The 144179-nt window shown below is 37.7% G+C and overlaps 4 protein-coding genes, 1 long non-coding RNA gene and 1 other non-coding gene across 7 annotated transcripts; 3 read left to right on the plus strand and 3 right to left on the minus strand.

Moving 5' to 3' along the window:
* Positions 1-3854: 3854 nt before the first annotated feature.
* Positions 3855-25358, plus strand: LOC149831393 (protein FLUORESCENT IN BLUE LIGHT, chloroplastic-like). Its single transcript, XM_090013865.1, has 5 exons — positions 3855-4103; positions 5977-6269; positions 6715-6880; positions 24072-24389; positions 24813-25358. The coding sequence occupies exons 1-5, from the start codon at positions 3926-3928 to the stop codon at positions 25013-25015; spliced, it is 1158 nt and encodes a 385-aa protein (XP_089869991.1). The 5' UTR covers positions 3855-3925; the 3' UTR covers positions 25016-25358.
* Positions 25359-36450: 11092 nt separating this feature from the next.
* LOC149831394 (uncharacterized) lies at positions 36451-36972 on the plus strand. Its single transcript, XR_016433282.1, has 2 exons — positions 36451-36637; positions 36718-36972. It is a non-coding gene; the product is annotated as an uncharacterized LOC149831394 (long non-coding RNA).
* Positions 36973-45560: 8588 nt separating this feature from the next.
* Positions 45561-47601, plus strand: LOC149831395 (FCS-Like Zinc finger 13-like). The gene is made up of 2 exons (XM_090012047.1): positions 45561-46308; positions 47261-47601. Exons 1-2 carry the CDS (start codon positions 45713-45715, stop codon positions 47337-47339), a joined length of 675 nt encoding a protein of 224 aa, XP_089868173.1. The 5' UTR covers positions 45561-45712; the 3' UTR covers positions 47340-47601.
* Positions 47602-59081: 11480 nt separating this feature from the next.
* LOC149831396 (oligouridylate-binding protein 1-like) lies at positions 59082-76813 on the minus strand. Of its 2 annotated transcripts, none has more exons than XM_090013868.1 (12): positions 76574-76813; positions 69362-69423; positions 68911-69013; positions 66482-66558; positions 66328-66389; positions 66156-66243; positions 65799-65874; positions 65681-65711; positions 60895-61014; positions 60349-60431; positions 59881-60054; positions 59082-59709 (listed from the first exon to the last, which is right to left on the minus strand). In XM_090013868.1, the coding sequence occupies exons 1-12, from the start codon at positions 76667-76669 to the stop codon at positions 59428-59430; spliced, it is 1254 nt and encodes a 417-aa protein (XP_089869994.1). In that variant the 5' UTR covers positions 76670-76813; the 3' UTR covers positions 59082-59427. The 2 variants fall into 2 exon arrangements, with proteins under 2 accessions (XP_089869994.1, XP_089869993.1); XM_090013867.1 differs by having other exon boundaries at positions 60349-60434.
* Positions 76814-100015: 23202 nt separating this feature from the next.
* Positions 100016-112853, minus strand: LOC149831397 (sterile alpha motif (SAM) domain-containing protein). Its single transcript, XM_090012048.1, has 10 exons — positions 112287-112853; positions 111206-111367; positions 110547-110900; positions 110081-110144; positions 103793-104010; positions 102886-102999; positions 102423-102528; positions 102059-102270; positions 101211-101314; positions 100016-100613 (listed from the first exon to the last, which is right to left on the minus strand). Exons 1-10 carry the CDS (start codon positions 112848-112850, stop codon positions 100469-100471), a joined length of 2043 nt encoding a protein of 680 aa, XP_089868174.1. The 5' UTR covers positions 112851-112853; the 3' UTR covers positions 100016-100468.
* Positions 112854-140126: 27273 nt separating this feature from the next.
* Positions 140127-140229, minus strand: LOC149831398 (small nucleolar RNA R71). Its single transcript, XR_016433439.1, has one exon. It is a non-coding gene; the product is annotated as a small nucleolar RNA R71 (small nucleolar RNA).
* Between the last annotated feature and the right edge of the window lie 3950 nt (positions 140230-144179).

A 144179-nucleotide genomic window follows, 5' to 3' on the forward strand; every position in this document is an offset into this window, starting at 1 on the left:
TGCAAAGCGATTCTATTTGCAGTTGCGGATACATCCTCTCCAAGAAAATGAGCTCATTAGTAATGGCACGCCACCACACCATGTCCCTCGGGCTGAAGCTGATAGAGACTCTAGAAATGGTGCACCTTGAGAATATGCGGCTGGATTTCTAGATAGACTACAATACTGGGGTGACGATGACCAAATGGCAGACTTCTCGTTGAGTGAAAAGGTTTATGACCATATCGATTTGCAATCAATAAGCTATCAATAGGAATTTACATATCCATTTAAGATATTATTCTGATTCTCAATATTGATTTATATGTTGGATCCTAATATCGATTTAAGATATTATTTTGATTATTAATATCAATTTATATGTTGATTCTTATAATATCTATTTTAAGCTATCAATAGGAATTTATATATCGATTTAAGATATTTTTCTGATTCTTAATATCGATTTATATGTTGAATCCTAATATCGATTTAAGATATTATTTTGATTCTTAATATCGATTTTTATGTTGATTCTTAACATCGATTTTCATATATTGATTCCTATATTGTGGCAATCGAAAAAGCATTAGGTCTTATATGTGTTGTATGTACGGAAACAAAAAATATGGTTATACAACTCCTTGGACTATAACATTGGTGTAGACCGTGACATTGTGCGTTTGATAATTTTCTATCTGTAAGATTACCGTATCTTCTACCGTGGCCCAACATTTACTTGCTTTTGCATAAACCATAGGTTTGATTTTTCAGAGACATGTTGGGTGTTGACATTGGCCCATGGAGGATTCACATCGTCGAGAATGCTCCTTTACAAAATAATGGCATTGATTGTGGCATCTTTGTAATGAAGTATATTGAAGCAATATACTATGAACGAGTACCAAAATTCACCGCTGTATGTTGTACACTTAAACATGTTTTATTATCCTATATTATTGCTGACTACATTTCTATATTGGTCTGACTATCGGTTTTTATTTTTTCAGGATGATATTTCTGGATTCTGCACGGAACTATGCAAAAAACTGACGAGTTTTCTAATATTGATGGATACAAAACCCCAGATTGCAGGAATACCTAGAAAGCAATGAAGGATGTGAGACCCCAAGGAGTAAGAGGAAGTCATTTTAAATGTCTACTTGTTCTCAAGGATAACGTGAAGAGGGTTACGTTTTACTGTTGAGAGAGAGAGATAACAATTTTTGGTTCAACATTCAATTTCCCAAACAGGAGAAATTTTTTATGTACAAACATTTGTAACAAATTTTGTAGACTGTGTATACAAATTTTGTAAGACTGTTCAAAATTCACATTGATCCATAAACCAATATTATGCACTGGCACATATGTCTTGAATACGCAAATCGCCACTTTAAGCGTGAAAATCGCAACAATGTCAATTGTGCAGGCACACATTTCAAAATTATAATACAAATATCTTAAAAATCGAAACATCTTATAAAATTATGCAACTGGCACTTGTTAATATCGATTAGTAAGCTATTATGCTGATATGGTGTCGATTTATGAGATATTATTTTATTTGTTAATATCGATTAGTAAGCTATTATGGTGAATTGCTGTATATCGATTTGTAAGATATTATGTATTTTTTAATGTTAATTTATGAGATATTGTTTTGTTTGTTAATATCGTTTTGTAAGCTATTACATTGAATTGCAGTATATCGATTTATAAGATATTATGTATTTTTGAATATCGATTTGATGATATTGTTTTGTTTGTTAATATCGATTTATAATACATTATGTTGATTTTTCGTACATCAATTTGGAAGATATTATGCTAAATTATTGTAAATCGATTTGTAAGATATCAAGCCAAAGAGAAGTGAAAATTCTTACGAGCTTTCTTAAAAATAGTCACTTTTAGGTCATTAATTGATAAAATAGGGAAAGATTCATCAACGGGTTCAATCTTTGGCTTCTTAATGTCAGTCTGTTTACTGTTTTTGTCAGCACACCCTCTGTTTTTGTTAGCCAGTGAAAATGTACATTTACTGGCACGCCAGTGGGGGATGGGCCAGTAAAGGTATTTTTTCTTGTAGTGAAACCAATAAAAACTAAGCTCTCCACATGTAAAAAATGAAATGAGATGGATATTGATCTGAATCCAAATTAGATTTGACCTTAAATAGTGATTTGAATCCAAACCAAATTCGAATATGATACGACACTACATTTGGATCCAAATCTGAAAAAATGTGCCACATAAGTTTGCACTTTTTTTTTTGGGTGGGGTTAAAGTTTGCTACAATCGTTTGTACTTGACAATGACTTAGCAAACTTCATTTTTTAAACTTGTTTTTTTTTTTGTGCAAGTGACCCCATGGATGTGGAATCTACATGATATTTTTAGTGCGAACCAACTTATGAATCATTGGAATTTGAGCTATGTACATGTTTTTCTGGTTCTTTTTTTTTTGTACAAGTGACTCCATGGATGTGATCTAGCTACATGATGTTTTAGTGCCAACCAACTTTTGAATCATTGGAAATTATCCTATGTACATGTTTTTCTGTTGATGAAAAAATGAACGGTTATAAAATGCACTGATTTTTTTGACTAAAAAAACATGTAATTTTATCTAAAAAACATGATCCAAGAATCATTTCCCACTAAATCGAGCATGCTGCACACACCAGCGAGGTTAGATAGAGTCAAAACTACTTGTATCATGAGGTTGCAACTAGATTGTACCTAAAATCGACAATATTAAATATAAACCTTTTTTTGTTGATTTTAGGAAAGAATAAACATACATGAGATCACTCCTACTGTGCACTTGAAACTCTAAAATATTGGTAAGGCCAGTTTAGTTACGTGCAAACTGTTTTCCGGTTCAGCTTTACTTAATTGGATCTTAGAGAGCATTTTTGCTTGCATTTTTCAATGCCAAAATGAAATCATGTGATTCCAAATCATGCCAATATGACATGTGATTCTAATTCATATGATTACAAATCATGTGAACTGATCATGATTCGAAATCGCGGGGCCGACGACATAATTTCTAATCAAACAAAATGTGAGTAAACTGCTCCATTTTCTCACGTTTGCTTCAACATAAAAAGAACAGGGAATACCAATGGGGGCTCCTCTTGTCAAGTAGGAGCGGCTAGTGCACGTCACCTTGTGTTGGGACTTTGCAGGTTTCAAAACTGAATGGTATGCTTGTTTAACTGGTAGGGGTCTGCCTAACCCTAGCTTTTCTTTCAAAACAAAAAAATAAAAGAACAGGGAAAATTTGAAACGTTTTCTTCTCATTTGAGGCAAAGCTAACGTATCCTCATTCTAATCAGGATTCATATTTGGACCTATTTCACAAAAATCAGACTCTAATTTGGATCAGTAACCATTAGACCCGTATCTGATCCATTTATACATAGTGGGTTACTCTAAAAGGTCCCTTTTGGTGGATACGGGGATGAGTGTCAGGTTGACTTGGGCTCGACTCGTACTAAACCTTATTAACAAAGAGGTTCAATTATAATCTGTGTCAGAGTCAAAGGGTCCAATTAAATTAATATATGGAGCTGAGTCTAGTTTGTGAAATTTCGACCTGAAAATGACCTGAGTTTTGCCTAAGATTTGCAATCTTTCAATATAAAAAAATAGAAAATATTATTTTATTGAAGATGGTTTAGGTCTGGTTTTCGTAAAGCCTCCAGTTGTAATCTCTAGCTTTTATCCTCCACGTGGCTTTCTACTATAGGTGTACTTGATAATCTAAGGGGATAACCTACCAACGTTCTTTAAGATTGCGTGAAAGGGGCATTTTAGTCATCACAAGGTATAAGACGAAGAAAAGATTGAGGGCATTTTGGTCAAACTTCATTCCGTTAAAAGTCCCCTCCTGCCAGCGGCAGCCGGCGCTATCCTCAGGCACGCCAGAGAGCCAATGGCGGGTGCCGCTCGCTTCCCCTCTCTCGCCTCGTCCGTATATGGCTCTCCGGCAAGCCTACGCCGGAGAACGGGCTCTCCGGCGACGGATTCCGGTCGATACCTTCTCTTCCGGCGAGGAGCGACGGCGTCGTCCCTACCGCGGCTTCCTCCTCCTACGCCGGCACGTTTTTCAGGTCGGCATTCCGCTTATTTTAGTTTGTGTAGGTCGAGATTTGATCAATTTATAGTTTTTTCCGGTTCTTCTGATTTCTGGAAAATCTCATATGGTATCGTTTCTGTAGCTGAAATCTCTCCGGTAGTACAATTTTTTAGCGCTAGATTTGCTGCATTTTTCATGTCTAATTTGTGCTCTGAATTATGTTAGAGTTTACTCTTTCTTGCTCTTATTCTCCTTTTCGTCCCGTATACTTAGTTGAACTTTCTATGATAGTTTAATCTCTGCACTAGGTTTTCTGTGCGTTTCCTGTTTCATTGTACTTAATATGCGCTTCGGATTTATAGTTTTTAGGATTTTCTTCTTCTTCTTTTGTTTTCTTTAGTTGAAATTTCTCTGGTAGATGTAGGGAATTACTCTAGTTTGTCATTGTAAAGCTGAATTAGAAATAAAAATTAGCAAGTACAATTTTCTTTAAAAGTTGGCTTTTCCTCATCTTCATTTGATCTCTCTGTTTTTGTTTTATCCGTATATTTTTCTGAAATTTCCTCTCCTGGTTGGTTTGGACAAATGATATTGTACTTGAAATTCTGGGTTTTTAGGTCGCATATTGTTTCTAAAATAAGCCAAAATATTATACGGAAATCCATTAAAGTGTAGTCTCTAAGCCAAACCGGAATCAAAACATTACGCTGTTAAAAAAATAAGAGTTTGTTATTAATAATTTGAAATTTTTAGCCTTTGTTTTGTATTGTTACTTTAGCTTTAGTCATAAATTTTCTGCATCTCTCTGTTCTGACTGTGCTAAAAGCTAATTTATTATTTTGTTTACAAAAACTCTAATATTAGTGGAATTTTGAATCAGAGTTACCGGAAGCTTCTTATATAGGTGGGGAGTGCGCTTAACAGAAACTTGCTTCGGAAGCACGATACTCCTCACTTCTGAAATCTTGATTCTTCCCACACTCTTTGTCAATTCTTTCTACATGCCTCCTATACATTCTATCACACTTATTTTCATGTTTTCTATGTGCTTCCTCTCACGCTTCCCACTCACTTCTCATGTGCTTTCTCTAAATTGCTAACCATCATTTTTAGAGTTTGACAAAAGTTCATTTTTTACACTAAATAATCATGAAATTTAAGAATAGTGATTTTTTATTTTTGTTTTTATTCATCTTCCATTTGATTTACATTTCTCTTTCGATTTAATTCTCATATCACTTTATTTTTTATTCTCATTTTGCTTTCAAATTGATTTCTCGCTTCCCATTTTCTATGAATTTTAAAATGCTTCGCTTCTCACTTTCTATGAATTTTAAAATGTCTCGCTTCCACTTCCCGTAACATTTCCCTCTCTGCTTCCTAGCTTGGCAACCTTTCTTTGAACATTTTCAGATTTTGATTCATTCAATTTTCTGAAACCATTGGAACATTATAGATAAATCTGTTTTTGTTTTGCACTAAAATTTTTAAATCATGAGTGACAATTTATACTTTTCACTTATATTTCCTGTTAAAGAATTGCTAATTGATTTAGAACTTGCGAAAATATTTTTCCTCTATCTTTCAATTTCTCTCATATATCTCCTTTTTTACAGTCTTTTCCTTTTCTCTCCTTTATCTTCTTTTTTGCAATTACAAAGTACCAATTTCTTGGTTGGAGATGAATGCTGGATTGGTAGAGCTGCAGTATCATAACCGAGGGTTGTTGGGTCCAGATCCCACTAGGGGCTAATTTCTTGTTAGGAGAAAAGGAAAGGTCACTTCCCTCCATCATTTCGTTACCACCAAGTCATTGTTACGTTATGCAGTCACCATGGCCTGAAAACTTATCAATGATTGGAAACAGTAATAGTCATTCTGAAACCTTTTTCCTTGGAAAATTTCAGCAAACATTTGCTCTGAAGGTTCTGCTAGAATTGGTGCCTCTAGATTTAATTCGTTGCTGAAGTTTAGAGAGAGCGAGACCTCTGCATTCAAAGCAAAAGCAATAGTGATGCTCTTCTGTGATTCTTTTGCAAGTGCTCAAATTCCAAATATGGTGGAGTTCTTCTGTCTAGGCAGTGATTCTCAAGCAGAACATCCAATGAGAAATAGTAGAAAATCTCGTGGTTGCATGCAGTTACAGTCAAGATACTCAAATGATCGTTTCGGTACGTGGATTCGCTCATCAGGTATGATGGTGAGTCCCATATTTGACTTTTATTAATTTGATTGGTTTGGTAGCTTGAATCATCAGTCAAAGCTGTTAAAAGTGAATGATTCCCATTAGCTTTACCTGTCATGCATGTGAGTACTTAGTAGAGCACTAGAAACAAGTGATAGTACTAGAGCAATCACAGATCAAAGAAAATAGATTTTACATCCCTTCAAATGTTGTTTTCTTCTCCTGATTCTGACCCATTCCAAGCCTAATTCTCCCCATTTCTCTTTTAAACCAGACAGCATCCCCTATTCGTGAAACCAAGAAAATATTTTCTTTTATACTTTTCACAATGCCAATTGGTGCATAACACCAGTTTGAACTAGCATCAAGTGCCAGGACTTCTTTATGTTCATTGATCATATTTCAAAGCCTGTGAATAAATTATCTGAGCGATTTCATTGCAAATGATAACTTTCTGCAGCGAATGTCATCTTGCGGTTTCCCACTAGAGAGCTTCTTGGCAACCATTGCCTGGACATTTGTCATGCCTTCTGAAGCTCTGGCAGAGTCATGTGAAAACAACAGCAGCTCTCTACTGAACATGCCTCTGTTGTTCATCATTGCACTTATCGGGGCTACTGTTGGAGGTAACGTACTTTGAACCCCTCTTGCATATATTCGTTGTCAGTTCATGGTAAATAATTAAAAGAATACATCAACTCATTGGTTAATTGTACCTAAACATGTATTGGAGTTGTAAAGTTGATGTTATATGGTGTCTTTATCCCACTTTACATTGTTCAGTACTTTTTGTCTGGGACTATTTGGCATTCCACGTTCCTTAATTTTTGGTCAAATATATGCCTTCAAATGTACTAGATTTTTTTTTAATAATGTCATGGAATTATGTTTCACTCATTGTTAATACCTCTCAAGTGTTGATAACATTATCACTTTTTAGGGACTAATAGCTTGAAACTGGTAGCTCATTTAAAGACATGGGTGTGCTAACCATGCCCAGAAGTGAGCAAGGCCATGACTTTGCATGTTATAGCAGTTGTCTCATGCTGGTCATTACATATATATCATAGTCACAAATATTGGTATCGGCTATATCTCGGTGAGGCTATTTCTCGTGGTATTATAGGTTTTGTGATAAATCTCGGAAAAATCTTGGGGCATAAAAAAATAAAAAAAATTATATATAATAAAAAAAACAAGTAAAAAAATCATGTTTAGTTAATTAAATACATATATACTAAAATAAATAAGTAAAAAATACAAAAGCAAAAAGAAAAACACCTTTAAGATGTAGAAAATAAGTAAAAACTGTAACAATAATTGATAATATCGCGATATTATCACAAGAATATCATGATTTTCTCGTTATAATATCGTGATATTATCAAATTGGCAATATTTTCAAAATATCACGATATTTTACCTATAATATTGTTTGATGAACATAATGTCATAATATCGCGCTATTTTCAAAATATCGCCGATATCTGTGACTATGATATATATATATATATATATATATATATATATATATATATCAGTGTTATAAAAAATGTGCCTTGAGGAGCAAAAGGCACTTGAGGCGAGGCCCTCTGCGCCTCAAGGTGCCAGCCTGAGGCATGAAGCAAAAAAAAAAAACAGGGAAGAAGAAGAAGATACCCATTTACTTTTATAGTAATCAGTTACAGATTCCAGTTATGTAATCAGTTTTTTAGTTACTTTTATTAATCAGTTTCATTTTCTTAGTTACTTTTATATGTTATATTTGTTAGTTTCTTTATTTATATTTTAACTTTTATAGGTTAATCTCATATTTTTTAGTACTTATTTGAGATTTTCTATTTGCTTATTGGTTATTACTTTATAGGACATTATATTTTTCAATTATATAATTAGTTTTCCAGTTATGTAGTCAGTTTCTCAGTTACTTTTATATGTTAATCTCGTGTTTTTTAGTACTTATTTGAGATTTTCTATTTCTTATTGGTTGTTACTTCATCAATAAAGCATTTCTTTATTTATTTGTATTTTTAGATATTTTTTATAATTTTTTTAAATTTTCAAAAAAAAAATTGAGCTTATGCTTTATGCCTTGAGGCTTACGCCTCACCTCAGTTTTTGTGGAGCGCCTTGCTACACCTCAATGCTTTTCACAACACTAATATATATAGTTACATAGTTTTCTGATAAATATAGTCCATAGATGGTGTGTTATTATATTGTACATTCTTTGTCCTTAGATTATGGCTAGCTGTTCATATTCTTGCTCTTTCTCTTATGATCCTATTGTTATTTCTCAATATCAGAACTTAGCACAATTTTATTGGAAAAGGGAATCAATAATGGCACTAACAAGTCGAACTTGCCCTCCAAGAAAATGAAAGGTAAGAAGAGCAGATTAAACATGAATGTGCAACCACTAACATGCTACAAAGCAGGGTTACTAGAAGCACCATAGGACTTGGGGAAGCACGAAACGTGATGCTTCCGAAATGTGCTGGGAAGTGCCAAAAAATTTTGAGAAGCTCTCCTTCCTTTCTTTTTTTTTTTTTTTTGTTTTTTCCTTCTTGTTTTTCTTTTTTTCCCCTTTTTCACTTCTCCCTCGCTTTCTAGGTCGCTTCCGATTCGCTTCTCTTCTCGCCTCCAAGACGATTTCTGGTTTTCTTCTAAGTTGTCTCACACTTCTCGCTTCCTAAAATTTTGGAAGTGCCTCGCTTCCCACTTCCATTTCTCCAATTGCTTCTCGCTCCCGCTTCCTCGACTGGCAACTCTGGCTATAAAGTTCATGTCCAAGTTCTAATCCACACCCAACAATTTAATGTGTTGCTTACTATAAATTTTCTTTTGTGTTTGGTCGTGCAAAGCTTCGGGGTGCCATGTTTTTTCATTAAACAATCAGTTATTATGTTCTTTAAAAAATTTCCTTTTGCTAATTAAACAAGTGTTGATACATTAAACATGCAGTTATTATGTGCTTAAAAGAAATTCCTGCTTTCGAAGTAAGAAAAACCATCATCATTGAAACATATTCTATTATACTCTTTATGTTTTGTCTATCTGGAAGAGACAAACTCTCTAAAACTCAAAGCATGATAATGTATGTCCTCTTTCTAAAGCCAAGCTAGAGCAAATAAATTATGAAAGAAAGGGCAATGGACAAACAATTGAAGAGTTGAAGAATTGTTTCTTTTCTATCAAGGCGAATAGAAATTGGTCTAATTTTTGAGCTACATGCTTGATGGATGAAGATAGTCAACAACTTGTCATGGGTATTATCCAAACAAAAATAGTAAACCAAGGGCAAAGGCTGTCATTCCACATGGCCTTCTTCAAGAAGGGAATGGATAATTGGTTCCTCTAGGGAAGTATGACATTCTTTGAGTTAGAGTTGCTTCCCTTAGATTCTAATTTTCTTCTTCATCATTGTGTACAATGTTGTACCACTCAAACTTCATATCAATTTTTGAACTCCTCTTCCAAGCCATGGGCGAAAGTATCAAGAGTTGAGTTTGTTTGTTGAAAAGATAAGAAAGATATGTCTGCCACCGCTTTTGGGGTACGATCTAGATCTAGCTCCCATTGTGCAAGAAGGCTATGCATCTTGCTTCAGGAAATTCATTAATGCCCTACCTTTCCTTTTTCACCTGCCTTATAGAGGTAGAAGACCGAGTCTACCTTTTCTTCTTTGACATTGAGGCTTATGGAGCATTGGGCCTAGAACAGAAGAGATTGAACCTAAGAGCACAAAAACCAACTGAAACACGACAATCCCCACTCGCTTCATTATATGCTTGAAAGGATCAAGGACAGAGGGACGCAAGTCGATATAACTAGAATGACTAACCAAAGTACGTTCAATTTCATCACCCGAGCCAGACCGATAGCAGAAGCCTAGCACTATGAGTCTTCAAAGACTCTAAGTTGGTCATAAACCAACTTTTTGAAACCTACATTGTGGAAGCCCAAACTCGTTCCATATATCAATCGAGTTCACCAACTCCTCCACAAGTTCAATGACATACAAATTGCACTTGCCTCAGAAGTATTGGTTTCGTACTTTTTTTTCGGGATCAGGTGTTTGATACTGCTCGACTGTTCACTTCATGCCCTTCTTTTTCTTTCGTGGCCGAAAGAGAGAGGGAAGCCGATAATAATCAAGGCTGGCGATCTCGTGTGGATATACATGAGAACAGAGAAGTGTCCTACAAAAGGAAAGTTTCAGAGGCATCGTCTTTTTTGCTGGGCACAAATGACGTGCTAGCAAGGGATCCAGAAACATTCTTTTTGAATGTTATGCTATAGCGGAGCAAAAACCTCCACTATGATATAGTTGTTAAAATATATTGTGTATATTTTTATACCTAACTGATATAAGTATATTTATACAATATACATATATCTGGGGTATTTTGGTCATTTAATAGAATGTAATATAATACAATCCAATAAGGACTGAAGAGTCTTTTTGTTTTTTTTATGACAGTCAAAACAACTATTGGACTGCCACCCTTTCAATGTATGTGAGGCTCACTCCTCTATGTAATATATGCTTTTCTAAGCATATTGGCTGTTATACAAAAATTTGTTTTTTACATTGTGCTCTTGTGAAATTTGTGCCATTGTGCTCTTGTGGAATTCATGCTTTTGTATATCTCTTTTATGAGATTGTTATCGGTCCATTAGAGACCATATTATATTCGTGCACTTGTGTACCCCTTCGTTGGTATTGTGATTGTGCATATCTTGTTTCATTCTATGGTATCAAAGCTTAGGGCTCTTGAAGTGTTGAAATTATCTTGGGATTGCTCTCTTTGTGGTGGTGCTCTTCAATCTTTAGTCTTCAATCACAAGCCTTCTTCATTATAGGAGAGAGATTCCGCCTCCGTCATCTCCTACAAGCTCAACGAAAGCAACTATTTGATGTGGGCTGCCACAATGGAAAATCACATCAAAGGTAAAAAGCTTTGGGGGTTTCTTAGTGGAACCACTAATGAACTTCAAATTAAATTAACAAGAAGAGAAGGAGATCAAGTCAAAGTTCTATCCAAAGAAGAAAAAGAGAAAGCTTTGCAAGAATACTAAAACAAGTTGGAGGATTGGGAAACTAACAATGCTCAAATACTCTCATGGTTCATGAATACCATGGATTTCAAGATCGCCACCAATATCATCAAATTTAAAAAGGAATGTAATGCATGGATCTTTCTAAAGAGCACATTCATTCAAAAAGATATGGCTAGGCTATATTATCTTCAAGACAAGGTACATAATATCAAACAAGGAAATAAAAGTGTAAGAGACTTTTATGGTATTTTATCTCTTATTTGGGATGGACTAGCTATATTAGAACCAAAATGGGAAGACTCAACTATTGAGATAAGAAAATTACAAGTTGAAAGAGAAAACCTTTTCTCTTTTCTATATGGTCTCCAACCGGAATTTGAGCAAGTTAGGTCCTCCTTGTTTTATAGGACTTCGGCTTCTTCTATAAGTAAGGCTCTTGCTCAAATTTGTCAAGAAGAAACAAGACTTGGAATGCACAAGTCTAATGATGAAGTTTTTGCCGTATCAAGACCTGGAATTTTTTTAAGAACTTATAAACCACCTCACTTTGAAAGAAAATTCAATGGATAAGGACATAATAGGAGAGGATACAAAGGTAAAATTACATGTCATCATTGTAAAGAACCGGAGCATATAAGACCGGATTGTCCTAAGCTCAAAAAAGTGGCCGTCATATGTGAAGAACCTTAAGAATCAAAGAAAGAGGGCAACTTCAATGATTTAACAATTGCCAAATAGCGGAGGCCGTCTCACAAATTCTAAAAGTCACTCTTACATCCAGTGTCGCCATCTCCTCTTCTTCTCCTCCGGGTAAGTTTTCTTGGATTTTGGATTTGGGAGCCTCTTTTCACATGACTCATAATGACTTTTTATTATCCGATTGCACTAATTCATATTTTTTGTATGTGTCAACTGTCGATGATACTTCTTTGAAAGTTAAAAGTATAGGAGACCTCAACAATATTTCAAAAAAAAATTTGTTCCAAATGTGTGGGTTATTTCAAAATTAGGTTTAAACATTTTTTTGATATCTTAAATTTTTTATTAAGAGTATAAAGTATTCTTCTCATCTAAGGCTTGGATGCAGGATACTCAGTTAGGGAAGTTGATTGGGCAAGGCCATAGAAGAGATCTTTACTATATGGATTCCTTATGTTTACCTAAAAACTCTTTTTGTAATCATATCAAAGAAATTAATTTAGATATTTCGCATAAAAGATTAGGACACTTAAGTATATCCAAATTATCTCATTTTTCATTTTTGAAAAAATTTTGTAAGGATAAAGAATTTGTATGTGAAGATTGTATGCTTGAAAAAATGCAAATGCTGCCTTTTGGATCTAGAACTTCCTTAACTAATGAAATCTTTGAATTAGTGCATTCGGATGTATGGGGTCTCACTCCCGTTATATCAAAAGGTGGCTATTCATATTATGTTATATTCATAGATGATTTTAGTAGACATACTTGGATCTACTTCCTTAAACTCAAATTCGAACTTTTTTCGTGCTTTAAAATTTTTCATAATCTTGTTAAAAATCAATTTAAAACAAATATTAAAATCTTCCGCTCCAACTCAGGGGGAGAGTTTCTTTCAAATGAATTTCAATCATATCTAAAAAATCATAGTATTTTATACCAAATATCTTGTCATAGGACTCCTCAATAAAATGGTATTTCTGAAAAAAGCACTGTCATATTATTGAAACTACTGGGACCCTACTCATTTCAAAAGAAATTCCAAAATTTTTTGGGGCCGAAGCCGCTCTCACCGCAGTGTCTAATAAATAGAATGCCTTTTTAAACTTTGGAAAACAAATCTTTAATTAAAAAACTCTTTAAAATCTCTCCCGATTTGAAAAGTCTAAGGGTCTTTAGATGTAAATGCTTTATGCTTCTTGAAAAATATAACAAACTCTCTCCTAAAGCTATAAAATGTGTTTTTCTTGGACATGCTGAAAGTAAAAAAGGCTATCGATACTCTCATAAAAAAAATGATAAACTTTGTCTCTAGAAATGTAACATTTTTTGAAAATGAAAATGGATGTAATCTTGAAAAACCTAAGGAAGAATTTGAGTATGCCTTCTTATTTGATTTGTTACCTAAATTAAATAATGAAATTATTGATAATGATGATATTGATAATTTTGAGTCAAATAATGGACTAAGTGAAGAAAGAGAACCAACTCATAACTTCTTACAATACTCTAGACGAGATAATGGGGAGCGTCCATGTGCTTTTAAAAAGTATAGTCAACCAACAAATGTTGAAGAGTCTAGTGTTAGAAGATCTGAACGGATACATAGGCCTCCAAATAGGTTTCTCTCCTATGAATCATTTTCTCCAAATTATAGGGCATGCCTTTTAGCAATTCATTCATATCGTGAACCATCTAACTATAAAGAAGCTAAAAACATAAAAGAATGAGTAGAAGCCATGAAAATAGAATTAGATGCATTACACAAGGCTCATACTTGGGCATTCTAACATCTTCCTAAGAGAAATAACACAATAGGATGTAGATGGATATTTAAAGTCAAAACAAAGAGTGATAGGTCCATAGAAAGATATAAAGCAAGATTACTTGCAAAAGGATATTCTCAGCAATATGAAATAGATTATGAGAAAACATTTGCCCTAGTAGCTCGCATGATCACAGTTAGGGCTCTAGTTACAGTAGCATCCATTAGAAAATGACCTATATATCAGTTAGATGTTAAGAATGCTTTCTTAAATGAAAATTTAAATAAAGAAGTTTACATGAATCCTCCCCTTGGTCTGACTATTGAAAATGGAATGATTCTTCGTCTTCAAAAAACTTTATATGAGTTTAAACAAGCTCCTAAAGCATGGTATGATCGGTTCAGTGGAACTGTGTTGGATCTTGGATTTAAATCCCGTTATACTGGCACTGCTCTTTTTGTAAGATCTACAGGTATCTCACTTATCATTCTACTTTTGTATGTTGATGATATGATCATCATTGGGAATGATCAGAAAGAAATTGAAGAAATTAAGATTATGCTTAAGAAATCTTTTGATATGATTGGCCTTGGTTTTTTGAGATATTTTTTAGGAATTGAAGTAACATACTCGCCAACAGGGTATATTTGTCTCAAATAAAGTTTGCAACTTATATTGTTGTGTGTTCGGGAATCACAAATACAAAATATATTGATACTCATGAAGTGATAAATGCTAAAATGAGAGTTGAAGACGGAGTTTTATTAGATGATCCAACTCTTTATAGGCAACTTATCGGATCATTAATGTACTTATCTATTACCAGGCCAGACATTGCGCATGCAGTACATACTGCAAGTTAGTTTCATCATGCGCCTACATCAGTTCACATGAGTGCCATGTTAAGAATAGTTCGATACATCAAGAAAACTATATCTAAAGGGTTATTCTTATCCTCTTCATCATCTTTAAATCTTATTGCTATTACTGATTCTGACTGGGGAGGAGATCCCAATAACCGTAACTCAACTACAGGTTTTTGTGTGTTTGTAGGTGATTCCCTCATTTCTTGCAGATGCAAAAAACAACAGAAAATGTCTTTATCTTTCACGAAAGCTGAATATAGGGCGAAGGTTACAACAACAACCGAGGTCGTGTAAATGAGATCATTACTTTCAGATATGGGTGTTGATATTTCAGAACCTTCAAAATTATGTTGTGATGACAAAAGTGCCATATATATAGCCATCAATCACACATTTCATACACATTTCATAAACGAACAAAATATATTGAGATGGATTGTCACTATATTTGAGAAGAATACTTGAAGGGAACAATCACTTTACCATACATTCAGTCAGAGTTTCAGATTGCGGACTTCTTCATCAAAGCTCTTCCTCTACCAAGATTTTTGTATCTTCTTAGCATATTTTCGATGATCTCACCGTAAGTTTGAGGGAGAGTGTTAAAATATAGTGTATATATTTTTATACCTAACTTATATACGTATATTTATACAATATACATATATCAAGGGTATTTTGGTAATTTAATAGCTTGTAATATAATGCAGTTCAATAGGGATTGTAGAGTCTTTTTTGTTTTTTTATTTTTTGTTTTTTTATGACAGTATGTGAGGCTCTATAAATAGAGCCTCACGCCTCTATGTAATATATGCTTTTCTAAGCATATTGGCTGTTATACAAAAATATGTTTTTTATATTGTGCTCTTCTGAAATTTATGCTATTGTGCTCTTGTGGAATTCGTGCTTTTGTATATCTCTTTTATGAGATTGTTATCGGTCCATTAGAGACCATATTATATTCGTGCACTTGTGTAGCCCTTCGTTGGCATTGTGATTGTGCACATCTTGTTTCATTACAATAGTTAGTGAACCATCGCAACAAAGGGATTTCTCTCTTCGTCCTGCACGGAAGGCAAGTAGGACATGGTAGAAGGGAAGGGGCTTATCTATTTTCATGACCCTTGTAGACCTGGATCCAATCTCCTGGTGGTCCTACCACCACGCCGCAAAATGGGAGCTTTCTTATTTCTGCGTTTGTTCTACCCTTTGAAGGCAAAGAGTAGACTGCGAGTGTAGAGTATAGACTCTACCTACAAGAGCAAAGTGAAGCGATATTGGATGCGAGGTAAGCTACTACTTTCTCTATCAATTTCATGCAACCAATTTGTCGAAAGGAACCGTTGCTTTTGACATAGCACATATCACAGTTATAAGCTTGACACATATGTGATATCCTACGACACTCCCTCACCTACACTCGACCATCCTTGAGTGAGGAACCATCGCAGAAAGAAATTTCCTACTGCACTTTCCACCCACACACTCCCACTTCCCATCCCCTAGCGCATAACATGATGTCAGGGTTACAGTTGCATGTCACAAGAGCGAGGCAAGGGAGAGGGAGGCTCTCCTTGTAGTCTGTCTATAATGATCAACATATCTCTTATATAAGATTTCATACTTGTATTATGATCCCTCTTTGTTGGAAGGAAAAAAAGTTGGCTGAAAAAGATGGACAACACAAAGATGTACAATGGTTGACGAAGGACAACAGGAAGCACTCTTTCTACCTGCATACAATGTAGGCCCGTTCAAACCAATGAAGAAAGTTGTGGGATTGGAACAACAATGTGGAGCGCCCGGTTCGAAGGAGAGAATTACTATCTACCTATGGTCGTTAACTCATAACAATGAGATTTTGTAGGGCTCATTATAATCACATGCCCAACTCTACTTTTCATTAGTTAGAAAGTGTTAGATACAACAATTACAAAAATAGCGAAACCCCTAGCCATTGATGAATCCACAGGAAGATCGGAGTATTGAATTACTCCTCCTGTCCCTTTAGTGCAAATATTTTTTAACATGGTCGTTGATACACAACTCTATGGTGATCTACCCCGTGTGCCTAGATGGTTCAATGTCTAGGCAGACCTCCTAGTAAAAGACTTAGCAAGCTAGGTAACACACGGATCAAGACTACCGCCTTACTCGAATTGGGAATGAAATGATGGAGGCAATGATGAAATTGACAACACCCCCTCTAATGTCGATTAACTTCTTTTCGGACTAGAAGGTGATCGTCGTGAAGGGGGAGACAACAAGTTGGGCGAGTAAGAGACTCCATCTTTCCAATATTCGGTTCGCCTCGAGGCTGTACTATTTCCTCTCCAGTGGCAGGTTTGAGAGGGTAGACACTTTTTACAGGTATTGGGCAGTCATGGGTGGAAGGCATTAAAAGATAGGAGGAATAGTGGTAAGCTAAAAAGATGAGGGGCTCTATACCTACCACCAACCAGCCTAGAGCTGAGTTTTTCATTACCCTCAATAGCAAACCCAAATAGAGGATTAGGGCATTTACCCTCCATCCAAAAAGGGAGGCCCCTATGAACGGTGCTTCAAATATTGGAAGACATTCGAAGCTGCACTTCTTAACGTCTGCCCTTCCACCCTCCATGACAGAAGATTCAATTGACCTACTTGATTATACTCTCTCTCTTATAGACTAAGGCCGACTTACAACATCTATTGCTAATTCTTGGACGTTGAGATTACTGGGTGATGCAAATTATTATTTAGATTAAAGACCAGAACTTGTCATAGAATCTTTTCTTCACTAAAAAGGTTGGGGCTGTTCACTCGGTCACCTTTGGTACTTGAACCATAGTAGGCTTGCATAGCAGGAGGATGGCTTGTGTAGAAAAATCATCACTCGCAGTTACAGCTTGATCTGCACACTCGGCGTAACATGTGTAGTGTGCTTTATTTCCTTCACCTTAGTTTCGGGGATTTCACAGGCGTGTAAATCTTTCTCCCTTTTTTGGGGAAGAAATCTTTCCCTCCTTGTGACCCCCCTATCTAAGGACATGAATGGACAACCCCTCCGTGTATGAGGGTTGGATTCTCAGGTGGGAAGCTTTTTACGAGTGATATATATATATATATATATATATATATATATATATATATATATATATATATATATATATATACACATGGGTGTTTTTATGGTGGTACACACTTGATTTGTATAGATCTAAGCTCCAAAAATAAAAATTAACCATTGAATGATGTTTAGTATGTTTTATTTACCATTTTCATGTGTTGACTCAAATATGATGTTTTGTACCATTTATAAACCACCCCTATTTTTATGAATTATGAGCTATTGATTTTTCACCATTTCAAAAATGAATCTTGTGGTGTATTAAGCATGATAAAACCTTCTTACTGAAAGAACACACAGCAATCTTTTCTAGAACTTCTATGCAGTAGAAGAAGATGAGAAGGCGCAGATAAGGGGTTGAAACACACGATTCCCAATGTGTAAGTCATGGGATATGGCTGTATATATTTTTAATATTGTTACACCATGTTTCAATTACAAAATTACCTTTGTATTAACATGATACAATAAAACACAAATGGGAGCAGTGACAAAACAAAAAATATAAAACAAAAAATGCAGATATAAACAATTATAAGATACCTAACTAAGAAACCCAAGCCAAATCCAAATCATGTCTCAATAGCCTCCCTCAAGTTGTACATGGTCTCTATGGAAGAACACATTTTTCAGAGCAAGTTGATTCAACACCCAACCATGATTAATAGCAAGGGATAGAATAATGTGGATGATTTTCATTTTTACCACTGGGCTGAAGGTCTCCTCGTAGTCCATGCCATGTTCCTATGTAAAACCGTTGGCCACCAACCATGCTTTATATCTCTCTATACTTCCATCTGGATTTTATTTGATTTTATAAACCCATTTCGATCCTATAACATTCTTATCGGGGGACTATGTAACACGAACTCTTCTAATAGGGCCCCGCACCCGCATCGCACCTGCACCCATGTGGGTGCTACACTTGGACACGACTTTCTTTGTGTCAGGTAAAGTCAACCACACTGAGGTCCATTTTTGTTCAAAAGTAGATTCAGTTAACCCTAACCAAGTCTAGTTTTATCCATCTATCTATCTATCTATCTATCTATCTATCTATCTATATATATATATATATATATATACACATACCCTCCCCACACACCTGCACCCCCGCACCCAAGTTTTTTTAAAGTGTCGCATCTGTATCTGTATCTGCACCCACACCTATGTGACATAGTTAGGGGGTCTCCTCACTACTTTCCATGTCGCACTCATGTAAAGCTTTCTTCTCTTCATTCATAACTTCAATCCACCTCTTATTTCGGGTTGCTTAAATGTAAGAAATCAGTTCATCTTGTTTTTCAATTTGCATAAGAAACACTTGATGATCCATGTTGAAACTCTTGTAGCTAACCCATCTCTCAGTAGGGTGCCTGACTCTAGCTGATCTCCTCAACTTTGATACATTTGGGGTTGTTTCATGATATCTGACCATGTCATCTGGATCATCTTCATTGCGTAACTGTTGCACTTGTTTCTCTGTTATCCTCTGCATTTCTATCTCTTCGAATATACACCATTCCTTCTTTCTATCTTCCTTGCTACTCTCTTGAAGACATGTTTTTAGTTGTTTGAGTTTCATTAACATTTAAATCTTGGACTTGTTGCCCATGATTTTCTAAGGCCTCATGAGTAGAGAATAACTTCTCACTCAACCATGGCCGAAGTAATCTGCACTGGTCTTTCTTTTGCACTAGAGTCATACTCAAAACAAGTCTCATCGAATATAACATTCCTAAAAATACAAATAATACATTTATTTTTTACTTCATAACATCTAAACCCCTTGTAATAATTAGAATAGCCAATAAATTTACAAATATGAGCACGAGCTTCAAATTTATTTCTCAATGACTTATCCACATGAACATAACAAATGCATCCATATGCTCACAATGAACCAAGGTTGCCAGACTAGGAAGCGAAAGCGGGAAACAATAAAGCAAGAAGTGATGCATTTTAAAATGTATAGGAAGTGAGAAGTGAGAAATAAAAAAAAAACAATATAAAAATTAAATGAGAATCAAAATGGAATGCAAATAAAAACTAAAATAAAAGTGACTATTCTTAAATTTCATGATTTTTAGTGTAAGAATTAAATTTTTAATAAAATCTAAAAAAATGACCGCCAATTTAGAGAAAGCACATGAAAGTGATTGTGAAGTGTGAGAGGAAACACAAAAAACATGAAAAATAGAGTAAGAAAACATATAAGAAGAATATATAAAGTGTGTGGAAAGCATAGGAGAAGCGTGGAAGAATCGATATTCTCATCAAGTTTCGGAAGTGAGGAGTATCACGCTTCTAAAGCGAGTTTCTGGGAAGCGGGCTTCCCACATATCTAAGAAGCTTTCAGAAACTCTGCAATGAACCATAATCAAGATATTTACCGAATAAAATATAATGAGACTTATGACCCAAAATCCTCATTGGCAGCATGTTTATGATATGCACGACTGAATGAAAGGCTTTTGTCTAGAGATAAAAAATAACACTACTCACATGTATTAGGCTTATGACTCAAAATCCTCATGGGCAGCATGTTTATGATATGCACGATCGAATGAAAAGCTTCTGTCTAGAGATAAAAAAATAACACTACTCACATGTATTAGACTTATGACCCAAAATCCTCATGGGCAACATATTTATGATATGCACAACCGAATGAAAAGCTTCTGTCTAGAGATAAAAAAATAACACTACTCACATGTATTAGACTTATGACCCAAAATCCTCATGGGCAGCATGTTTATGATATGCACGACTGAATGAAAAGCTTTTGTCCAGAGATAAAAACAACACTACTCACATCTATTATCGCCAATGCATTGGTGCGAGGGAAAGACACTCAACAATATAGTGATGCTTCCTTCTAGCAATGCCAATTTGGTGCGTGGTGCAAGGGCAAGACATTCTTCGATTGATTCCATTACTTTCAAGATAGTTTATAAAATCCTTTGAAGAGTATTCACTCCCACCGTCACATTGAAAATTAAAGGTAGGCATAGAGAATTGATTTGTGACGAAAGCATCAAATTTCTTGAATATATTAAAAACTTCATGTTTGAACTTCATAAAGTATATCCTAAGTATGTTGAGAATAATCATCAATGAAAGAAATGTTATAACGATTATTGGAAGATAAAGCAATGGGTGTTGGTCCATAAACATCGGAATGCAGAATTTCAAAAGGTTTTAAAGACCTTTTATTCCATGAATTAAAAGGAAGAACATGACTTTTTGATAACTGACAACTAGGACCTTAGTTGTCAAAAAATGCCTAGGCAGGATGGGCACAGGGCTACTGCCTAAGCTTATGGATCTAGGCGGTAAGGACCTGTTTTCCCGCCTAGACCTTGCCTAGACCGCTTAGGCGGCATGGTTGTCCTTGCCTAGGCTGTGGGGATATGGTTGTCATTATCTTTTTGTTTTTTTCTCTATCTTTTTCTTTTTCTTCTTTATCTTGCCTCAAATCCTTTATTTTTACTTTTCTCCTTTTTCTCTTCTTCTTCTTCTTTGTCTTTTTCTTTCTTTTTCTCCTTTCTCTTTTTCCTTTTACTCTTTTTTTTCCCTTTTGAATTTTCCTTCTTTTTTTCTTCTTTCTCTCGCCCCTCCACTCTCTTCTGTTTTTCTTCCTTTTTTCCCCTATTTTTTTCATTTTTCCTTCTTTTCTTCCTTTTTTCCTTTTGTTTTATTTTTGTTCTTTACATGTATGGCCATGTTTTTCACACACACGTGTGTTGGGAGGGTGTTACACACACATGTGCTTTATGTTCAATGCTATGCAATTTTACGATATTTTACATTGAATTACATATGTATGCTTAATTCATAATTACAATCATATCTTTGTTACTAAAATTAACTATTTATTATAATGTTTATACTTTTCTTGATATTTTGTTTTCTTGGCCCCGACTAGTCCTTTTTGGGGTCATTCACCAAGGTGCTGACTAGTGCTTTTGACAACTAAGACTAGGACAAATAAAATCAACACACGACATAAACTAGACTTAAGAATAAGACTATCAAAAACTAACCGCTCAACAAAACTACTACTACAATAGGTAAGTCGATTATGCTAGACATTGCACTTATTGGCCTCAAACACACTAAGAAAAACAAATGAATTCAACGACTTTGAATCTGGCTTCGAAAGAGTACTAACTAATTTGGATGACGAATCTTCCCTGAAGATGTATATATTGCCTCATCTTTTTCCTTCAGCGAATGTCCTCTTTGTGTAAAAATCCTTGAAATAAATAGAGGTGGGAGTAAATACAACACACAAATTGGTATCATCAAATAACTTATAAACAAAAACAAGATTCTTTCAAATGTTCGGGACAAAGAAAACATTTGATAAACCAAGGGATTTAGAGTTAGACAAAGAAATGTAAGCATTCCTAGTGTGCATGATGGGGTGATGAAACCCATCTCCAATAATAACACTATCTTTACCAAAATAAGGAATCAACTTAAGAAGCTTACTTTCGTCCCTAGTGATATGGCTAGTAGCCCCAAAATCTATGTACCATACGCCTTGATCGTTATGCTTCAAATTGAGTCCTGCGAGAGTCGCTAACAACAACTGCTGCTTATTCCCATTCGACTATCCTGCAGGGGTTTGCCCTTCACTTTTTTGGGTAGCAGGTTGAGCTTTATTCTGAACAACAACCTAAGGATTATATCGTGGGTCATCCTTATACCAACGAATGGCTTTAACATGTCCAGGCTTCTTGCAGATATAACAAGTAGGAATGCCTCTTCCTTGATTATTCCCAAACGGAGGTGTATTAGGCAATGACAATATATGACTTCCCTGATTTCCTCTATGTCCATGACCTCTACCACCCTGTGGGCTTTCTCTTCCTCTTCCACGAAATACTCGAGTAGCAAGAGCTTCATGTGAATCATCTGAACCAATAGAAGACTCTCCAACTACACTGTTTTGAGACATTTCATAATGAATTAGTTTTCCTTTAAGATCATCAAAAGAGGAAGGCAATTGTGAGTATTGAATGGTCGTAGCAAGAACATGGAACTCGGGTCCTAGACCATTGAGTACTTGACGAATCTTATCTTTCTCTGAGGCCTCAAGCCCAACTAAAACCGGCTGATATGTGATGGATTTCACCTTATTAAAGTATTCTAGAGCCAACATCGAACCCTTCTTGAGACTTTGAAACTCCTTAAAAAACATAACCCTTGACTCGGAATTTTGAGAGTGTTTGCTCCAACTTTGCCCATAATTTCATGGCAGTGCAATCATCAGGAATCCAGATTTCTAACAGTAGATGTGATATAAGCGACTACCGCTTGGTCTCTTCATCCAAGCCACACAATCCAGATTTCTAACAGTAGTAGTAGATACGACAACCCCTTTGTCATCTTTCTCTTCCTACATAATAAACTCTAGCGGGATCGAAATGATCCCATCAAGATGCCCTGAAAAGTCATGATTACAAATGAAAGGAATGATTTAATTCTTCCAAGTTAAGAAATTAGAGTGATTTGAGTACCACCATAAGGTATCATGGTACAAAACCAGCATATAATTTCTCTCTCTCTCTCTTTATATATATATATGTGTGTGTGTGTGTGTGTGTGTGTGTGTGTGTGTGTGTGCAAAAGTTTTAAATATTCTTGATTTTTTTTTTGTAATTTTTCATTTCCAGCTTTATGTGTGTGTATGCACACACACACACACTGCACTAGTGTGTGTCTCCCTCTACTCCCTCGCTTTTTTTTCAAAAAACATGTCATTATCATGTATCTGTATTCACATAATCACATCCATGGGACATAGGTGCAAGATAAATGGCCTTCTTCTAGATTGTTACTTCTCCACAGAAGTAAATTTCACATTTATATGCTTTGCAAAGGTCTTTCATATGGAACATAAAGAGGAACTGTGAATCAGTTTGCTTGTGAAAAAAGATCTCAGCAGTCACCCACCTTCGCTGCAAAAAGATAGTATAAACTCCAATATGATTGTCATCATCATTGTTAATATGATTCTGTGTTTTGCTATTTATTCCTTCCTTGTTTGTTGTCAATTCAATTACTTGGTTGGCGAATCTGTTGAAGTTATATTGGCTGTTTTGGTACTTATTGTACACATTCTGTTTATTTGTCTATCCTACTACATTGTGTCAAATTTTATTAGAATTGTATTAGACAATGACAACATACTGAACGCTACAAGAGGTAACTAAAATCCATTAATACAGACTTTCTGACATAATTGAGATATGGTTGTCCCATTATTGATGTGTAAGTCTTAAGATGAATTTGTTGTATGTAGGCTTGCTTGCAAGAAAAAGAAGAGGAGAATTGGAGCGCTTGAATGACCAGCTACGTCAGATCAATGCAGCATTGCGGAGACAAGCTAAGATAGAGTCATATGCACCTAATCTGAGTTACGCACCAGTGGGGAGAATAGCAGAAAGTGATATTATTGTAGAACCACAGAAGCAAGAACTAATTTCAACATTAAAGTCTGGGAAAAACTATCTTCGCCATCAAAATCCTGAGAAGGCATTTGATGAGTTTAAGTCTGCTCTTGAACTCGCCCAAAGTCTTGGGGATCCAGTAGAGGAAAAGAAGGCAGCCCGAGGCTTAGGTTTGGTTCCCTTCCCTAGAAATCATGTTCTAGTCTTTTGATGAAGCCTTAAGGTTTCAACAAGTTCACTCCTATAAACAAGTAATAGATCTCATTATTTTATTATGAAATGGATAATTTCTTTTTGTTTAATAAGTTAAATGTGGTAAAAACTTGTCTCTTGTAACTTTCAAGTGTCGCCACTTACTAAGACAGTTGTTTGCAAAGCTTATCATATGGCACAAAATGAAATACTCACTTTCGTGCTTGCATTTTGTAAAATTCGTTTATATCAAATTTCATGGATTTTGGATGGATTTCTATATTCTGGATTTTCAGGTAGACCATCATTAGACAAATTAGATTAATTTTATATGGTTAGTGTCCATTTTCTTTTTCTCTTCAGATTTCTCTTTATTAATTTTTTGAATCATTGCAATTCAGGAGCGGCCCTGCAGAGGCAGGGGAAGTTCCAGGAAGCAATCAAGTACCATTCAATGGTTTTGTCTATCTCAAAGCGAACTGGCGAGGAATCTGGAAACACAGAAGCTTATGGAGCTATTGCGGATTGTTATACAGAACTTGGTGATTTGGAACGAGCAGGTCGATTCTACGATCAGTACATATCCAGGTTAGAGAAGGATTAGTGCAACTGTGTTCTTTTTTGTTCCGGTATTATGCCTTCTGAAGTGTAGCTAGAGCTCTTGGAAGTTGGCTCCATCGACATACACATGTTCAGCACGTTGCCTGTCAGATGTTGACTGTTTGGCAGTAATTTATTTTGCTAAAATATGATTAGGGCAGCATAACTTTGGCGTGGTAGTCTAGTTTTTCTGCTTTGAGCCTCTTCCATGGCAGGATCTTGATTATGTATTTTGCCCAAATGAATTTTCTGCGATTGTGAGCCTTTGTAACTAATGTAAGAGAACCTTTTTTTGAACAGAATCTCATTAAGCAAAGATGGAAAGTCTTGTTGATTGCCAGATAAAACTGATTTCTATTTGCTCCAAAAAAATCATTTCTTAATATATATTGTGAAAACAAGCAGAAAGGTAATAATCATTAGTCAATGAATAATTACCTTTTGAGCAATGTTGCATGTGTTTTTTATTTTTCCTTAATCAATTTCTGAGTTGCCTACTGACTAATTAAAAGTATGGAAAATGACTATACTATAGGACAAAAAATGACATGTTTCTCGAGATGCCCTACTTTTTTATCCTTTGCACAGGCGAACCTTTTGAGGTTTGCGTGATATATAGGTACGTTGTCCCAATCTCGCAACCTCTCACTAAAAAGTATATTCACATGATCATTTCGCAGACCTCACAAAGTTCACATAATCAAATTTGCAAACCTCCTATAATTGTGTACATTCTCAAGTACTGAATGAAATTTGCATATATAGATGACATTCGTGAGGTACCATGCAAATCTTATTTAAATAATTGATCTTCAACGAGGTTCGCAAATATGTGGCGACATTCATGTATTAATGTTTGTGAATGTCCTCAATCTTCGCACTTTGATTGATCTCCGTGAATAAGGTACTTCATTCACATATATAGTACAACATTCATGAGCTACCATTTGAATCTTTAAGTAAATAATCTTTAAGGAGGTTCACAAATACTGTATAAAATTCTCATATATAGATGACATTCGTGAACTACCATGCAAATATATCCTCAAGAAGGTTTGCAAATGTGTGACAATATTCACATATTAATGTTTGTGAATGTCCTTGACCTTCACACTTTTTTTTATCTCTGCAAATAAGGTACTACCTTCGCATATATAGTATGACATTCGCGAGCTAGTATATGAATCTCCTTTAAGTAAATGATCATCAAAGAGGTCGCAAATATGTGGCGACATTTGATTATAATATTTATGAGTTTGCTCAGTATATGCGAAAGTTTTGATTCATTTGTAGAGTTCTCGAACATTCACAAATTTGAGGAATGACCTTGTAAATTTTCTTAGTTTTTATGATTGTCCGTACGAGTATTAAATGCGCCGATCATCAATATAAAAGTGATGGTTTGCATTTCAAGGCTATTTTCTCATAAACTAGGGTTTTTGTGATCCCCAACATTCTTTTCTCATCAAAAATTTTTGATAATTTTTCAGCAACCATTTTCGACGATTCATCGATGGCAGCAATTCATCGATGACACTTCATCGACAACTTTTAGAATCATTGACATTGAGATTTTTTAGTAAACAATTGAATCAATTATTTTTTGAAACAATAGCATGAATCAGTAAATAATTGAAACATGGGTATGAGTCGGTTATTTGGTGGAAGAATTGCATGATTTTATAGTTATTTTTGCATGTTCAATAGCATATTCTATTTTTTTCTTTGTTCAAATCATTTTTCATTGAGTGTCCATTTGTTGCTTTGTTTTTTTAACGATTGGTATGTCTTTATCATCGAATTTGATTGTTTATCCATTGTGTATCTTGTATTATAAACATGAGTAAGAAACACTTGCATCATTTTCTTTCTTTTTTTGGCATTTTCAATAGCCTATTTAGTTTGTTTTTTGTAATGCATTTTCAATAGCTTATTCCCTTGTCTCTGTTGTTTGCCTGTTGTTTTGTTATTGTAGAAAATTTTGAACTTGTTTATTACAAAATGACAACCAAAGAGTTGTCTTGGAGGGGGCAACACCCACACCATGTGCTATTGTTGAAACACAACAGAAAAAACCAAAAAAAGAAAAATTATACACTTAGTGATACTTTCTACTATGAAGTATAGGGTAGGCTTGACAAGTGGGTAGAGAGAGACCCTGCTTAATGGCCAAAATTGTGACGCCCTAGAATTTCTACTTGGAAAATCCTTTGGATTTTTAGGAATTTTCTTTTTTTTTTTAAAACCAGAGAGTACAAGTGCGGAAAACTGAAAGGGAAAGATAAGTGGAAACTCTGGGCGAGCTACAGGGAACAACAATAGTAAAGAAACAACTTTTTATTAATTACATTTACAAAGTGTACAGATCTCATTTTCCTTATACAAAACCAAAACGTCAAGATCCAGCAAGTATCAGAAGTGTGGGTTTAGAGTCCGCTGTAGCACATCGAGCTCCATCGCACGCCTAAGCAACCTGTATCCCCATAAAACGGGGTCAGTACTCTTTCGAGCTGGTGAGACAAACCAAACACAATATACCCAAGTGTGGAAACCAAAGCAGAGTTGTTCATGACATACATGGCATGCGTATTTACTATAATTAAGTAGTTACAGCATGAGCAAGAGTACAAAAATATAAGTGGAAGTAACTAGCAGGAATTCATGTACAGTAACTACGCTACTTCATTTCACAATCAATATCAACTGGTAAAGCATGCATCAAGGAACATAAATAACCAAATGTGTTGTGAACAATGTCCGGTAAGTACGAGAAGGACAAGTACAAGTCAACTGAAAGGTAACCAAACTGTAGTAACTATAACAAGTGCTGGAAACGAACAAGCAACTAGAGCAGCCGTACAACAAGTAACTAAAACAACCAATCTGAACGGTAACGAGTGCTAATCAGCAAGCAACTATAGTAACAACTGAAACAACTATAAAGCAGGCACTCAAGGCAGTAACAAACAATACCAAGTGTTGAACAACAAGGCAGCCGAAGTAACAACTGAACAAGGAAGGCAACTGAAGCACAACCTAAGTAAAGTAGCAACTACAGTAAGTCAACTGATTGGTTAGTCTTTAAGTTCTTTTGATTACTCCTTCGGGTACGCGAAGGAACCTCGCATTCTGTGAGACATGCACCTGACGTCTGTTATTCAATTCTAGTGTGGTAACCGGGGAAGCTACAGACCGAGTTCAATCTCATGCGAGCAACACGCGGCTAGGAGAAAGTACTCGCATAGGCAAGGATTGCAATCCATACTACTGCAGTAGTGAGGTCCTAAAAAGGTAACCTCGACCTCCCTAACTTTGAGTGACTGGAGGCCAAAGGACGCTACAGCTCCTGCAAAACACATGTCGTAGTAACGACTAGTCACTCAGGATTGTACCATCCACCCTCTCCCAAGGTGAACCGTTTTGTGAATGGGGCAAAACGGGTTTATCTTTCTTAGGCTCATTATTCCGTCATACCTCTCAACGAGGAATTTGCCTCGTGGTCCCCGCATGGTACACAAAACGAGGACTTGGCCTGCCCATTCACGTGCTCAGCCTCATGCGGCCAACATAGCACATTGCTCGTGAAAGCAGTCAAAATACCATATTATTTATTTCTGTTTTAGGGTATATCACACAAGAGTCCATACACAACACAAGGGATATTGCCCGAAAACTCCAACTGAGCCCATATCAAGTCATATCATTATTCATACCCTATGGTGTTCAGTCTTTTCATTTCAAGAAGTAAGCGCACGTGGTGAGCTTACCAAAGCCTCAAGCAAAGTACCTCCTCAGGGTACGCACTACTCAATAACTAGGTCAGGATGTGCCAAGTGCAAAGTGTATGAGTATCACATGATTCTATCTTGTGCACAAGTATAAACAAAGAGGCATTGCATATATCATTCCTGAGAGACAATTAAGCATATAAGCAAATACACATTCATATGCATATGATAATTCATCAATATCCCACTACATAAAGCATTGTCTCTAAAACATTAACAATGACACTCGCATACCCACAAACAAGGCAAATCAGCATGAGTGTGTACTTGAACAATCAAGTGGGAGCATGCATCATAATTCAATGTAATAGCACTAACCATGCGAGTAAATCTCAAGTGCGAGTAGTCATGCATGAGCAAAATACGACAAGTACACAAACAAGCTAATACAACATTGCAGAACAACGTGCCTCACGATAAGACAGTTAGAAACATTTGGCCATGGTAAGGCAGCTCTCGGACAGATCAAGTGACGTGCACAAGCATACAAAACCTATATCTTAACATAAGTGAGCTCGTCTCGCAAAGTGGGTCTACAACCCGAAAATAACTCGCTAAGGAGATCTACGACATGGATACACAAGCTATCGTCGTACAAACACTCAAATCTCGTGAATCTCATAACTACACAACGAGGGACAAGTACCTCGAAAGGTGTGCAATAGCCAAGTGTCATGAACACATAGGAGAAGACACATTGTTTGAATCATCCAACCAAAGCCTCCGGATAATCTAATCTCATGCAAGACAACAAAACACATGGTTACAGTGAATCATATCATACACAAGCGTTAACAAGCTTTACATTTGGCGAACCACACATAACAGAGAGTGCTAACTCCGATGCATTTAACGTAACAATGCATGTATGACAAGACATCATGGCGGCGACACAGACAGTCATTGTAAAAGGGTAAGGTGGAAACTATGTCGTGCAAAGGGGAAGGTACGACTAGTCAACTAGCCATCTCGTGCAATGGACTACGAAACTACAAGAACGAAGTCCGAACACTTGCTGCACCGAAACCGCAGCAACAACAACCCAATCTGGTTGTAACAAGGGCCAACTCTTGCCCAAAATCCGCACTACCATCCAACTAGGATGCAACCAAAGTGCGGCAATCGCACAACTCGGGAACAAAGACTCCAAAACACCGTAAAGGTGATACTGCTATGCGGACCCACGCGGCCCGCTGGTCTAGACAATGGTACAGACCTAGGCAAACATGATCATAAGGTCTTGTGTCGTAGACACTAGTGCATCCCTATAGACTACAGTCTGGAGCGCTCTATCGAAGTGGAAAACATAGGACAAACTGGAGGGATATCCAACAGCTGTGTTGGAACAGTTCCCAGAAAGACTGGTAACCTTACTAGCTACACGGTGGAAGGGCACTAAGCGTACACATGCATGCCCGGTTTGGGTTGTGCTGCCGATCTGCGGTAGCACCCACGACGAGGTGAAAGCAAACCAGTTGCTGCAAGAGTCTAACTGAAGAAAAAGACGGGGAGGGACAACAAGCTGCACTGTCCCGCAACCCGCACACTACTGGGACTGAATCCCCTGAACCAAATGGGTTTGGCCCAGAAGGAACTATCAAGGATAGTCACGACAACAAGAGGAGGTATGCATCACAGAACATAAAAGTTACCGATGTTACATCATGAACTGTGTACAGATACAGGTGGACACAGATGTGCATCATGTCGTAAGTGCGAGAACTAGTCAAGTATCAATACAGACATTGCACGCTATGATGAGACAATTAGAAACATTTTATTATAGGAAAACGTGCCTCAGAAGCTGTGCCAAGGTTCTTAAACCATACATTACAATCATAAGCGAGCTCATCTCGCTAAGTGGGGCCATTGCTCGCAACAGAACTCGCCAAGGAGTTCCACTTATCTTATAAGTCTCACGAGACTGCGATATTCATAAGGGTGCCTCAAACTCCCTTCATACTTAGGGAAAACATGAGTAATATGCCGATGTAATTATACATTCAAAAATCACTAATAAGAGCATACGATTGCATTCGTCAGTGCAAAGCTCCTATGTTAAAGTGTGTGTGGTAGTGCACGGCTTCTTTGACACTACGCTACGTAACATACTAAAATATACTTAAATCATTTATGAAGCGCCGAGGTGCCAGTAACGTGTGACAAGCGAAAGCCCCAATTGCATTATTTCAATGATATACGCCATGTATTTCATAATCAAGTAAATCCTTATTTCTCTTGAAGGCATGAACGAGCACCAAAAGTAATTCGTGTTCTATGCAAGAGTGAACCCACTTCAAAAGCGGACATACACACCTACGTGAGTCCATACTACATCACATTAAAGAGTTGTCATTTCTATTTTTATTTTATTAGACCTGAGCCAATGGCTCCTCAACTACGTAAAACCCTTATCTTATTTTGAAGCCTTCGATAGGATGCCATTAGCACGAAAAATTGCAAGACGGACACAAGGACTCAAGTGGGAGTCCATCGCACCACGACGATGAGTTCAACATTACCATAACCGAATATGCATAAGTTACTTTGATCAATAACGTGGTTTTTGTCTAGGCCATGGTAAGTCCAAAATCGAGAGATGGTCGGGTTATATGAAAAACCGTGTCATAGGCACTTCTGCAGCCCATAAGGCTGCAATCCGAACTTGCTAACCCGCCTACAATGTGTGGCACAACGAAGGGTAAACTAGTAGCGGCTGGAGCTAAACCAACACAGACTTACCAACCCAGCAGCTGCATCGGTGCCATGGGCACACCTCGCACATGCAGCAGGGCCCAAAAGTGGGCAGCACTGCTGAACCGACCAAAATGAAGATAGCATGTTATGTCATCATACAGTGTAGGGGCCGAACCAAGGAAGAAGGACAACAACTATGTTGTCCTGCAACCCGCAAGAGCCAAACGTTGGGACTGGGTAGGGGCTGGTCCTGGAAACGTCTTGGTGTGGTTCCTCAACAAACGGAAAGCAGCCCAAATCTGGACTGACACATCTCATAGGAGGGCTGGACGAGGCGTCCAAACCGGACGGGCTCAGTCCCCTAATGAACAGGGCCAGGTCTGGACCGATTGGTCTAGACCATAGAGGATGTGTTTGGCTAAAACACGGTCTGAACCAAGTGTCCAGACCCTAGCTGGGCTCAGCCAGCACCAAAAGGGGAGGGGTGCAGGCCCAGCTGCCTGCACCCAGCTGTAGCCTACCCGCTGCATGGTTGCGGTAAGGTCTGAAACAAAAACCCGAAAAGTAAAAAGGGATGAAGAGGGGTAAATACCCCATCCGAACCTGCATGGGGTGGCCTTTGACAGGTCTGGACCAGGTTTGGTCCAAACCATGTCAGGCCAATAGCGAACCGACCCACACCCACTCGGTTAGGTGGGTTCAGCCAGGGTTCACGCTGAACCAAGGGGGAAAAAGAAAACGTCCCAGCTGGGGGCGGTCTGGGTCACCAGCTGCTGGACACGTCCAACAGCCTGGACATGCTGAAACAACTTGAAAATAACAGCAAAATAATGAAAATAAAAGCATAGATATTGGTGCACTACCAACTAGGCTCGACCCAACTAGCCCAGGCCCGTAGCTAATCCAATGAGAGTTGGCTCAAAAGTATGAGCTGCATGGCATAGGGGCTATTCATGGTCTCCTTGCCAACCGAAATCAATACTTTAGACAAGCCTTGCTGCGACAAATCAACATTCATGAAGAAAACTTGAAGCCTTTAAGGAAAACGCAAGGGCTAAAGCATTTATTGTAGTCACACTATGCCGATGCTTAAACAAGATTTTCAGTGTATCAATAAGCGTGCAAACAATGAAAAACCGAATGGCCTTATGCTACATTGCCAACATTGCATGGGGAAAATGCCTAAAATGTGCTTAACCGAAAGCTTATTCACAACGCATGTAACTCATTCCACAAAAACACATGAATGAAGAATCAATAACTAAAATGTTCAATTGATAACTCCACTTCAATGCATGCAACCATGCTTAGGGAAAACATCAACGTGGAACCAATAAGACTATCAAAGAGTTCTCAAAACGTAAAACCCACCTATTCAAAAATGCATACTACTTAGCTCAAGAAAATCGACAATGAGAAAGGAAGCCAAATGCCCATTCGAAATCCATGGTAGGTGAAGAGGGTTAGGTGTCTCACCTTCGAGGCTTTACAATAGAGAAGGAGGTAATGGGGTTCACGGCTGGAGCTGGAACTAAGTGCTCACACTCACTCATGTTGGAAAAGAAAGGGGAAGGAGGAGAAAGAAGCTCCTCAAGAAAATCGCCCAAGGCATTGCCTCTTTCTCTCTCTTCACAACACTAAATAGGTAGGGTTTATGGAGTGGACGGCTGGGATTAACCCAGCTAGGATGGAGGGCTGGGGTGCTCCACGCCCCCTCATAGGAATCCACGCCCAATGCATGTTGGTCTTTTGAAATCATTTCAAACTCTTTAAAAAATGTCACTTTGAAAAACCATTAAAACTTGAAAGAATTACTTGGGCTGCCCCTAAGGCTCAGCCAATGGGTTTCTAGCATTTGAAATCCTTCAAAAATGTTGCAAAAATGCCATGGGGCGCCAGCCCCATGCTCTCTTTGAAAAGTGTGCCCCCTTATGATGCTTCATGATAGGGTTTTGAAAAGATCTATGGCCAATAGTGGCCTCCTTTTCAAATGCCATGCAAAATGTTACAAAAGTGCCACCCAGCTGGTCAAACCATGACCAGCTGGTCAACCAAGACTAGAAACGTCCTTTAGGGAGGACGCCCAATGGGTTTGGGTCCTCTCCTAGTTGATCCGCTCCAAATCCAAAATCGCCATATGTTATATTTCAAAACCACGCTTAATTAATGCACTAAAATATTAATTAAATTCCAATAAATCATTTAGTGCTCTATATAACCTCAATTAATACGAAACGGTCAAGGTCTTTCAATAAAATTGCCTTTCATTCGCTAGGATTAAGCGTATTATGATTTCGGGTCCAAAACTCAAAATTCACATGCACTGACGAGGTTTTCACGTCGTATAGGTCTCAAATTCGGGGAGAACTATAAAAACATATTACAAATTAACCCTTAAAATTTCAAAGATGAATTCGTCCAGAATTAGGCACTTCTTACTTACACAGTAAATTTACGCGATTTTCGGGTCGCGCGTATAAGGCAGAAATACAAGGCACAATCAAAATATACTTAATTATGAAATATAACCTCGTAATTATGCAAAAGCACACATATCAATACTAAGCAAGCAGTAAACTTCTCAGAAAATTTGTGGGCCTTACAAAAATCCTAGGTGTCCGATATTTTTCACAAAAAATGCATCCTTAGTAAGTTGAGACCCAAAAAATTGCACTAAAAAAAGTAACAACTAACACCTTCAATGTGACCCAAATCTAGGGCTGAAGCTGAAAAAAGGTTGAGGAGTTTGTGGTTATATTCATGTTTCTCATCCCGAAAGCATCTAAGGAGGGAGAAGGAAAGTCATACGTGTAGTCGATAGTGAAGAAATTGCAGTCATTAGCTCAGTTTGAGGTTGTTGCTAACTACAATTCTCAACTATAGGAAACTAGATATGCGACCACCTACAATGATGGTGGCGAGATAGAAAGAGATAATATGGAGAATAAAGAAAAAAGATCTTGTCTAAGGGTAGAGGAGGTATCTCAACAAGTGGAGGTGGAGATTGATATCGAGGGTCCTTGAGAAATGGAAGAGGGTGAGGGTCCTTTGGCTAGATCAGATACTCAACTAAAGGTTGTGGCTGGGGTGTAAAATGCACTGGAGGATGCTCAAAGGAAGAAGTCACAATGGCAAGCAAGCCTTGGTTCTCGTGGGCATGTACTTTCTTTATCTATTTGAAGTATATTTTTAGGATAAATAGTTTGAATATATAGATTCATTAATTTGTCACATGCACACATATACACTGTGTATTAAACATATTTTTAGGATAATTAGTTTGATTGTTGTAGTTCAATGTTTAAAATGTTACATATATGTGTGTGTCTAAAGCATGTTTGTAAGATAACTATCTTGAGTATTGCAATTCATTGATTAAATTATCATATATATATATATATATAGAATGTTTGATGTTTTTTTGTGCCTACCGCATGCCTACCGAGCTTTGAAAAGATTGTTTTTATTTTTTCTAAAACCTGACCATACAGACATGATCTACATGCTTGATTTTGTGGGAATCAACTTTTGGACCATCTGATTCCAACACCAAGTTAGGTTTTTATAAGATTAAAAAATCAATAGTCTACATTTTAAAAAATATTCAGTGCTGAAAAAATCATTTTTTTTCTTATAAAAACATGATCCAAGTGTGATTTTCTAGCAAATTGATCATGCATAACATATCTATAGGGTTAGATTTTTGAAAAACAACCTGAAAACATATATCCAAGCTAAGTAGACATGCATTAGGCATAAAAGGCATTAAGCACTTACCCATTTCTGTATATATATGTGTGTATGTGTGAGTTAAATATGTTTTTAAGATAACTAGATTGATTCTTGCAATTCAATCTTTAAAATATTATATTTGTATATGTAAGCATGTCTATAAGACAAATTCTTTGAATATTATAATTTGATGATTAATTTGATGCATATGTGTGTGATTCGAATTTAAGTCTTATATTTAATAATTAAATTGTGATATTTGATTGATTTCAGCAAAATTAATTATGATTGCAAGATCCATAATCAAAAGATCCAACAGATCCAACATCCTGCATGCACTGATTTTACTGGTTTCAAGCACACGAGTGATTCCTAATATTAACAGAGAAATTGAATGACTGGTTGGATCAGATGCATTTTCAAAAATTCTTAGAAGTCACACTATAAAACATTGATCATAATCTCTTATAGTTTATTGTGCAGTTCTAGAATCTGACTATCAATACTTTATAGTTCATAGATATTGAGACGATCATCTTATTAAAAGACATGACAAAACTCACTGGATTTAAGTGCTATGGAGAACAATGCACATCGGCTGGGATATTTCAAGCACATAAGTGATGTTTATTTGGAAGCAAAAGAGGATGCATTCAAAGGTGAAAGACTGAAGTTATCATGGTTGAGGAACCACTATGACCCCAGTAGGATGAAGATAATGAAGGGGAAGTTACCGTGTATTGAAGAGAAGGGCGGTGCTAAAGTGGATAAAGTGGTGAGAGTGTTGTTGTTCTACTTCTTTAGCACGTGTATTCACCGAAATTGGTAGAAAGTCAATCCATGGATCATATATGCAACTATTGCTAGACCTAGATCGTGTCAATGAATACACATGAAGGGTAGCCTCACTTGCACATCTATATGCAAGTTTAAGTAATGTAAGGCATGCAAGAAAAAATATCATTGACATGTTGTTGAAAGTATTTGTCCATTTATTATACCTTAACTTTTGATTTATATTTAAACATGTTTAAATATTGTTGATCACCTGTATGCAAGTTTGAGTAATATGAGACATGAAAGAAAAAACATTGTTTGCATGTTGGTAGTGTTGGAGGTATTTGTTCTTTCATTATGCCTTAACTTTTGATTTATACTTAAACATGATTAAATATTGTTGATGTATTGTATTGTGTATTAATTTGTGTATTGTTTCTTATAGATTTGGATATGGGAGCACGTATTCATTGGAAGGCCCCTGAGACATGACTATATCCTTGAATTTTTTACGTGTTATAATATGGAGTCGGTCACACAATGAATAGGAGGATAATGATTGAAGATGGTTGAGTCTTTAGATGGGAAGGATGCTTTGCACTGCAAAGTTGCACGTGTTGACTTAGGCACATGTAAGTATGTAGAATATTTTTTTATGTTGTTATCATTAATGCAACATGTGACTAACCATGAATAAAATTTCATCATGTAGGTAATGTGGTGCACAAACGAAGATAGAGATAAGGAAGATAAGAATGAGAGATGGTTCTGCAAGCAATAGACATCGTGAGGAGGGACATTTTGGTTGCACAACATGAATAAAGTTGAGCGTCAAAATGGTGGTGCTATACAAGTACAGTGTATGTCATTAGCTTGACCACAATAGGCAAAAACATGTCTATGAAGTAATATGTGAGTATTTGATGCATTTAAAAAGTAGTCTATGACATGCTTCTTTATAGTTTACGTAATATTTTTTTTAATATTATGCTTCCTTTGTTCAAATACTCATTCATTTTAATGTTGTGTTGTTGGTTCATTTTTTTTCAATATGGATTGATTACAATATTTACGTAGAATAGTTGGCCATTATTGTACAAGACATTCCTAAGCAACCAGAAAATGAGGATTCAAGTTGCAACAATTAAAGCTGATGAAGAGTCTAAGATAGAGGATGCACTTGCACTTATGGATGAAAGCTAATAAATAGTCTTATCATGTATATGCATTTGTTTATGAATGAAATTATGTATATAATAAGCAATGAAGTTGTTTTATTTTTGTTTTTTTAGGAGAATGAATTATGTATATAATAGAAAATAAAATTTTTTGACTCTTGTTTTATAATATGTGATTTATTTATTTATGAGAATGAATTATATATATAACAGTGAATGAAGTTGTTTGATCGTGTTTTTTGTTTGATATATGTTTTTATGTAAAGGTACATGCAAATTTTGCAACTGGTAACTTTTTGTATCAAGAAAGGATTTTGCAAGGTACATGCAAATTTTAGTTCATTCTTTTTAAATCATAAAGGAATTTCACATGATACATGCAAATTTTAGTTCATTCTTTTTAAATAAGTAAAAAAAATTATATGGTACATTCGAATTTTAGTTTATTCTTTTTAAATTAGAAAGGAATTTCACAAGGTACATGCACCAATTTATGAAATTTCAGCATCACCCTAATAATGAGAATTTTTTTTTTTTTTGCAAAATTTTGCCAAGAAATTCTTATTCGCCTCCACCATTTGCAAGAGATTAGTCAAAAAAATCATTAAGGGGGGCCAAAATTCAGTGTTTGTGAAAATAGGGTATTCATATGCAAAAAGGGATTGAGAAACGAAGCATCATTCTTTCACAAAATGAAGTCAGTCATACATTGCATTCATTCTATTCTTTCACAAAATTCTCATATATTTTATTCATTTTATTCCTTCACAAAGCGAAATCTCTCATATACTCTATTCATTCTATTTTTCATAAAATGAAATCATTTCTCACAACTTCTTTGATGGGGAGAAAACAGAGTATGCACAAATGTACCTTCATCTCTTGGGCCTCAAGAATGTTATATATCACCACATCTTTGATAGAGAGATAATATTATACTCTATGTTGTTCTCCTGCATATCATCACATCGAACACTAACTTGCAGATTTTTTGTTTTTTATCTCACCTGTACCATAAGATGCACTTACTGAAAAAAAAAATCACAGTTTGTTAGAGCAAAGGCTTCAAAAATGTTGCATATTTCACCCATACCACGTGATCGGACGTTGACTGTGAGATACGTCGACTTTGTGCCAATGAAAAGATGCATCATCATCGTTACCATTATCTATGATGAGAATGGGTTGCGGATTTCATTTCTAATGCCACCTATACTATAAGATGCCTTTACTGAAAAAAATCAATGTCGATGATTTTTTACTGATGAAGCGTTGTCGATTTTCTCACCATCAATGTTTGGCCTTGGAAAAATGTTCATAATTTCTCACTGACTGGAGACAACAAAAAACTTAGTTTCTATGAAACCCTAATTTTACTTTTGTACTATGCTCGGATGAAATTTTGCAAGAAAAACATAATTTTGCAATATGGGTGTGATGTGAATAAGAGATTTCGCAATATAGGTCTTTCTCAATATTTTGAAAATTTGCATGTAATACTCTTCTGCAATTTCATAATTATCGGACTTTCGCAAATTTTATTGTTTTTGTAGGTGATTGCATGAAACTCGTCACGAATTATGTTTCTGCCCTCTGCATAAAACTAGTTCAATAGTTGAAGACCCTCGTATCAAACCCCATTGATGCATGAGTGCGTCCGTAGCTTTCAGAGGTGGGTCACTTAAGGCAGGGTTTTCCCTTAATTGGGTCAGGGTTCCTTATAAAAAAAAATCTAGTTCAACAGCAGCATCTCAAGGTTAATAAGGTCTATGGTTCAGTTCCAGTTTGATCTGATGCATGGATAAATACATAGAAGTCGGCAATAAATTCACGGTGCTATGATGTGATGGGTTCAAGGCTATTATTCTTCCTCAAAACACTTTCACCAAAAGACACAGAACTAGATTCCATCTTTCCATAAATGCAGACTGTTGATTTATTGCCTACTCCTTTATATTTTTATATTTTGTGATATGATGCTTGAGGGATATTTTTCTCCTCAATGTGGAAAAGGTATTTTATTTCTTTGTCATCGTTATATTTTTTGTTATTTTCGTTGTCGTGATTATTTCTTTTTATTCTTTTGGACCATCTCTTATTGCCTTTATTGTTGCATTTACGTTTTTATTGTCTACTTTTAGTTGAGAAGGATCTGTTTGAACCTGTGCTTGTTGGCTCTTCACTTTTTTTTTGTGTGTTTGTCATTTCTTTTTGAAGCCATTTGTTGTTAATATTATTATTATTTTTAAAATATGTTAAGATTTTTTTTTAGAGTTTTATTCTATTTTATGTGTCATAATCAGATTATTTTCTTCACTAGGATTTGAACTATAACATGCACTCTATATATTCTCTTTTAATTTATTGAATAGGAAATAGGTCATGAATAGCTTTACTGAGTTTGCTATCAGACGGACCTCTATAACTTTTTTTTCTCGATGAAAAGAAACCACCATTATGGATTTTTTTTGATAGGCAAGCTGGGGTTAGGCAGACCCCTAACAGATATCTCTTAAGCCCCATGTGGTGGAAGGATTCGAACCTGGGCCTTCAGCTTGGCACAAGACCCCGCTTACCACATGGGATACCACCTCGGTGGTGTTTGGACCATAGTTACAGAAAGCTTCTTGCTACATGAATCTCACTTGGAAAGTGGAAAACTCTTTGCTTTCTCGGAAAGGAAGCGAAAGGAGCTTTGAGAAACCTATTCTTGGAATATTAAGAACTCGATTCTCTTTAATGGAAAACACGTTTTCTCCTCGTTTCCCAAACCGATTCTCCTTCACTTAATGTTTCCCTCTTGCTTCTTATTACTTTTCACTTGCATCTTCCTCACTTCTTACACTTTTCATATTAGAAAACTATATTTTTTTATAACAAGCTTGTTTGTTGGCTTTATTCATTTTATATGGCGTTCGAGTTATTTCTTCCACACGCGCTTCGTAATCGCTTCACAACCGTATCACATTCTGGGTACGTACCACTTTTTGATACTTGCTTTTGATCAGCTTCCACTTCATGTATCCATTTAGTTTCCTAATAACTATGATGTTTTTTTTAAACAATGGGTTGAGAGCTGTCACATTGGTGATCATGAGACTGACCCTGTTTCAATGTATGGTGAAAAATACTAAAAGTATTTTTTTTACTCAGAGAAACCGCCCCAGGCGCAGAGATCTAGCTGCATTGGCTCATCATATAGGCATAAAACTTCAAGGGCTTACCCCTCAACTATACAGGGAGTCTCCAAGCTTTGGCTTACACAGGGGGGTGACGTCCATGGGATTTGAACCTAGACTGCCTGTCAAACGGTCTAGCTAGGCCCAATCCCACTACGCCAAACTCCTTGGGTCAAAAGAAAAAAAGTATTTCCCCTGCTCATTAGGAATAGTTTTTTGTTGTCTTCATTTTTGCCATAAGAGTAGGGGTGTCAACGGGTTGGGTTTGGTTCGAACTCAGGTGAAACCAGACTTGGACCAGATCTTTGGGTATGGTATCGGGTCTGAACTAATTAGGTCTAATTGGGTCTACTATAAGAGAAACCATACCCAAACCCGATAAGAACTACATGAACCATGCATACCCGGTAAAAAAATGTTTTTTTTTTTATCATTTTTACATTGAAAATTTGCGGGTCTTAATCGAAACTCAGGTCGGGTCCAGGTCTAGTATAAAATTTCAAAAACTATACCCAGGTCCATATATTAATCGGACCTTCGGATCTGAACCTGAGTCTTAATTGGGTCTTCTTATTTGTCACCATACCCAGACCCTATAGGGGTTTGGACCGGGTAAACCCGACACGTTCACACCCCTACTTAAGTGACGTGCACCACAGGTATCGAACCTTCAACTTTTTGACGTCTGTTCAACTTGACTTAGGCATACCCACCTAACGAGGTGAACCCTTGTGAGCCAAACATGCATACTTGAACACCTTCATTGATTGGATGTTACAGAAAAAATTGGATCCATGTCAGATCTGATCCATTGGCAACCTATGAATATGACATTGAAACTGCATCTTACACCAAAGGATGGGGTGCATGATCGACCACCATGGTTCTGCATTGGTTTCACACTGCAGATGAATAAAGCACAAAAAAAAAAAAGAATAAACTGACTAGGAATGATGATATATATATATCCAAAGACAACATGCTTTAGGGAAATCAGAAAATGGACGGCACAGATGCAGGGGTTTGCATTTTAATCATGGTCCTTGGTCCACAGACCATGGGCCCACCACTGACCAAATTATACCACCACAATGGGTGTTACTAATGTGGGTGGTCATGTAGGATTCCCCACTGTTTCAAAGAAGGATATGCTGTGAAGCCATGGGATTCCCCACTGTTCAAAGAAGGATTATATGCTGTGAAGCCATTTTCCCTTGGATATGATCCATTAAATAATGGGATCTGACTAGAAAAGGGATGAGATGGCAGTGACCCAATCTAATCACAGGATTTTATTTTATTTTATTTTTAATTATTTAATCTGAAAAGATCAGCTGATGTAGCAATTTTTACTATATTACTTGATACATAGGACTGGAAATGACACGAGTTATACATGGTTCAGTTTATGCTCAGCTTATAAAGAGTTTGTTCAAACTGGTAAAAGTAAGCAGGGCAAGCTGAATATGAACATCAAGCAAGCAATGACCCTTTAATGGCTATGCCTCTGCTAAGAGTGGTCCAACCTGATCAGACATGTCATTTTCATACCTCTTGTTATAATGACAGTGACAGTGTGTTGGCATCCAGAATCTTCTAACCCCTCGAGACCAATAAAACCCTCATTTTCCCACTGATCTCAAAACGTCAATTGCACCAAAGAGAGCAGGGACCCCATGTTTTCATCAAGAGAGAGAGAGAGAGAGAGAGAGAGAGAGAGAGAGAGAGAGAGAGAGAGTTTTCTTCCACCGCAAGCAAGGTGTGTGGATATGAATTCCTTCAACATTGAGAGAGAGAACGTTTCCTTTTTCACGGTATTCTTCTTTTTTTTTTATAGTTTCTAATCTTGTCTTTCTTAAAAGCAAAGCTAAAAGACATTCAAACACCAATTTTTTTTTTTTGACAAATATCTATAAAATCTAATCATTCATATTAGTGGTGGACCACGGCCCGGCTGCCAGATGGGACAAGCCAACATGGCATGCCATGGGTCGGGTTTGGGTCAAGGTTTTAGGCTCAGCCCAAAACCCAGCCCATTAAATATATGGGCTAGATCCGGGTCAGCTCCCAGGCTATTGAAGGGCATGACTTATTTATTAATTTTTAATAATATAAAAATGTAAAAAATAATTATGTAGTAACTTAGTAACTATTATTAATATTATGAAAACTAAAAAGATAATTAGTTGGGTACATGAAAACTTGTTTATTATTTAATATTTACTTAATTAGTTACACTAATTAATTGAATTTAGGCCGGGCGGAGCTGCTTCACATTGGGTCAATGGGGCCGCCTCATGGATTGCTCTTCAAACCTGAGCTCATTAGCGGCACTTAAAGCCTAGCGGGACGAGCTCTAAAATGGCCCGAGCCGGGCCAGCCCCATAACCACCCCTAATTCACATAGTCAATTTTCAAAAAATCGTGAGAGGGTATTTTTAATTAAAAACAAAAAAATCATAACCAATTTCATAAATGGCATCCAACCTTCGTGCATGGATATCATTGTTATTTTTAAAATGTTATCAAGCAATAAAATTTTGCAAGTCACGGAAGATGGCAAATTACCAAAAAGCCATATCCCCAGAGAACACGGTCAACAAAAGGTGGCACATTTCATCAACTTACAATCTTTATAGCGCTTCTCTCGAGTCATGCAAAACAGATACCAGAAATATTTTAAAATTTCTTTAAAATCCTGTAAAAATTTCTAGATGTTCCTAAATAATGTCCTTTTCAAAAGATATCATGTTTTTAACATGATAACGAAGGAGAGGGTGTTGCCTGTTTTTCCTCGAACACACATTGTAGCTAAAGTGCAGGGTCTCGATTGAATGTCGCGTGGTACTCAGTTGGGTGTACGAAATATCGTACATCACCGTACAGCTCACAGACTGACATACAGTGGTGTACGACACCCCATACACCTGACTGAGCGCCATGCAGTGCTCAGTCGAGACCTTGAACATGCACTGTAGCTACATGCGTGTTTGGCGGCTCGCTCTCAAATCCCTCTTTAAGGATGACAATGGACCGAGAAGCCTCGCTCCACCTTGCTCAACCGGAGATGGAAGACATGAAAACGAGGATGAAGGTTAAAATCAAAACCCATGCAAAGATGAAAGCTAGGATGAAAGGCAGGATTTTGAGAAAGGCAGGAGTAGAGACCTTGTCCCCCCACCCCCCTCTCCTGTCCACTGCCAACCCTAATCGTATCGTGAGCCTTTCTGTTTATGTAAAAATTAGGCTATCAATATTTTATAACATTCATTAATTGTTAGGCCTCCAAAAAAACCAGAAACCACCATCGATCATCATGTTGTATAATTGGTAGTGTCTGCCTAACCCCAGCTCGCCTTTCAAAGAGAGAGGAAACCATAAAAAATCAAAGGGTAGTTTGATCATTTAAAAATAGAGATCATTTTCGTCCGCACTAGTAGCGTCATTTGACTAGGATGCAGTTGGACCTACTTGACACGCTACGACGACGAAAAAACACGCTGTTGTGGGGCCCATACTACGGGACACGTGAAAGGTAGATCAAGGACAAGCGTTCAGAAGAGTTCAGAAAAGCAACAAAAAAATCGCGACACGACGTGCTCGCGCGTTTGACGTGTCGAGAGGGCGTCGCTCACGAGATGACACGTGCCAAGTAGGACTTTCAACCAATGGTTGTCTTATACGTGGATACTCCAACAAGGAAGCGTCAATTCATGATGTGAGGGTTTGCTGATTGTCGAAAGTACCCTTCTGATTGGATGAAAGAACGAGTTTGGCCGCCGCAGTGGGATGAATAAAGAATTGGGATTAGGTGCAATCTCATTGCACAAATGCTATGTGCTGCTGCACCTGGAGCACCCTCCATCTGCAAGGCCGAAGAAGAGGGTGAAGGTGCTTCGGTACAGCGGCACATTGCATTTGTGCGATGTGATTGCACCTGATCTTTGCTCGCGAATCAATCTTATCTGATTGGTTCTTGAACCAATAGAGGCCTGTTGGATTCGGTTTCAAAACCATTTTTTCAAGATATGGATCTTGTAATAGAGTCTGAATATATTTTTGGATCGGATTCAGACTTATCTGGATGGACCTTTTTCCATTGGATCATATTTAGATTGACATTTTCTGTTGTATGTTCATTTATGGATTAAATATAACCCCTTTATGCACCTTTTACATGCAAAATAGTTTTCAGCCTGGTATGGGCGGAGTCGAACCCAAATACGAACCGTTTACATCCCAATGCTCATGCCATTTAGAATTAACCTTAGATTTGAAGAGCTCCTTCAAGTATTCTGAATTTTTCAGGTATGCCTCTTCAAGTTTGATTAGGCACTTGAATTGGTTCAACTCAATTTCATAAATCTTGTTATATGGATTCTCTTAGCCAAGGAAAACCTTTTGACAAATTAAAAAAATTTGCTTTCACAAGAAATTTTGAGCTAAATGTCAGCATAAATACAATTCCAAAATGTAAGACTATATAAAATGTAAAAGAAACATATGAAAACATAAACATTTGAAATGTTAATATCACATTAACATTGTGATATTTTGAAAATACCATAATTTTTGGCATTTTCTCAACTTCTGAAGATAACATTGCAAAATCATGTTAATTTCATAATTTACCATATTTGTGACTATGGTTCAATCTTTGCTTAGCAGGCTCTGAGCAACTAATACCCAGTCTGAAACAAACAAGGTATTACATCTTATTAAACTCGACCAACTACGCATAAACACTAAGTCAAAACCTTCATAGTATTATCTCATACGATGTGATACAATTTTTGTAAATGAGTATTTTGATTGGTTGGTGATTAGTAAAGCAACTGAATATTAGATCTTTGAGTTGTTTGTAGTCAGCCAAAGGCTCTCAGCTGCACCTCTTGAATAGTGAAAGCCCACTCAGTTTTGTCCTTTAGGGAAAAGCTGAGGGTACTCTTGAAACTCTCTTCTTCTGCCGGAATGCCGCACGTGTGGCCTGAAATGTTTTCCGGTGAGATTGTTCCCATCATTGGAGAGACGTTTAAAGAATGAATTTGCGTCATCATTGTCTTCTTTTGCTTTTGTCCTTTTGTTTTTCATGGGTGGTCACCTCAAAATTATTGGCCAACTACTTATTTTTATTTTAAATTTCCCTTTTCTCAAATCCTCTCTCTTTCGTTCTTCTTTTGCCTATTTTCTCCATTTGCTTAAATCCCCACTGCAAATAGAGAGCTCCCTCTCTCTATATTAGGAGAAGCCTCTCTCTCTCTCTCTCTCTCTCTCTCTCTCTCTCATCACATACCCACATCTGATCCAATCATCAAAACCCAAATCTGAATTTGCTATCCAGTATCCAGTGATGCTAGGCAAAAGATCAAGATCCATTTCCAAGAAACCGGTTTTCGACATCTCCGGTGACCAGAAAAGCTTCTCCGAGCTGGAGTCCGGCATGATGAGTCCAAGGACTCCTCTGGACTTAAAGATCAGATCACCTAGAGGCTGGGAGAGAAAGAATGATGAGGGGGTGGGATTGGGTATAGTTGCGGCGATGAGCTCGAAATCCTGCGATTCGAGCAAAATTCCGGCAAAAAAACAGGTGGGTGGATTCAGTAAAGTTGCTAACGTGGTGTTGGGATCAACCCCAATTCCTATTAGTCCTTGCGCTAGGAGGGGTGATGGGTACAGGCCAATTGTGGTGGAGGAGGATGAGATGGAGTGGTATGAGGACTATACTTGTGTGATCTCTCATGGGCCTCTGTGCACCAAGAAGACTGTTTACTATGATGGCCATGAGAAAAGGGCAGTGTTTGATGAGAGAGTGAAGGATTGGGAGGTCTTCATCTCACCTCCTCCAAGTTACAGAGACGAGTTTCCGGCGTACCCATCATCCGATTTTCTCAAATTTTGTCATCTCTGCGGGAAAAAGTTACATGGGGAGGACATTTACATGTACAGGTACAATTCAATTTCAACCTCTCTCTCTCTGGTAAAATTTGTTAGTGTTTGTTGTTCACATCTACATCTAGATCCTTTTCCGGTTCAATTTCAGATAAGATTAGAATGATACAGGTGTTTTCTATATTTAGGAGGTAGCCCTGTCATTAGATTTTTTTTTTTTAGTGAATCCTGTTATTAGATATGAAACAGAACTTATTTTAGCGGTTGGGAACTTGGGATTGGAATTCTATTACCTAAGGAAACAATCTTTGGTTAATGTTTAGTTTGGTTGGTTGTAAATGTGTGTATCCATGCACGCCATGTTTGGGCTTATTATTTCAATATTTAAATTGAATTTGAGCTTACCACTGCTTCTGAGGTGACTTGTGGCTTGAGGAAATTAATATGCCAAATTAAGATGTGCTAGAACCAATTCTTTCCATTCAAGTTTCTTGGTAAGATTTCCCATTCAACACTTCCTATCTACCCCACCCACATATTTCAATGATGCACTAGTTAACAAGAAAAAAATACGTGATGTTTATAGAAATTCCACAAATGACGAAACACAACGAAATTTAGTTAATTAATGGCCAAAGTTATCGGATCAACCAATACAAATACCCATATCTAGAGTTTCGCAGCAAGGAAGATCTTGTGATTGAAAAAATATGTTTCTTTCGAGAAAATCTCCAGAAAAATGTCTGCACATATTTTAAAAAAAAATATGAAATCATAAAATATAAAATCATTAAAGTTAAAATGAGCATTAATATCATGATAAACTCACAATATTTTTAAAATAAGTTTTTGTTTGAAAATATACCGATTTTTTGGTGATTGTAACGGGCCTTTGTAGATTTTAAAACTATCTCCAACTTTGTTTAGCTGCATAACATATTGGTTTGTCTATAAAAAGATATCTGCTTTGTACTCTCTCTCTCTCAATTCAAGCTTTTATGACATGCAGAGGGGAGAAAGCATTTTGTAGCATGGAGTGCAGATACATGCAGATGGTAAGTGATGAACACATGGAGCGAAGCCTCTAAACCTTCCAATTCTTCAGCATCATCTCATCCCGGCAACAAACTCTTCTTCACCAGCATCGTAGCTGCATAATTAAGCAGATAGCAAGAAGAAGAAGAAGAAAAGCATATATATAGATGAGTGCATCCTAATGGAGTGCACAAATGGCATAACAATACACATATACAAGAACTAAGGCGTCAAATGCATGCAATTTTGATTGTGAAGTGGAAAAGCTAGAAGCTTATACTCTTCAATAATACAGAAATTTTAGCTTTTAGACCTGAATAATTTTGTCAGCGTTTTTGTTTACCATGGTTTGTTTTCTCAAGTCAATAATCTTCTCACACTAACAAATTGGTTTTCTACACCAACCCGGGTCGCCCGAGTGGCTTCGTGCCAGGTTTGATTCCCACCGAGTGTGCGGGTGCCTTTAACTAGTGGGCTCGGTAAGAGCTTGGATGTCGATGACCCCACCCGGAGTTTACCTGGCAGGGGCAGACCCATTAAGTTGACATGGTTCTCACGAGGGTTTCTCATCATAGAAAAACAAATTGGTTTTCTTTTATTTGACAAAATTTTAGATTGATTGCTTGACACACTATCTAAATGGTGTGGTGGATCACCAACTATTCCAGATAAAATGGGGCAATCAGAATATTATTTATCCTGTTTTCTGGTAATTGCATACAATAATGATGATAATCGATGATCTTTTCTGGATTGTAAAACTTCATGGACCACACCTGTGCCTCCATATCCAAGACAGATCAAGCTAGAGAAATCCTAATCTCTCTCTCTCTCTCTCTCTCTCTCTGACGGGTTTCATGTCGACTTTTTTAGAATCTTTTGGGACTGTGTTAAATCAGACATGGTGAGCATGTTTGATGAGTTCCATCGTAACTCCAGACTGCCTTATCATTTTCATGTTGCTATTATTTCGCTCATTCCGAAAGATGATGAGGCCGTTGATATTTCTCGATTCCGACCAATCTCAGTTATGAGTGCTCTCTATCTGATGTTTACCAAGGTTTTGGCGAATAGGTTGAAATTGGTGGCTAACCAGATTTTTTCAGACTCTCAGTTCGCCTTTATCCGTAATAAGAGGGTACAGCACTCGTTCATCATGGCGTTCGAGGTTGTTCATTCCTTGAAGCATAGCGGTCAACCTTACTTTGTCCTTAAGTTAGACTTTCATAAAGCTTTTGACTCTGTGCATTGGCCATTTTTATTTCAAATGTTAGCAAACTTCGGTATTGGTCGTCGTTTTTCTGGTTGGGTGAGAGAGCTGGTCTCAAATGCCCAGGTCATGTTAAATATCAATGGTATTAGAGGAGACCAGTTCAAGCTGGGACAGGGTTTGCGTCAAGGGTGCCCCCTATCGCCTTTGTTGTTCAATGCAGTTGTTGAGGGTCTTGTGGTCTTGCTTAAGCGGGCTGCTGTATCGGGTTTCATTGAACCTTTGCAGGTTTCCGACTTTCTGGGTCATATTCTTACTTATGCTGATGATATGATCATTTTTGGTCGTGCAAATGTTCAACAGATGCTTAGGTTCAAGCTTATCATTCAGTTCTTTCTCTCCCTATCCGGACTTTCTCTAAATGAGACCAAATGCTCTATTACCATGTTCAATGTTAATGTCAATATGCTTGCAGCTGGAAAGAGAATTTTTAATTGCACTATTTCTGACTTGCCTATTATGTACCTGAGCTTGCCGTTACAAGTGAAGCACCTCAATTGAGATGCTTGGGCTCCGACGCTTCAAAAAGTGAAGCGCAAATTGCTTTCGTGGCAGTCGTCTTATCTCTTTATCATTGGCCGTCTAACCTTAGTCAGACATGTTCTTTCAACTATTCCAGAATTTTTCATGTCTATGTTTGTGATGCCTGTGGGAGTAGAGAAGCAGCTGACACACTTGCTGGCAGGTTTTCTATGGTCTGTGTGTCAACTCAAGGGTAAGCTTCATTTGATTGGTTGACGTTCAGTGGTCTTACCTCGGCGTATGGCTGGTTTAGGCATTTCTGCATCCAGACTGCGAAGCATTGTTCTTGTCGCCAAGCAATGTTGGTTGGCCCACCAACCGGATAACCCTTGTGCTAGTTTGCTTCTTGCTAAATATGGGGCTCTAGCTCTTATCCCGGTTCATCTAGGAACCCAAGGTTTGGCTGTCTCGCACTTGCGTAAATCATGGTTGAGGGCTTTAGCCTGCTTTAGAGACCATTTTGAGGACTCCAGAAATTTTGGTCAGTGGTTGCAGTGGGCTTTGACGCCAAGTAGAGAGTTTCTCACTAAAAAAGTCTATAGATCGTTGCTCCCATCGGGGGCTGATTGGTTGCCCGAGGATGTGCTTTGGGCGAAGGATCCTTCTCCCCATTCTCGAGTCTTGGCTTGGTTAATTTTGCATGATAGAATCCAGACCCACAATAATTTAAAGAAGTGGGGCATTCAGCTCCCGAGTTGGTGCGTTTTTTGTCAGGCTGCTGAAGAATCTACGTTTCACTTGTTCTGGTCTTGCCCAATAATTGTGGAAATCTTTAGCAGGACCTGGAGGCATCCGAAAGTATTTGTTAAGGAGGAGTCTTTTGCGCTAGATCTGATCTTGGGGCCGGTTTGTATTAGGCGCAGGAAGAGATGGAGATTCATCTGGCGGACGTGGTTGCTTACTTCTTGGTGGTTTGTTTGGATGGCACAAAACGATGCTCATTTTCGTCATATTCCAGTTAACACTCATAACCTGGTGCATAAAATCTTGGTAGATGTTTATGCGATCTTGCGTATGCATCTTAGTGATCTTCCGCTCCCTCCTGCTGACGCTACCTTTCCTTTGCCGCAATCTGGACAAGCAGCTTCGGCGTGAGCCCGTTTTATCTGCCTGATGTTCTTTTCTCTTGTGCTTTCCTTATTTGTTTTTAGCTTTTGCTCTTGTTCAGTTCATGGGTTCAACAGTTTGTTGATCTTCATGAGTGGTAATGTTGAATTACTTTCGTCTTTCTCTCTTTCTCTCTCTCAACAGATCAGATGGGTCTGTTCCAAAATTGATCCAGATCCACATCCTACCAGCAAGAACATTAATGGACCTTGGCCAGCTTGGATCATATCCATACGGAAAACGACTATCGGATATGCTATTTGACTCCCAGACCACAACCCTAGACAAGAACGGGTTGGATCTGGGTCCACTAACTCATCATCCATTTACAGCCAATCTGGTCCAGGATTCACCCGCTGCTTCTTATTCCATGACACGGTAGATGAACGGCAGCCTTACCAGGCCGATGTGACCCGGTCCAACCGGTGCCTGGAACTACATTTAACCATGTTGGGCAGGATCCAATAAGTGTTCCTCAACCAAACTTTTGGTTTTATTAATTACAGTAGGTCGTATGTGCTTCTGAAAGACACGTACACAGATAATACAATTGCATTATCATACATCACAATCTTGATTGTCATTTTATCTTCATCATGCACCAAAATTATTATCAAGAACACCATCATCATCAATTATAATCTAACACATCATTATCATACATAGCCATTTGTCATCATAGAATGCCAACATCATCATGGCCACCAATTCACCATGAGCCCCCCCCCCCCCCCCCCCCCCCCCCCGAAAAAAAAAAGAGTAATCTGAAAAAAATATGCCAAACTCATTAGTTCTTTACAGAAAGCTGCCCAACATGTAGTTATGCATGTAAAGGAGAAATGAGAATTTCATGAGCTTAAAATATCGAAGAATTGGCTCAAGAGGCCCCAATGAAGTCTCCTCTCATCTGGCAAGCACAACTCGTGCATATCACTAGGTTGAAAGGACGTTACAAGTTCAAAACCCATAAGTGCATGTTCTTTGCAGCAAGCTCAAAAAGCTGAGTACACTCTGTAGTTGGTAGAGGGGACCTGGGGTTTTTACACCAATGATCTTGAAATTGAGATCAGGTGCAATGTGATTGCACACTTTAAGTGTACTGCTGCACCTCATCACCCACCATCTATTGTTGGGTCCCACAGCTGACAGGCTGTATTCCGAAGATGGTGGGTAATCAGGTGCAGCAGCACACTAATAGTCTGCAATCACATTGAACCTGATCCTCCCTCATAATTCTGTGAGCAAGGGACGTAGTTTTCCCTGGTTATCAAAAAAAAAAAAAAGGCTTAAGAGCACATAAGGGAATCAAGGCTTTGACTGAGGTGTCTGGTGTCCGTCCCAAAGCCAATCAATGTGTTAGGTGAACAAACTTTCACACATAAAAACATGCCAAATTTTCATCTTCAGGTTCTGCTTGGTTTTGGTTCAATTTGTTAGGTGAACAACCATTTTTGCATAGAATAATACCCTGATCTTCAACAGTACTAGATTCTTCTTGGCTTTTGACTTTGATCTAACTGCAAACATGGGCTTGGATTAGTTTTAGCTAGGGTTTGACTTTACTTGGTTTGACCGTAGTGCAAACTTTGTACCTTTGACTGTTGGGTCTGGCGCTTGGCAATCAAAATTCAACTGATTCACAGCAGATTTCTTTATCCTCCAGTGAGTTGTTTACTGAATTTTTAACAGGAATGCACTTATTAACTGTACAGGATTCACTTCATTCTGCTTGCACAATTTTCAACTCAATCTTCATCTGATAGTGGAAATCAAGGTACAAGCTGTCATAGTGATCTTCTGCTTGCTGTTCATTAATAGAGTAACTATGATTAACATGTATGCGTCAGAGTCGAGCAAGAAAGCTCAGGCCTATTCACCAATATCTTTCTGAGCAACTATCATGGGGAGCAATCATCATCATATACCAGTACATGCATCATACTATCATCATCAGCAGCAGCAGCATCTGTGCATATTAACCATCATGCCATCATCGTCAATATTTGCCCGCATCAAATAGTCCTTCCAGTGTTTGATTATCAATAATCAGTCCATGTTCCATTTGTCACCAGGGCCATTTTACCAAAAGGTGGCAGATTCATATTCCAACAAACTCCTTACGATCTCAAACATCAAATTCTGATCGCTCTCACTCGTCTGCTTCCTCATTTCTGGTTTCATGACTCCATCTAAGAGAAAGAGGCACGCAAACATTTCATTTACGGTGAGAATTGGGCCGGAGATAACCAATTTTTCCTTCGTGATCTCCGGGATAACAGAGAGAGATATCTTGAAAACTCAACAAAACAACCAAACTGGTGAAAATTTAAAATCTGGATATTTTGTCTGGCCTGATTTTTAAGTTAATCCAAACACTACACTTTTCTAGAATTTGAAAAACCTGAATTTTTAAAAGAATGAAAAGTAGAAAACTGGAAAAAATAATTTCTAGATTTGCAAGCAAACAGGCCCTTAGAGAACTGGAGAAAACCACCTCATTCACTTGAGAGTTCATTGGTGTAAAATCCCAGGTCTCTCTTTGCCCACCAAGGGGTACGCCCAGTTTTGACCTCGCAGTATCATGTTTACGGGCGCGAAATAATTTTGCGCCGGAAAAGATAACTGGCGCGTTTTTGAACTTGTGATGTTCACGAGTCACTCCTTCTAAATGAACGGAGCCCTGGTGAGGCCCTATGATCCGAGACAGAGAAAAAGATAATGAAAGAGTTTATCTTTCATTGGATTGAGAGTTATGCATTTGAAGTGTCCCAGATCCCAATGAAAACAAAGTTTGCACGCCAGTTACTATCAATTGTGAAATTTTCTATTTTTGGATCTGCAGCTTTTTCTATGCAAATGCTGTCCCAATCTGGATGAAACTTCCTGTGGATTTCATTATTTTTTAAACTATACCATATAATATATACATTTGATAGGGTGCATTTTCATTTAATCCATCCCCTAGAAAAAGCAATATTTTAACCAAGTTGGAAATATTATTGTGGAATTAAAATACTCTAGAAACAATTTATAATTTGGATCTTACTCCAATAAGGATCGTGGAAATGCCTGAACTAGCCCTCTGCGTTATCCCTGTCTGAGAGGTCAGGCCTACCAAAACTAATGAGCAGCTACATCAACCCAGTGGTAAAGAATGGTGAACATTTGAGGGTTTTGAATAAATCTGTGGTCTCTTGTCATTTCTAGAATAATGTAGAATTTTAGAGTATGAAACTGTTCATTTCTTATGCGGGTAACTGTGTGAGCATGGAGGCCCATGCACAAGGGCTCCACTCATCTGGTAGGGGCGACTTTCTGAATGTCAGCAAGTTGACAGGATGTCACAAGTTCAAAATCCACTGGTGGCATCCCTTGCCCTAAGGTCAAAGCTGGGTGTACTTCCTGATGAGCTGAGGGAGCTCAAGGGTTTTACCAATCAGAGGCCAGCTAACGTGCAGTCAGTGAATTGGGAGGTTTTCCTTCATCAAAAAAAAAATGTGTGCACATGGAGAAACAGAGAGAGAGATGATGATGATGATGGATTAGAGCCCTTAAAAGATCTAGATCCAATTGGATTCTGCAAAATCCACATAAAATGGTTTTGGATCTAGATCCAATTAAGTGCCCAAAGCAGATACCAGCTTCAATTGCTATCTCACCTTATTACCCTAGTCTTACAGATTTGATCTTACTCATTGGTATTAAGGTCAACTTTATAGTTTGCATTGATAGCCATGAATTGGAAGGATAAACCACTAGATAGAGGCTGGCTTTTAATTTATCATCTTTACATCTTGATTCGATTATCTATAAGGGAATCTTTTGTAGGAATCCCCAAGTTGACTGCGTCACTAGGAGAGAGAGAGAGAGTAGATGATGCATTAAGAATTAAATTAAATAGAATCTTTAGTATGATGCCAAACGAATCTTAGTTTGATTATGGGAGATAGAGAGAGAGATAGAGAGAGAAGGTGATGCATTAAGAATTAAATTAAATAGAATCTTTAGTATGTTGCCAAACGAATCTTAGTTTGATTATGGGAGGAGAGAGAGAGAGAGAGAGAGAAGGTGATGCATTAAGAATTAAATTAAATAGAATCTTTAGTATGTTGCCAAACGAATCTTAGTTTGATTATGGGAATCTAGATTTATGAGGAAGTTTGAGAACAAACGGGAATTGAGACTTGAGCATATAGTTTTAAGGGAGATTTGATGAAGAGATAAAGAGACTGAAATACCTAGCAGTCCTCTTTGGGTCTCATCTTAGTTGGGCCTTGAAGTACATTAAACGCTTAATGGTTAGTATATATTTAAACCCTTCATATTAACATTAGCAGTGTTCAGTTGATTGAAATGCCTTCAAAAGCCATGACATTTAAGAGAGTTATATTTATTTTTCAAACTTCATTTCTAAAAGTACTTGTCGGTGCATTTTATATACTATCTTGGACTTTTCAGTTCAAAGCCAAAGACATAAACCCTAAAAAGCAATAGCGTAACTTCTGAGGTTGATTTGGCTTGACCACCACTAAAGTTAATACAAAGAATTTACTTGTTTTGTTAATGCTTTTTTTTAACGCACGAGTTTGTGATTTAAGTCAATTTGTTCTTGTCTCATGTGATGATGATGCACATATCATGGCTGAACGGAGGCGTTTTGTAATGACCTTCATATAGTTTTTGGAATCACCATATAACTACTCTTTACTATATAACAAAAAAGAAAAAGAGGGATTAGTCGACCATTTAGTCAGTTTGGAAAGAAGCTGGCGTAATTATGCATTGCTTGTGGATTAAATCCTTGTAGAAGGCCAAGTCCAGACCTGACTCACATTGGATTGTGTTAGTGGAGTAAATAGCCGAATCCAGATATTCAGGTTGTGAGTCGGACTCGGGTCAGATCTAGGCAATACCGAGTACAACCTAATCGGATCTGACCTAATCAGGTTCGGAGTCAGATGGGACCAGTTAAGACCGAATCCGGATACAACTAACTTAAAATCCTTCAGATTCTAGATGCATCCTGATCTTAGTCGGACCCAAACTCGGATTCGAATGCAAAATTCAATACAGAATCTATATTAATTGGATCCTGCTTTGGCTACCGGTTCCGACTAAGCGGATTCAGATTTGAGTTGGATGTCGATAATATCCAACCCATTGGCATTCCCATAAATGGCTGGATATACAGCCCACCTCATGCCATTGACATCCCTACTCAGATCAGAACCAAACCCAAGCTTTAAAATGAAATCAGAAGGATCTGAACCTTGTATGAAAATGCTGCAAGATCCAAATCCAACTGAACTCTCTTAGTCATCAACAAATCTAACCACCAAATATTCAGATGAAGCAGAATCTATCAAACTTGACCAATTAGGTCTGGATTGACCAGATAACTGACCCAAGCCATAACCTTGACATCCCTCTTCAGACCAGAAGCATAGCTCTAACATGGAGCTCATATCGAACTTTCTTGATGGTTACTGATACGAAACCCAGTAAAATGGTCCAACTCAATCTGCACTTCAGATCAGAAGCTAGGACCCTAAAATGGAACAACAATGTTCCAATTTGTTGGCATCCCTATTCAGATCAGAGGCTTAGTACAATATCTAATAAAACTCGGGGAAGCCTGAAGCATCACCCATGCTACCTGTGTTATTGAAGCTCACAAATCCAGAGTCTCCCTTAAAGGTGAGTTTCCTTATGGTCCCATGTCATCAGCAGTAGACAGAGAGCTTGAGGCAGCAAAACAGGAGTTTGTAGCATTTGTGTGAGCTTTACGACTTAGCACCTCAAGATTGTGTGCAAATCGAAAATGATCGCATTGAAGAAAGCAGTAAAATTTTCAATCAACATCCACTGGAATTAGTTTATTCATCCATGATAAAAGTTCAAAACCTCTGCAATTTCAATCTTAAATTCCTAAAAACAGAAACTCAGCTCTCTCGCCCCAAGGGGGTTTGGGGTAGTGGGGTGGGGCCTTGGCTGCTATACGTGCAGTCAAGGTTCGACTCCCATGGATGTCGCCCCTCTGCGCAAGCCAACGCGCAGCATAGGCCCCGGGGGCAGGAGTCCTAGCCTCGGAGTTTTATGCTGCCGGCACGACCATATGTATGGCAGGCTGAGCCAGCGTGATCAGGTCTTCTTGCTGCATGCGGTTTCCTTGGGTTATAAATCCAAAAAAAAGAAAGAAAAAGAAACCTCTCTCTCTCTCTCTCTCTCTCTCTCTGGCTAAGTACATCTGGAGAAAATAATGCACACATATTTGGACCCATTTGACAAATAATTGGGCCTACTTACTATACGGAACTGTCCATATTGGACCAACAACATGACACACTTGTTTGGAGCCGTTTTATCAGACTTAATTAGTACCCGGTTACAGAATCACCATCACTCTTTAACGCCAAATTGAAGATCTGAGAAGACATGAATAATGTTAAGGATAATATGGATCCAGATCATAACCAAGGGCCATCTGCTGGTCAAGTACATCTCAGCTGATCAAATTGCCGACCTTATGACTAAGCCCCTGTCAACCTCGAGATTTGCTCTTCTTCATGACGAGCTCAACACCCTCCTTAGGCTGTTGAGCTTGAGGGGGGCTGTTAAGGATAATATGGATTCATATCAGAACCAATCAGCAGGAGATGGTCCAGATCCACGCAGGTCAGCAGAGTCCATGTCATCCAAGACTCCTACGCAGATGCTCAAATGGTTGAGTCCTACAGATAATGCAAATGAGAGAGAGAGAGAGACAGAGAGGTGGCGCCAACTGCATGAGTCCTACAGCTAATGCAAATGAGAAGAGATAACTCTAATTGCATGCTTGTAACACATTACTTTCATGTGTAGATCATGATCTCAAGGAGATTGGAATTCTCCAAAATTGTATAACCCATAATCTCTTATTAAAGGAACCTCTGGAAATCGTGTAGAGAGATAAAGACAGAATTCACTATGGACGTAGATCCTCCCTGGATCGAACCACCTTATCTTTTGCCTTCATATGAGTGTGTGTGTGACGTGTTTACGTTTTTAAACAACGATTTTGATAAAGTTTTAGCCAGTGACCTATTAAAATTGAAAAGTGATTGTTCAGTACGACAAAATGATGTATTTCTCGAAAATCCTTACAACGTTTGAAAATAGGCTGAATGTCCAAAATCTCAACTTTTCAGTTGTAGAAGGATATTTTCACCCTTCACACATGCAAATTTTCTTAATATGCAAACTTTCCTCTCTAACATTTGAATTTCTTTTTTTTATTTGTGAATTTTCTCTTTGCAAATTTCATCTCTAAATACAAGAATATGCAAATGTTCTCCCAAATATGTGATTTTTTTTCAAAATATGTGAATGTTGTATTGTATTTTGTAATTTTTCTCTAAATATGTGCTTTTGAAGCATCCTTAAAAGCTTTAGTGGTGCTTTTAAAGTGTCGTTAAAGGCTTATTGCATTTTTGAAGTATCGCTAAAGGCTTTAGTGGTGCTATTGAAGTGTAGCTAAAAGCTGATCATGCTTTTGAAGTGTTGATTTTTTTCAACAAACTCTTTTTACTAAAAAATCGCATAAGTGGCACAAGCAGGACGTTCATAAATGTGTGAGAACATCAGCGTGCGAAGGTCAAATGTGAAAGCATGTAAGAGGACATTCACAAATGTGGGAGAAAATTTGCATATTTAAAAAGAAATTGGCAAATACAAAAAGAAATTCACATATTTGGATATTTGATAGAGAAGTTTGCATATTAAAAGAAATTTGCATGTGTGAAGGGTGAGACGAAGATTTGTGGTTTTGAACACTGAACATATTTTCAAAAAATTGTAAGGTTTATGAGAAGACATTTTTGCCGTATAGTACGATCATTTTTAGTACTAAAAATTCTCCAGCATTATCAGGAAAAAATGACCTATCAAATTACACCCTAGATGGGTGGGCATCGGGCCGGCCCAAGCCCATTTAGAACTCAGCCCATTGGGCCTTAAGGGCGGCTCAGTCAGGAGATGGCCCGGCCCATTTACAAATGGGCTCAGCTTTGAAGAGCAGCCCATGGCCCGGCCCATTGGCCCAACATGCCAATGTGAAGCAGGTCAGGTTCGGCCTGACCCGACCCAAATCCATTTCTAAATATTAATAATGAACAAGATATCAACTTCTCATGTACCTAGGGATGGCAATGGACCGGGGCGGGGGGACAAGGTCTCCACCCCTACCCCGTCTCAAAACCCGAACCTCCATCCCCGCCTTCGTCCCTGCATGGATTTTAACCTCCACCCCCACCTCCATCCCCGGTCCAAACGAGGGTGAGGCAGGGCAGGGCCCTGTTTCCCCTCGGTCTATTGTCATTCCTTGCGGGGAAAGCATAAGTCCATCCCCGCCTCCATCCCCTTTTCATGCCCTTCAGCCCCAGTCCAAACGGGGCGAGGCGGACGGGGCCCCGCTTTCCCCCAGTCCACTGCCACCCCTACATACCCAACCAATTATCTTTTTAATTTTCATAAAATTAATGCAACTAATTAAGTAATATTTATCAAGCTACTATGCAATAGTTAATTTTTTAAGTTTTTATATTATTAAAAATTTAATAAATAACTCTAGCCCATCGAGTTAGCACGGTAGCCCGCAGGCCGGCCCACATATATAACAGGTCAGGTTTCGGCCCGGGCCTATAAACTTGGCCCAAACCAGGCCTCTTGCCCACCCCTACTAGATAGCAATCAATTAAGCAAATGTGCTACTTTTTTCAGAGATTAACACTGGTTTAATTTGATTGTTCTCAAGTTAAAGTTTAACAATCACATATAAAACGGAAGCTAAAACCAACTACTCAAATATATATATATAGAGAGAGAAAGAGAGAGAGAGAGAGAGAGAGAGAGACTTCTATTTTTCACAAGTACACTGCATAAAGCGGAATACACGATGTTGCAGTACACAATTTACAGACCACAAACAGGACTATCATGATGTGCAATGGCCAGAAATTCATCAAAGACGTCTTGTCTCAGACAACAAAGCTCGGAAAACAGAAACTTTATAGATCCAACAACTAGGTGTATGTGATTCCAAGAAGAAATGAGGAAAAATATGAGCAACAGTATGTACTAACCCGTATGGCTACATGGACCAACTTTCAGTCGATTTCTAGACAGCAGGACTTTTGAGTTCAGAAAGGAAAAGCCTCTAAAATCTCCTCGGATAACACCTGGATTAGGTCCAATTTGCCACCACCTTACTGATAATACATGAGTTGCTGAGCTGCGGCTGCGGTTACTTTCTGAAATCCACCATCATAAATTGCTTGACTAGCCCCAGCACCCATTCCAATTGCCGCTTGCTTCAGAGCAGGATGACCCGGCAGCTGCATCTGCATGAGTGCCTGAGCAGAACCCATTTTGGACAGTGCCAACTGCCTCTCATATAGGTCTGCAGCAGAAAGCATGGGGAAAGGAGCAGGTGGAGGAAGTGGCGTTGAGCTCGTCCCCGGTAGAGTAGGCTTGCTGCCCCACGAACACTGCACGATAAAATGAGCTTAACACTGATAAAATATAGTAGAGATGCAGGTACCATCACTGTGAAAGCGAGAAAAAGGAAAAAAAGGAAATCAAGAAAAGACCTTAAAGAAGAGTAAACAGAACTGCACTAAGAGCAAATCTTGTAAAGCAGACAGGAAAAGATGTTTTACCTTGATGGGCTTTCCACAAACAATGCGTCCATTTCCCACCTGGATTGCCATAGCTGCCTCCCAGTGGGTGCTATACCGCACAAACCCAAAGCCCTTATCCCTCTGTACACGTACTTCTTCAATCACTCCAGCACCAAGTGAGTGAAATAGCTGGTGGAGCTCCACTTGTGTAACCTGTTCAATGCACAAAAGAAAGCATCACTCACAGCACAGTGAGATATGGCCACCACATCCTAATACCTCAGGTGTGAAGCATGATACATCTTTAAAGTCTTTTAACAACTAAAGCAAAACAGCGTTATTGACTTCTCTCCCAGTGGAAAATTAAAAACAATGGGTCATATTCAAGAATGACAGAACTCAAGTGCACTTGGGCTCCCAGTCACTAGGTCAGTTAGGACTCATGCATAACTGGTCAAGCCGGCCACGTCCCAGTTCAAAAATTGAAGAAATAAGCAGATTGCTTGCCTCAGGAGCAAGGTTGCCAACATAAACAGTGGTATATGCAGGATTTCTTTCAGGAGCGTCTTCCTTTGCAGTCTCTTGGCCATCTTCTGCAGTATATTACATATGTGAAAGGAAATAAGACCAGAATTTTGAGGAAAACATCACTAAAGATGAAACAATGAAATGGACATTTATGAATAGGGAATATACCATCATTTCAACAATTGCCAACCTCATGAAATCCTTTACCGAACTTACACTTATACAGTTATGATGATTGTTTAAAGACCTTAGGAAGATGAATTGTGAATGCCATGAGACATCTCATTAAAAAAAGAACACCATTAATCATTCATCAAGTTATTAGGCAATTCACTGCCCATGCTTCTCTATCATCCCACATTTACAAAGTGCATTATACGGTTCATCTCCATGTTCACTAATAAAACATGCCAGTTATTGCATGTATGATAAATTTTGCTTAAAATTTTGTCTCGAATTAAAAAAGTAATTATAAAGAAGAGTTTCTGTATAATGAAGGTAAACAAGATTGCTTTCAACTGTTACCTGAGGTTCCAGATGTAAGCTCTACTACACTCTTAGCATCTGAGTTTTGCTTGTCTTCACTGGCACCTGCTCCCTTTGTAGCCCAGTTGCAACGAATTTGCCTACTTCCAAACCATTTTCCTGATAAATGACCAAGAAGCTCAGTATTGAAATTTCCCAGGATCAAACTGCGGATTACTAGCAATTGTAAAACCCGTAATTTTTAAGGATTATTAATAAATAAAGAACTCATTTTTTATTTCCAAATTAGAAATGTGTTTCTACCTTTTGAATCTTATTTATTTATTTATTACATATTCATTTGTTCATTCAAGCCAATCAGGTATAATTTGCATTTATAGAACTATTTTGGGTTATAAATTATTATTTATATATATATATATATATATATATATTATATTTAAATAGATTTTTTATGGAGTTTGTAAATTATTAGAGTGTATTTGTGTGTTATTTGGCTCTTGGTAATGATTTATAGGGTAATTTACTATTTTTGGCTAATCTTGTTATAATTGACATTTTTTTGAGTTTTTGGCATTTGTGATCGCACACGAAGGGTTCATTGTATTGCTTGGGTAGCGGTCTTTGCGGACTTCGAAACTCCTCGGTCTTTTGAGTTTCGATTCATTGTTCTTCACATTATTAAGGTAAGATACATTAACTGAACTTATATAGATCATATTTAGGCACTAATTGTGTAAGCATGATGTTGCACTGAATATCTAAATGAATTGCAAATACAAGTTATGCTCACACACTTCACTTAGTTGTGGATATCTAAGACTCTTGTGATTGTAGTTCGGAGATCATGCTTGTCATGATTGTAGTTAGCAGAATATGGAGTGTGTTTGTTGTAGGTACACCTGTGTGTGGGTTTGAATGCTTGTGCACTTATGAATGTATAATATGTATGCAATGTGTGTCATTATACTTTGGTTTGCGCATACTATGTTGCTTTGTGTGTTTGTATGAATTTGATACATAATGCACACATAACTACTATGGATATGTATAAGTCGTGTTCGATGCATACTGTGGATATTATATATATTGTTTTGTCATATGATAGACTCATTTATTCTTGTATAGAAGAATGCATGCGAATGTTATAAATTGTTTTGAACTTGTATGTCTTGTTTGCTTGAGAAATATATGTGTATGATGTACGGTAGGATGGTCAATGAGATTTTGACCAACCTTTACACAATTATATCTAAGGTGATATATTGATTCATGTGGTGAAAAATGCATATAACTTTTATCGTGTGTGTCAATCTCGAACTACATAAGAGTTAGTATGTTAATGTTTAGTTGCTTCGTATTATGAAATGTGCATGTTCACATATGCATGCGTAGAACTCATGTTTTGTTTACACATGCTTCGAGGTTCAATTTACGAAGTGCGGTGTTCTTAGTGGCGATGATATGATGCGTAGGATAATATGCTTATGTATGATATGATTTAAATGTCACGTGAAATGAAATTATGAATGCTTGCGATAAATGTTTAACTCCAATAGTGAACTTTGGTTCATGAAGACTTATTGGTTAAATGTGTGATTTTATAATTTTAATGTCATATGAAGTGATGTATGATAAGATGCTTTGATTATAAATATGCTTATGCCTGTGTTGATGGCTATCGACCTTAAGAGTGGTCAATTGTATTGATGCATGTATCACAATAGTTTTCATTGGATAAGGTACTCGTTGAGGAACTGTTCACAAAGGATTCTCTATGAGGGTGTGCATGATCAGATCAGGTAATCCGGCTAGAACGGTAAGTCTCTGTGAGGAAGTGCATTGTCTAAAAGCGGGTAGCCCGCGAAGACGGTATATTCCTGTGAGAAAGTGCATTGTCCAAGACCAGGAAGACCATCCATCTAGGGCGGTAACTTCTTGTGAGGTTGTACATTTCCCAGACTAAATGATCCGACATAGATTTTGTAAATCTTTATTATGAATAAATGAAATGTTACGATAAATTGTGATGATCTTCTGAGTTGATTGAGATAGCCAGTTATGAATTTATAGATTTGGTTTTTTTATTATAGCATGATTATATATTGAACTCAGATATGATAATCAGATCCTTATTGATTTTAAATCTTGATATGAGGTTATGATTGTGATGCTTATGTTAGCATATAGGTGAATGACACATCATGCCTATAAATGACTAGTTTTGACTTGTGAATGATACATCACGCCTATATAGTTTCAATGCAAATGATTGCATTATGATTGTCTGAGTAAATATATCACACCTATGTATCATGACTATCTGACTAAATTACTTATAAGGTATGTGTGTGTGTTTCACGTTGAAATGGTCAAATGTGATTTGACTTATTGTTTATAAGAATTATTAATGCATATGAAAATGATGCAATGATCTGAGAGTTCTGGCATGTTTCTCAATGATCTGAAAAGACGCCTACATATTGTTTAATTAGATATTGTTAGTAGTCTTTGTCGATTTGGCTATTTTTATTTGTGCGAATTAACCTTAGTTATATTGGGAAGCCCAGTTGGGGAGTGCATTTTGTTTTGCGTGTTTCGTGTTTTGCAGGTAGATTCACGTGCGCAAATAAAGTGTCATCGCTAGGGTCGTGCCCATGCGAAGCAAAAAGAAAGCTAATTCGTGAAAAGAACAGAGCCCTGCAAATTTTTACTTTTCTTTACTTTTATTTTTTGGGGGGGCTTCAGGCCATTTAATTCATGGTTGTAATAATTTTATTTTTGCTCGGCTATGGTAATAGGGTAGAACGTTTTATTTATTTTACTTAAGGCAATAAAGTTTTGCGTTTTTTGTGTAGTACAAAAGTTTTTAAACTCGTTCCCTGTGTTCGATCCGGACTTCACCACTAGTGTGAACCGAAATTTTAAGATTTGATACATAATTTTCATTGAAAAATATCTTTTAAAAATACTTTCACGAAAAGTTGCATCAATGGACACCTTACTAAGTCACTATTGAAGTCTTCCAAAAATAGTCCCATATCAAGGAGGGCCCTCCTCTTTCTATTTAAGAGGTCTTTTGTGCCTCTTTAGGATGCATACTTGTGTGATTGTGTGGGCAACCACGTGAACACCTTTTGAAAGGTTTTTAAAAAGCATTTAATGTTATATGAGTTGGCAGTGGGCTAATGGATAGTTATGCCTTGCTGACAGTAAGTATTTGTTGTTTCTGTTTTTCATCTTAGACTTCACTATAATATGGTGGTATTTTCATAGTGATAGAGATTTTGAAAATCTCGCAATAATATCGTGATTGTCAAGGTCTTTGAATAAAACACGATAATATCATGAGATTTTCAAAAAATCAACAATATTTGTGACTATGCTTGTGAGTCAGCTCGGTTTGGCTCGTCATCAACCCGCTTGTCATCGATCGGGATAGCTGGCGAGTCGAGCCCGAACACGCTCAGCTCGGAAGGGCTCGTGTGTGTGTGTATATATAGTCACTAGAATATGAGAACTAATGTGTGAACTGCGATTTTCATGGATTTTTTGTTCTTTTCTCTTGAATCTAACCGTATGGATGTGATCTACATGATTGGTTTTATAAGAACCTGCTATTGAATCATCCAATTTTGATGCATAAACGAGATTTTTTAAGGCTTTAAAATCAATAGCTCATAATCTTCATAAATATTCAAGCATTCAAAAAACACATTTTTTCATTGAAAATACACGATCCAATGGTTGATTCCTAGCAAATTCACCATGCCAAGCACATCCACGTGGTTGGATTTGCAAACAAAGTGTTGGAAATGCCCATATTTCTAGTTCTCATATTTCAGTTCTCATATTGTAGTGACTATATATATATATAGGGAAACTGAAATATGTAAACCAACAAAATATGTAAACTAGTATGACCAAGATTTTCATAGGCTTTTTTTTTATTTTTTTTCTAAAATTTCACTGTACGGATGCGATCTAGATGCTTGGTTTTATAGAAACCGACTTTTAGATCATCCGATTACGATGTATAAGAAGGATCCTTTAAGGCTTGAAAATCAATGGCTCGGGATTTTCATAAATATTCAAGCATACAAAATCATATTTTTTTATCCGATTACGATGATCCAATAGCCGATTCTAAGAAAATGGACCACGCCGAAGGAATCTGTGGGGTTAGATTTGCAAAAAACCCTATGAAAATCTTGAATCATACTAGTTTAAATATTTTGCTGGTTTACATATTTAAGTTTCCATATATATAATATTTTAAGTGTAATATATAAAAAGAAGAATGCACAATATATATATATATATATACAAAGAGAAGGATGCATGGAAAATACATACATAAAATATGAAAAAGTGTAATATATAAAATATAGATTTTTAAGTGTAATATATAAAAAATATAAATATTCCATGTATGAATAAAATGGAATGTTCTCACATGAGCCAGCTCATGTTCGGCTCGACTAATTCAGGGACAAGCCGAGCTCGAGCTCAGCATGGCTAAACACGAACACGAGCTCAATCCACAAGTAAACGAGCCAAGCCCGAAAATGCCATGTTTGGTTCGTTTACCAGCCCTAGATGTCACAATATAAATCTGTGAGCCGTCAAACCTAACTATGAATGTGTGGAAAATCATGCACTCACATTATTGATTGTCTTACAAAATGAGATTCAGAAATTGTCTGAGCTAATTTCAAACAGCAAGTGATAGGAAACATTACCCAAACTCCATGCATAGCTCAAAAGTTCAAAATCAATGACAGATTGAAAGCTAAAACATAGATACAAGCGCCTTGATAATTACCAGTCAAGTCATTGATTGCACTTTGGGCATCCTGAAACAATGAATAAAATCAAATAACAGTTTCTTCAGACGCAGACGCAGGCGCAGAGAGAGAGAGAGAGAGAGAGAGGTGTCCTACCTGCTGATTTCTGAATGCAACAAATCCAAAACCTCTTGAACGGGCAGTCTTCTGATCCCACATAACTCTTGCATCTCTGCAACAAGGTCCAAAATTTTAAAAGTTCAGACTTCAGAGTCTCTAACAACATACACAATGCAACCCATCAGTAGCACAAGTCTAATGCATGATAAAAATAATTGCTCCCAATGCTTCTTTAGTGGTCTTAACTCATGATATGCAGCTATAAATTAAAATCAAAATTGTTTTCCTTTCCAATCCGCAGGCTAAAAAGGTGAACGGCAAAAAATAGAAAACAAAGAACTAAGAAAGTTAAAAGAAGCATGGTAAGATTTAGGCTGGTCTAATGGATCTTACGAACAGCTTGGATATACAGAAAAGCATGCAAACAAGGCAGAATCTGTAATCTCAGGGCTCAGATCACCAACAAAGATATGGTAGTGTCCTGCATGAAATAACAATATCCACAAGGAAATCATTCATTGTACAATACTACAATCTAGGCTCCAAATAAAAAGTAATATAAAACCTGATGTGTCCTCCCTCTGACTGCTGGTATATGCCCAATTAACCTTAATTGGCTGACCAAACCTGGATTAAAAGCCAACATCAGAAACAAGGTAAATAAAAGATAAGCTTAAGACTACCAAACATTAGATAACACAAAAAGGTTCTACACTTACAGATGCCTTCCATTAAGGGTTAAGATAGCAAGTGCAGCAGATCTACGGTCAAAATAATCTACAAAACCATAGGATGACTGCACCAAAGAAAAATTCAAAATCTAAGTTGGAGAAATGTATTATGTGGACTAGAGACGAAAACATAAAAATAAGAGTGAGATTGAGGGCTTATAGCACTATTATGCTTGCACTGCATCTGAAGGAACAGCTATAACTGACAAGGACATTATGTGTCTACAAATAATTTGTTACGTGCAAAATGAAGCAGAGAAGAGATAATATATGTTCATATGGACTTGCAACTCAAGATCATAGTGGAGAAAATTTACAGTAAGAGTATTTAGAATGACATCATGGAGGAAAGAAAAGGACAAGATAAAGTTGTTGGACATAATTTTGTCTGTTATAAACATAAATGAGCTTTGTCTGCTGAAATTTTAACTGAACCGCATCGTTGTTTCATAATGTACTGGACATCTCTGATGTTTTATTTGACCACCAAAAAAGAGCTTTTATTGTCTTTTTTTATTTTTTATTTTGCCTAGTGCTGAAAGCATCCACACAAATATGCATTGCTTCTGCTATTACAATTACGACTCCTATTACCATTTCTTGTCATTCTTTTTCTTTCCATGTTTATTGTCCTTTCAAAATTTTAACTTTAATTTCACACAAGCTAGTGAAGGATGCGTAACAGCACATGCAAAATGTTAAAAGTTGAAACTGGATAGAGATTTCCAATAAACCATTGGAAGGTTTTGTCATAGTGACCAATAGATTGCACCAGAGTCTAGTTCCAATATCTCCAAGTTAGTCAGAATTTAGCTCCCTTGGATCTCTGCACAATCATCCAGTTTTTTATGCATGTTGAATGCCTGCCAGCCCTTGGGTAATCTTTAAGAAGTACATTTTCTGCAGCCACTTGAGGGGTGCTTGAACTTTAGAATTTGTATCTTATTGTAAAGCTTGATTCAGCAGCAAAAATCAATGGATGTACTTTCCGAGTTGCAAATGTACGCATCGATAAGAACACAAAACTGGCAAATTTAATATATATATATATAAAATTCTGTCAGCAAGGTGGAAATATCACAATATGCTCATTTTAAATGTTAATTTATCAGCAAAAAATCTTACGGCTTTACCTTCTTTGACTTAAGCTCCCATAAGTGACAGCTCATGAAACCAAGTGAAAACTGCTTAAAGTTTCATCATTACATTTGCTTATTTTTCTTAACTTTTCCTCTTTTAACTATTGTTATTTTCTGCAGTTTTCCTTGATAAACCACAAAACAAACAAAAGGTTGGCATATTAGATTGACATATTTTTTATTATTGCAATGTGACCCATTAAGACTCGAGGCCCATATAAATTTGCTATGATAATAATCAGTGAATCACACACCTATACCCATGCATAAATACCTGCAATATTTGATTTCATAAAATGATTTCATCACAGTGTTCCCAAATGAAGTTTAAGTACGTAAAAGTATACAATATCCTCAATTTATCCATGTTTCTAATTTCTTGTATTTCATCTTCCAAAACTTTCATTCTCATATTTATGTTTGCTAGGTATCCTTATGGTTTCTTGATTTTTTAATCAATAGAGGTTTTCACAAAATTTTCCCAGTTCTCTTCACTGTCAGATAACGAAAAAAAAGGGAAGCATAAAGCAGCAAGCAAGCCATAAAGAACCAAATTACCATGAGTGAATGTGTTTTACATGAAACTTGCTCCTATTAAAAAATTGGTTGACCATAATTTTCTTCTCCACTATAAGCATCCAACTTGCACATGTATTCTGAAGACCTTATAGTGGCTGACAAACAAAGGGATAGCAGACATCTTTTAAAGCCCGACACATTGCCACCTTATTAAAGCACTCCAAGGAAACCAATTTTTGGATCAAAGCCCACAACTCTAAGAACCAGATTTTACAAGGTTAGGAATGCACCCTGAAAACTTGACCATGAATAATAGCTAAAATCTGAAGCCACCTACAGTGACCATTTCAAGTATGATGAAGCAATGAAAGAGTAAATACCAATAACTGATGCAGCCATTCATAAAAGTCATCGGACATGATTAAAGAACGAAAGCAACATTCACACACTGCATGCTAGAAAATAAATAAATACTGCTAAAAAGTTCAAAGTTAACACTATTAACTATTAAGAGTGCTACCATTCAGGTTGGTTCAAACCAGAACAAATATCACATTTAGTGGAAGACAAAAAGTGATGATTTGATTAAACCTAACCAGCTTTATGGTAATCCATCACAAACAGAGAGCAAACATGATACAAAGAGAAGTGATCAATTAACATGCATAAGTTTTCCAATCTCAGTCACATAATCAACCATAGATGAGTTTTCCATGCAAAATTTAAAGTACACAAAATAAATATATTTTGTAGGCAAACCTTTTCTTTCTTGATAAGTTTACACCCTTCAACTGGCCCAGCAGACTGAAAGACCTCATTGAGGAGAGCTTCAGTGACACCAACATGAATGTTGCCCACATATCTGTAAATGCTAAAGCATTAGTCTCAGAATCAGAAAAATAAAAGCTAAATGCATCATTAGGATTTCACAAGGAAAAAAAGAGGATTTAGATCAATATTCATAATAAAAAGAATTTAAAACCCTAAACGTCATATGCTAACATAAAGGAAACGATAAGGGAAAAAAGAGAATCCACTTAAAAGGTAAACAAAAAGAAAAAGAACAGACTACCAAAAATAAGCATGAAAATGTTTATCCAACAAAAGAAACATATCTATTGGGGCACAATGCTAGTAATAGAAGTACAATTAAAACCAAAAAAAATTGACAACAAAGTTAAGGAGAAAAGTTGCTCCAACGGCTACTCACACACTACGACATGAGCTTGTATCAAACCCGGGAGGCAGGTTTCCGCCTGGAACTGGCTCTATCTGCAACAGGAATAATTTGAAAAGGTAACTATTGTGCCTCAAAAATTAGTTTTTTAGCAGAATGTACTTTCCTACATATACTGCATCTTAAATACAATAACACTACCCAGCAATGACATTCACATATAAAAGAACAAACAACAAAGGGAACAGTTACATGAAGTGAACAAAACAGAAATATTAATATTAAAGATGACAACTTAAAAAGAACATTTTTGTTACAGGAACTAAGAAGGTTCAAACATAACACGAACAAAGGCTTGATATTGAGAATATGACAGCCACAAGATACTTTTTAACAGCTCAGCATCAGTTCTAAGTCATCAATGGAATATGCTCTACCACCAATGGAACTCCTTATTATACTTCAGCTGTCTCATGGCAATATTGTAGTGGGGCTCTGCCCTTGCCCTGTTAGTCATGTCTCCCCACTTTACCCGCATGCAGATTTCATATATATATTTATGCAAGTTCATATTTCAAAAAGTACTAACTTTCAAAGCATTAAAATCCCTAAAAACAGGAAATTAGGATCCCTAGTAGCAATAGTCGAAATTCCTAACAGATTATTTCTCATTTTGAAAGAGGGAAGCTTGCTACTTCTAGACCGGGATCCCAACTCAGCCTAAGTGCATTTGATAACCATAGCTCTAACATAGAACCTCCAAAAGCTGTCACATGGACACTTCATAAGGGTTGCCGCACCCGCATCGACGCGACTGGTGCAGGTGCAGCATCCGGTAGGGCTACCATAAGAATCAGCACCGGGTGCAGTCAACCCGTACCCAAGGTTAAAAATGTCCAGAAATGGACTCAATCAACTATTACCGAGTCCATTTCGGTCTAAGTAAAAAAAATCATGGGGGGGGGGGGTAGGGAATAATTGCATAAAGTCTCCTCCCCCCCTTCTTGGCCCCTCCTCCGCCTCTCATCCCCACTCCTCCTCTTCCTACGGCAACGGCAATGGTCTCCTCCTCTTCCTATGGCTGTGGTGGTGACACCGGTAAGCTTCTCTCTCCTCCTCTCTTCTTCTTTCTCCTCTCTTTCCTCTTCTTCTTCCTCCTCCTCCCTTCTTATTCCTCCTCATCCTCCCTCCACCACTTCCTCCTCCCTTCTTCTTCCTTCTCACTCTCCCTCCACCACTTCCTCCTCTCTTTCTTCTTCTCCTCTAACTCTCTCTCTTCTTCTTCCTTCTCCTCCTCCCCTCATTGTCGCAAGAGTCAAACCCAAGGTTGGGTTCGGCTCCTGGGTTCAGCAAAACCTAAACCCAGGCCTTGGTTTGACTCTGTTGAACCCAGGCCTGCTAGTTTGGGCCAGAGTTACCGGAAGCTTCTTAGATAGGTGGAATGCTCGCTTCCCGGAAACTCGCTTTGGAAGCACGATACTCCTCGCTTCCGAAACTTGATGAGAATCTCGATTCCCCTACGCTTCTCCTATGCTTTCCACACGCTTCATTTATTCTTATTATATGTTCTCTTAATCAACTTTTCATGTTTTTTATATGTTTTCTATGACTCTCATCACTCACTTCCATGTGCTTTCGCTAAATTGGTAGTCATCGTTTTTAGATTTTGTTAAAAATTTAATTCTTACACTAAAAAATCATGAAATTTAATATTAGTCACGTTTATTTTAGTTTTATTTGTGTTTTATTTTGATTCTCATTCAATTCTTATATTTCTTTTTTTTATTCCTCGCTTCCCGCTTCCTATATATTTTAACATGCATTGCTTCTCGCTTCCGCTTCCCGTATCGTTTCCTGCTTCCGCTTCTTAGTCTGGCAACCTTGGTTTGGGCTCAGGGTTGCTGAGTTCGGCTCTGTTGAACCCAAGACCCAGGTTCAACTCTACTGAACCCAGGCCCGGGTTCGACAGAACCTGAACCGGTGAACCCATGGTTGTTGGGTTGGGCAGGGTTGCTAAGTTTGGCTCTGTTGAACCCAAGCCCAGGTTCAACTCTACTGAACCCAGGCCCGGGTTCAACAGAACCTGAACCCATGGTTGTTGGGTTCAGCTCTGCTGAACCCAGAGTTGTTGGGTTCGAGTCTGCAGAACCTGAACCCAGATGTGGGTTCAGCAGAACTGAATCCATGCTTGTTGGGTTCGGCAAAACCTGAACCCAAGGTTGCTAGGTTCGGCTCTGCTGAACCAAGGCAATTCAGTAGAACTGAACCCAAGCTTGTTGGGTTCAGCTCTGCCGAACCCAAGCCTGGATTCTGCATAACCTGAATCCAGACTTGGGTTCAGAAGAATTGAACCCAGGCTTGCTGGGTTTGACAGAACCTAAACCCAAACCTGGGTTCAGCAGGGTTCAACATAATTGAAGCCAGCCTGAGCCTGGGTTCGACAGAACCTAAACCCAGCGTGGGTTCAATAGAACCGAATCCAAGTTTGGGTTGGATTCTATAATTCTATTCTAAATTTATACATTGTTTGCTTCTTTTGTTAGTATAATTTGCTTATTTTCTGCATGACTTCTTAGCTTCTTTTCTGCTTGACTTGACTTGTACTTGGGATATGATAATTATTTTTATTTCATTAGTAATGCTAACTTAAAATTGTTAAAGTCTACATATATATATGTGTTTGTGTCCAACACGGACTCTTCTAAAAGGACACCACACCCACGTCGCACCCGCACCCAGGTGGGTGCGACACTTGGACACAACTTCCTTTGTGTTAGGTGAAGTCAACCACACCGATGTCCATTTCTATCTAAAAGTAGATTCAGTTAACCCTAATCAAGTCCATTTTTATCTATATTATATATATATAAATACATAAATGCACACAAATACACGCAGTGTTACCTTAAACTGTTAAAAATATATATATATATATATATATATATATATATATATATATATATATAAATATATATATCCTCCCCACACCCAAGTTTTTTTAAAGTGCTGCATCGCCGCATCCGCACCCATACCCGCATCAGCACCTATGTGACACACACACACACACACACACACACACACACATATATATATATATATACTCCCCGCACCAAGTTTTTTTAAAGTGCCGCATCGCTGCACCCACACCCGCACTTATGTGACATAGTCCAAAAGTAAGGTTTCTTTGTTAGTTAATTTTTCATTTGGATGAAACTGATCTTATAAAATTAACCCCATATCGATTGGTTTTGAATGTTATGGCTTGCTTCATTCCAATGATTATATTTTAATTAAGTTGATTTGTATTTTATAAGTATAAATTCTAGCAATGCTTCAAAATTGCACGTCACCCAAAAGTAGCCTTAATTTTCTTTTCCCCATTGAAGGAACAAACAACTAAAACCTGATTACTCTCTCTCTCTCATATATATATATATATATATATATATATAGGGAAAATATTTGCTACTAATGAAGGTAAGTAACTATTGAACTAAAAATAATAGGTGCAAGTTGTATTGACTCAATCTAACCACATAGATGTGTTCAGCATGGTTTGTTTGCTAAGGATCAAGCCTTGGATCGTGCTTTTCTTATGTAAAAACGAGATTTTTTGGATTATGAAAATTTGGCACATTGTGGGATGCTGATTTTTTAACCCCTTTAAAAAACTAATTACTTGTCATAATCACATGATTCAAAAGAAGTTTCCTACTAAACAAACCATGTAGATCACATCCATAACAATCGATCTACAGAAAGTTAGAAATTTTTTAAGAAAAGAGTGATTTCTACTCTCTCTCTCTCTCTCTATATATATATACATATAATAGAGAGTAGCTGTCTACACCAATCCGTGCCTACCACAGACTATGGGGCTTTTGAAGGGTTCTTTTCCATGTTTTTCTCGAATATGATTGTACAGATGTGTTCCACGTATTTGATTTTATAGGAATGGACTCTTGCATCATTCGATTTCAACACGCATGTAGGTTTTTATACGGTTTGAAAATCGACGGTGTAAATTTTTTATAAATATCATAAATATTCAAGGCTTAAAAAATCATGTTTTTTTTATCGAAAAACACAATCCAAGTGTTGTTTCCTAGCAAATCGACCACACCGAATGCATCTGTGTGGTCAGATTTGAGAAAAACAACTCAAAAATTCCCCCTTCGCTCATGATAGGTTGCCGTAGGCAGAGGTGTCAAGGTACCTAGAGAGCTATGACCCTTGTGACCATTATACACCTAGATGTCCCTGCATTTTTTCGTCATGATTTCATATTATTTTGTTACATGTGTTGCAACCTCTTACTGCAAACAAATTCAAGCTCTCATTTCTAACTCAAGGATAAAGCGTTTGACATCACATCAAGCCAAACAATGATCTCTCTCAATGTCACCCATGTGTACACATGCATTAGTGAAAAGTCTAAGGAGGGAAATAATATTATGTTCTAAAAAGAGCGAGGTTTTTACTTAAAACATTGAACCCCAAGAAAATATATTTCTAAAATACCTACTTGATTAATTGTATGCCTCATTTTCTCCTTAGATAACATCTCTCATTGCCACAACCCATCCAGCTACTCTTCCTTTAGTCCTACAGGAAGCACTTATTTAGTTTCCTTCCCTAGATATGAGGTTGATAAACTGTCCTTCCACAGGTGATGTTTTCATGCTTCATTAATTGTTCAAGAGTCTTGCTAAGCCGAGCAACTTTCCATCTCTTGATATCTATTATCTTCTAATATAAATGGTCATAAGCTGCACCATAGCACAAAGCCAGTATGAGTAATATAAATGGTCATGAGCTGCTAGCTCTACCTTTTGAACTAGAATTACACGGATGGATGGATGGATGGATGGATGGATGGGAAGCTTATTAGACCAGGTCAAATGTATCTGATACAATTCATGCTGGATTGGATGTTTATGCTACTTCAATGGGTTCTATTTGGTGTCTGGTCAACTAACACTTGAACATGTGTACAGTGGAATAGGCTCTACCACCAATGGAACTCCTTATTATACTTAAGCTTTTAGTGGGGCTCTGCCCTTGCTGTTAGTCATGTCTCCCCACTTGACCCCGATGCAGCATTCATATATAGATTTATGCTAGTTCATAGATCAAAAAGTTCCAACTTTCAAGCATTAAATTCCTAAATACAGGAAATTAGGATCCATAGTAGCAATAGTCATAATTCCTAACTGCTACTTTCTCATTTTGAAAGAGGGCAGATTGCTACTTCTAGACGGAGCAAAAACTCAGCTTAAGTGCATTTGATAAACATAGCTTTAGCATAGCACCTCGAAAAGTATATCTTCTTTGTTAGTTAATTTTCTTCCACATGGATGAAACTGAGCTTGTAAAATTAACCCCATATCAATAGGTTTTGAATGTTATGGCCTGTTTCATTCCAATGATAGTGTTTTAATAAAGTTGATCTGTATTTTATGATTATGGATTCTAGCAATGCTTCAAAACTTCACATCAACCAAGAGTAGTCTCTCTCTCTCTCTCTCTCTCTCTCTCTCTCATATAGAATGTGTGTGTGCCCAGATGTACTGAGGTGTCACTGTACCTAGAGAGAAATGACCCTTGTGACCATTATACACCTAGATGTCCATGCATTTTTATCATGATTTCATATTGTATTGTTACATATGTGTTGCAACCTCTTATTGCAAACAAATTCAAGCTCTCGTTTCAAACTCAAGGATAGAGTTTTTGACATTACATCAAGCCAAACAATGATCTATATCAAAGTCACCCAGGTGTAAGCATGCATTAGTGAAAAGTCTAATGAGGGAAATGACATTATGTCATAAAAAGAATGAGGTTTCTACTTAGCACATTAAACCCCAAGAAAATCTATTTCTAACATACCTACTTGATTAATTGTATGCCTCATTTTCTCCTTAGACAACGTCTCTCATTGCCACAACTTTTTAATTCTTTTATCTGCTCGTCCAGCTAGTCTTCCTTTAGTCCTACAGGAAGCACTTTTTTAGTTTTTCTCCCTGGATATGAGGTTGATAAACTGTCCTTCCAGATGCGATGATTTCATGCTAAATTAACTGTTCAATACTCCTATTAATCTGATGGCCTAACAGCTCAGCAACTTTCCATCTCTCGGCATCTAATAATATAAATGGTCATGAGCTGCACCACAGCATAAAGCCCATACAGTGTACTAGTAATCTATTTACTTTATTCTCTTGGACACGAAATATGATCACTATAGCCGCCATGGAGCAGAAGTATCACCAAGCTTGTCGTTTCTTGGCCATGGTGGAATCATTACAGAAAATCAGAAACAGGGGCAATGGCAATGGTATATTCTCAAAGCAAAGTTCCCAGATGAAGGTAATCTTCGGGTGGGGTCACTGACACCCAAGACCTTACGAGGCCCGCTAGTGAAAGACACCCGCATAACCGGTGGTAGTCAAGCCTGAGACGAAACAGTCAGCACCTTCTCCCCAGGACCGCTACCACTTGGGCAACCCGGCCGGGTGTAAGATACGTCCTCCAAGTTAAAGGAACATTTTGGTTACTTGCTCTTTAGGCAAGACACAGAAACCATAATTACATGATCATAACAGCAGTGCAGATTGAATGCCAAAAACAATCAGTAACCTGAATGCCTCTACAATCTGCAAACCTGTGACATTCCATCCGTAGGGATCAGAACAAAACGCACACATCCTTAACACAGACGCCCAGCTGAAAAACCGTAAAGCTCCTCAATCTTAACATAACCATTCCAAACTTCCAAAACCACGACCCTGACAAGTGAAATTAGGGTTCGCTCAAACCTCGCTTATTTCACCAGAAGATCAGCATTCCTACTCAAGAACTCAATTTCTACAAACAGCAATTAACGTCAGAAACCCTAACCCCCGTTACGCTCTAAAGCGAAACAGCTTCGACGCTTCCGAAACCAGACCGTGGCACCGAGTGAACGAAATTACGGCTCATTGCGTTCCTAAAATTAGGGTCAGCTACATCCCCGAGAATCATCAGATACAAACAGCAGTCCGTCAAACAAAAACCATAACTTCACAAGCAAAACAATGCCGCGACGAAAGCGGAGTCCAAGAAATCCTAAGTCACTGAAAAAACCCCCACAAAAACAAGGAAAAATCGGCGAGAAAGAATCGAAACTACACTCGATCGAAAGCGTAGATCGCCAAAAAAATCAAGACAAAAAAGGGGAAATTCGGGAAAAAAACGGCTTACGTGTGGGGTGGGAGGGAGAAGGGCGGGGCGGAACTGCTGCTGAAGGAGTGCTTGCTGCATCAAAGCCTGCTGCTGCTTCAGCCTCTGCTGCATCATCGATTCTCTAGGGCTCCCAAAAAACAGAAAAAGAAAAGAAAAATGGAAGAAAAAAAAAGAAGAAAAGAAAAAAGAAAAAAAAAAGGAAAAAAAAAGAAAAGAAAGGAAATCCCTAAGCAGAGCAACACAGAGACCACTCTCGAGAGAGCAAGGGATTCGATCGCAGGATCACGGTATATATACTCGCGCGTGAAAACAGATCGGATGCCATACGGATCATGGTTGACCCGAATCCGAATCAGTTTTTTTATGACCCGGAACCAATGTTGTTTGGTGTGTATCGGACGATACGTATTGTATTGGTAGAAAATCGATATACTTCACCCTGATAGGCTGTTTTTAATACATATAAAAAAAATACTTAAAATTATTTTTTAAATATTATTTTATTGACTTTAACACATGTCATGTTTTGATTGACACGTAATATTTTAAATTATTTTTTGGCTGATTCAGCACAATTCACTTGGGTATCGGTATCGGCCGATTCACCAGAATCATTGGCCAAATGGATACTGGGCTGATAATGATACTAATAACATTGCCCGAAACCCTCATCAAAGCAAGGAAAACTCCCACAACCCCCAAAGCTATGAATATACTCGTGCACCAGCGAGGTTTGATCTTGTGCCTTCACCTTAGCACCCCTTGGCTAGGATGTAAACGTTGGGTTTCGGTTGGATATATACCCAATATTGATTAATGAGAAATTGGCTAAAACAAATTGGAATTGTGGTTCTGATTCCAGCAGAGAAAAGCTCATTATGTTTGGTTGTTTCTCATGTGATCCCATGAGATTTAGAAATTGAATCTCATTCAAATAGTACCCAAAAACAACCAAACATAAAACTTTTTTTTTTATACAAAAACAAGTATGGGGCTAGGCCCCAAAAGTAAAATTTAAAAACTGAATCTCATTTGTGTAAGATTCACTTTCTCGTGAGGTAATAGATTTTGAAAGTGAATCTCTTTTGAATAGTATTTTAACTTTTCAAAAACACAACCATATATACCAGTAATCAAACTAAGATATTTGTCAAATCCAAATACCTATATAGCAAAAGTCAAAAGTCATATTTGAATCCAATTATAATGTTATGTTTTGGCTTACTAAGGGTTAGTTTAGTTGGATATCGGATAACATCTGATCCATTGACATCCTTAGACGCATCAGACATGCTAACTCAGGGCCCGATAGGCTTAACTAAGGTGGGTCATGTAGGGCCTTTTAAATCAAAATGTCACTTTATCCTTACCAAGACTCAAATCCATTTGATAGTGGGGCTAGGTCAGACCCAACACTTGTTGGGCTCTGGGCTGCACAAGGCAACTCATACCCCATTTGTCTCGAGTTGGGTTTTCGACTGCTCATTTGGTACCCAACCAGATGTCCACCCTAATATAAAACTTGTGCAAACACGTCTCAGTGTACGGCCTTACCTTGCAGAAGTGTTGCTTCTGTCAATAAGATCCATTATCCATTAAAAGGAAGAATACAAAGACTTGCTACCTGGAGTTTGTTATTATTTAAATTTTATATATTATATGCAAATACTCTTATTTTTTATATCAATGCCAAATTTTTTATATAATTTATTGCTTTTGTTGTTTTATTTTTTTCCTTTCTGAGAATTTTTTTTTCACATAGGGACGAAAAACTACCCCAGAAGGGTGTAAACCCAAGCATACCGCTCAACCCCAGGGCGCCACTTAGGGGTGGCAATCGGGTTGGGTTGGCGGGGCGGCAGGTTGGCGGGTCAGCATACCTCAACACGAACCCGACCAGTTTATTAAACTGGTCGGCTGTGGCAAACGCGAACCCGACCCATTTATTAAACGGGTAACCCGACACGACATGGTTAACCCGTTTAATAAACGGGTCGGGTCGGGTTGGGTAAACGGGTTGGCGGGTCGGGTTCGTGTTAGCGGGCGGGTCAGGGTCTGGTAAACGGGTTGACGGATCGGGTTCGGGTAAACGGGTTGACCCACCTGCCTAACCCGTTTATTAAACGGGTCAGCCGGGTTGGCATACCCCTAACACAAACCCGACCCGTTTAATAAATGGGTTAGGTGGGTCGACCCGTTTACGATACAAATCAGTTTAAGCCAAACCCGAACCCGGCTAAGAAGCGGTTTGGCAAGTCGGGTTGGTGGGTCGTGTCAGATTTTGCCACCCCTAGAGCCACTACCTTCAGCTTACACAAGGGGATATTGCTTGCGGGAAGCGAACCTCGACTGCACGTTTGACAACTAAGCACCTTAGTGTAGCGAAAGAGTTTAACAGATAAAGTACACCTGAGAAATTCAAACTCAGCAATAGTTGTGACACTCATTAAATAAAACAAGAACATATCACTAATGTTGTTAAATCAATATTTTAATAACATAAAATCAAAATTATCAAATACAAAATTAAATATAACAAAGACTGCTAATAAGATATTGCCTAACTGGCAATAATTCTTTAGAAAATTATCGTATTGTATGAGAAATGACATGTTCTCTGAAATGTCCAACAATTTATGAAATCTACCCATGTTCAAATTAAAAAATGTTTAACTTTTTTATGACCTTTTTACTCTTCACACAAGCGAACTTCCTAAGATTTGTGTGATATATAAGTATGCTTTCTTGATCTCACAACCTCTCACAAAAAAGTACATTTGTACGATGATTTTGCAAACTTCACGAAGTCTACATAATTAAATTTGCAAATCTCATGTAACTGAAATTTGTGTATCTTTGCAAATACCATACACAATTCGTACATATAGACAACATTCATGAGCTACCTTGTGAATCCCTTTTAAGTAATAGATCCTCAAGGAGTCTACAAATGTGTGGTGACATTAGCATATTAATGTTTACCAATGTCCTCAACCTTTGCACTCTTGTTGATCTTTGCAAATAAGGTATTACCTTATTATATATAGTATGACATTTGTGAGCTACTATGTGAATATATTTTAAGTAAAAGATCATCAAGGAGGTCTACAAATATGTGGCGACATTCATATATAAATTGTTCATATCTTCTCGACCTTCACACTCTTATACGAATATCGCAGATATGGTGTTACTTTTGCAAATAATGTACGACCTTTGCAAAGAATGTTGCAAATCTCTCTGGATGAAATTCTCTTCAATGAGATCCACAAATATGTACCGACATGCATAAATTTTTAACATACAAATTTTTGAACATTCACATGCTTATCGAATCATATATAAATTTGTTTTTATTCTTTTTTTATTGTTTCTGGAAAGAGCCCTAACCCTTTTTTCTCTCCCCTTGTGATTCTCATGATTTTTTTTTGCTCTATTCTGGTAAGGTTATAGTATCTTTCTTATCGACTTTTGGGTTAGGTTAAAAGATGAGTTTTTTGCAAACTATATATACATATTATTTTATTGCATTCTGATCTTTTCCTTTTAGATATGAGTATTTAATATCCTTGCAGTATATGTTGTTGTGGATGTTTTATGTATGTTTTTTTGTATTTTATTTAATATTTGGCACAAGATTTACTATTTAGGGTTTATTATGTTTAAGGTTATATATATATTGGTATTATAGATGATTTATATTTGTTTGATTGTCCTTTAGTTAATCTAATGATTTGTCTTGGTATAATCGGGATAGGGTTGATTGCGCATAAGCATTAAATTAGTGTGATGGGGTTGGGGTTGATTATATACATGCATTGAATAGGGGTTAGGGGGTTATTATGGATAGTTGGTTTTCAGAGTGGTTATTGTAAGTAGATTTGTTAATCGGATGTATGAAGGGTATATAGATGATCTTTTCTCCCATATTTTTTTTATTAGATGAATGATATGTTGTGTGGTTGGCGTAGGCAGTTAAAGGGTCAAATTATACTATCGTAGCCCTGATTACCATACTTGAAGATCTAAATTGGTATAAAAAAACAATAGTTTTAAAGAATTTATGGTTTTGATCTCCCTTAAAACTGGGTATGTGATAGTTATTTTCCTAAAGAATGTAGCCAAAATATATAGATAGATGTTTTGGACAATGATGATATAGAGACAATGTAGTTTAACAGTGATGTTTACTTAGTTGCTCATAAAGTTAAACAAGAATCAATTAAAAGTGATATACACGAAGTTGTTGATGAACGGAATGATGAGAATCATGTGTAGAATGTGTATTTATCTCTGGCACCATCTATTAAGCTCAACCCTTTGGCGAATAACCAATTATCCCAAATAGTGAGAAATAATGATGGCACAAATATTGAGCTCGGGCACGTGGAGATCATGGAGTTGCTCAAACCAATTAGGGATATAAATGTTTGATGTGCAGGCAATAAAAAACTTTCATGAACAATTGATGTTGTGTATAATCAAATGATCATTGTAGATGATTTAAAACTATGTGGGCAAACCAGTGTTATTGATCTTGTAACACCCTCAAATTTTGAGCCTTAGACGACTCACATTTTTTCTCTCATATTTTTCAAGTATCGTGTTGGTTTTGGTGTGTTGGGCTTCTCTATATCTGAACTTGATCTAAAACCCTTGCAATTTAAGCTTGTACGGGTATTTGGATCATGTTTAGATTTGGATCTAGATCCACATCTGTGTAGGAGTGGTATTGTTGTGACTTAGGCTAGTGAGGAGGGTAGTTTGGGGATGAAAAGGGCATAGTATAACGCCCCAAAATTTTAACTTAAAAATTTGACTATTTTTTAATATGCAATTTAATGTGAGATCCTATCTATGATATTGTCTTAATTGAACTAAGCTCAAAGAAGTCAGCTAATGCACAAGCGCTAGCATGTAATAGCCTATTAAAACTACGTTCGAGAAAAGGATGACCAAAGACAAGTCTAGATAAGGTAATGTTCTACTCAACTAAGCTATAGGGAGTCAGCTTGTGCGCAAGCATCGACGTTTAATAGATCCATAGAACTTAGTTTCAGAAAGAGATTACCCAATGAAAAACTTTAAAACACATCAAAATATTTTGATTTAGTCTTTGGTTATAAATCTTGGGCGGGTCACATGTATTTTATCACATCATGGGACTAGATACTAATCTCTTAAACTTGGGTTCACATCCACGTTCGTAATTCAGATCTAATAAAAGAATATGAATTTGAAACATATTATACAATCCAGAATCATAATTCCAAACCATTCATTTAAACAAACATATTGTCTAACTTCAAATTAAAATGACATAATCCTATTATATCAAATTAAAATAGACAATATTAAAGATTTAATTAAAAATTAAGTAAAGTTCTTGGGATCCAAAAAGAAGGTGTAGTTCTTGGCACCACTATCACATCCTCCCATCGCAGACAAGCAACTACTCGTCACCTGAACAATTTACATAGGGTTAGACTCATCGACTATTGTAGGTAAAATAACATTGTATATTGCACAAAACTAAGCATGCATAAAATCCTCATTTAGGACATATGCATTTCATCATGTTAAGCATAATACATCAACTTGCAGGACCATGAGATTCAATTATCAATTACATAGTTCAAACTTTCAAATTCAAACATAAGCATGATATAACAAAAAACTAATCTATAATCTTTTCAATGGCATTTTTATCATTTCATATTGTCATTCCATATCATGCAGCCTCATGTGAATATCTAAAATTGAATGTTTTCATAATTAGGGCATGTTTTTAGTTTAAAATGTGATCAAATATAATTTCTTTGTTTTTCTTGCTTAACACTTTTAGCTGGTACTCGTGTGACACCTTGAGATAAAAGAGACCACAACAAGCATTTATTATGTTATGTATTTTTATTTATAGTGTGTCTAACTGCTCAGTGAACCAAGCGGATAGTCTATGACTAGAAGGAATCCAGTAAGACGTTCAACAATTAGGATGCATCCTGAACTTCTTCAGAAGGTATAGATCAACCACTTAGGACACAATGGTAGTCTGGTCTCCTATACCCCCAAGGACTGGAGACCAGGCGAAACGCCTCACTCTCACAAAAATATCAAAAACAAGTCACATAGGGGTTGTATCACCTACCCTCTCTAAGGTAAGCCTAGAAATAAATGGGCCATTGAGTCCTATTTATTACTAAGGGGTCAATATATTTATTTATGTGTGCCTCATTGCATTAGGCAATTCAAGGCTAAATAGCCCAAGTATCCCTTAGGGTAACCTTTAGTTATATATTTTCTTAGGTTTCATTTGACCCCAACTCATTCATGCTTGATTTGGCGCCTTCAACCCAAGTGGGCACTCACCTGTGAAGGTGATAACCAAATTATGTGTGCATGTATATATGTTTTTCATAACTTGTAATATTTATCACACCTTATGGGTTCATATTAACCCCTTATACATGCATGCTTTGTTCATGCCTTACAGTACGATATAATTGCATACTACACATATGTGCAAATCTGCACCACATTGGTTCTTTTGAACCCAAGTTCATTCATGAGCATTGTACATGCATATTTTTTATGTCTTACAATACAATAAAATTATATGTCATGCATACATATGTGCAATATTGCACCTTATTAGTTCCTTTGAACTCAAACTCATTATGAACATTATACATGCATGCTTTTCATGTCTTACAGTACAATATACTATACTACATTGGTTCTTTTGAACATAAACTCTTTCATAAGCATCACAAGTGCATACATGCATTTCATGCCTTATATCACTTACACAATATTATGTTGCATAACAATATCATGTTACATCTCAACATATCATATGACATAAACATCATGCATAACGTCATCATTATGATAACATATAACAACAAACTTAACATGTATCTATCACAAACATGATATTTAAACACATTCATTATGTGTATAAACATAGTATCAACATAAGCATCAAATTTGATTTTTTGTGCACCTAAACATGACACAAATCACATAGCATTAAAATTGATTTTTAGTGCACATAAGCATGACACGATTCACATATATCAAACCAGATTTTTTGTGAACATAAGCATTATACAATCACATACAACAAATCATATTTTTTGTACACACAAGCAATGCACAATCACATACATAAAAATCTGATTTTCAGTGCTCATAAACATAACACAGTTCTCATATATCAAATCTGATTTTCTTGTGCACATAAACATTGCACATTCACGTACAACAAATCAAATTTTTTGTGCACACAAGTATACACAATCACATACATGAAAATTTGATTTTTGGTACTCATAATCATAGCACCAACATACTCACCATGTAACGCCTTGAAATTTAACCCAAATTTTTTAGGAATATTTTTATTTTTTAAGGCAAAAGAAATATTCAAATTTAAACAAGCTAAGCATTTCAGGAGCGTCACAGAAACCCTCAAAGCAATTACCATCCAATTTATTTCTAATAATAGTTTAACACATAATATTAGAGTTCAGAACAACTAAATGACATAATTACAATATTCAAATTAAAACTTAACACCTTATGAACGCAATAGATCATATATCCTAGTCTGCACACCATCTCGCAACCGCTCTTTATCAATTACTCTTCTCCTAAAAAATAATAAAATAAATTATGTCAGATTACAAGCAATCTGCTAGAAAAATACTATGATTTTGTAGATATACTATGTATCAAGTATGCAATATGTTTGATTAACTTTAGACAGTAAAGCATGACACTAAGCATGACATAAAGAAGTAAATAACATAAAACTAATTTATTGCATATCATAATTTTACTCACAAAAAGCATATCATGAATCATCATTCAATCAATTAAATAATCACAAGTTTAAATAATTATTTAATCACAAGTTAACATGTTCAAGTACAAAGCTCATAATATTTTGTTTGAGTGATAAGAAGTAAACTTTAATGTTTCTCTTGAATTATCCTGCGGGTACTCGCAGGCACAGACAATTATAATAGAAGAGAACATTTGAGGGTTTATTATGCATTGGTGTATTATTAACTCGAATATCTAACTGAAACTGAAATCCTAAGAGAGTGGTTGAATGACCGAGAGAACCTCCCAAAGGCCCAAGACAATAGGATGCATCCCTAACCGCCTAGGATAAATTTGGTAATCCGAGTCCCCTAACTCCGAGAACTTAGGACCAACGAGCCATTGTCGCTCGAAGCAAAAAGAACATATCCCCAGAGTTGTGTACCACTTACCCTCTCTAAGGTAAACCCGAATCTGAGTGGGTTGCTATCTAATTAATTTGTATTACTTGATTTTTCAGAGTTTTTCCTGATCTGAACCTAGTGGCTAAAAGACACTAGAATTCCTCAAAATTTTGAATCATACCACTGGAGTAGTAGTAGATCCTCAACCCTTCATATCTTAAGTAGGTATGTTAACCCAAAACTTTAACTATTTAATTTTGCAGGCCCACCCAGAGTGCTCTGGTACCTTTAAACAGTCAAGCATGAATGCCCCGATACCTTTAAACCAGTCAGGCCAGATTATGTAAAATTTAAGATTCTCTTGTGTATGAGCTATACTACTCAAGGGATCCACTCAGAACCCTCAAGTATCAAACTTGGCATTTTAGTTGTCAGCATTAACCCATAAACTATATTAACATAAAAGGTGTAAGCTCTATTCACAGGTTATTCCTAAGATTCACTCAACTTACAAACCCAATTATGAACTTAATTGATATGAATAGTGTATGACTCAATTCAACCGTTTCCAAGCATGGATGCCAGTATAACATTTAATGGCAACAATGTGCACATGATGTTCATATTAATATGTAGAAAGAGAATATATATATATATTAAGTACAATCAATGGTGAAATTATAACACTTGTTACTTAAGTTCATTTTTCGAAAATAATATTTACAGTTGCAGATCACAGTATGTGCAACTTGCGTTCCTTAGCAGAAGATAATATTTATAATATATGTATCAATATTTCAGAATACACTTATGTTGCAGAAAAATAACCATACTAATCTCTATGCATAATACACTTGTACTGTTGGCATTCTCATGCAGGAAATAAAAAATACCTATTACAATTGCATAATTCGCCTATGTTGTTGGTATTCATATGCAGGAAAATTGCATATCAAAACAACGAGTACACGTATGATGTGGGTATTCATATGTCAACAAATTTTTTGGTGACCAGCCATTATACACTGGCTGGACAGTTTCCCAAAACAGAGGGGAAAAAATTGTTTTTCCTTCTCAACCAGACAGACTATGCGACCACACAGTTCTGATTAAGTGCATATATTATCGGTCATAAATCAATTGACGAACTTACTAAGCATTTTGATTTTCAATCACAACACATGTTCTCAAAACATACTCAACATGGGTTATGCAGAAAATAAACAGTAACAGTTCAATGTTTGATATCCATTGATAGAGTTGATCAAAACAAGATTTTTAGAAATGATAAAGAAAAGAAATAAAAAAAATCAACAAACATAATCCATCTATTAATGTCGCATAACACTGTAGCTAAACTTAATATTTTCATAAATTAGCCACATGGTAAAATTGACATTTCATGAAGCCACAATCACACACACATATACTTAAATCAAGTTATATACCTAACTGACTGAACAAAGGCCACATGTATCAAATTAAAAGAAACGCTAATTTAGACTTTTACGGCAAGTACTACCCCTTGACTACTAAATGAAAACCATAAAAAATATACAACCTTGAATTAAATTAACATACATGGTCTAAACCAACCATTTATTCACGCACTAAAAAAAAATTAGTTGTTTACCTATCATCTTAATTCATTTCCTGATTAGTAACAACCAAACACACAGTCTAATTGTGGATTCTCAGATAAAAAAATATGTGTTTACCCTTAAAATAGATAGATCAACACCCAACCCCAAACCCAAATGAGCTGGGTGTCGATCGGCCATTACACAGTCCTTGAAACATAGTACAACACAACAATATCATAGAAACCCTACCGTAAGAACGACCATAAACATTCACAGAGATCCAAAAAAAAAATGAACAATAAGAACCAAGAACCACCCTAAATCGAGTGAGGAAGAAAACATTGTTAGGCCACTATCTAATAAAATACCAGGTTTACTTATAAATAAATCTATATCGCCATTTAGCAAACTAATCCCAATCTTCAATCTTTATCCGAACACATTTTGTGATTCATCAAAAGCAGAAGTTAAGAACAATACAGTATGTGATGTTGCATATGAATGCACAAAAGTAACAAGGGATTTTGTAAATCATCTCATGTAGAGATTGTGCAAAACTGCATTTCATACTTGAAACCAGCATTCTACGAAAACATAATAATCCCTACCTCATAATCACGAAATCCCCATTTTTTTTATTTCCCTATCCTACTGTCGCGAATCCAAGAAATCTCCTTGCTCTAGTAGATTCAGTGCATCCGTGCGCACCTTTTTCCCTTGGCATGCAGCAGAGAGAGAGGATGAGAGAACGCTGAAGGGAGAAAAAGAGAAGGGAGACAACGAGTGAGAGAGACAGGGGGTTTTAAGAGGAGCGTGAGAGGGATTGGTTAGAGAGAAAGAATGGGGAGGAGAGGGGTCAATTAGAGATCATGGGAAGGGGAAAGTAGCACAATTGTCCCCTCTCTCTCTCCCATTCCACTAAGATTGTGAACCCTCTTTTAGGGTTTCGCGTTCTTCCCTTAAACGCCCCTCTAAAAAAAAAAGCTCTCCATCCTATTTAATGCAAGTCCCCTTTTTTTTTACTTCATTTTAACGCACCAGCGGGTGTGAGTTTGGTTCGCCTAGACCTGTGACCTATGACCCACATATAGTTGGGTCCACTCTTGAGCCTATCTGGATCCATGGATGGATCCAGATCTTCTTTTAGATTTTTAAGGTGTTAATATTTAAATTTTTGAATAGGGATCCAAATTGAATTACTATGGATCCATTTACGTTATCTAGAAATTGACATAACTTATTATGGATCTAGGATCCACTTTATTTATAAATCTCTATAAGAGATCCGGATCTAAGGATCCAAGGTTTTCCTTATACTATAATTCAGAACTATGGATCCAAATTAATTTTCATGGATCCAAAAGACTCTGTCATGGATTCCTAGCAACTTACTTTAGATCCAAGGAAAATTTTAATTGAACCCATACACTTTCGATGAACAACATTAAAATCTATAATTCGATATTCATTCTGATTCAATGTCAAAGATTTGATCGATATAATAAGGCTCCGACATTGAAAATCCAAACTGGATATTAAGGATCTAACATTAAAGATCCAACATGATATATGAGATTCAAATACGAATAACACATAAAATAATAAAAATATCCTTATACCAATTTAAGGATATAAATTTCAAGTTTATTTCCCCAATAAATTTCATGAGCATTACATCATTTCCATCTAAAAGGAATTTGGTCCTCAAAATTCTCATACAAAGACTACTAAAAAAGACTAGGGTATTTTTCTCACATACTGGCCTCAGGTTCCCAAGTGCTTTCATCGATACCATGATGTTGCCATTTAACCTTGACGAGAGAGATGGTTTTGGATCTCAGTACTCATTCACTTTGGTCTAAAATTTCCACCGGTTTTTCTTCCATAGTTAGGTCTTTCCGTATATCCACGTCCTCATACTGAATGACATGGGACGGATCTTGAATATACTTTCTCAGCATATACACGTGAAATACATTATGAATCTAGGCATATTGAAGAGGTAGAGCTACTCGATAAGCTGTTTCACCAACCTGTTCCAAAATCTTGAATGGTCCCACATATCTGGGACTCAATTTTCCTTTCTTGCTAAAATGAAAAACACTTTTGGTTGGTGACACCTTTACAAAAACTTGATCTCTCATATCAAAAGTGAGTTCCATGTGCCTTTGGTCCGCACAACTCTTTTGTCGGCTATGTGTTATCCGCAGTTTATCTCTTATCATTTGGACCTGTTGGGTATAGTGTTGTAGCATGATGGGTGATTCCATAGATCGTTCACCAACTTCGTCCCAATACATGGGCGATCTACAAGGTCATCTATATAGAGCTTCAAAAGAAGCTTTGTCAATGCTCGCATGCTAACTGTTGTTGTAAGCGAATTCGGCCAAAACCATTTGCTTATCCCATTCGCCTTTTCATTCCAGCATACAAGCTCAAAGCATATCCTCCAGAGTCTGGATGGTCCTCTCAGATTGCCCATCGGTTTGGGAATGAAAGATAGAACTCAGTTTTAGCTTTGTACCCAAAGCTTGTTATAACTGTCCCCAAAATCGAGAAGTAAATCATGGATCTCGATCAGATATGATTGATATTGGCACTCCATGCAACCAAACAATCTCTATGATGTATCAATCCGCTAAGATTTCAAGAGATTGATTGATTCGTATGGGTAAAAAGTGAGCCGATTTTGTAAGTTTGTCCACTATTACCCATATAGCATCATGTTGTCTTCGGGTTTTAGGCAAACCTACCATGAAATCCATGGTGATTTACGCCCATTTCCACTGTAGAATCTTTATCTGCTGCATCATGCCTCCAGGTTTCTGATGCTCAATCTTGACTTGCTGACAAGTCAGACATTTCGAGACATAACTTGCGACCTCACGCTTCATTCCGTTCCACCAATACCCTCGTTGTAAGTCTTTAAACATCTTTGTACTTTCTGAGTGTACGGTGTACTTGGAATTATGTGTCTCGCTCAATAGTTCCTCCTTTAACTTAGGGTTGCTAGGGACCCAAAGTCACTTTTGCATCCAGATACTGCCATTTTTCTTCAATGTGAATGAGGAATCTTCTTGTTGAGCAAGCATCTTAAGCTTCTCATATTGAGGATCCTCCTTTTGACCCTCCATGATTTTGGTGAGAATTTCAAGGCGAGCAGATAAACTGGATAGCTTAATGATTCATAGCTCGTCTCCGAACAACTTTTAGTTCATAAACTCTTCCACCAATTTTCATCCATTTGCCACTAAACTGGATAAAGTAAAACTCGCTTTGCGACTAAGAGAATCTGCTACGACGTTTGCTTTTCTTAGATGATAAAAAATAGTAAAGTTGTAGTCCTTTATGAACTCCAACCAATATTGTTGTCACATATTCAACTCCTTCTGAGAGAATAGGTATTTAAGACTTTTATGATCTGTAAACACCATGAATTATTCTTTGTATAAGTAATGTCATCATATCTTCAGTGCGAAAACTACGACTGCCAATTCCAGATCATGAGTTAGATAATTTTGATCATGGATCTTTAGTTGGCGGGATGCATATGATATCCTTTGCCATTTTGCATTAAGACACATCCCAACCCTGTACTTGATGCATGGAGTTTGGTCATAGGCATGGCAATATGCAAAAAGTTCTAAATGAATGTTCGATAATAGCCTGCCAAACCAAGAAAACTCCTAATATCATTGATGTGTTTTGGTTATTTTTAGTTCAATACAGCTTCAACCTAGCATTTGACACCGATTAGTATAATACTTTTATTGTTTTATTTATATTATTCTTGGCATAACTATAGAAAGGTAGTTACCTTAGCTGGGTCTACTGATACTCCATCTTTTGATATAACGTGGCCTAAAAACATGACCTTCTCAAGCTAAAATTCATACGTAAAGAATTTAGCGAAGAACTGATGTTCTTTAAGAGTCTCTAGCATAATTCTCAAATGGTCCCGATGTTGCTCCATGCTTTCTGAATATATTAGTATATCATCAATGAAGACGATCACAAAAGTATCCAAGTATGGTCTAAATACTCGATTCATTAGATCCAGGAATACAGTGGAAACATTTATAAGTCTGAATGGCATCACTACAAACTCGTTATGTCCATACCTTATTCGAAAGGTTGTCTTTGAAATATCATTGTCCTTAAATCTGAGTTGATGATACCCAGATCTGAGATCGATCTTTGAAAATACCTTAGCCTTTTGCAATTGATCGAACAAGTCTTCGATGCGAGGTAGTGGATACTTGTTTTTAACTGTTGCCTAATTCAACATTCGGTAGTCTATGCATAATCTCATAGACCCATCCTTCTTCTTCACAAAGAGAACTGGTGCTCCCCATAGCGATACACTTGGTCTGACGAAGCCTCGCTCCATCAACTCTTGCAGTTGTTTCTTTAGCTCCTCTAATGCCACTGGAATCATACGATAAGGTGCCTTAGAGATTGGCGTCGTTCCGGGCACCAACTTGATATGAAAGTCCACCTCCCACTATGGAGGCAGTCCAGGCAATTCTTCCAGAAATATCTCCGAAAAATCATGAACTACTTCAAGCTCATCAAGTGGCGTGACCTTTGGCTCAATTAAGGATACATTAACTAAAAAGGCTCAGCTTTCTTGTCGCATATACTTCTGAGCCTTCAATGTCGATATTACTCAGTCCTTCACAGCAGGTCTGAAGAGTTTGAACTCTATTTTTGGCAATCCTAGGCGGGATAACACCACTTTCTCTTGACGACATAGAACATTGGCATAATGTTCATATAGCCAGTCCATTCCCAATATGACATCATACTCAGTCATATCGAGTAGGATTAGGTCAACAGGTAAATTTTGCTCATTCAACATTATTTCTATGTTCGGTATATAGTTTACACATATTGAGTTATATCCAATAGGGTTATATACATCTAATATATGTTTCAATGGTTCAATGTTTACACTCAATTGTTTAGCAAAGTTTACAGATATAAATGAATGTGTGGCACCACAATCAAAGAGAACAAGTGCAGCATGACCATCTATAAACACTGTACCTTGTACTAGGTTTCCCTTCTCCAGATTCTTTGCAGTAGTTGCATAAACACATTCTGGCACCCTCTTCTACATATTTTGTTGTTGTTGAGGTTGCTTCTGAGGTGGTTGTTGTTGTGGTTGTCCTCCTCTGGCATTCTGCCTCTGCATATATGCCATCTTCTTATGACACAGACGGGCATAATGACCCATTTTGTCACAGTACAAGCATGCGCTTGTGTCTTTGGGGCCGGGTTGCCCATTGTGGAACCGATTGCATTTCTGGCATGCTCAATTTTGATTCATGTTTCACTGGGGATGATCACAATCGTTCTGCTTCTGCTTCTGCTTTTGCTTCTTAGGAGGTGGTTGATGTTTCTTGCCACCCTGGTATTGATGCCTATAGGCTCCACTTTTTCCAGTAGGTCTATTTTGATCTTTCTTAGATCTCTCCCATTCTTCGCTCAATGTAGTAGCCGCTTCAATGACCTGCGGGAAGGTGGATGGTAGACTAGTCATCACCCGACATCGCAGTTCATCCTTGAGTCCTCGAACATACTTGGGTGCTCTGGCTTTGTCATTGGCAAATAAGTTCGGGCAATACCTCTCCAGGTTTCGGAACTTGGTAGTATAATCTACTAGGCTCATGTTCCCCTAAGTCAACTCCAGAAACTCCTGTTGTTTTCGGTCACGAGCATACTAGGAGAAGTAAGTCTCCAAGAATGCCTCCCGAAAGACTCCCCACGGGATAGGATCCATCCCGACAAAATTGACTACCCAGGCTATATCCCTCCATTTTCTTGCATCGCCCTTCAGGCGATAAGTGCCAAAGTTCCTTTGTCGATCCTCTAGTACTGGCAAAACATGGAAAGCTCGCTCCATTTCTTTAATCCAACTCTCAGCCATCTTCAGATCAGCCTTTTCTGAAAAAGTTGGTGGATCCAACTTGAGAAACTTCTCATACGTAATTGTACTAGCATTCTAACTTTTGTTGACGATTGTGGCTAACTCTATCTGGTTGTTTATTTGTGTGTTCATTGCCTCAGCAAGACTATTGAGAGTTTCCATCATGAAACCCCTCTGCTCTTGCCAGTCATTGGTCGTGCTCATACTAGCGTTCGCTCAGTGATACATCCAATAATTTTTTCAATAAGCACACATGTTTATAATTTTTTTTGAATTATGATATCTCTACCACTATTACAAGTATATATTTATACTTATATATACTTTAAAAGAACATGCAACTAACATGACCAATAAATAATAAAAAAATAATAAATTATACTTACAAAAACCTTATTATGTTAATTTATGACTATGATTTATGATTTATTATTCCCAGGCTCTGATACCATAACTATAATACCCCGAAATTTAACCCAAAATTTTGAGGGTTTTTTATTTTTTAAGGCAGCAAAAATATTTAAATTTAAACAAGATAAGCATTTCAGAAGCGTCATAGGAATCCTCAAAGCAATTACCATCCAATTTATTTCTAATAACTATTTAACACATAATATCAGAGTTCAGAACAACTGAATGACATAATTACAATATCCAAATTAAAACTTAACACCCCAGAAACATAATAAATTATATATCCTGGTTCACACACCATTCTGTAACCGCTCTTAATCAATTACTCTTCTCCTGAAAAATAGTAAAATAAATTATATCGGACTACAACTAGTCTGCGTAGGAGAATACTATGATTTTGCATATATACTATGTACCAAGTATGCAATGTGTTTGATTAACTTCAGACAGTAAAGCATGATACTAAGCATGGCATAAAGAAGTAAATAACATAAAACTAATTTATTGCATATCATAATTCTACTCACGAAAAGCATATCATGAATCATTATTCAATCGATTAAATAATCATAGGTTTAAATAATTATCTAATCACAAGTTAACATGTTCAAGTACAAAGCTCATAATATTTTGTTTGAGTGATCAGAAGTAAACTTTAATGTTTCTCTTGAACTATCCCGCGGGCACTCGCAGGCCAAGGCAACTGTAACAAAAGAGAACATTCAGGGGTTTATTATGAATTGGTGTGTTATTAACCCGAATGTCTAGCTGAAACTGAAATACTAAGGCAGTGATTGAATGACCGAGAGAACCTCCCAAAGGCTCAAGATAATAAGATGCATCCCTAACTTCTACAAAAGAACGTGGAACTACCGCCTAGGATAAATTTGGTAGTCTGGGTCCCCTAACTCTGAGAACTTGGAACTAACGAGTCATTGCTGCTCAAAGCAAGAAAACATATCTCTGAAGTTGTGTACCACCTACCCTCTCCAAAGTAAGCCTGAATTTGAGTGAATTTCTATCTTATTAATTTGTATTACTCGATTTGTTAGGGTTTTCCCTGATATGGATCCAGTGGTTAAAAGATACTGGAATTCTCCAAAATTTTGAATCATACCACTAGAGTAGTAGTAGATCCCCAACCCTTCATACCTTAAGTAGGTATGTTAACCCAAAACTTTAACCATTTAATTATGCAGACCCACCCAGAGTGCTTCGCTACCTTTAAACAGTCAAGCATGAGTGCCCTGATACCTTTAAACCAGTCAGGCCAGATTATATAAAATTTAAGATTCTCGTGTATGAGCTATACTATTCAAGGGATCCACTCAGAACCCTCAAGTATCAAACTTGGCATCTTAGTTGTCAGCATTAACCCATAAATTGTATTAAGAAAAAAGGTGTAAGCTCCATTCACAGGTTATTTCTAGTATTCACTCGACTTGCTACTTAAGTTCATTTGCTGAAAATAATATTTTCAGTTGCAAATTGATGATGCATGAAATGCGCATCAATCTAACCATTAATTCATGCATATAGGCATCATTTATAGGCTAAGAATCCATACATAGATGCATTTGAGCGTAATTGAGCTACGATTTGAATTTCACTTGAATCAGAGTTGAATTGAGTGAGATATTGCATTTTTAGTGCATGAGCATGAATTTTGAGGCAAATCAAATCAAGATCCGACCCAAACAACCTATTTTGGATCTTGGATTAATTCATAAACATCACAATCCAACCCACACACGATCCAAATCTAATTCATAAAATTTTTCAGAAAACCTCCTTCAAAAGAGGCACCTAGCATTTAATTTTATTTTAAACTCATTTTTGAAATTTTACAAAATTTAGAATAGGTTTAAATATTTTTTTCGAAAACCCTAGGACATTTTTGCCTAGGGATTTGCACCAAAGGCTCATATTCTCACTCCTTCACGTCTCCCTCTTTAGCCACCATGCTCTATCTTCTTCTTCGTCTTGGTTTTACATGAGTTTTCATTGCATTTCCATCTAGCCGCCCCTCTTTCTTCTCAATTTCTTCTTCTTCTTCCATTTCTTCTCATCCTTGTTGTTTGTTGATGCTTCTTTGATGTGTTTTGCAGGTATAGCAGCTTGTGGAGTGCGCCATTCCTTGTTGAGGTGCCATCTTCCCCAACAAGGATCGACCGACTCTACCTCCCTGGTCCTCTTCTCCACTAGAGCTAGGCTCAATCCTCATTCCATCCTTCAGAGCATCTCCACCCTACTTACCGCAGCAAGGTGCAACATCTGGGCATAGTAGCAGCACCATTGATGACCTCTGGATGATTTTCCCTTCTCTTAATCTGCTCTCTTCTACCCCTCCATTCGTCGGACGATCCTCTAAGGTTGATAAAGTTTACAACAAGTCAAAAGGTGAATTCAGAATGAGAGTGCAAATGCATGTGTGGTGAAAAGATGAAATTACCCTTGGCGATCTGGAGAAGACTTTAGAAGTCTGTTTCTAGTTAATTTTAGTTTTTAGTTTGTAATTTAATTAGAATTGTATTGTTTGACTTAGTGTAACATTTTTTATATTAATAAATTGAAGTTTTTAGAATTAATTTGAATATTTTCCGTTCCATGAGGATTCGACCCGTACTTGCCACATTTGTGGAAAGTCAGTTTTTATTAATTTTGGTTTACGGTTTTCTAATTGATTTTATTGAAAATAATGTTTTAAAAATACCACTGCAAAAGTTCAATCAAATTTTGGCGCCGTTGCTGGGGAATGATAATTATATTATATTATTTCTGAAATTTCAGTTTATTAATACTTGTTTAGTTAATTGTTTTTATTTGTTCAAGTTATTAGGATTAACATAGTTAGTAAATATAGGATTCACTGACTGTTTTCCTAGGATTCACTAGAAATATATACCTCAAAGAGGGATTAGACAGGTGGGTTTTAGCGAACATAGTTTGTGATTTCCTATATCTGTTTTTTTGTAATTTAGATTAGATTTTGTTCTTTTATTCTAATAAAATAGTTAGTTAATTTTGACATAGTTTAAATTATTTGCTTGATATTTATCTTTTGCTTTATTTTGTCTAGATTAGTCTAGTTTAGATAGATTGAGGTTTGTTCCATACATCTGGTCTTAGTACCAGTGTATGCAGAGGTGAAGAGCTTTGGGTACTCCATTGCATCCTTTTGTCGATGACCTAGAGAGAATTTTATATTCTCCTCGAAGTTCGAGAGCAATGGGTGACATGAATCCTCCAGCTCCAACTCCTCCCCGCACTCTGAGGGAGTACTTCACTCCCACAGACTACATCCAGGCATCCTGCATTCAGAGACCCGATGTAGGAGCACCTCAATATGAGATTAAGGCCAGTGTCATTCAGATGCTCCCATCCTTGTACGACCTTAATCATGAGGATCCCTAGTGCGTAGATGCACCATTCTGCTAAGATATAATCTTTAAGTATGAAACGGGTCAATCCGCGGCATATTCGTCATTATGTTTATAGACGATATCTTGGTCTACTCAAAGAGCGAGGATCAACATCATGTCCACCTTCGAATTCTTCTGAAAATACTGAGAGATCGGTTGTATCATAAGTTCTTGAAGTATGAGTTATGGTTGGACAACATTGTCTTTTTGGGACATGCCCTCTCTGGTGATGGTGCAGAGGTTGATACCACCAAGGTACAGGCAGCTTTATCTTGGGAGCCACCGAAGAACATGTATGTGATTCGTAAGTTTTTAAGATTGGCAGGATACTATCGAAGATTCATCCATAATTTTGTGATGATTGCAACTCCTATGACTAAATTATTGAGGAAGGGAGATAAGTACGTGTGGACTCTTCAGTATGATGAGAGTTTTCAAGAGCAAAAAAAGAGATTGACTACAACTTCAATTTCGACCTTACTCAGTGGTTCAAGAGGCTTTGTTGTCTATACCAATGTTTTAGATACCAGACTCGATTGTGTGTTGATTCAACATGAGGAGGTAATCGCTTATGCCTCCAGTCAATTGAGGATGCATGAGCATAACTATCTCATTCATGATTTGGAGATCACAACTGTAGTTTTTGCTTTCAAGCTTTGGCATCACTATCTGTATGGTGAGAGATTCGAGGTATTATTGGACCACAAGAGCCTTAAGTATCTATTTTTCCAGAAGGAGTTGAACTTGGAACAAAGAAGATGGTTGGAATTCTTGAAGGCCTGTGATTTCTCTATCACATTCCACCTTGGGAAGGCTAATGTAGTAATAGATGCCTTGCACAGGAAGGCTGCAATATCATGTCTAATTAGTGATGATTGGCAATTATTGAAAAAATTCATCAATTGGTAGCCAATTTTGGGAGATTCGAGGCATATCTTGTGCTCAAATCTACTTGCCCGAATCGAGAGATTTTTTATCAGATTGCTCAGATACAAAAGGCAAGACTAAAATATGAGAGGTTTCTGGCAGCTTCGCGCAAGCCAGGATCTTATTATGTGTGTTCAAATGTCATTTTGTAATAAACAAGTTCAAAATTTCTGACAATGAAAAAATGAGGAATAAATATAAACAAATGGGTAACAAAGACCAGGAATATGCTATTGAAAAAGCATTACAAAAATACAAACAAAATAGACTATTGAAAATGCAAAAATAAAAATAAAAATAAAAATAAAAAATGATGCAAGTGTTCTGTACCCATGTTAATAATATGAGATACACAATAGATAAATAAACTAATTCGATGATAGAGGCATACCAATCATTAGGAAAAGAAAGCGCCAAACACTCACTCGCAAATGATTTAAATAGAGAAAAAAAAAACAAATATGCTATTGAACATCCAAAGATAACTTAAAAACCATGCAATTCCTTCACAATATAACAAACTCATGTCAATTTTTTAGTTATTTATTAATTTATATTGTGTTTAAATAAATAACTGATTCAATCGTTAAATATGCGCTTACTGAAAAAACTCAGCAGCATCGATGATTATAAAAAAGTCATCAGCAAAGTGCAGTCATTGATGAAGTGCCATCGATGAATTGTCCTAGTTGCCAAAAACATTTGTCAAGGGGGTAATATTAGGACCACAAGAAACCCTAGTTTATGCAAAAATAACCCTAAAATGTGAATCATCACATTTATATTGACGATCATTGCATTTAATGCTCACACGAACATTCACAAAAAACTAGGAAAATTCGCAGGCAAGTCATTCCTCAATTTTGAGAATATTCGGAAACTCTACAAATAAGTCAGAACTTCTGCATATACAGAGCAAATTCACAACGACAAAATGAGGTCGAGGACATTCACAAAAATTATTTGTGAATGTCGCCACACATTTGCATATCTCCTTGAGGATTATTTACAGAGATAGATTAGAGTGTGAAGGTCAAGGACATTCACAAAAAATAATATGTGAATGTCATTACACATTTATGGACCTTCTTAAGGAGCAATTACTTAAAAGAGATTTGCACGATAGCTCACGAATGTCCTACTATGTATGTGAAGGTGGAACCTTATTTGCGAAGATCTACTAGAGTGTAAAGGTCGAGGACATTCACAAACATTAATATGCAAATGTCGCTATACATTTGTGGACCTCCTTGAGGATCAGTTACTTAAATGAAATTCACACGGTAACTCATGAATGTTGCCTATATATAAGAATTTTATACAATATTTTTGAAAGTACGCATATTTCAGTTGTTCACAAATTTTGTTGTGCGAACTTCGTGAGATCCTTGAAATCATCGTGCTAATGTACTTTTTAATGAGAGGTTGCAAGATCAGGACAACATACCTATATATATATCGCACGAACTTCAGGATGTTCGCTCGTGTGAAAGGTAAAAAGATCCTAAAAATGTTAGGCATTTGTGAATTTGGCCATGGGGTGAATTTCAGAAATTGTAGGGCATTTCAAAAAAACATATCATTTTCCCAAATAGTATAATCATTTTTCAATAATTCTTTATCTATTTCACACAAGATTTGATATTTTTTCAATTTTAAAAACCCCAACTTAACATAGTTATGTAAGGCATAGATGATAGAACATTGACAAAACAAGAACATCATTCAACCAACTTGAAGCTTATCTTTTTTTATTATAAAGACTAGGTTTCGAAGGCTATGCATGATCAACCATATCAAGGGTTTTATTATAGATAACAGTGTACTCTTAGAGTGTGTGTGCATCCCGTGGAAGAAGGTGCCAGGGCAGCACCTGCCGCAAAATACAAATCAGACCAACCCCCCCCCCCCTCCCTCCCACATTTACCCCCTTTTCCACTGGAGATAAATTCTCATCAGCTTCAATCTTATGGCAAGAGACACAAACCCTAGGTATTGAAGTCACAAGATCGTGCAACTTGAACACCTTAAGCTTACCCATCTAGCCAAGAAAGGCTTTAAGGAAGAAAATGTGTGCTTGATGTTATTTTTCCATGAACAATTCCCCCCAATGTCGTCAGAATTAGCATCGGATCTGAATCGATGTTCAAACAATTCAGAGATTTTGTTGATTCTCTGAACCAAATCGAGCTGAATTCATCAACTTTTCACCATTAGGGAAGGCAGTGGACTGGGGGAAATGGGGCCCCACCCTGCCTGGCCCAGTTTAGACCGGGGATAGAGGACATGAAACAGGGATAAAGGTGGGAATGAAGGTTAAAATCAAAACCCATGCGGGGATGGACTTACGCTTTCCCTTGCCCCCTGCCCCACCCCACCCCACCCCATCCCCGATCTCCATTAGTAAAATGACTAAAATACCTTTAAAGATGGAAGTGGACCAGAGAAAAACGGGGCTCCGGCCCTCACCCCGTTTGGACCGGGGATGGAGGTTAAAATCAAAATCTGTGCAGGGATGAAAGCGGGAGATGGAGGGCAGAATTTTGAGATGAGGCAGGGATGGAGACCTTGTCCCCCCCCCCCCCCAACCCATCCCGCCTCCACCCTGGTCCACTGCCATCCCTATTCACCATCAGATAACATGTCATTAAAAAATAAAATAATAAGAAATATTAGAAACATTTAAACCCCTTAAAATTATTAAAAATAATTAAACCGGACCCTTTTAGAATCACTTTTGGGCCAATACAAATAGGCCCATTCGCAAGATTTTGACAACATTGGTGATCCCCATGCTTAATGCACAAAGAGAAGATATTGCTCTCTCTCTCTCTCTCAATACCTAATTTCTTAAGCAACTTTCACTTGTGATATGGCTACCAGAAGGTAGCAAAAATGCAGAACCAACTATTCTGCATATCAACATTCAATAGATAACTGGATTTTAAGTTAATAGTTTATCTTTAGTGCCATCAAATGGTCCTTTATACAGCTGACTTTATTTCAATGAGGTGACTCGACTACCATGGTGATGCACCGTTATCAGGTAGCCAAAAATTCAATTCCAAGATTGCCATGAAACATCCATGAGAGTGCTATCACTCTCTTGAGAAGTACAAAATCCCATGCAACTCAAAGAGCCACCAAGCCTGAGGCTCTGTAGGAGTGAGCTAGGCTACTAGAGTAGGCTGCACACTTGGCTTTACTGCTCGAGCATCTTGATCCTAGTAAACAGAACCGGTCCTTTCTTCCTTCCGTTGTTTTTACCAATGTAATGACTGATTCAAGGCACCTTCAATTCCTAGTGTTTCTGAAACTGGTCCACACATTGGCAGCAAGGAGTTACCATATCAAGACAGGCAGTAGGCTCCTAGGATAATTTTTGTGGCAGGAATTATCGATCAAGAGTTGAGGAGAGCAACCATGGCATCTTCTGACTCACGACCATCATTGTTTACACTTGGTATGATCTTCTCAGGAGATAAAAACTGCACAAACTCCCTCAGCTCTGAGAAACTGCAGTGCTCACTATATGGGACTTCATACCTGTGGAAAACATTGTATACATTGATCAGCAAGTTGAGAATCAAGTTTATTCTAATAAAACTGATGCATGAGCATTGGGATCTGTGCCCCAAATGCGAGAAGCGGGTGGAGGATCCAAATCTAGAAATCTGAGCCAGAACGAATACCCAAAATATCCAATCCAATTTTGAACTATTTGGGCCAATTCGTGACCCAAGGGTATTTTGGTTATTTTATTCGCATTAATTTTCTGAGATTGTCACACACATCTCAGAAAATACCTTTTGTATCCGATCCGATCCAGGATACATGCCCAAACATATCGAAATCAAAATTGATCCATTTAGGCCAATTTGGGACCCAAGGGTATTTTGGACATTTTGCTTTCACATCATACACTTGGCTTGTGCGCTTGCGAACTGACTTCTGTAGTCGGTTTGCACCAAAAACTACTTTACTTTCACTTAACATTGCACTTATAATTTTTGTTCATGAAGTTAGCTGACATGCACAACAAAGACCAAACACATGAAAGAGTTCAAACGTGGAAAAGAACTCTAACAAACAGCATTTATAAATACAAGAAACAAAGATGGAGAGAATGATGGATTTCAGCACCTAATTATTGTACCCTGCTGCCACCTTCTCCCAGTAGATTTCTTCTTTCCTTTGCCAAATGTCCAACCAGTAGGAGAGAATGCAACTATGAGATTGTAGGTTCCCTGGATGCCTCAGATGAACGGAAAAAAATGAAATTTGTGAGAAGATGACAAAGTAACTCCATATGAAATTTTGAACTGGTGTCTAGGATTTGACTCATGAGACTCGATCCCGGTCACAGAAATCTGCAAGCAAACCTCATTGTGGATATAACTCCTTATGTGTACCAAATTTTCAATCAGTCAGAGATAGACATCCAAGAATAACTACCAAATCAGTTAAAACTTTCAAGAATGCTTGCACTGTCCAAATTTTTTAAAATGACACACTATCAGTGTTTATCTTGGGCTCGTTTGTTTCAAGCAATTTTCATAGGAAATTGCTAAGCTGGCATCCCTTTTTCCTTCCTTTCCCACCATGAGTGAAACAAACATCAAACCATCATGGTGGAAAAGTGCCATGCTGGCACAAGTGAGCCCCAGTTTTTCCCACCACTTACCACTTCTCATGTGCATATCCTTCAATACCTCCCCCCATATGAAAGCATTCTCATGGGAAGGCTGAGCTGGCAGGATTTTTTAGCAATCCATGCCCTTTCCTTTGAAAGGCCCTTCTTTCCATGGGAATAAAACTAACGGGTCCCTAGTTACTTTAAACTAATGCCAAAAAAACATCTTCAGGAGAATACAACTGTTGCACATTTAAAACTATTTGAAAAAAACAACCTATAATGCAAATTATCAGTAACTGCTAATTAATCAAGTTAAAAAATTTGACTATGCCTAAAAATATATATAAGTACTCACAGAGTACTGGTTGGATATATATTTCATCCTCTTAAAGCTTGCAAGCGTCCACATTGGCACCACATGAATCTGAGACTCTAGTTCGTTGGATGTAAACCATTGGAGATCTTCCTTAGGTAATTCCAAGCATTCAAGTAACCGAAGCTTCGCCTCACCAACATAGATCTTTTTACGAAGAATCCGAGCAACTTCCAGGAACAACTTCTCCTTTCCTATATTCAATTAGAGCAGTCATGTACTGGGTTTAGTTGATTTGAGAGGAAGTTACAGGAGTCTGAAACATGGACTAGGAGAAGAATACAGCTTTTAAGTGCTTCTGTTTGACATAGAAAATGATACATAGCATTATCTAGCATAGATTTACCAATGGTATATGTGCCTAATAAAAAAAGGGTTTTTGGATTGAAAGCTTCCGCCTGAATGGCATCTATGACAAACTGAATTACTGCATCCTGCTTTGGGAAGTCATACTGCAGAAGAAAAACTCAGAATGAGCCACCACTTGTTAGGAACTGAAAGGGATATGTACAAATTTCTTTGAAAGAATCACTAGACGATGCTCATTTCATTAATACAAGATATCTTTTAAACATCTTGTGAAAATTCCAATGAAACGAGGCAATTTGTCTTTCCAAACACCAGAATTTACTATAGATACCTGGAAAATGCTTCCTTATAATGAGTTGGAAGAAAAGCTTGGTTACTAAGAGAATAATAAGATTGTTCATTTTGGCATAACTGGAAAAACAGGCCTAGATGCATGTAATTCAATCAATCTTTTCAGAATGAATTGGCTAAGTATGTGATTCCAATGCTTAGTAACGTACCTGTGGATTACAATAGGTGGTATCGAGGATAAGAGTATGGATACAGCATGATTTCAAAATTGAATTGCTTGCCATTTCTTCACAAAACCGGAAATCACCCGTGTGTAATACAGGCTGCAAAAGTCAATCATGAGTTAAATTAAAAACCAAGTCCCCCCAAATACAAATTTTTGGCCATGATTGGTTTTATTATATATTGGGGATCTTCATGAATAAAATAAAACAAATATAAGAGAAAATATAATTTAGGCACTTCATTAAGGTATCAAAGGGTGTAAAAGTCGTAACTGCTGCTGCAGTGTTTGCTGCAGCACTGGTTCTAAAATAGTGTGCAAGTAAATTCCAGCTATTTAACATTCAAATGAAACTTCAGAAGTCATCAACCATGCCACTGTATTGTGTTAGAACGCCATATTCATATCCTTGCAACAACTAGAATTTTCAGTATTCTCAAAAGGGGGATCATATTATGAGAGTTAAAGATGCTTGAATCACCCAAGCAAGCATTTTAGAACACATGATGATCTAAGTCTACATCTTGACCTTATGCAGACTAAGACCTAAGTTCAATTCAATGTTGCAAAGATTCAAGCTGTGCCCGAATTGAGAAACCCAGGATGAACCCCATGGAACTGATCCATTATAGCCGAGTCATCCCCAGTCTGTTGGCCAGTTGTCAAAGTCCACCAGCTTGGCAGCAAGAATAAATATTCAATTCAAATCAGGTGAAATCTTGAACTAATAAAGTTCAAAGCAACTAAGAACTTTAGCCATGATTTTTCTTGGACAGATCTTGGAAACATGCAAAAGGAATGTTAATCTAGTGAAAATTTTGAAAAACAATTGAATAACTGTCACAGATTATACTGCATACTAGTATCTTTTAAGTGATGTTGTGAGGACTCACCTTACCATTAGGTGGTTCAAAAAGGATAATGATAGAACCAGGGCAATGGTTTGCATCCAAGCATGTGACGCTAATGCCCTTTATATGAACTTTTTGGTTAAGGGGCAGTACTTGCAATCTATCCCATGGAACACCAATCTTCATATTCACTAGGCGTGCAGTGATTGAGGAGCAATATATTTTTCCATGAAAAAAGCCTCTTGTGAGGCCTTGATAATCTGCATCAATATTCAAACAACAGACAGGTCACACTAATCAATGTGTTGATGTAAGAGATCTTATGGATCTAGAATTCCACTACAGAAACTAACATTATAAGATACTGTTGACAATTTCCAATGTGCTAATAATAGGTATAAGCTTCAAAACGATAAGCATTATGTACCAAGAATAAGAGCTGACACTAATTGTTTCTAGAAAATTGTTTCCTAACATGCAAAAAACATATTCAGAATTTGATTATTCTCGGGTTATTGTTTAAATCGCCTATCATATTTCCAATGATCAAATCACATTTCAAATGCCCACAGCTTCTATATCAATTTGGACTAGTCTTAGATTACATTATTACAATATGCCATTATAGCTGGTATGACTCTTACAGACATGTATTTGACTGTCGAGAATACAGATTAACAAAATGTATCTCCAATTTTGTCTATATGTTTGTATTTTCTGTTTTATAGACTTAAGTCTCATTAAAGTCACTTGGTTCCTACAAGAAATAACAGGATTAATAGGCTCTTAATCCCACAAAAAGAATAAACAAATAAAAATTAAAAGATAATTCAAAGTTCTTTCTCCTTACATGGTCAACTACCTCTATTACAAGGGCATTCCTGTTGATATGGCCCTCACTTTCAATGTGAACATTTGACCAAAACAGTGGGGCTTGAACCAAATAGATGGGCTATCAATAGTTGGGCTACCAAAGTAGGTTGGGCTAGTGTGAAAGAGAGAGAAAGAGAGGAGAAAGGTGTGAACCTAGCCATATTTTTTTACTCATGTGGTTGGTAGAGTTGAAACATTTATCACATGAGCAACAAGGTTGGTGGAAAATCTGTCTATAAATGGAGAGCAAATGGACCTCAAATGCACCAAGTCAAATTGAGACATGAGTTGAGTTCATTGAGTGTTTTTTAGAGCCTTGTGAGTTGTTTGAGAGTTCAGCATTGTTAAAAGTTTCTTTGAGAGTTTTTCGTGTTAATTCTTGTTCTAATAGTAATCATCATTGTATTGAAATTTAAGCCTTCATTAGAGTGAATTTTCCATTCACTGGACGCTGTTGCTCACAACAAGTGGTATCAGAGCCTTGGTTCCAATCCTAGGCGAAAGGATTTGGTGTCAGGTATTGCCCTCTCTTTTCATTCTTGAAGTTATATTTCACATTTTTCATAATACTTTCTCAATAGCAAAGAAAGCTATTGCTGGAAATTTTGAAATTGAGAAATTCTCAAGAAAGTCTAACGTTGGCTTTTGGCAAGACAAAGTACATGACTTGGTTCAAAAATGGGCAAGATATGGCTCTTAAGAACAGAAGGAAAACTTGTTGATATAAAAGATGAAGATTGGACTCTTCTTGATAAAAGAGCCATCAGCACCATTAGACTTTGTTTGTTGGATGAGGTTTTGTATAATGTGTTGCAAGAAGATACAATGGTTAAGCTATGGCAAAAGTTTGAATCGTTGTATATGACTAACTCATTAACAAATAGACTTTTTTTGAAAAGTAACTCTACACTCTCAAAATGAAAGAGGTAGCTAGGATCCTTGACCACTTGAATGCTTTTAACAAGCTGGTCACTCAATTGTTGAGTATTGGAATACAATTGGAGGAAGAAGACAAAGTTATTCTTCTTCTTCCTTTCTTCCTGAATCATATGAGCACCTGGCTCATCTGTGGAAAAGACACAATCAAGTTGGAAGATGTCACAATTGCCTTTTTAACTGATGCGTTAAGGCAAAAACATGTAGATGATGACTACTGCATTATGTTTGCTTGGAGGACGAAGACAACGAAGAATTGTCAACCAAACAAAACTAATGGAAAGCTTACATCAGCAAATCCTTGTGGACGATCAATGTCATGACATCCTGAAAGAAGAAATGTTACATGCTTTTACTGTCAAAAGTCAAGACACATTCGGCATAATTGCTGAGAGAGGATTGAAGATGAGAAGAATGATGTTGGCACAAGTACAACACAAGCAAATGTCACTAAGGAAGAGAAGCCCGATGACTTGCTTTGCATGACTGTTGTCTGCAGTCAATATGATGATGAGTGGATCCTCGACTTTGATGTTTTGTATCATATGTGCTCAAACAAATACTGGTTTGACACATATGACATATCAAATGGAAGAAATACCCTGATGGGAAATAATGCTTCCTGTCAAGTTGCTGGAATTGGCACCATCAAACTCAAAATGTTTGGCGATTGTATTAGAACATTATCGCAAGTCAGACATTGATGCAGAGTAGGTCCGGAACGTCCCAAACGTCATAGACCCAACAGCAGCATGAAGAATGCTCCGGGTCCCATCCGGGTCCCAGGCCGGACCCGAGACCCGGATCCAACTAAAGTCTTTAAATACCCATCCTAGGGTTGCATGAAAGGGGAGATGGATTTTCTGCAGCAGCCTTCACTTTCTTTCCGTTTCTTTATTTTACTTTTCTCTGTCACGACAGTTTTGGCAGCAGTCCTTTATTTCTTTTTGTCATTGCTTCCTTTCTTTCCTATTGTTTATTATTTCCATTGTTTCTTTTCAGTTTCATGTCAGTCTTTGCAGTCTTTCTTCACTTTGCTTTCTGGTATTCCAGCCACAAGTTTCAGTTTTACTTATTACCTGTCATATTCATTGTAGCCTTTACCGATTTCATAATACAGTAGTGCTCGGATCGATTGATCTGATTTTCTGGTTTCACGTTTCCTGTGAATACTCGTGGCTGCTCGATTGGCTGTGTTGGAAGACCAACATCACGTCAACCCCTCGCTGCGTTGGATCGTGCCCCTACTTGCTGCACCCAAGTGCATCCCAGAACCCAATCTCCCACTAGAGTCGTGATTCTCACCCTCTGCACCGGGGTGCCTCGCTGGAGTCCGATCTCCTCACTGCAGCACGTCAGCACCCATTAACGTGGGTTGTGTGCTAATCGAGTAGCATCAACGCCAGCCCCATTAGTGTATCAGCGCCGCCCCCTTTGCTGCACCGAAAGTGTGTCCAGTACCCATTACGTGAAGGTCGACCTCAAATTTCCCCTCCACTTCATCAGACATGTACCTGATCTCAAGAATAATTTAATCAGCCGTGGAATGCTAGATGACCTTGGATGTTGCACTTCAGTTAAAGGTGGAGTCATGAAAGTGACGAAAGGTGCCATGACTGTCATGAAAGGAGAAAAAGTAGGTAACTTGTACCTATTGTGCAGTCACACTGTTATTGGAGACAATGCAGTGGCAAGCGATGATCATCAGAACATGGCTCAAATATGGCACAAAAGTCTTGGCCATATGAGTGAATGTGGCATAATAGAAATGTCGAAGCAAGGACTCCTTAAATTAGTCGGAAGCTGCAAGTTGGAGTTTTGTGAAGATTGTATTTGTGGAAAGCAATGCAAGGTGAGATTCTCAATCGGCTCTCATGACACAAAGGCTATTGTAGAGTACTTCCATACTAATGTATGGGGTCCTGCAAAAGTTCTGGAGATGGAGCAAATCATTTTGTCTTCCTTATAGATGACTTTTCGAGAAAGGTGTGGATTTATACCTTGAAGCAAAAGTTTGATGTTCTCCAAAAATTTAAAGATTTCAAAGCCATGATTGAAAACCAAATAGGATAAAAAATCAAAGTTCTGCATTCAGACAATGGTAGAGAGTACATGTCTTATGATTTCAAGAGCTTTTGTAGAACAAATGGGTATAGTAAGGCACTATATTGTACCAGGCAATCCTCAACAAAATGGTGTTGTATAGCGAATGAACAGAACACTGTTAGAGAATGCACAATGCATGCTGAATCATGCAAGACTTGACAAGGAGTTCTGGGCAGAAGCAGTAAACATGACTTGTTACTTGGTGAATCGGTCTCCGTATATACCATTGAATGCTATGACACCTGAAAAAGTCTAGACAGGTAAACCATTAGACTATTCCAATCTCAAAATTTTTGGATGCACTGCATATTCTTTGATTCCAAGAAATCAAAGATCAAAGCCTTGACTCAAGAAAATGCATCATGCTTAGATATGATCAGGGGTTAAAGAGTATAGACTATGGGAAATCAATGATCAAAAATTAAGAATCAATCGAGATGTTGCATTTGATGAAAATGATATGCCCATGGTCTAAAAGAAAACTGTTGATGATAAGGTTAGTTCAGAAGTAGAATATGAACTGCCTAATAAACCTCAAAATTCTATCAATGACAACAATGATGATGACTCTGAAGCAGGTGGAGTTGTTAAAGAAGAAAGTCAGTCACAAATTTTGACTGACTAGATCCAGCCTACAGCTCCTGTAACATTGAGGCGATTTCAACGAATTAGAAGAGCACCAAAGAAGTTTAATGACATGGTTGTTTTTTCTCTTGTGATTGAGAAAAGCAAGCCTAGCTCATTGCAAGAAGCTAAGGCTGATAAACATAGTCACAAATAGGAGTTGGTTATGCGTGAAGAGAAGGAGTCCCTTAAAAAGAATCAAACATGGGATCTTGTCCCACTATCACATTTTAAATTATCAATGCATCCAATTACCTTCTTTAGCATCACATTTTGAATTATCAATAGAAAAGTGCCTTAGAACAGAAATTGAGATGTTGGAGATGAAAAAGGTCCCTTATGCAAATGAAGTAGGGAGCTTGATGTATGCAATGATATGGACTCGGCCAGACATTTCACATGTTGTGAGTGTCATCAGTAGATACATTGCCAATCCAGGAAAAGAACATTGGTTAGTTGTCAAGTGGATCCATCGATACCTAAAAGGTACAAAAAAAAAATTGAATATTGTTTGAAGACAATGATGATGAAAAACTTCTAGCAAATTTGATTAGATATGTTGGTTCTGATTTTGTTGGAGATTTAGATAAAAGGAGGTGAACAACTGGTTATGTGTTCACACTTGCAAATGGAGCAATCAGCTGGAACTAAATAGATGGGCTATCAATAGTTGGGCTACCAAAGTAGGTTGGGCTAGTGTGAAAGGGAGAGAAAGAGAGAGAGGAAGAAAAGTGTGAACCTAGCCATATTTTTTTACTCATGCGGTTGGTAGAGTTGAAACATTTATCACATGAGCAACTAGAGAGCTACGGTTGGTAGGAAATCTCTCTATAAATAGAGAGCAAATGGACCCTCATATGCACCAAGTCGGAGTGACACATGAGTTGAGTTCCTTGAGTGTTTTTAAGGGACTTGTGAGTTGTTTGAGAGTTCAGCATTGTTAAAAATTTATTTGAGAGTTTTTCTTGTTTTAGCTGTAATCTTCATCGTCGTATTGAAGTTTAAGCCTTCATTAGAGTGAATTTTCTATATACTGCTCGCCGCTACGGACAACAATTCCAGCATAATTTGCAGGAGTGAGCCGCTAAATTGAAGTATCTACTTAATCAGAGCAGTTTACTAGTTGATTCAGACTAATGTTAATTGTGAAATCATAGAGGGTCAATTGCTTGTGCCCACATGCCTGGGTTGGACAGGGAATGCAATCGTACATATTTCCAAAAGTTCCCATAATAAGCAGAGGAAGCATCTGTTTTCTCATAAAGATTTTAAATACAAATGACAAATCAAAAAAATCACTGGGATAAGATATGTCACATAAGCAGATGCAGGTGTCGGTGTCGGTATGACATGACAATTTCAAAAAAAACTTGGGTGCAGGGGTGCAGATTATATGTGTGTATGTGTGTCCATATGTAAGTGTGGATATGTATGTTTGTACGTATTTATGTATATAATATAGACAAAACTGAACTTTGTTAGGGCTAACCAAATCCAGATTCAGACATAAATGGACCTCGATGCAGCTGACCGCACCTGACACTGTGGAAACTGTGTCCAAGTGTCGCACCCACACCGACACAGTTGTGACACAGGTGCATTGCCCTTTTGGAAGTGTCCATGTTACATAGCGGATAAGTTTATCTTTATGACATAACAATATGCTTTAGGAAATTAAACATGCAGTATATCAATTATATATGAATGTGTACTAAATAAAGAAAACATCAACTGCATCATTGTCTTTAAAACATGGTTGAGGAAAGAATAAAGAACATCAGATAAACTTACGGTCAGTATGAAAATGGGTAAGAAACCAATCAGAACAATCCCCTCTTAAATAACAGAAGGCATCCTGCAAAATGTGTTGCATAAAATCATAGTAAGGAAAACATTATCTCCTTTTTAATGAAAGCAAACATGCAAAAGCTAAGCATCAAAATCGGAGCATGAAAACAAGTGTAGAAAAGACAAAGCTGCAAACCATTTCGGTATACATTAAGTGATAAAATCATCTATGTGGAATAGGTCAGCTAGCCCGAACTAGTTCCACAAGCACATTTGAGGAAAAAAGAAAAAAGAATCTGACATGTATTTAAGCAGATGGCTGAATATAGGCAAACAATATGCAACTGAAACTGTCCAAAATAATCTAGCTGAATTACCCATCCATATGAACAAAGCAACAAACCAAGAAACCTATGATTTTATTAACTAATGAGTTCAATGGTATTTCAACAATGAGAGGAGTTGATACCACTCGAAATGGTGTTCCAGGTATGCAGGCCCATGGAGGTGTATCTTTCAGCTTGGCATGTCCAAATTTATTAACCTTACTACGCCTTTTATCGTTGGAACTTGTATTAACCGTTTGAATCTTTTGCTTTGATGCACGCGAACTAGGTTCTTGCTTTTTGTGAACGTTTGTTGAAGCTAGAAAAAACTCAGTAATCAACTTATTCCCCGATACACTGACCTGCTTCTCTTCTGTAAAATGTGAAGGTTCTCTCTTAGCATCAAGATCAGGAATACTTTTTCTCCTCAACTCATTGAGTGCATTCATAATCTTTCTCCTTGGGCCCAGAGCTGTTATGCCTAAACTTAGCATATCCTGTTCAATGGTAGAACACAAAATTCAATTTATAGAAGGAAACAAAAAGGTGGCAAAATGATATGGGCATGCACAGGCACAAAATAGTGTATGTGTATCTGAATCTTGCTCACTGATTTTGACATCAAGACATGGCATCCCAATCAGCTGTAGTCTGAAGAGAGTCACAGAAAATTGGTAGCATGTCCCAAGTCTCAGTAACTCTCAACTTGGATGTAGGCTTAGTCCAGCCAAGTGGACCAAAGCTTAATTTGATAGCTGGATCATAACAGAATGTCTACATCTTTCAGTCATGCAAGTCAAACCTTTTCGGTTAACGACTGGAGTGTTCCCCAATCTATCTCCTCCCTTATAAATGCTTCTCCATATCTAGACAGATCTAAAGATTGAAGCCACTCAAGGACAGGGTTGACATCAATGACATGATGATTGGAATTCTCCCCTCTACAATTCTTTTCGTTTATTACCTACAAGAAAATAAAGAAAAGTAGGTTATCAAATACGACAGTAAGTAAACATAACACATAATTTGAAGACATGATTCTCAGATCGTCAACCATATTTCATCAGGCTGGATCTATAAGCTTGTGCTGTTGAAAATTTATAGTCTGTCTATATTTCAAATTTATTCTCTGACAAAGCTTTCTCCTAAATTCCTCAAATTAACAAACACGTTTGAGTAAAAGCAAATAATAAATTTGTCTTTCGCATATTATTTGGTGATTCAATTTTTTTTCTTTACAACACTGTTTGAGAAAAAAAACCCATCTTTGCTTCATGGGTTCGATAATGCACTAATCATTTAAGAGAGAAACACATTATAGTCCCCTTTTCCAGTATCTATACCACCATTCTGGCAAATGCAATCCCCCAGAAATTGTAGCATTTTCTTTCAGGTCGTCTAGAAATTTAGATCGTATCCACATACACAGAAGGTCTAAATTGTCATGGGTGAAACTCATCCAAACTCAGTAACCATGCATTCCAACATTTGCAGTTGAGCAAAATGATGAACATAATTCAAACAAGTCTGCAAAAAGACCCTATCAACTCAAAAATTTACAGTCAACCAGCGCATCCACGCTCAGTCAAACTGGTCACGTCAGTTTTTCATGTTTTGGTTTCAAATCACAATGAACTGCACCTAATTGGAAATTGCCTCCCATTCAGTTCAGAAATTTCTTTGTTCCGTTCTATATATGAACAAACACTGGATTGCAAAATAAACAAACACAGCATTGCAAGACAGACCCATAAACAACCACAACAAGAATGTTAAAATAAGATGATCAATGATATACGTATATACGTTTTCTAGTTTCAAAATTGAACAATGAATCACATTAAGAACAAAAATGAAAAAGCAAAAAGTGAAGAAAACATCACCTCTGGGGCCTCTCCCTTCTCAATACACTCATTCGAATGAACCGAACGCAACAAGTCGCTTAATCCAGTTATGTCTTCCCCACATATGGGGCATTCAATCTTCCCCTCCAATTCGAATCCCATGGATATCCTTTCCTCTTTATCCCTCTCCCGATCCTGCACGTCGGCGGCCGCACTTTCCACCGTCCCCATCATTTCTCTGTTCTCTTCAGACAAGCTCACCGGATTTGCATCCTCCAACAAACCACTCCCCTCATCTTCCTCAATGCAGAGATGAATCAGAGCGTTCATCTGCGTCCCGGGAATGAAATCCCCAGACGCAATTTCTTCCGAGCATCCGCCACTAGAACCAGAAGCCAAGAATTTAGGTTCTCTTGGATGAATCACGTCACTGGTCCCAACTGAGAGCTTCTGCTTCTTCGGCAGCCGATCTGTTTTGGGTTTTCTCCTCGGGATCTTCGTGGGCGCCCCGCAGGAAGCAAGAATGAGCTTTTGGGTGACCGAAACGGCGCCGATCGGGTTCTGGAAGTCGTCATCGTCGTCGTCCCCGAACGCTAGGCCCATTGCTACAGTTTTCTCGAATCTGGGTGCCCTAGATTTCGTGGGTACCCCTGATTTTGAGGGCATATCGTTGATGGCATATTGGCATGCCCTGCATTTCTAGGGCTTCTGGTTGGGGGTGCACAGAGCGAACTTTGTAGCCATTTCAAATTTGAAAAGATGGCAGGCCTCGGGCAATGTATGTATATGGGTATGGAAGGCTCGGGTATGGGTCGGTCCATGATTGAACCGAAATTGGATCTTAATGTTCAATAGAATACTGTCCATTTTCGGATCTAAAACCTGAATTGGGTCTCACATCGGAATCCAACGCCATGTTCTGGTCTTAATCGTAATAATAAATATTGCTGACATTTTGAAAATATCACGATTTTATTGTTGCATTTGGGATGATACTATCCAAAAATGTGATATTTTTAAAACTAAAAATGATTGTATTGTTCTTGTGTGCTTTTACCAATTTCACAAAATGTTTCACATATCCAAAATCATCAATTCTCAACTTTTTTAGGATATTTTTGCCTTTCGCACATGTGAACTTGTTGAATGATCCAAATCCCAAAGCTTAGTTGGTACTATTGGGTCAAATATACCGAAATGACTTGGATCCCGTTGGACCCGTGGATTCCCTCATCTTATTATTCTCTACTATCATTCCTTTTAACAACTTTGGAACTTTAACAATATCATCTTGTAAAAAAAAAACCATCTTCATCATCATCAACCATCACAATCAAAATCAATCATGATTAGTGGAATGGTATTAATAGAAAAAAAATTAAAAAAAAAGGAAAAAACCAATAAGTTGAAACACTCTAAATACAAAAGGCCAAGAAAAAAATGTTGTAATTATACCTATGGGCCAATGTTGTCAGTATCAGTATCAGAAATTAATACGGTTCACCCTTGAATAAGATATTTTTTAATAAATATAAAAAATACTTACATTTTTTTTTATTATTTTAATGGTTTAACACTGTTATGTTTTGATTGACACGTAATATTTTTTAATTATTTTTTGGTCGATTCAGAACAATTCACTTGAGTATCAATATAGGTTGATTCACCTGAATCGTTGGCCAAACGATATAGGGCCAATACAGATACTAACAACATTGCCTATGTGGACTCATTTTTAATAGCTTTTAGTTCATATACGAGTCATAAATATTCAAAGGATAAAGACTCCATAGTGTTAAAATAGTTTAAATTATATCAAACACATAAAATTACGAAATCTATAATTTCACTATATTCAACATTAATCAATGCAGACACAACAAAAAATAGGAACACCAAGAATTAGTGTCCACAAAAGTTCTTGTTTATATTTTTTCACATCAATTCTTAATATACACATGTCGGCCTCTATGATGGATATTGCTCATCGTATCCTTGTTATATGCTAGCTTTTCTTTAGTTTTACTTTCATAACTCTTTCCTTTGACTTAGGTTAATGTATGCTATTATATCTCCACAGTTTTTCATCTTCATAAGTTTTTTCTTTATTTTATAACAATTTTCATTTTACCTCTTGCCAATGTAAACATTTTAAAAAAAAATGATGAGGAAAGAACCCTCACCAAGAATCGGGTCACTTAATGGGGTAAAACTCTGAGTTGAGATGTACTGCATATGTTGAAAGGTAAATATGACACTTAAAAAGAAAGAGAAAGTAACTTAGAGATTGTTTGCAACACTTATGATTTTCTAACTTTCACAAGTTTCTTGTGATTTTGAATCACAATTTAGAACTTTGGCATAAGTATTGCAAACATGAAAAAATGCAAAATGTGTAACACAATTGTAGAGATCCATCTTCTTATTGATGAAAAAAACAAGAGCACTCAATGACAAAACACATGGCTAGATGAAACCTTTCTTCAAAAGCTCTTGTAATTGCTTCTTCAATTCTACTAGCTCGGCAAGTACTATACAATATGGTGCTTTGGATACAGGAGTTGTACCAAGTATCAAATCTATCGAGAACTCCACGTCTCTCGGTGGTGGTAAACCAGGCAAATACTTAGAAAATACGTTTGTGAACTCTTGAACAATCTCTATGTTGTAAATTGATAATTCATTGCAATTTAATGCTACCATGCTGGCAAAGAACATATGACCTCCGCGTTGCACACACTTTGAAGCTCTCAATGAAGAGATCACCCTCCCATCACTGGAGGGTCAAACCACATAAAACTCAACTAGGGGCTGACCAAGTCTCTCCAACAAGACCATGTGCCCACAACACTCCAAACTGGCAAAGTGCTCACAAAGCCAATTCATCTTGAGAATGGCATTAAAGCATGTCATCTCGATAAGGATGAGATTCATCAAGAACTCCTGACCCTTGATCGACACCGCAACTCTGAGAAGATGCAACACATAATATTTTTTTGCTCCTAAGGGCGTGGCTATCACTACACACCAATCCATCTTGATTGCTAAAATGTCCAACAACTGAACAAAAGCCTTCGACACAAAAGAATGTGTCGCATCGAAATTGAACAATACTCAAGTTGAGAAGTCAGTGATGTCCAAAGTACCTTTAATGACCTGATGGCTCGGGCCTGTCTCATCTGTTGTAGTTGCGTATACATGACCGACTGTTCTCTTCTACTATTGGGTTGGTTGTGACTACTACGATTGAGGAAGCTGCTAAAACTGGATTTGTTGCTATATCAGTTGTTGTTGCAAAGGTTGAAGAGCAACCAATCTCTTTACAGAAAATATGATAAAGTGGCACTTCTGAACATAATGCAAACAAGCGTCAATCTCTTTGGGACACAATTATCCTACATGGTCCCTCTGGCACCTCTGATAAATCCCAAAAGACTGTCTCTACTATTGTTGTTGATGCTGTTGTTGCTGCTTGCCATTGAACTTTGATTGCTTTTTATATGGGCTTGACCTTTGATTCTTCCTCTGTTGATTCTTCTGAAATAACTTTTTGAAGGGCTTCTGTGAATCCTTCTTCATTCCTAACGATGATGGTGGTGGCTCGACTTTGCTCTGATTCTTCTTGGAGGACCTTCAGTCCTCATAAATGATGTTGGTTGCCTCAATTGTCTCCAATAGTGTTTGAAGGCGCCCAACTAGGACCTTGCTCTGCAGACCATCATAAAGTCCTCACGTGAACTATAGTGCTTGTGCCTTTTCAGTCGAAAAGGTGTTTGGGTAGTATCACTCCACATGTCAAAATATGCTCGTGTACTCTAACAGGATTGAGCTATCCTGTTTCAACTCCAAAAATTCTTAAGCCTTCTTATTCCTGGCGAAGTCAGGGAAATTGGTCTCTAGGAAGACCGCTTTGAACTCCTTCCAAGGGATGATGGCTACTCCTCTAACTTCCACCACCTTGTTGTGTCATTGACTAGTCGGTATGGCCCAAAAAAGGGTCTTCTTCTCATCTAGCCTGCTCAGGATCTCAAAGACTTCTTCGATCTCTTGAATCTAAAACTTAGCCCGCTTAAGGTACGGCTTCCCCGTGAAGGAAGGGGAATCAAGGTTCATAAACTTCTTATATGTCACTGCATGTCTTGTCTGCGACTGCACCTAGGTCTGGGTTTATACGATCTCAACGAGTGTTGTGAGAGCTTCCAAGATGAACCTCTTCTTGCTCATCTAATCTCCCGAATATCGCGACATCTAAAAGCAACAATGACAGAGAGGGGGGGGGGGGGGGAATGACCTACCCAAGGTCGTTCTTCCCTTGATTCCTATGGGGTTGGGTGTCTCCCACACAAAGCAATAATGACAAGGAGGGAAAAGCTGCTTCCGCGGCTCCAACACAAGAAGGAGATGAGGAGGCCAGCGGGGCTGAGGGCAGTGCTGGAAAATGGAGGGTGGAGATGGTTGGATGGTGGAGGGGGAAGAGGAATGAAAAGAGAGGGGGTTAGGGCATCAAAGGCATAAAGAGGGAGAGGGGGCGCAGATCATGAGAGAGGGGGAGATGAGAGGTTCTTAATATGCTGATGGATCTGGTTTTGACCCGGATTTGATCAATATCTAATTGGATCTTGCCTCATTGGACTAGTTAGTTCCCTATTTGAGCTAACTAAGTCCAACCTAGTTAGGTCAATTAGGGTAGAGCTAAACCCAATCATGGGCTCAGCCACCTAGTGGAACTGAGTTGACCCTGGCAGGGTCAGCCCTGCTGGGGTTGGTTGGGCTGGGCGGCAACCCAGGCACTGCAAGGATAGTTTTGCCCTTTCATATCAAATCCCCATACAATGATCAAGTATGCCCCTCACGCAGTTGAACAAGCTGGGTCAACTTAGGGTTGTATGACTATGACTCTAGCCACCAAAATACCCTCAAAACTCTTTCTAAATGCACAAAGAACTTGTCGGACTTTTTATGAAATGAAAACCGTTTTCTCAAAAAATTCTGTGCGTTTCTTTTATGTTTTTTTGAAAAATAAAATTTTAATTTATCGCCAGATGGGATCCCGATCCCAAGAAGGCCAACTGGCGGTGCGTCGCCCCAACGCTAATTGCATCAATCCCGAACCCAAGAAGGCCAGCAAGGCGGTGGGTAGCCCCAACGCCAACTGCATCAATAGGAACTTAACGGCTACATTGACCTCATCTTTCCTTTTCTGGACTCGTTTCCTAACTTAACTCCTTACTTTCCCTCTTTCCTCTGGCTTGCCGTCAGAGAGGGGCGGGAAAGAAAGAATTTCTAAAGGGTGTTGCTGAAGCGGATGGAGAAGAGGGCTAGCCTACTCTTGGTCTTGGGGTGTTTATGGGTCTCTCTCTCTCTCTCTCTCCATGCGGTGGAGTTCCAGTGGTTGGTTCCTGATCTTCAACAGATTAATCTTGCATCAAACCTCAAGAATAAACGCCTCTCTCCTCAACGACACTTCATCGTGATTGGATACCCAGAAAAAGATGGCTTTCTGCCATTTCGGAGGATCCCCAGCTGAAGGAATTCGTGGATTACCCGGACTCTCTCGAAGACTACGAGAAATTGGGCGTCCCCAAAGGAGTCGGCACCGATTCCGACGATGGCTTCTATTTGGGCAGGATGAGGCGGTTGCTCTGCTCCCTCGGCAACCCTCATCTCGAGTTTAAGGTGCCACTCGAGATCAGAGCACCATGTCTGGCTGCCTGTAGATCGGTGATCTTTCTTGATTTTATTATTTAGACCATCTCGTTCGTTCCTCTCCTTACCCGTATCTCTGGAAGGCTTCTTACCTTTCCCTAGCAAGTAAGCTAACCCTTATCAAGCACGTCTTATCTTCTATCCCGGTATTCCTTTCCTTAAGTTTATTTTCTTAATGCCCTCTGGCATGAAGAAGAAATTCTCCAATCTGGTGGGTTGGAATTCTTTGTTGCTCCTGTTTGGCGGGTCTGAGGATTCTTGCTTCAAGACTTAGAAGTATTGCTCTCATCACAAGGCAATGTTGGATGACACACCGTCCTGACAATCCGTGCGCTCCTTCACTGCATGCTAAATATGACTCTCTTGAGGCATTCTTTTTTTATAGTAGTCATCATAGGTTTCCTATTTCGCACATGTGTCGCATGCGGCTTAAAGCCATGTCTTTCATCCTCATGAATGAGGGTGATCCTGACCTTGTCGCCCAGCTTTTGTATCGAGCAATTGTACTTAGCAGTGCTTTCTGCACCAAATCTCTTTATGGGTCTCTTCTTCTTTTTGGAGTTGACTGGCTACCTAAGCATTTATTACCCAACTCCGCGTTCTCGATTCTTAGCTTGGTTGATTCTGCATGATCGGGTCCAGACGGATAACTTCCTTAGAAGAGTGGGTTTTCAGCTTTCGAGTTGGTGCATTCTATGCAATGCGGCGGAAGAATCCACCTATCATTTGTTTTAGGCCTGCCCCATCTTTGTGGATCTCTTCAAGAGTACGTGGAACAAACCTGATGTCAATGTGCGTTAGGACTCCTTCGCACTCGATCTTCTGTGGAGCCCACCCCAGGTGCGCAGTTGCAAGAGATGTCGGCTGATCTGAAGAACTTGGCTCCTCACTACCTGGTGGGCTGTTTGGATGACCCACAACAATGCGATATTTCGTCAAACTCTGATTGTTTTCAATAAGCTCGTGCATTGCATCTTGGCTGATGTGTACGCAATTTTGCACCTCTATTGTCCTGGTCTCCACCGTTTTCAGTCGCCCTCTCTTCCTCCAGACCTTGGCTGAATTTGTCAGATTTTCATTCTTTTTTGGACTTTTGTCCTTATGTTTTTTTATTTGCTTTCGTGTTTTCGGCCTTTGGTTTGGGTCTGTTGTTTGTTTGCTCATGGGCTCAACATTTGTTGACCCTTTATCTTAGTAATGTTGATGTTTCGTTCGACTCTCTATACCTATCTCTCTCTCTCTCTCTCTCTCTCTTGGTCTGCTGATTGGCAGCTAATATGTCATTTAGGATGGTAATTTTTAGTGTTTATTTAGGTTAATTTGATGAGAAAATGATTGTACGTTTGTTTGATATGTGATTTTTTGGATCATGCAAAAATTATAGAGAATGGTGATAAGATTAGCATACAAGAACCGCTCCTTTCAAGTGATAAACCTCTAAGTTGAAACCTAGAGTTATCGTAATTATCGTCACACAGTTCAACTCCTCTAATGTATAGTTTTTTGTTATCCTGTAAAACTAGTTCCTTGGTGGCTCCTTGAATATAGTAACTGACTCCTGAAATCATGGATTGACTCACACTCATGTGAAACGTGTGAGTCAAAGATAATGCAACCGTTCCTCTAATATCGATAACTAGTATCATGTAACATGATAGTGTTATCCTTGATGTTGTAATCTCTTATCGTCTTTGTGTAATCCTTATACAAATGAATATATAATAAAAAGTCATGCACTCACGTAAAATGTGTGAGTTCAAGCAGGTTTTCTTGTCTAATGTTATTCTTTCATGGTATCATAGCTTGAAGCTTCCTTGAGCGTTTCAATGGCTTTAAGCATTGCCACAACCGAGTGAAATATCGTCGCAAGTCTCGTATCAATCAAGCTGAACAGAGAAAACTACCATTTTTGGAGATCTCAACTAGAGTTAGTCATGATAGCCAAGATCTTCTCAGATTTGTAGATGGCTCCTCTTCTGAACCTTTCGAGTTCGTCCTCTTAGAAGGTGGACAAACAATAAGCAAATCTTGAGTTTTACATCTAACGCAAGTCCAACCAACTTGTCTTTAAGCTAGATCAAAGCCATAGTCTCCGAGTCAGTGCTTAGTCAAATTATGAGAACCAAAATTGCACGAGAAACTTAAGTCATGCTAGAGAAGTATCATGGTTCTCAATCGCCATTGAGGATCATGCTCTTGAAGAAGGATCTTACCTTTATTAAGAAAGTCAGCATGGACATGGGCACCTATCTAAACAAAATCAAAATTTTGGTTGATTCTCTTGCTGCTGTCTGTTGACAACATCGATCTCATGCAAATCTCTCTCAATGGTCTACCCATCAAATATGGAAGCTTTTTACCTCAATTACGACCAGAGCCATTCATCACTCATTTGTTGATTTGTATGATCTCCTGATCAATCAGGAAAGGAGAGTCACCATGCTTCATCTCAAACAGGTAGAAAACTAAAAATCGTCTCAAACTGCTTTCACAATCTCTCGGGGAAGAGGTCACGGATGTGGTCCCTATGGGCATGTTTGATGGCTCGTCCTATGCGTTGCACAGGACGAAACAAATGTTTAAAACGTTTTTTTTAACAAACATTGGACGCAACAGACGGCGTTCTGTGCATCACCGGCGTCCAATATACAATGTAATTATCGATCAACCTCCCTCCGTTACAAAAAGAACATGAACGGAGGGAACCGATCAAAAAAATTTGTGCATCGACGAATGTGCCATCGTTTGCGCTGAAACGGAATCCCTCGTTGAGCCCCATTCTTCTCCTCCAGAGTTTTACAGGAGGTCTGAGAGTGTTTTCCCTCTCTCGATTGCAAGCCCTAGCTTTCTCAGACTTTCCATGTAATCCTCTTCGTCATCCTATTCCTGCATTCGGGAGCCCTAGTTCTTGATCCCCTCCTTGATCGTTCGATTCGTATAGGTACGCGGTCGATTTGGTCGACAGAGGGGGTGTGGATGAGAGAGGGAGGGGGTGTGAGGAAGAGGCGTTTGGTGGGGAGGGAGTGGAGGTGGTGTCGCCATAGGTTCAATGGGGGCATGGCTTTGCTCTCTCTCTCTCTAGTCTCTACTATGGGAGGGAAATGACTTGGGTTATGGTTCAGTAGTTCAAAGTCTCCTGGGAGGGAGAGAAATTGGAGAGTTCAGCGAGGTAACCACTTGACACCACTTGGGTGTATTTGGATTCATTGAATTGGGTGGAATCAAATTCCAATGACGTAAAAGAAAGATGGTGAAAACCAGCTCTCTTTGAGGAGTTTGCATTCAAGGAATTGTGTGGAATAGAATCCAATCCCATAAAACTCCTCTCTCTGGGCTTGTTGTGAGTAGAATCCCCAATTTACCACCTGCAATGCATCTTTCACTATTCAAAACACTGAAAATTTGCATTCTTTAGAACAATTGCCAAATGAGACAGTGAGTTCAAATGAGGCAATGAGTTCCCCTTGCTGTCCTATTTCTGTAAGGTCAAAAGATGAAGATGCCATTGGGGATTCCAAAATTTCTTCTTTTTGTCTTCCAAAGGAGTCGTCAGCTATTAGCAAGGAACAAGTTGTAAGTACACCACATACAAAATATTCATCAGAAGCATTTAGGCTAGCTGAAAATAGCCATCGAGGCAATGTTGCTAAGGCTTCTTCAAAATCAGGCAGGAAAAGTAAATCTGGTGGTGCAATCTTGGATAGAAAATGAAATCCTAAATATAGTTCCAGTTCCACAACTATAAAAGGTCCTCCGCATGCATACATTTGGGTTGGTTTTGATACATCACAATCAGGCCTTAGCACAGGAAATCTGAACTTTTTTGCAAGTTCTGGAGTGTCTGCCAATGGAGGATTCCTCCAAAATAACTTAAATGGTCCATTGGCTTCTCCTCTGACAAATACTGATCTTTGTCACTCTCTGCCAAGAGAAATGAGGTCGTAGAATTGAATTCGAAGGTCCCTGATGTTCCTAAGGAGGCTGCAGTTGGTGGGTGTACACTACATTCATCATATCAAATCTTTTGCCACAGTGCTCTACCTTATTCAAAGGATGAGAAGCTGTTGAGATTGGTACACTATGCACAAGATTACCTGCTTGATTGATTGGTTTACCTGCTTAACATGGGCCTCCCTTAAATGGATTACCTGCTTGATTGGTTTCTGAAGGGTAGTATGCAACATTTTTTACCAAACATGTTATTGAATGAGGTTTTGATATAAGGACTACAAGTGTCATCGGTGGCCCTTACAAAAAATGCAATTGATCCATATTTGATAAAGGTGCCATACTAGAGGGATTCAAAAAGTCAACTACATAAACAAATTTAGTGTAAATGGCAATAGCTACCATGTGTTTTAGAATTTTCCTGACAAGAGAGTAGGGAGATGGCTCTATTCTTGTTCAAACCTGAGAAGCCTTAGTTATAATAGTGCAACTACAATACATAAAATAGGAATATTTCAGGGAATGAAAAAATAAGAACAAAGAAGACGACTTGCAGAATCTTGTTATAACAACAAAAAATTGATGGCCAAATCAATTTCAGGTTAAAATTTTGCTAATCCAATGATGCAAAAAGTTATATAAAATAGTTTTCAGTGAACAATTGTGCTAAAACCTCATATATATATATATATATATATAGAGAGAGAGAGAGAGAGAGAGAGAGAGAGAGAAGGAAACAAAACTTTTATGTTCAGGAATACAGAGTCATTAAAAAAAAAAACAAGGTTGGGTAAATATATACACACAAAGAAAGAGAGATTCATCAAAACAGCTTACCTCAAAGACCAGGCAAACACGAAGTGCCACCTGCTATAAGAATGTTCTTAAACCATCCATCATTTGATGATGCCTGAGCAGCAACATAGTGCTCCACACATGATTTTATACATAAAATTCAAATCCATATTCAGGGCAAACTAAGAATTCATGATTTCATACATAATTTCATAATTGGATTCATATTTTGGCAAAAAACCATAATAAACTTGTTAAAACATGTAAGATGGTGGACAAATTGGGTCATACGATCCAAAATGAAGTAATTCGATCCATTATCCATGATTGTCCAAGTTGTCTGCACATCATCATCAAACAATGGACATTTGGGACACAACTTCTGAGTATGGTCTAAACAAACATTGGACTTGGAACAGTTGTTACAGAATGAACAGAACCAATGTTTTGTTCCGTCTTTTTTGTTCATTTCGTCCAACCCTGAACAAGCCATCAAACATGCCCTATAGGGGTCATTGAAACCAAGGCCGTGGTCAGGGCAGGGGTTCCTCAGGAAATGTTAATCCACCCTCCAACAATCCCAACAATCTACAGGCCCCTGTCATCTGTCAGTATTGCGACAAGCGATGTCATGTTGCGAAAAATTGTTGAGACATTCTCAAAGCTTTTTTCGCTATGTCACTACAACATCGATTGATGACCATTGGTACCTTGACATTGGTGCCATCAATCATCTGACCATGGATAACCAATAGTTTGCAAATAAATCACCCTATCAGGACAACGACTCTATTATAATCGAGAATGGTAAGACATTACCCATCTCTCATGTTGGTGATTTGGTTTTATCTTCTAAAAGCTCTTCGTTTGATTTAAAGAATGTCCTTCACATGCCTGACATTGCCAAAAATTTATTGCCTATAAGCAAATTCATGGAGGATAATGATTGTCTTCGAATTCACTCCTTTTGAATTTTTTGTCAAGGACCAACAAACATGCAAGATTCTTCTTCAGGGACCGAAAACCATCATGGGACTCTACCCAATTAAGGAGAGTAGCACCTCAATGATGGCAGCCTATGTAGGACTTCCAACTACATTTGATCTTTGACACAAGCGTCTCAGGCACACAAATAAGAAGATCAGTTTTTTTCTTTAAAACCAATAATGCTATTTCTTTTAATAATAATAATAAGAGTACCATAGTTTGTGAACACTGTCTTGTTGGAAAAGCCAAAAAACTTTTATTTGGGGGTTCCTTATCACGTAGCTCCCAACCCCTTGAACTTTTGCATACCGATGTCTGGGGCTCTGCTTCTATTATCTCTCATGAAGGTTTTCGTTTCTATCTTTTAATTGTAGATGATTTTAGTCATTTTTCATGATTCTTTTTCTTGAGGACCAAATCTCAACTGTTTGACTGCTTCAAAGGTTTCAAATCTATTGTGCAAAGTCAAGTTGGGTTTCACATTAAATCTTTTTAATCCGATAATGGTGGTGAGTTCAAGACTTATCTTCAAAGCAATGGTATTTTTATTGCTTTTCTTGCCCCACATGCTCGAACAAAATGGGTTGGTTGAATGAAAGCACAAACATGTTGTGAAAACAGATCTCAGTCTCTTAAGTGGCACTTCTTTAATCTATGGCTTCTAGGTTGATGCTTTCAAACTATAGTCTATCTTATCAACAATTTACCTACACTAGTACTTAACCGTAAAACCCCTTACGAACTTCTCCTCAACCGTCCCCTGTCTATCATCATCTTCGTGTTTTTGGATGTGTTTGCTACCTACTTGTGCCCCCCTACAACTCCACCAAATTTCAACCAAAAACTAAATCTTGTATCTTTCTCGGTTACCCTGCTCGTCATAGGAGTTATATTTGCTTTCATCCTCCAACCTCTCACACCTATGTCACTCGTCATGTGCTCTTTGACGAGTCTCTCTCTACTCCACCTGATCTTTCCTCTCCTATCTCTGAGCCAGACCTTGCGCAATGGGGTGTTTCTCCCATGATGTTTTTGGTCAACCCCTCACCCTCCTCTGATGCTCTCACCCCATCACTCGCTACCGACCTTGTGCCTGACCCACCTAATCCCTCCTCCTCCCCAACGTCTCCTGCCCCCAGTCCCACTATGCCTTGTTCACCCGATTCTCCTTTAGCCATTTTTGTCTCTCTTGGCTCATTGGTGCTCTCTATTGTGTCCATCTCGATTAAGCCTATAACATGTCCTCCTGGTCACAATCATCAGATGGTAACTCGTTCCATGATGGGCTCGCTTAAACCTAAATCTCTCTTTGCATCTTTATACCTTATTGCTTACACTGCCTTTAATGCCCAGCTTCTCGAGCCTGAGCCTACCACCTACAAGCAAGCCATCAAGCATTCTCATTAGCGCTCTATCATGGAAGATGAATACAATGCTCTCTTGCAAAATCGCACCTGGCATCTCATTCCTCCACAATCACAGTTCAATGTTGTCAGTTATAAGTGGGTATACCGCATCAAACGACATGCATATGGGTCTATTGTCTGTTATAAGGCTTGTCTTGTGGCCAAAGGTTCTCATTAGGAGGAAGGGGTTGATTTCTTTGAGACCTGCAGTCTCATTGTTAAACCAACCACCATTCGCGTGGTTTTGTCTCTTGCGGTCTCCTTCAAGTGGCATATCTATCAACTGGACTTCAACAATGTCTTTCTTAATGGCTTCTTGGATGAAGACGTTTATATGAGCCAACCGCCTGGTTTTGTGCATTTCCAATTTCTTCATCATGTTTGTAAGCTTGATTGTATCATTTATGGTCTCAAGCAGGCTCCACGAGCCTGGTATCAGTACCTAAGCTCCTACTTGGTCTCTCATGGCTTTATTATTTTTCAGTCAAATGCCTCTCTTTTTATTTTTCAATAGGGTGATCTTATTATTTTTATTTTAGTTTATGTGGATGACATCATCATCATCACCGACAACTCCTCCTTGGAGATATCTCGTCTTGGTGTGACCTTTTTTATTAAGGATCTTGGGCGGCTCAGTTATTTTCTTGGTATCGAAGTATTATATTCCTCCACTGGTGTAACCCTCTCTCAATGACTCTACACTCTCACTCTCCTTCAGCGAGCCTGCATGGCTGATGCCAAACCAGTTTCTACTCCTATGGGTCCTCCTCCAAGTTATCCAAAGATGACTCTTCGTTGTTCCAGGATCCTACTCTCTATCGCAACATTGTTGGCGGTTTACAATATCTCTCTCTTACTCATTCTGACATTGCCTTTGCTGTCATCAGGGTCTGTCAATACATGCATCAATCAACTGATGCTCACTAGACTATTGTCAAATGAATTTTATGTTACTTAAAAAAGACTTTGCATCATGGCCTTCTTCAATCCTCCTCCTCTCTTCAGCTCAGTGTCTACTCAGATGCAGACTCAGTGGGTTGTCCCAATGATAAAAAATCTACTACGAGTTTTGTTGTTTTTCTTGGTCCTAATGTCATTTCCTGGTCATCTCGCAAGCAAAAAATTGTGGCTCACTCTAGTACTGAGGCTGAATATAAATCACTGGCTTGCGCTGCTTTTGATCTACTTTGGTTGCACTCTCTCCTTTGTGAACTTGGGTTTCCTCCTTGAACACATCCTTTGTTATGGTGCGATAATATCCGAGCTCTCTACCTTGCTGCCAATTCTATTTTTCATGCTCAGACCAAGCATGTTAAAATTGACTTCCACTTTCTTCATGATCACGTTTGCAAATGCCACCTTCAAGTCCAATTCACTTCTTCTTATGACCATCTTGTGGATGGCCTTACTAAACCGCTCTCATTTGCGCATTTCGTCAATCAAGCTCAACGTGCAACCCCCCCCCCCCCCTTTGCAGAGGCATGATAAGATGAGCATACAAGAATACAAGAACCACTCCTTTCAAGTGGTAAGCCTCTAGGTTAAAACTTAGAGTTACCGTAATTATTGTCACACAGTTTGGCTCCTCTAATGTGGCATTTTTTGTTATCCTGTAAAGTTGGTTTCCCTAATGTTGCTGGTGGTTCCTTGAATATAGTAACTGATTCGTCAAATCAAGGATTGACTCACACTCTCGTGAAATGTGTGAGTCAAAGATAATGCAACTGTTCCTCTAATATCGATAACTGCTATCGTGTAACATGATAATGTTATCCTTGATATGTAATCCCTGCATAACTGTATGTCCTTGATATTGTAATCTCTTATCATCTTTGTGTAATCCCTGTACAAAAGAATATATAATAAAAAGTCCTGCACTCACGTAAAATGTGAGTTCAAGCAAGTTTCCTTGTCTATCGTTATTCTTTCAAATTGTTTGTTTTCGGTTCTTTAGGTTTCATCGGTTCCTTTCAAACTAAAGGAAAGAAAAAGTTAGGGTTTATGTCATGATATGCAAATTTGTTTGGTTTCGGTTGAGAGTTCTTCCTTTTTTTGAGTTAATTGAATATTCTTTTTCTTGTTATGGTTTAGTGTTCCGATCGTCATTCTTCTGTGATTATTATTTATTTCTTAGCATGTTAAATCAGTCAATTAAGTCAGCAAAATTTGATCGGGATCGATATCTCGAAGTTTTATTACTTTCTGAAAAAGCTTATACTAATTGAGACTATTCTAACACGTATAGCTTTGTTTGATCTCAATCGGACTATCAGAGGGTTTTTTTACATGTTATTTTTTGCTATTTTTTTTAGTTTCATGTTGTTTCTTCGAAGTTAGTTCTTATACTGTCTCAGAATATATCTATAAGGAAATTTTTTATCGTTGTTTTTTTTGTCATTATTATTGTAGGAGCGCTTGGTTTTTAGATAAAAACATGATGGTGTTGTTCATTGAAAAATAACAAATGGTTTGATCCAGAAGTCGATCTCATTCTTGCTGAAATTGTTAGTGGTTTTAAAGGAGATAGGATTTCGTGGATGTACCTGCTGTAAGTTTTGTTGACATTTTTGTCTGATTTGAGTTCTCTTTGTTTAGAATTCTTCAGTTCTGTTTTGTGAATCAGTAATTTCTATTCCTAGTTTACATTCTACATCGTATGTATTTGTTAAATTTTATCTTTTATTTTTCCCGCTTTTTGGTAATTGTTATTTGTTACATTTGGCTGGTTATTTATACATGGAGATCACTGTTATTGTTAGAATAAAAACCAGAATCATGATATAAATCAGATTTTCATATAACATGACATGCAAAAAAAACATTTGATTCACATCGTAACAGGGTTCAAGCATGTCATATCCGGTTTGAAACCAAAATTCAGACAAAGGCAACAAATCAAACATATGCACAGAACAAAATAAAAATAACAAATAAAACATGTTATTATTCTGTGGAAGGCTAAGGCGTATAAGAATACTCTCCTTAGAGAAGATTCACCTCCACATACGGTGTAAAAATGGGTCTGGTGTCCTTCCCTCAGGATATAATAGCCTCGACGATCTGAACCGGTGCACTCCTATGGTAGATCGTCCTTCGAATACAACCTCAGCAAACAGATGTTGCAGAACTTTCCTTTCAGAAGAACACCCACAGGAAAAACCGAGAAAGAGAGAGATATAGTAGGGAGAGAGAAAATAAAAAACGCAAGAGTCACAGGCGTCTTCGTATTTGAAACCCCAACCCTCTAACCACATTTTATAACCCTCGAATGGTTACAAAACGTGGAAGAGACCCGTTACAAAATACGAAGTGACGTGTCCTGATAACAGAATGATCCGTTATCCATTTCTCTTAACCCATTATTTAATCCAAATAAAAACAGTAATGCAGGACAAAAAGAACATTGGACTTAGAACATATATGACCCTAAATGACCAATTACCCGTACCCAGCCCGGCTCAGATCAGCATGGTGCGACCGGTGGGCGGGCGTGCACACGCACGCGTGTGTGTGGTAGCCATCCCATTCTCTTATTCTATAGAACAAGTGTTACAATCTCCATGTAGGTTATAAAGCCCACAACTTTTTTGAGATTCTTCAATATGGGACTATTTCACATCAGCAAAGTCCAAAAAATACTCCATAAAAGAGTGATCCCCATTTGTTTTCTTTATTTGAATTACCTTCTTATCTCTTCCTACATCCAACATTCCCCCACAAATTCAAAGAATGAAAACATGAGGAAACAAAGATACAAGATGGAGTAATCTGCATCAGGACATATCATGCTTTCAGTAATGGTACCTTCCGGTTTGAAACACTACCTTAGTTGACTAACTTTACCCCCACAGGAACGAAGTGAACTAACGTCTTGAACTTGAACGTTTGATGTAGGAGTGTCCATTAGCAACAACACGATAAAGGTTTTGATTATAATCTTTAGAGGCAGCGCGTTAATGGCCATGCGTCTGAATCCTGTTTCATGAGTGACTTTAGGAATAACCCAATTCCTTAAACTGCGGCCACACAGTCACACTCACATAGGTGGGCTTCTCCAGAGATGCACTGCTAACATGTTATTACCACATTGAACCTATTTTGTGGGATCTCCACACAGATAGGTTGAGTTGCCACTGTAGATGAACTACTGATGGGTTTCAATCTCATACCCTCTATAGATTTCAGGACTAATGACTTATCTAGTCATTTTGTTAATGGATCAGTTGTATTCTCTTTTGATCCAACATAGTCTACAACAACCACTAACTGAGACACCAGTTCCCTTACAGATTTTATTCTGACTTGGATGTGTCTCCTCTACTTTTGATTATATTTTATGCTTTTGATCTTTGCAATTGTGACCATATTGTCACAATGCACATATATTGCAGAAATTGATTTGCTCATTAAAGAAAGTTCCTCTAAAAGTCCCTTTAACCATTCAACTTCTATTCCTGTAATATCTAAAGCATAGAGCTCAACCTCAAAATGTAGACCGTGACAAGATGGTCTGCTTTACTGATCTCTAGGCAACTGCGCCGCCACTCAAGGTAAATATATATCCTGTTACGCCATAACTCCCAGAGTTCATGACAATCCAGCTCGCATTACTATATTCCTCAAGAACGACAGAAAATCTCTTGTAATGCAAACTCAAAGAAATAGTTCCTTTTAGGTACCTAAGCACCATGTCCAATGCCTTCTAATGAGTGCGATTTGGACAACTTGTGTATCTACTTAATTTTGTCACCAAGAATGAAATATCCAGTCTCGTGCAATTTGTAAGATACATCAAACTTCCAATAATCTGAGAATACCTTAATTGAGACACAGGAACACCAGTCGTATTCTTATAAAGAGGAGTAGAAAGGTCATATGGAGTTGCTACAGATCTTCCTTGGTTATAACCAAAATTTTCAAGTACTTTCTCAACAGAGTGAGATTGAGAAATAACTATCCCCTCAGCTGAACGAGTCAGCTTTAAGCCTAAGATCACATTTGCAATACCCATATCCTTCATATCAAATTTACTACTAAGATACGACTTCGTCTCATTCATAATTTCCATATTGGAACCAAACTATAGAATATCATCTACATACATGCATAAAATGATACATGCATCACTTTTAACTTTGCAATAAACATATTTATCAGATTCATTGACAACAAAGCCAAATGATAAAATAACTTTATCAAACTTCTCATGCCATTGTTTAGGGGTTTGTTTTAGTCAACATAATGACTTAACAAGTCTACAAACTTTATTTTCATTACCAAGAGCCACAAAACCCTAAGGTTGATTCATATAGATCTCTTCTTCAAGATCGCCATGTAAAAATGCAGTCTTCACGTCCATTTGATGAACCGAGAGATCATAAATGAAGGCCGATGCAATAATCACCCTAATTGTGGTCATCCGAATAACCAGAGAAAAGATGTCAAAATAATCTATTTTTTCCTTTTGTTTGAACCCCTTGGCAACCAGTCTTGCCTTGTACTTATCAATGGATCCATCTGATTTTTAACTTCTTCTTAAAGATCCATTTATACCCAATAGTGGAGCTACCACGAGTGAGGTCAACCAGTTTCCAAGTGCCATTAGAGACAATGGAGTTCATTTCACTCTTTATGGGTTCTTTCCAATGCCTTGCTTCAGGTGAAGCCATTGCATCTCGAAAAGTGAGAGGATCATCCTTGATAAGATAAGTGATATAATCACTTCCCAAATCCTTGGTAATCCGTGGTCTCTTGCTCCTTCTTGGTTCAACCACTTCCTCGAACTCAGTTGGTCTAGAGTGGGAACAAGATGGCTCAACCCTCACATCTGTCATCTTTTTCACATGTTCGGGAATGGAACCAGAAGTTGAAGGTATATCTAAAGAAGAAAGATTCTGAGGTACACCAACTTTCATGAGAAATACATCCTCAAAGAATGTAGCTTCTTGATGTCTTCTTTTAAATCGTTGTAATTTTGAAAAGATTTTTAAATGTAAAGCATGTGAAAACCAGACATCAAATAATAAAAACCGGTTCTCACTAGTGGATGAGACCGGGTCGAACTCAGGGAATGGGAATATATCGTATTCAAGTACACAAATCTAAACTAACCTTTATTGCCTGAATTATTGAAATGTAAAAATGTTCAAGAAAAGTAAAAACAACTAACTATTACAACAAATGAATACCCTTCGCAGAGGGCGTAAAGTGCAATATTTACAAACCCAATTAGATTCCTAATTCTAAACTAAAAAGTAAAAAGAAGCTTATTTTTTCGTACTTCATCGTGTCACGTAATTGCTTCAGCTCCAATCCCTTGCAATCCTGCACAATTCAAATGAAACACGAGCAGTACACGAAAGAAAAACAAAAACTAACACCTAATTATCAGAATTCGGATAGTGCACTCAAATTCGATAGTACTTAAACCGATTCAAAAATGTAAACATAAAAGCAATCCATGCATCCACCCTAAAATTCTGAGATCATGTGATCAATGGACACCAAAAATTCCAGCTGCAATAAGGATCATTGAACAGTGACAACGATTAGTAGCATCACTGAAAAACTTAACCAATATATCCGGATCAAATAATATCCAGGTCAACTAATCACAATTCAGATTTTTAAATGATCCAACTCCTTATTTATTCAAAAATCAGTAATTTCCACACTCATATCGGATTCAGACATTCAATCTAAAACATTCGCTGATATTTCCACAGAAGTATTGTTCACCAGAAGAGGTAATGAACAGTAATCACCGGAAAATGTAACTATTCACCGGAAGATATAATATCCAAAATATTAATGAAAATCTTGATCCTCAATTTCAGTACAAGAAATCACCAAATATGCAGCAAAAGTTATAGTTCAGCAGTGATGAAATGCTCAGCAACACTCCCGATTGCTAGATAGATTAGGCGATCTAATGCTTGTAGCAAAGATGTCGACAATTTTTTTCACGGCTGCCGGATTTCATTCATCCTCAGCCACCGGAGTGATATCGCTGGAAAACCTTAAAAATCTCCTTGAAATTTATCAGATTCCTTTATGAATCATGGATGAAATTCTCAAGTTTCCTGCTTACGCAGGTGGACTCAGTTGGACATCAAATGTTACAGCTATTGGAGATCATTAAAACACAACACTCAATTGAATTTCAACAATCGATCATTGAGTAAACATCAATTAGCCACCGAAAAATCAGAAAACTGAATCACAATTCAGTCACCAGAAAAACAGTAAAACTGATTCAAAAATCAGTCTCTCTCTAGTTAACGCAGGGGATTCCGGCAACATCTACAGCAAATCCATAGTTTCAATTGCAGGCAACTCTCTTTTAAGAAGATTTAAAAAAATGATCACCGGAAAAATTATCGCCGAACATAAATCGATCCAGATGATCGATCAAAATTTTTAAAGCACAGTATTGTAATCCGGTGATAGGTTTTCAAATCGAAGACACTATGGATTTCAGAATATAAATTGGAATTTCGAATCAAAATTCATCTAACTACAACATCAATTACAAAAATCAAAAATCGGAAAAAACAATTTGGAAACAGAAATGATCGAGTTAAATTTTTTTTTCTTTCTTTCTGTTTTGATTTCAACTTTTTTTTTTAGTTTTTCTTACAAAGCATTACAACCTGAATTCATTAAGGAACCAGAAGAAAAAGAAGAAGAAGAAGAAGAAGAAGAAGAAGTTACAGAACAACTCACTGTGACTTGAGAGGGGTTAGAAGTGATCAGACTCCTTCCATACGCCGCCACCGGAATGAGAAAAACCTCCACCTGAAAAGAGAAGAGAGAAACAGGGAGAAGGAGAAGAAGGAGATAAGAAGAGGTGGAGGGGAAAGGTTAGGAGAGAGGGAGAAGGCGCACAGAGGAAGACCCTTTTGAAAATTCCCCTTCGTGGGTTTTTAAAGAACAAACCGGTTTGTTAAACCGGTTTGTTATTATTTTTTCAAAAATTAAAAGAAAAGCTTCAAGAAAAAATTATTTGCTAAAAAACTCATTTGATTTAAAAATATAACTACTCTACTATTTTTATAACTATTTATATTTAATTACTTTTTTTTTCTTTTCTATAAGAAAGACTAAAACAATTTTAGTAACAATATCAAAATGTATACTAAATTGCAAAAGAAAGCTATTTTTCTCTATTTTCTTTATTTTTTTATTAAAATGCTCTATCCTAGCATATAAATGGGTTTTTTTAATTGATTTTAATATGAAATCATGCATGTTTTTATGTAAAATGTACCTAAAATCTATGCATGATCAAATACCCCCATGCTTATGTTTTGCTTGTCCTCGAGCAAACTAGAAAAATGCATGAAATGAAAACTATCACCTAACTCACTTTCGTAGGAATCACGGTTGCATTTAACTCATGCAACAAGCCCTTTCAACCCCTAGGTTACCCCAGTGGACGAGTAAGGTCTCGTGAGGGTTTGCAGTGATGCTACCCACAAACATCTCTGTTATGTATGCATAATATTACACATCCTCACAAGTAATAGATAATCAAAGACTTTATTTCCACAAATATTTCCTGTTATTTCAAAATCAAAATATAATTAGAGTCTTTTATATACCACCACAGAAAAAGAATTTCTTTCATTTTTCTAAATATCACAATTATTTATGTTTTATTCTTAGAAAATCCAATAAAAGCATATTATTATTTACTTATTCTCACTCATATGTTTTCTACACAGGTTTTCTCAATCACACTTCTAAGCATTGAACTTTTCTTTCTTTTTAAGCTCTTTTCTCTTTTTTTTTCACGCTTTTTCTTTTTGCGCACTTATTTTTCTCTTATAGCTTGCGTGTGGTCTGCTTTGATGCCTTGTGCAATGTCAATATCTTCTATACTTTTTCAATGCATACCAAAAGATATCAACTAAGACATAAAAGTGACTTCCTTCATTCACCTTTATAACATGAGAGTCAAACATTTCAACTTGTATCTGTTCTCAGTTACTTAGGATCACGAAGTTTTCCACTCTCCTTTTCGAAAATGAAATTAAAAGTTTCAACTTACATCTAAGTTCCATCTACTAAGGATTGTGGAATTATCCAAACAACCTAACGCATGCTTCTTCTTTTTTTCTCTTTTGAGCTCTTTTTTACGCTTTTGTTCATTTGCTTAGTTTTTCAAAAATAGAACTGTGCATATTCATATTTATGATTCAAAATAAATTTTAACATGTATCTATCATCATTTCTTCGAAATCCGCATAAGCAACCATAATTTTTAGATCTATGTCAGAAAAAAATTTCGTGGGGCTTAAAAATCCTCTAAAAACATCAGATTTGAAATAACATTCATATAAGTTCAAACTCTTTCTTTAAAAATCTACTTTTCATGAGAAATGTGTAAACATGTGCAAGAACGTAAACAGAAATATCCAGGTGTGCAAACTACACCCTCCCCCATGCTTGAATGACACTGTCCCAGTGGCACTCCCCCATGCTTATATGGAACTAAGTGAATGCACATGAGAGGAAATAAATAAGGGAAAAGAGTAGAATGACCTGACATGAATTAAAAATATACGTTCTATGAATGTAATGAATGCAATGTATACATGACAAAACATGAAACTCATGAATGAAACAAAAAGAACATAAAAAAAACTCATGAAAAAGTAAAAACAAAATAAAATCTATAAATTCTAATCAAATCTAATAATATACAAGATATGGGTTGCCTCCCATAAAGCGCTAAGTTTCACGTCCCCAACTAGACGGATCCCTGGAAAAATCCTTTATCGTCCATGAGATCAATGGACATGAAGTCAGACTCAATCGGGCTCTCTATGAAAAATAGTGTCATCTGTGACACTGCGCACTATGTTCTCATCCTGTCTACCTCTAATTGGCTCAAAGTGCCCGATCCAACTCAACTCACCTATCTGATTTTCACGTAATTCTAGGTGATCCTCTTCTAGTGATTCCTTATCCTCCTCATGAGGTGGATCACTCAATAACCAAGCATATTCTGCTTCTACGAGGTCTTGAATGACATCAACCTCGAAAGAAGCCTCCTCAACAGCAGGCCCCATAGCAGCACGAAAAATGTTTAGCCGCATCTTCCTATTTCCAAATGATACATCCATCGCACCAGTGCGGCAATTAATGCACGCGTTGGCGGTAGCTAGGAAGGGCCGACCGAGAATAATAGGAGTCTGCTGTGGGCTATCAACTCCCTCCATATCTAATATCACGAAGTCGACAGGGAAATAACTGATGATGCATGAAATGCACATCATGTAAACAAGTTTTTCATGCGTTTTGTATCAAGTTTAAGGTTTTAAACCCATGTTTAGATGTGTTTTGATAGTAAGGGGCTATGGTTCGAATTTCAGAAAAATCGGAGTTAAAATGAGAGAGTTATGGCTATTTCAGTGTTTGGGCACGTATTTCGAGGTGGATCGGATCCATATCCGACCCAATTAGGTCAATTGGACCTTGGATCAACTCTTAGAAAGCTCAAAACCCAACCCACACACCTATCCATACTCATTTCAAAAAGTTTTTCTAAAAACCCCCCAGAAAGTGGCGCCTAGCAATATTTTATTTTTTAACACTCTTTCTGAAAAATGTCAAAACTATAAATAGTTTTTTTTCAAGAACCCTAGGCGTCTTTGGCTGTGTTTGGACGCCCCCTACAGTGACTCTACAGCAGCAGCTCCTTCCTCTCCATCTTCCCCAAGTGTTGGCCATTGAAGATCGACCTATGCTTGATTTTCAAGCATATTTTCAAGCTTTCTTTGGTTTCTTTTCTTTTCTTTCTTATTCCTTGCTGTCTTTTCACCATTTTTCTGTACTTTTGCAGGTGTAGCAGAGGTGGAGACCATTAACCTTGGGCGGGAGTGCGCAACACACCACCAAGGTGAGCCGGCCCTACCTCCATCCGGCTTTCTACACCCTCCGATCGCGAATCGGCTCACATGCCATCATCGGTGGATCTCCAACGTGTAGCAGCTGCAATAGGTGCCGTTTTTGGTGAAGTACAGCATCCTTGAACTGTAGAAGACGTCTACATCCAGCCACGGTCCGCTCTTCTTCACCCCCCCCGGTCGTCGGATCTTCCAAAAGGTAGGTCTTCTTCTTCCTTCTCTTCTAGATAAAACCGATTTGTGTGTGTGGTTTTTGTTTTGTTATTTTCTGTATGTTTCTTGTTTTTCTTTTTTATTTCAACCTTAGAATAGCATTCGTGCATAGGCCAGCACGTTAGCTTAGGTTTATTTATTTGATTGATTCATTGGAATCGAGTTTTTATTGATTTTTCATCTTTTTTATAAAAATCGGCTAGATCTTCATCTAGCCGATTCTTCAAGTTTGTCATAAGTGTTCTTGATATTGTTTTACAGAAAATCCAATAAAAAAGGTGTTCATTTTGATTTACTTTATTCGGTTTTTGTGTGGGTTGCATTTGGTTTTAATTAAAAAGAAAAAAAAAATCCAAAATCGGCTAGACTCATTCTAGCCGATTCTTGATTTTTACAAAAATATTTTTCTGTTTTGATATTTTTGTTTTGTCCAGCATGTGTATTGTGTTGTTTTGCTGAAAATCCTATTCCAAAAAGTTTATTTTAATTCATTTTGATTGTGGGTGCTGCTTGTCTTGTTTTGATTGTATTTTTGAAAAAGAAAAAAAAAATTCGGCTAGAGATATTCTAGCCGATCTTTGTATTTTTGTTAAATGTTTGTGTTGATGTTGGTGAATCGTGTAGTTGCTGTGTGTTTTAGGTGTTAACAGCAGTATATAGTTGTGTTAGTCATTTCATTGTTTTAGGATTGATTTAATTAGTTGTTTTAATCAATTTTTCGTTTTTGTGTTTTGAGTCTATTGTTGAAAATTATAAAAATCAAGTTTTCTTTTTTTTTCATGTTTTTAATTCCAGCATAGTGCTGTTCTTGTTAGCCTTGGTGTAATTAGGAGTCCTTTGTATTATTCTCTAATTTAGTTTTATCAAATTAGTGGTTATTTAGTTTTATTGCTTTTTGTTAATTTATAATTTTAGTTTTTTTTATTTTCGTGTGGTTCTTCTTCTTCCCCAAGGTGGGGCAGCAGCCATTAGAGCTCCCCTGGAGCTCTTGGTCGATTTTTTTTTAGCAAGTCTTAATGGTCATTAGTTGAGTCTAGTCAAAACCTAGCCTAGCCCAAGTCAAAGCCTAAACCGCACTTAGGTCAAGTCTAAGACCAAAGCCCAACCTTAGTCAAGTTTAGTGGAGTCAACCTTAACCTAAGTTAGGTCAACCTAGTCTACCTAACTTATCTAAGTCAACCCTAGTTGAGTCAAACTTAGTTCAAGCCTACTTAAACCGAGTTCACCCTAGTCTTGCTAAACCTACATCCAAAACCCAATCTTGGTCAAACCTAGTCAAAGACCTAACTCGGGTCAAAACTTAGTCTAAACCTAGTGAGTCAACCGAGCTTACCTTAGCCCATTCGAGCCTAGTCAAACCCTAAGCTGGGTCCAACTTAGTTGAGCCTAAGTCAATTCGAACCTAGTTGACTAAGGTAACTCAAAACCGAATCCAATTAGTGAGTCCACCTTAGTTCGAACCTATCTCTTTCAACCTAGTCAAACCGAGCCTACCTAATCCCATCCGAGTGCATCCAAACCCAAACTGAACCTACTCAAGTCGAAACCGATCCTAGATCGAGTCAACCAAGTGAATCCTAACCTTAGCCTTCGTTCTTTAGTTAAGTAAGTCATTTTTTTATTATTTCCTTTGATTTCTATATTAATTAGTTTATTTATCTAATTTAGTTTTAGTATAGAAGTGTGTGTACGTATAGCGTATTTATTCAGTATGTATGAAATGTGTTTTGTTGTGTTTTGAATGATAGTTAGATATTAGTTAACTTAGTGGTTAGATTGCATTTTATTATTTAGCATAGTTGCATTTCCATTGTGAGTTAACTTAGTTCTAGTCATAAATTGTTTGTAGGTTTTGTGCGTCGTGCATTTAGTATTTTCCTAATTATCATCTGCATATACACTGTTATACAGTGTCATTTAGATTGCATTTGATAGTGTTTCCATAGGTTCATAAAGTGAATAGTGCACTCAAATAAAAACCAGATTTTTGCCCTGTCGAAACAGAATTATTTTCTGATAAAAAACTCTGTGTTTTCCAAATTTATTTTTTCTATTCACTGTATTGACGTGTTATTTAACTGCAGACCAAATTTCAGCTCATTCGGAGTTGATTTGGTCTGATTTTTAAGCGTTTTGTGAAAACCGCTTTTTCTGGATTTTAAATTACAGGACTGGCGATATCCTGATTTTTCCCAGATTTGAAACGCTTATATCTGGAGTTCCAGATACTGTTTTTTAATTCTGTAAAAACTGTCATTTTGTTTAATCTGTCAGTTGCAGAACAGAACAAATTTCGGGAAAATCGGACCTCGTTTTCCCTGTCAAACAGTGGTTTTCCGATAACCTGTCAGATTGCTAGTTTACACTAGTTAGGGGTAGTTTCGTAATTTTCTTAGTTTCGGCATTTTAGACTTGTTTTCAGTAGTTTCTGTATTTTAGAAGTTGCATAATCATCATACAGCATTAGTAGAAGTAATTTGGTTAATTTTAGAATTAATTTAGTATGTTATTTAATTTTTGTTTGATAAATAGCATTTGTTTATTATTTTCGTAGAATTAGACATAGTTTTAATTGTTGTTTGCATCATTAAAATAGAAAACTAACTTTGTATTTTTCTGCATTTTTTTAGGTTGAAAAGCATATTTAGTTTCCAGGGTTAGTATACAAGTGAAAAGATTCTCTAAGTGGCGAAAAGACAGAATTACCCTTGGCGTGGAGCAGAAGACTAAATGCTTGTTTATTGTTCTTTTAGTGCTTAATTGTAGTTGTATTCACTTTATAATTGTAGATTGTCATTTGATATTAATAAATTAAATTTTCTAGAATTATAGTGATTAATTCCTGTTCCCTGAGGATCGACCCGTACTTACCACTTTGTGGAAAGTCGGTTTTTATATTTTTGGTTGACGATTTTCCAAAGTTTTATTGAAAATAACTGTTTTAAAAAGAGCATTCCAAAATATCAACCAAATTTTGGCGCCGTTGCCGGGGAACGGCGAATTAATTACTTTATTTCTTAGAGTTTAATTTATTATTATTTTGTTTTAGTTATTTAATTATTTGTTTTCTTTTTAGTTAGTAGGATTAGTAAGTGAATATAGGATTAACATAGTTAGTAAATATAGGATTCACATATTGTTCTTTTTAGGATTCACTTAATTATCATTCTGCAAGGAGCGATTAGACAGGTGGGTTTTAGAAAAACATAGTTTGTGATTTCCTGTATTTATTTGTTTTAGCATTTTAGAATAGTTTACTTTGTTATTTAATTATTTAGTATAGAATTCTGACATAGCTATATAGCATATTTGTTTGTTTTTAGTTACTGTTATTTGCTTATTTACATTTTAGTATCTGTGCTAGTTTAATTTTTTTTTAGTTAGGTCGTTTGCTTACATCTGGTCTTAGTACCAGTGTATGCAGGGTCGACGAGGTCTAGGAACCCCATTACACCCATTTGTTGACAACCCAGAGAGAATTTTACATTCTTATCGAAGTTCGGCAACAATGGCTGACATGGATCCTCCACCTCCACCCCCAGTTCTTTCACGCCCTCTGCGGGAATACTTCATTCCCACAGACTATGTTCAGGCATCCTGCATTCGGAGACCCGATGTAGGAGCGCCACATTATGAGATTAAGGCCAGCATTATTCAAATGCTTCCATCCTTTTATGGCCTTAGTCATGAGGATCCCTACCGACACTTAGATGAATTCCTCGAAATCTGTTCTACTGTTAAGATACAGAATTTCGATGATGATGCGTTGAGGTTGACTCTATTCCCTTTTTCATTGAAGGACAAAGCCAAGTATTGGCTAAAGTCCTTAGATTCTGTAGAAATAGAGTCCTGGGATCAGTTGCAACAGGAGTTTCTTCGGAAATACTTTCCCATTGGTCGCACGAACCAATATCGTAGAGCCATCACTAGCTTTTCAGAGCTAGATGGTGAGCGCTTTCATGAGACCTGGGAGAGAATGAAGGATCTCCTCAGGAAATGCCCCCATCATCAGGTGCCGAAATGGCAACTGGTGCAGAGTTTCTATGATGGATTGTCTGACAAGAATCGTCAGATGATCGACTCTTCATGCGGTGGGACATTCATGCTGAAGAGCGAGGACGAAGCATGGAGGCTATTTGATACATTGGCCGAGAATTCTCTCCACCATGCTTCGAGCTCTCATTCTGATAGAGCCACACTCAGCATTCAGAAGAAAGCTGGCGTTCTTGAGATTGGTCCATCTACTGCACTGCAGTGTAAAGTAGACATGATTGCTCAGAAGCTGGACCAGCTTCTCTCAGGACCATCCACTACACAGCAGGTGTGTACTCTTTGTGCCAGTCCGGCACACGAGATCACTGAGTGCCCTTCAGCAGCTCAGTACACTGAATTTGTTCAAGAACAAGTTCAGGCAGCTCAGGGTTACGTCAGACCGCCAAATAACCCATTTTCATCGACATATAATCCGGGTTGGCGTAACCATCCCAATTTTTCATGGAAGAATCCACAGTCTTCTATACAGATGCCTTCTTCCTCTCAGCCAGTTCGGCAGCCATCTTTTACTCAGTCATTTCAAAGACCGAACTATGCTCAGTCTTCTTCTTCTTCAGTTCCTTCCCCGATTCAGCAGGAGTCTGCCCCGCAGACATCTTTTGAGGAGAAGTGTAGCCAGATTTTGAGCTCACATACGCAGTCCATTGCGAAGTTAGAGTCGCAAATGGGACAGTTAGCTGAGGCTATTAGTAGGAGACCCGAGGGTACATTGCCGAGTCAGGCTGTCATGAACCCGAAGGGTAAGGACCAGATGACTGGAGGCCTATTTCATACTGAGACACAGCAGCAGGCTAAATCAGTTATGGCCTTGAGGAGTGGACGTGAGTATCACGTTGAGAGTAGAGAGAAGATAGAGGAGCCAGAGACCATTGTTTCACCTACGTCGGCTCAATCATCATCCCCATCCCCATCATCACCTTCATCATCTTTATCCTCAGAGAAGAAGAAGGATAGGAGTGAGCCTTCTCGCAAAGAGGAGGAGCCAACAGAGTATATCCCCCCACCACCCTATCCCAAAGCATTAGAGTCTCCTAGTTATAGAGGGAAGCAAGGTGCGAAGATCCAGGACATGCTTGATATCTTCAAGCATGTACAGATCAACCTACCTTTGCTCGATGCTATTCAGCAGGTGCCGGCTTATGCCAAATTCCTGAAGGAGCTATGTACGCAAAAGAGGAAATCCAGAGAGCGAGTTCCTAACAGGGTCCATCTGACTGAGCAGGTGAGTTCAGTACTTCAGCATCAGACACCACCCAAGCTCAAGGACCCTGGAGCACCTATCATTGCTTGTACTATAGGGAACATCCGGATAGAACGCGCATTGCTCGATCTTGGAGCAAGCGTGAACATTCTGCCCGGATATTTCTTTGATTCTTTCGGGTTAGGGGAGATGAGATCGACTCCGATTACACTTCAACTGGCAGATCGTTCCGTCAAGGTACCGAGAGGTGTCTTGGAGGACGTGCTAGTTAAAGTGGATGACTTTTATTTTCCAGTCGATTTCATTATCCTTGATATGGAAGGAGTAGACAACCAACACCAGACTCCGATTATTTTAGGCAGACCATTCTTGGCGACTGCCAATGCGTGCATCAATTGTAGAACTGGAGCCATGGATCTCTCATTTGGCAATAGGAAGGTAAAGCTGAATATTTTCAATGCCGCGATGGGACCAGCAGAAGACATGGACTGCTTTCATGTAGACATTGCACAGGAGTTAGTGGAGGAGCAGCCCGAGTTGTACATTACTGAGGATTCTTTAGATTTGTACCATATAGAGAAGAATAGCGGTTTAGATAGTGTAGATGTGTCTAGAGTGTCGTCGGAGAGACCACCTTGGGGAGCAGTCAGGGAACCCCTTCCACCACTTGCGGAGACCCCCGCCAAATCGTCGATCGAGTCGCCTCCGAAACTTGAGTTGAAACCCTTACCGGATTCACTCAAGTATGCATATCTCGGAGATGATGAGACTCTGCCTGTGATCATCTCGTCCTTGCTCACTGAAGAGCAGGAACAGAGATTGCTGACTATTCTTCGGGAGCACAAGGCAACGATTGGATGGGGAGTTGCTGATCTAAAGGGGATTGATCCTTCATTCTGCATGCATAGGATCCATTGTAATGAGGAAATCAAGCCATTTAGGGATATGCAGAGAAGGCTAAATCCCAATATGAAGGAAGTGGTGAAGAAAGAAGTGGTGAAGTGGTTGGATGCCGGAATTATTTATCCTATTTCTGATAGTCAGTGGGTCAGTCCAATTCAAGTTGTGCCGAAGAAGTCAGGACTCACTGTGGTTGAGAATGAGAAGGGTGAGAGAATTCCGATGAGGACCACTACAGGATGGCGAGTCTGCATCGATTATAGGAAGTTGAATGTGGCAACTAGGAAAGATCATTTCCCATTGCCATTTATTGATCAGATCTTAGAGCGACTCGCAGGACAGAGCTACTACTGCTTTCTAGATGGATATTCAGGATACAATCAGGTAGCTGTCCATCCTGACGACCAAGAGAAGACCACGTTTACATGTCCTTATGGCACCTTCGCATTTAGACGTATGCCTTTTGGGCTCTGTAATGCCCCGGCTACTTTTCAGAGGTGCATGCTTGCTATCTTCTCGGACATGATTGATGATGTGATGGAAGTTTTTATGGACGACTTTTCAGTGTATGGCTCTTCTTTTGAAGATTGCCTCCATAAACTTGCTCGAGTACTGAGTAGGTGTGTGGAGACCAATCTCGTCCTGAGTTGGGAAAAGAGCCATTTTATGGTCCAGGAGGGGATTGTGTTAGGACACATTGTGTCCAAGCATGGTATTGAGGTTGACAGAGCAAAGGTGGAATCCATTTCTCGTTTGACTCCACCCACCTCTGTGAGGCAGATTCGATCATTTTTAGGGCATGCGGGATTTTACAGGCGGTTCATAAAAGATTTCAGCAAAATCTCTCGACCGCTTTGCACGTTATTGGAGAAAGACCAACCCTTTGTTTTCGGTGAGGATTGTATGAAGGCCTTTGAGATTCTCAAAGAGGCCTTGATTACTGCACCTATTTTGAGACCTCCAGATTGGACTCTCCCATTTGAGATTATGTGCGATGCTTCTGATTATGCTATGGGGGCCATTCTAGGACAACGCATTGATAGGAAGCCCTATGTGATCTACTATGCGAGTAGAACTCTGTCTGATGCACAGATGAATTATACTACGACAGAGAAGGAACTACTTGCGGTAGTTTTCGCATTGGATAAATTTAGGTCCTATTTACTCGGTTCGAAGGTGGTTGTCTATTCTGATCATTCTGCATTGAAATATTTGTTGAATAAGAAAGACACCAAACCGAGATTGATTCGTTGGGTCCTACTACTACAGAAGTTTGATCTCGAGATTCGAGATAAAAAAGGAAGCGAGAATGTAGTAGCAGACCATCTTTCCAGACTGATCGTGGAGACCACGCAGGATCAGAGACCGATCAGTGATTCTTTCCCCGACGAGCAGATCATGTCAGTCAGTACATCGCAGTTACCCTGGTTTGCAGATATTGTGAACTATCTGGTTTCGAGGCAGATACCTGAGCATTGGAACAAGAATGAGCGTGAGAGGTTCCTATCTCAGGTGAGGCACTATTATTGGGATGAACCGGAGTTGTTCAAATACTGTGCAGATCAGATCATTAGGAGATGCGTTCCGGAGGAGGAATACCAATCCATTTTGAATTTTTCCCATTCGTTAGCATGTGGAGGGCATTTTAGTAGTAGGAAGACGGCTGCAAAGGTTTTGCAGTCAGGATTTTATTGGCCCACACTCCACAGGGACGCTCATGAGTTCTGTAGGCGATGCCTGCGATGTCAGCAGATTGGAAACATGTCCAAGAGGGACATGATGCCCTTGCTACCGATTTTGATAGTCGAAA

The sequence above is a fragment of the Nuphar pumila genome, chromosome 7, assembly GCF_984573655.1.
Source record: "Nuphar pumila chromosome 7, dmNupPumi1.hap1.1, whole genome shotgun sequence".
Classification (NCBI taxonomy): domain Eukaryota; kingdom Viridiplantae; phylum Streptophyta; class Magnoliopsida; order Nymphaeales; family Nymphaeaceae; genus Nuphar; species Nuphar pumila.

Bases quoted from the DNA above. Each gene is read 5' to 3' on its own strand.
- LOC149831393 (XM_090013865.1), top strand. From the start codon at position 3,926: ATGGCGGGTGCCGCTCGCTTCCCCTCTCTCGCCTCGTCCGTATATGGC. The intron at 6,881-24,071 runs GTAACGTACTTT...TGTTGTATGTAG, and splicing joins TATCGGGGCTACTGTTGGAG to GCTTGCTTGCAAGAAAAAGA. The intron at 24,390-24,812 runs GTTTGGTTCCCT...ATTGCAATTCAG, and splicing joins GAAGGCAGCCCGAGGCTTAG to GAGCGGCCCTGCAGAGGCAG.
- LOC149831396 (XM_090013867.1), bottom strand. From the start codon at position 76,669: ATGATGCAGCAGAGGCTGAAGCAGCAGCAGGCTTTGATGCAGCAAGCA. The intron at 65,875-66,155 runs GTAAGATCCATT...ACCTTGTTGCAG, and splicing joins TCTGTATATCCAAGCTGTTC to AGATGCAAGAGTTATGTGGG. The intron at 61,015-65,680 runs GTAATTATCAAG...GTCATTTATCAG, and splicing joins TGCAATCAATGACTTGACTG to GAAAATGGTTTGGAAGTAGG.
- LOC149831397 (XM_090012048.1), bottom strand. From the start codon at position 112,850: ATGGGCCTAGCGTTCGGGGACGACGACGATGACGACTTCCAGAACCCG. The intron at 110,901-111,205 runs GTTTGACTTGCA...ACCATTGAACAG, and splicing joins TCCAGTCGTTAACCGAAAAG to GATATGCTAAGTTTAGGCAT. The intron at 100,614-101,210 runs GTGCTGAAATCC...TGTTTTCCACAG, and splicing joins CAGCAGGGTACAATAATTAG to GTATGAAGTCCCATATAGTG.
- LOC149831395 (XM_090012047.1), top strand. From the start codon at position 45,713: ATGCTAGGCAAAAGATCAAGATCCATTTCCAAGAAACCGGTTTTCGAC. The intron at 46,309-47,260 runs GTACAATTCAAT...TATGACATGCAG, and splicing joins GAGGACATTTACATGTACAG to AGGGGAGAAAGCATTTTGTA.